The sequence below is a fragment of the Oncorhynchus masou genome, chromosome 28 (assembly GCF_036934945.1).
Source record: "Oncorhynchus masou masou isolate Uvic2021 chromosome 28, UVic_Omas_1.1, whole genome shotgun sequence".
Lineage (NCBI taxonomy): Eukaryota > Metazoa > Chordata > Actinopteri > Salmoniformes > Salmonidae > Oncorhynchus > Oncorhynchus masou.
Window position 1 is genome coordinate 67962647 of NC_088239.1, and position 144179 is coordinate 68106825.

The window sequence follows — 144179 nt, forward strand, 5'->3', positions numbered from 1 at the left end:
TCCTTCAGCTGTTCTACATTTCCCCTAACTAGCTCATTTCTCTTTCCCCACCTGTTCTCTCTTCCCCTCTGATTAGGTCTCTATTTCTTTCTCTGTTCCTGCTACTTTCAGTGTCTGATTCTTGTTTGTGTTTTTTGATGCCAGAAGCAAGCTGTCGTCTCGTTTGCTTCCACCTTGTCCTGTCCTGTCGGAGTCTGCCTGGCAGGTGCCACCTGCACTATACTAACGTTCTTTTGTTCCGCTGACAACGTTGGAAGAGGATTTATGCCATTCCTGTTTTTTCATTAAAGAACTCTGTTTTCTGTTAAAACCGCTTTTGGGTCTTCACTCAAGTTCATAACAGAAGAATCAGACCAAGAATGGACCCAGCGGCCCGGACCCTTTTCACTCCGCCGTCGAGATCCAGGGAGCGATGCTAGGCAGACACGAGGAGGAATTGTCTGCTGCTCGACATGCCGTTGAGACCCTGGCCGTCCAAGTCTCCGACCTCACAAGACAGGTTCACCAACTCCACCTCGATCCACCGCCCACTTCCAGGGTTTCCGAGTCTCCGGAGCCCAGGATCAACAACCCGCCGTGTTACTCTGGGGAGCCCACTGAGTGCCGCTCATTCCTCACTCAGTGTGATGTGGTGTTCTCTCTCCAGCCCAACACTTACTCCAGGAGCGCAGCCCGCATCGCCTACGTCATTTCTCTCCTTACCGGACGGGCGCGTGAGTGGGGCACGGCAGTCTGGGAGGCGAGGGCTGAGTGTATTAACCAGTATCAAGACTTTAAGGAGGAGATGATACGGGTTTTTGACCGTTCTGTTTTTGGGGAGGAGGCTTCCAGGGCCCTGTCTTCCCTATGTCAGGGGAATCGATCCATAACGGATTATTCTATTGAGTTTCGCACTCTCGCTGCCTCAAGTGACTGGAACGAGCCGGCTTTGCTCGCTCGTTTTCTGGAGGGTCTCCTCGTCGAGGTTAAGGACGAGATCCTCTCCCGGGAGGTTCCTTCCAGTCTGACTCCTTAATAGCTCTCGCCATTCGCATAGAGCGACGGTTTGATCTTCGTCGCCGAGCTCGAGGAAGGGAGCTCGCGTTCTCCGCTGCTCCCCTCTCCACATCACTGCCACCTGCCGCATCACTGCCACCCTCCTCCGCCGGCTCGGATGCTGAGCCTATGCAGCTGGGGGGTATCCGCATCTCGGCCAAGGAGAAGGAACGGAGAATCACCAATCGCCTCTGTCTCTACTGCGGCTCCGCTGGTCATTTTGTCACCTCATGTCCAGTAAAAGCCAGAGCTCATCAGTAAGAGGAGGGCTACTGGTGAGCGCAACTACTCAGGCCTCTCCTTCTGGATCACGCACTACTTTTCCGGTCCATCTCCGCTGGCCCGGTTCATCTGCTTCCTGCAGTGCCTTGATAGACTCTGGGGCGGAGGGCTGTTTTATGGACGAGACCTGGGCTCGGGAACATGACATTCCTCTCAGACAGTTAGGGAGCCCACGGCCTTGTTCGCTTTAGATGGTAGTTCTCTCCCAAGATTCAGCGTGAGACGCTGCCTTTAACCCTCACTGTCTCTGGTAATCATAGCGAAACCATTTCTTTTTTAATTTTTCGTTCACCTTTTACACCTGTTGTTTTGGGTCATCCCTGGCTAGTGCGCCATAACCCTTCTATTAATTGGTCTAGTAATACTATCCTATCCTGGAATGTTTCTTGTCATGTAACCTGTTTAATGTCTGCTATCCCTCCTGTTTCCTCTGTCTCTACTTCACAGGAGGAGCCTGGCGATTTGACAGGGGTGCCGGAGGAGTATCACGATCTGCGCACGGTGTTCAGTCGTTCCAAGGCCACTTCTCTCCCTCCACACCGGTCGTATGACTGTAGTATTGATCTCCTTCCGGGAACTACTCCCCCCGGGGTAGATTATACTCTCTGTCGGCTCCCGAACGTAAGGCTCTCGAGGATTATTTGTCGGTTTCGCTCAACGCCGGTACCATTGTCTCCTCCTCCTCTCCCGCCGGAGCGGGGTTTTTTTTTGTTCAGAAGAAGGACGGGTCCCTGCGCCCATGCGTGGATTATCGAGGGCTGAATGACATAACAGTTAAGAATCGTTATCCGCTTCCTCTTATGTCTTCAGCCTTCGAGATCCTGCAGGGAGCCAGGTTTTTCACCAAATTGGACCTTCGTAACGCCTACCATCTCGTGCGCATCAGGGAGGGGGACGAGTGGAAGACGGCGTTTAACACCCGTTAGGGCACTTTGAATACCGGGTTCTTCCTTTCGGCCTCGTTAACGCTCCAGCTGTCTTTCAGGCACTAGTTAACGACGTCCTGAGAGACATGCTGAACATTTTTGTTTTTGTTTACATGGACGATATCCTGATTTTTTCTCCGTCTCTCTCGATTCATGTTCAGCACGTGCGACGCGTCCTCCAGCGCCTTTTGGAGAACTGTCTTTATGTGAAGGCTGAGAAGTGCATTTTTCATGCCGCCTCTGTCCCTTTTCTCGGTTCCGTTATTTCCGCTGAGGGCATTAGGATGGATCCCGCTAAGGTCCAGGCTGTCATTGATTGGCCCGTTCCTAAGTCACGCGTCGAGCTGCAGCGCTTTCTGGGCTTCGCTAATTTCTATCGTCGTTTCATCCGTAATTTCGGTCAGGTGGCAGCTCCCCTCACAGCCCTTACTTCTGTTAAGACGTGCTTTAAGTGGTCCGTTTCCGCCCAGGGAGCTTTTGATCTTCTTAAGAATCGTTTTACATCCGCTCCTATTCTTGTTACACCTGACATCTCTAGCCAGTTTGTTGTTGAGGTTGACGCGTCAGAGGTGGGCGTGGGAGCCATTCTTTCTCAGCGCTCTCTCTCTGACGGCAAGGTCCATCCTTGCGCGTTTTTCTCTCATCGCTATCGCCGTCAGAACGTAACTATGATGTTGGTAATCGCGAACTGCTCGCCATCCGCTTAGCCCTAGGCGAATGGCGACAGTGGTTGGAGGGGGCGACCGTTCCTTTGTCGTTTGGACTGACCATAGGAACCTTGAGTACATCCGTTCAGCCAAACGACTTAATGCGCGTCAGGCTCGTTGGGCTCTGTTTTTCGCTCGTTTCGAGTTTGTTATTTCTTATCGTCCGGGCTCAAAAACACCAAGCCTGATGCTTTATCTCGTCTCTTCAGTTCTTCTGAGGTCTCCACCGACCCCGAGGGGATTCTCCCTGACGGGCGTGTTGTCGGGTTGACTGTCTGGGGAATTGAGAGGCAGGTAAAGCAAGCACTCGCTCACACTCCGTCGCCGCGAGCTTGTCCTAGGAACCTTCTGTTCGTTCCCGTTCCTACTCGTCCGGCCGTTCTTCAGTGGGCCCACTCTGCCAAGTTAGCCGGCCACCCCGGCGTTCGGGGTACGCTCGCTTCCATTCGCCAGCGTTTCTGGTGGCCCACTCGGGAACGTGACGCGCGTCGATTTGTCGCCGCTTGTTCGGTCTGCGCGCAGACTAAATCTGGGAACTCTCCTCCTGCCGGCCGTCTCAGACCGCTTCCCATTCCCTCTCGACCGTGGTCTCACATCGCTTTAGATTTTATCACCGGACTGCCTTCATCAGCGGGGAAGACAGTTATTCTTACGGTTGTCGATAGATTCTCTAAGGCGGCTCATTTCATTCCTCTCGATAAGCTCCCTTCTGCTAAGGAGACGGCTCAGATCATTATCGAGAATGTTTTCCGAATTCATGGCCTTCCGTCTGACGTCGTTTCCGACAGAGGCCCGCAGTTCACGTCTCAATTTTGGAGGGAGTTTTGCCGTTTGATTGGGGCTTCCGTCAGTCTCTCGTCCGGCTTTCATCCCCAGTCTAACGGTCAAGCCGAACGGGCCAATCAGACTGTTGGTCGCATTTTACGCAGTCTTTCTTTTCGTAACCCTGCGTCTTGGTCAGAACAGCTCCCTGGGCAGAGTACGCCCACAACTCGCTTCCCTCGTCTGCTACCGGTCTATCCCCTTTTCAGTGTAGCCTCGGGTACCAGCCTCCGCTGTTCTCATCTCAGCTCGCCGAGTCCTGCGTCCCCTCCGCTCAGGCTTTTGTCCAGCGTTGCGAGCGCACCTGGAAGGGGGTCAGGTCGGCACTTTGCCGTAATAGGGCGCAGACTGTGAGGGCCGCTAATAAGCGTAGGACCAAGAGTCCTAGATATTGTTGCGGTCAGAGAGTATGGCTCTCCACTCAGAACCTTCCCCTTAAGACAGCTTCTCGCAAGTTGGCCCCGCGGTTCATTGGTCCGTTCCGTATTTCTCAGGTCATTAATCCTGTCGCAGTGCGACTTCTTCTCCCGCGCTATCTTCGTCGCGTTCACCCGGTCTTCCATGTCTCCTGTGTTAAGCCCGTTCTTCGCGCCCCCGCTCGTCCCCCCCCCCCCATCCTTGTCGAGGGCGCACCCATCTACAGGGTTCGTAAGATTTTGGACATGCGCCCTCGGGGCCGTGGTCATCAGTACCTAGTGGATTGGGAGGGGTACGGTCCTGAGGAGAGGAGTTGGGTTCCCTCTCGGGACGTGCTGGACCGTTCGCTGATCGATGATTTCCTCCGTTGCCGCCAGGTTTCCTCCTCGAGTGCGCCAGGAGGCGCTCGGTGAGTGGGGGGGGTACTGTCATGTCTTGTTATGTCTGTTCCTGTCCTTTCTCTTCACTCTCTCTCTGCTGGTCTTTTAGGTTACCTTCTCTGTCTCTCATCCTTCAGCTGTTCTACATTTCCCCTAACTAGCTCATTCTCTCTTTCCCCACCTGTTCTCTCTTCCCCTCTGATTAGGTCTCTATTTCTTTCTCTGTTCCTGCTACTTTCAGTGTCTGATTCTTGTTTGTGTTTTTTGATGCCAGAAGCAAGCTGTCGTCTCGTTTGCTTCCACCTTGTCCTGTCCTGTCGGAGTCTGCCTGGCAGGTGCCACCTGCACTATACTAACGTTCTTTTGTTCCGCTGACAACGTTGGAAGAGGATTTATGCCATTCCTGTTTTTTCATTAAAGAACTCTGTTTTCTGTTAAAACCGCTTTTGGGTCTTCACTCAAGTTCATAACACATTCCCTGTCTTAGGTCAGTTAGGATCACCACTTTATTTTAAGAATGTGAAATGTCAGAATAATAGTAGAGAGAATTATTTATTTCAGCTTTTATTTATTTCATCATATTCCCAGTGAGCCAGAAGTTTACATACACTCAATTAGTATTTGGTAGCATTGCCTTTAAATTGTTTAACTTGGGTCAAACGTTTCGGGAAGCCTTCCACAAGCTTCCCACAATAAGTTGGGTGAATTTTGGCCCATTCCTCCTGACAGAGCGGGTTTGTAGGCCTCCTTGCTAGCACACGCTTTTTCAGTTCTGACCACAGATTTTCTATAGGATTGAGGTCAGGCTTTGTGATGCAAACATAACGATGGTCATTATGGCCAAATAGTTCTATTTTTGTTTCATCCGACCAGAGGACATTTCTCCAAAAAGTATGATCTTTGTCCCCATGTGCAGTTGCAATCCTTAGTCTGGCTTTTTTATGGCAGTTCTGGAGCAGTGGCTTCTTCCTTGCTGAGCAGCCTTTCAGGTTATGTCGATATAGGACTCATTTTAATTTGGAAATAGATACTTTTGTACCTGTTTCCTCCAGCATCTTCACAAGGTCCTTTGCTGTTGTTCTGGGATTGATTTGCACTTTTTGCACCAAAGTACGTTCATCTCTAGGAGACAGTACACGTCTCCTTGCTGAGCGGTATGACTGCGTGGTCCCACGATGTTTATTATTTGCGTACTATTGTTTGTACAGATGAACGTGGTACCTTCAGGCATTTGGAAATTACTTCCAAGGCTAAATGAGACTTGTGGAAGTCTACAATATTTTGGGCTGATTTCTTTGGATTTTCCGATGATGTCAAGCAAAGAAGCACTGAGTTTATAGGTAGGCATTGAAATACATCCACAGGTACACCTCCAATTGACTCAAATTATGTCAATTAGCCTATCAGAAGCTTCTAAAGCCATGACATCATTTTCTGGAATTTTCCAAGCTGTTTAAAGGCACAGTCAACTTAGTGTATGTAAATGTCTGACCCACTGGAATTGTGATACAGTGAATTATAAGTGAAATTATCTGCCTGTAAACAATTGTTTAAAAAATTCTTGTGTCATGCACAAAGTAGATGCCCTAACCGACTTGCCAAAACTGGTTGAAAAACAAGTTTTAATGCCTCCAACCTAAGTGTGTGTAAACTTCCGACTTCAACTGTATATATGACGATATCTAAACAATATCTTAACCGCCATCGATAAGAAACATTACTGTGCAGCCGTATTCATTGATCTGGCCAAGGCTTTCGACTCTGTCAATCACCACATCCTCATCGGCAGACTCGATACCCTTGGTTTCTCAAATTATTGCCTTGCCTGGTTCACCAACTCCTTCTCTGTTAGAGTTCAGTGTGTCAAATCGGAGGGTCTGCTGTCTGGACCTCTGGCAGTCTCTATAGGGGTGCCACAGGGTTCAATTCTTGGACCGACTCTCTTCTCTGTATACATCAATGATGTCGCACTTGCTGCTGGTGAGTCTCTGATCCACCTCTACGCAGACGACACCATTCTGTATACTTTTGGCCCTTCTTTGGACACTGTGTTAACAACCCTCCAGGCAAGCTTCAATGCCATACAACTCTCCTTCCGTGGCATCCAATTGCTCTTAAATACAAGTAAAACTAAATGCTTGCTCTTCAACCGATCGCTGCCTGCACCTGCCCGCCTGTCCAACATCACTACTCTGGGCAGCTCTGACTTAGAATACGTGGACAACTACAAATACTTAGGTGTCTGGTTAGACTGTAAACTCTCCTTCCAGACCCACATCAAACATCTCCAATCCAAAGTTAAATCTAGAATTGGCTTCCTATTTCGCAACAAAGCATCCTTCACTCATGCTGCCAAACATACCCTTGTAAAACTGACCATCCTACCAATCCTCGACTTCGGCGATGTCATTTACAAAATAGCCTCCAATACCCTACTCAACAAATTGGATGCAGTCTATCACAGTGCAATCCGTTTTGTCACCAAAGCCCCATATACTACCCACCATTGCGACCTGTACGCTCTCGTTGGCTGGCCCTCGCTTCATACTCGTCGCCAAACCCACTGGCTCCATGTCATCTACAAGACCCTGCTAGGTAAAGTCCCCCCTAATCTCAGCTCGCTGGTCACCATAGCATCTCCCATCTGTAGCACACGCTCCAGCAGGTATATCTCTCTAGTCACCCCCAAAACCAATTATTTCTTTGGCCGCCTCTCCTTTCAGTTCTCTGCTGCCAATGACTGGAACGAACTACAAAAATCTCTGAAACTGGAAACACTTATCTCCCTCACTAGCTTTAAGCACCAACTGTCAGAGCAGCTTACAGATTACTGCATCTGTACATAGCCCACCTATAATTTAGCCCAAACAACTACCTCTTTCCCTACTGTATTTATTTTATTTTATTTATTTATTTATTTTATCTATATTGTATTTGCTTTGTCACCATGGTCTTTTTTTGCCTTTACCTCCCTTATCTCACCTCATTTGCTCACATCCTATATAGACTTATTTATACTGTATTATTGACTGTATGTTTGTTTTACTCCATGTGTAACTCTGTGTCGTTGTATGTGTCGAACTGCTTTGCTTTATCTTGGCCAGGTCGCAATTGTAAATGAGAACTTGTTCTCAACTTGCCTACCTGGTTAAATATTTTAATTTTTTTAATTTTTAATTTTACCTTTATTTTACTAGGCAAGTCAGTTAAGAACAAATTCTTATTTTCAATGACGGCCTAGGAACAGTGGGTTAACTGCCTGTTCAGGGGCAGAACGTTCAGCGGCAGAAATAAAGGTGAAATAAATAAAAATGAGATTAGTAATGCAAAATATGTAAACATTATTAAAGTGACTAGTGTTCCATTAATAAAGTGGCCAGTCATTTCAAGTATATCTAGGGCAGCAGCGTCTAAGGTTCTAGCAATGGCTATTTAACAGTCAGATGGCCTTGAGATAGAAGCTGTTTTTAAGTTTCTCGGTCCCAGCTTTGATGCGCCTGTACTGACCTCGCCTTCTGGATGACAGCGGTGAACAGGTAGTGGCTCGGATAGTTGTTGTCCTTGATGATCTTTTTGGCCTTCCTGTGACATTGGGTGCTGTAGGTGTCCTGGAGGGCAGGTAGTTTGCCCCCAGTGATGCTTTGGGCAGACTGCACCACCCTCTGGAAAGCCCTGCGGATGTAGGCAGTGCAGTTGCTGTACCAGGCGGTGATATAGCCTGGCAGGATGCTCTCAATTGTGCATCTGTAAAACTTTGTGAGGGTTTTAGGTGCCAAACCAAATATCTTCTGGGTCCTGAGGTTGCGCCTTCTTCACCACACACTGTCTGTATGGGTGGATCATTTCAGTTTGTCAGTGATGTGTACGTCGAGGAACTTTAAGCTTTCCACCTTCTCCACTGCGGTCCCGTCACTGTGGATAGGGGGTTGCTCCCTCTGCTGTTTCCTGAAGTCCACAATCAGCTCCTTTGTTTTGTTGATTGAGAGGTTATTTTCCTGGCACCACACTCTCAGGGCCCTCACCTCTTCCCTGTAGGCTGTCTCGTCATTGTTGGTAATCAGTAGCAGCAACATTATGTAGCAGCAACATTATGTACAAAATAAGTTACAAAAAATGCAGAAAATAATAATAATTGCACAGTTGGTTTTGAGCCCGTAAAGCACCAGTCATCCCCTCTGGCGCCATTACTACAGGGAGGAGGTCAGTGACCTGGCAGTGTGGTGCCGGGTCAACATCTTAACCCTCAACGTCAGTAAGACCAAGGAGCTGATCGTGAAATATAGGAAACGGGGGCGAGTACGCCCCCCATCCAAAATGACGGGGCTGCAGTTGAAAGGGTTGAGAGCATCAAGTTCCTCGGTGTCCTAATCACTAAGGACTTAAAATGGTTTCTTCACCCTCAGGAGGTTAAAAAGGTTTGGCATGGGCCCTCAAATCCTCAAAACGTTATACAGCTGCACTCACTATTGTGAGCATCTTGACTGGCTGCATCACTGCTTGTAATGCAACAGCACTGCCTTCAATCACATGGTGCTACAGAGGGTTGTACGGACAGCCCAGTACATCATTGGGGCTGAGCTCCCTGCCATCCAGGACCTCTATATCAGGCTGTGTGAAAGGAAGGCCTGGAAAATCGTTAAATGCTCTAGCCACACCAACAGGTTCCTGAACAGCTTCTATCCCTAAGTCATAACAGCTAACAAAATGGCTTATCAAACTATCTGAGTTGACCCTTGTATTTTATATGTGGCACTGTCTCTATGCACACTCACAGGACTCTACACACTCACGCATACTGACACTCCAACACACACATAACATGCAGACATATTTATTCTGAATCTACACCCACGCACACACACTCACGTACAAGCATCATATAAACTTCTGTTACTCTGTCCATCATATATCTTGATGCCTAGTCACCTTACCCCTATTCATATCTACCTCTATTCCTCCAGTATCCATGCACATTGTAAATATGGTACTGGAATTGACCCTGTATATAGCTTCTTACTTTCTTGTTTTCTTCTTATTTCTTATTTTTATTTATTGTGTGTTTTTTTCTAATTTATGTGATTTTTAGTACTTAATTGACATTGATTACTGCATTGTTGGGTTTAGAGTTTGCAAGAAAGGCATTTCACTGTACATGTGCACGTGACATTAAAACTTGCAACTTGAACACAGCCGTGTGTCTGTACTGATGTAGGATCTTAATTTGAGCCAGTTTGCTACAGAAATGAAATAATCCTACAGCAACAGGAAATGTGAATTATTATGTGGATTATAATTAATGGACATCTTTGTAGGGGTTGATACAGTTTTTGTTAGGGCAAATCTAGTCTGAAATGTAAATGCGGAAACAAACTTTAGAAAACTTTTAAAAACTCAAGTACACTGCAAGTTTGTATTTCCTGCTGTGCAGGACATTTCTCATCAACAAAAGAGTGATCAAATTAAGATCCGTCTGTAGCTCATCAGTGTGTGACACATGCAGCTGTGAGCTCTACTAGATCATGTTCATCTCTGTCAATACCTCAAGGTCAAGGTCTCCATGCATGTTAGTGAATATGCTCTAACAAGGGAAAACTGGGCTAAGTGTTTGGTAAGTTTGTCCCCAAGAGGTTGTAACAGGGATGGCTAGTTGATGGACCTCCATGAATATACAGTCAAGGAGAGAATGAGGACAAGAAAAGGATAAAGGACAAAGAAGAAGAAGAAGAAGAAGAAGAAGAAAACAAGAACTAAAGGAGTCACCTCTTACCTGCCTCCACCTCCTCTATGGATTTCTTCTTCTTTGGTTTGATCTCCTCCACCTCCGTACCAGGATCGTCCATCATAACGTCCTCTCTCTCTTCCTCCCACTCCCTCCCATGTTCCACAGGTCCAGCCTGTCTCACCTGTGTCTGGATACCTGTGGTGTCCTGTCCCAACACACCTCCATCCCAGCCTAGAACACAGCAGCAGATGGCCAGAGACACCGACAAACCCAACAATGCCCCACTCATCGTCTTACTACACTCAGAAGCAAGACCGGACTAAATCAGCCTACAGCTTAAACCAGACTTGAACCAGATTTACCAAGACCAGCACTGGCAGTGGAACCTGACTCCAGCTCTAGGAAGGCAAGAGAAGCTTCCTCAGCCCAACTCCTGTTTCAGTGAAGCACAAAAGGCCCCAGGCCACCCACAGTCTCTCACAAAGACCAGTCAGAACCGTCAGCTAACAGATTACTTGCATTTGCTAGACGAGCTACAACACAGAACATCCAACAACAGTCCTCAGGTGTAGAAGAAGTCTCAGTTGGAGTCAGTCTGTCTTGTAGAGTCTCTGAGAGCTTGAAGAGATGAGTTCTGGTTGGTTCCTTCCAGTAGCTGTGGAGTCTGAAAAAAAATGTGTATAAAACTTGTGTGTAAAATGCTTTGGTTTGTAGAAAGCTGCAGTGAAAGGTTTGGTGTTCAGATGTGTACAGAGCGCAGGCCTGTTTGGTGGTGGAGCAGGAAAGAGCTGTGGGCTCAGGGTTTTAAAGCAGTCTCCTGGCAGAGAACGAAGAAAGGAAACACAGACGCATGCAGGAGTCTGGAGTCTCAGCAGCAGTAACACAGCACACCTCCTGGCTCCCGTCTTTCCTCGCCCTCTCACTCCTCCGCAGGCACCCCCTCTCCCTCTCTCCACTCAACATAGGGGAGTGGGTCTTCCACATGTCACGTTGCAGGGGAGAGGGGGGAGAGAGAGAGAGAGAGAGAGAGAATAATTTAGAAAAACATTTAAATGCAGAAGTTGACAATAAGTAATTTCCAGAGTGAGTACTATACTCTTGCAACAAAAAGACAAATGTGAGTCAGTCTACTGAATCCACCCAGGACCCATTTTTCAATGAGTTCAGCAAAAAGGAGAACATTTTATTGGAGAGGAAAACTCATTCCATGTTTAAGAATGTGCCCAAATCGTGTGGTTGGGAATAAGTGTTTTAGCAGACCTGGTAAGACACACATGCACACACACACACGCACACGCACACGCACACACACACACACACACACACACACACACACACACACTGACCCAAACAACCCAGCTCAGCTCCACATGCCTCCAGGTCATACAGAGATGTCAGGACCTGTCCCTGTCTCCTACTCTGCTCTCAAGTGGAAAACAGAAGATAAAGAGAAAAGAAGAGAGATGAGAGTGTGAAAGAAAGGTGTGAACTGGAAGTGAATTTGCAACAAAAAAAATATGACTTTACACTGGTTACCAATGGTGGGTCGGGACCTAGTGGTGGGTTGCATCTGATTCCTTGTGAGGTCTTTGCTTAAGACTGGGTTCAGGCTAGAAACATTGAATGAGAATGGCCCCAGAGGTTTAAGTTGATATATGTGATAAAATATGACAATAAACAGTAATAACATATTAATGTGTTTATTGCTATTCATTCCTCAGAGACTTTATCTTCTAGTTAACAGATTAAGTATGCCCCCTACAGTAATCACACCGACAACTCATGCTGGAGACTACTGAGTCTAGTGGCCACTAAGTTCCAGAGTTATTTCTCCTATGATATTGTAGTTATGACAGTCAGATGTGCTGTGATATCTAAGCATTCTACTTCTACACCAGATGTGCTGGGATATCTACTTTCTTTATTTCTAGTCTGGAGCACTGAGTCAACCTGCAGTGTTAGCAGGAGGGTCATCTTGACTTCATCAAGGCCATGCATCAATGAACACACATCTGATCTGGTGTACAAACAGAAGATAGAAAGCTGCTATTCATAGATCATCAAAAGTCAGTGAACATTAATGCTATGAGCTCTGGAAGGCAATCCAGCAGTCTATGTACTTAGCTCTACGTACCTTATTCTCAATTGTTGTTAATATGATAATGTATTAAAGTTACACTTGTGCATTCCTGTATAGTTTATGATTTGGAAGGTATGTTAATGTTGAAGCCTCAAGGATGGAAAAACCTCCTTAATTACTGTAGCATGTGACCAGTCACCCAGGCCGATCAGTCATACTGTTTTCTGTACTGTATCATCTGTATCCGTGTCTCGTCCATAACCGTGGGAGGTAGGACCGCTGAGGGTGCTCAGCGCTTTTTTAAAGATTTCTGTCAGTGAATGTGATACAGAGAATGAGGGTGATAGAGTCCAGGGTTGTCATGCACCCCAAAAATCTAAAAGGGCACAAAGTACTGTGCTTTTCCCTGCAATCTTGTGCCATAATCATTGTGTCTAATTCTCTGTTTAAAAAATATCTATATATTTTTCTGCGTATGTAGGCATATCTTGAGCTGTCTGTATCCTCCTGAATTGTGATTCTTTTTTTAAAAGAAACAAAATATGCTTCTCTGCATGGCTGCTAAAATCTGGGTAACAGATTGGAAGGAATGTGAGTCTTATTCAGCACGTTTAGTTATTGCTTGCTTTTCTAAAGTCTACCAACCTTGTCTGCAAGCATGCCAGCTAAGATTGTTAGACAAGCTAGCTACTCTAACTTGATTGATATCCTGAAATGGCTTCTTGGTAGCTAGTTATGAGGTTGGTAGATTGGGAATATATATGGGATAAAGCCTACTTCATAAAATTGCTAGGTGGCTAGTAGTATTACAGAAAAAAACGTTTTTTAATTTTTTTATATAGCTCTATATATTTTTTTAAAAGTAAAAACATACACTATTTAATCTAGAGATAACTGATGGCTCTCTGACATCTGCGGCTAACAGAGAGCATATGATGGATTGCAAACTGATGTGCCCCGGCTGGACGAATCCAGTGTGTGTGTGTGTTTGTGTGCGTGCTCCTGCTGGTCTGATTGTATGCTTTCTCATCATCCTCTATGAGTGCTGCTGTTTCTCATTTCAGAGACCAGGAAACTGCTAGGATTGGCAGCTATTACTATCATATCCACTCCACATCTGTCTTCCTTCGTCTCCTCTGTGTGTGTGTGTGTGTGTGTGTGTGTGTGTGTGTGTGTGTGTGTGTGTGTGTGTGTGTGTGTGTGTGTGTTGTGTGTGTGTGTGTGTGTTTACTTGTGCTTGTGTCTTTTTTGCAAAATAAATCATTCAAGATTGATTTTTAGTTTTAACTTCTTTAAATTGTGAAGAAGAACACTATTGGTACAGTACAAAAATATTTAATCTTTGTGTATGGACATTACATCCAAATAAGTTAACACCTTTTAACAATAAGAAAATAACCCTATCATTTAACATTTCACAGCAATATTCCTTTGGCATATGGAATAGATTGGCATAGTTTTCCACTGGCTTTTAAACAACACATAAATAGTAACTCATAAATACTGATATTAATTTACAGTGGCCTATTACTTTGCACAAACTTTATGACATAGCAGGTTATAGTGTCTAAACTGTGAGCTCAATCTGATTGAAACCGCAACCATAATTTGTGCAAATGGTAAGCTAAACATGTTCTCATCTAAAATTGATGATGGTTGTATTGTGGAGTGAGGAAGGTTGATGGCGTGAACATTTGAATCTGTGGTCCCTGGTGAAAATGCATTTTGTTGTACAGTGGAAAGGTTGTAGGATAGATAGGAGGAGGTGAGGGGTATCTGACCCCACACTGGAGCTGCTGCTCAGGCAGCCCTTTCACCTCACACTCTTTCTTCCACTTGGTGCGTCGGTTCTGGAACCAGATCTTAACCTGGGTCTCTGTGAGACAGAGCATCAAGGCGATGGCGTAGCGCTCGAACACAGACAGGTAGTGGCTGCTGTGGAAACTATGTTCTAGAATGTGTAGTTGATCCAAGGTGAATGCTGTCCGAACCCGCCGTGACTTGCCCTTTGACCTCTCCAGGCTTCGGCACACAGATGCAGGGTGAGACTCCCTTTCCACTGAGTCCACTGTGGTGGAGCATTTACTGGCTGCTGGACCACTTGGGAATTCTACTCTCTTGGAATGGCTTTCTGGAATGGCTGCCCCACCTGAATATTAAAATAGTGAGTTTAGAGAAGGACCTCAACCATTCTAATCTGCAGTTATGATGATATGGGTTGAATGCTGATAAAGAATAATGCTAAAAGTTAATTGTTGAGGGCTGGGCCAAAAATAAATAACTCAACGCTGCCTTCTGGGAAATAACTAATACTACTGTATCAACTGTAGCAGTACTAGGCCATGCCTATAAACTAAACTTCTGCATTAACCCTATATCTCAATCTATGGATAATATTTATTTATACAATATAACTAGTAAGTAAATGGCTTTTAAACCCTTTAAGTTTTCAAAATAAATAGTTATAATAACTGAACACTCCTACCTGTGGTCTGTCTTGCAGCATCACCCTCAGCATTTGAACCATGGCTCGGATGGGTACTGCTTGGACTCCCAGTGAATTTAGACGGATCCATGATGTCTGCTACAGAGAAAGAGGTTCTGCTAACCTGTGACAACTTTTCTGGCTGCATTTTAATTATCTGTTGTGTAAATTTGGACGAAAATGCGCACGTTTTTCAGTGAAGGAGGTGGTAGTTAACTCGAGTTAACTCGCCACCTTACATCCCCGTGTCTGAATCTTGTTGCCCTGGCGCCCTCAATTTATACAGGTCAAGCACACGCCGCTCCCCCGCATAAAATTTACATTTCCACAATTACAAGTGCACGGCTGCGCTCTGCACGAAAACACCTGCTCCTTCCTGCGTGCGTAATTTGGCGCGCGCAACACGCACGGACACACACACGAACAAACAACACTGGCCGAGTGCGTGGAAGAAGGAACCCCTGCGCGGGCACTCTAAAATGCTAATGAGCGTTCTCAGATGTCTCGGTTATTTATTGCAGAGCATCTGGTTAAAATGTGCCGTTTTCTTTACAACCGTGTTCCTTTTTGTCGTTTGGCTTGTCATTATTTGCAATTGTGTGATTTTACGCTGGTAGGACACGTGAACTCTGGTTGTCATTCTAAGTAATCGACTCCTCTCAGAGTGAAAGTGATGCTGCTTCACTTGTGCACGAATATCAATAGAAACATTTGTGTTTTTTATTGGATGTGGTTAAAATGTATAGCTTTGTAGTGAGTCTAATCACACAAATACTTAGCTATGATTAGAGGTCCACACATTTACAACTAACACGATTATGAGTGCAATAGCCCATCTGTCTGCTCAACAGTATGAAACTTAAGACCTGACTAAAGCATTTTGAGCCTATTGTTAACTTGGAGCTTATTTTCCTGTCGTAATTTGTGCTGTTGTAGCCTACTGTTAGAACACATAGTTTCAGAATCCCTCGATAACGGTTCTCCAAATGTGTTCATTGGTGTATCAGTTTCTCTCCACTGTTTCCAAGTATACCTGGTAGGCTCGAAGTGGGAACCTATTACTATCCTATTGTGGACTGTAGGCTAGATTTCAAACCAATCCACATACTTTTATGTAAAATCTCTTAGTATCTTTCATCTCTCAAACAACCCATAGAAACAACATCAACCACATAGCATAATATGACCACAGAGAGATCCACAGGGAAGTTTGTATAATAATAAATCCCACTGATATGTGCACATTGGATAAGTGGGTTGTTCCCCGAAATTAGTGCCTTTTGCGTCCCTTTGATATTTCAAGTAGAAATTGTGCAGCAATAAAATTTTAAAAGCCTGTTATATTAAATTAAGTACCCTCTAATATACCCCCTACTCGGTAATCTAGTTACATAACAAAACATTACCGTCCAAATCCATACATTTAAGCTTTAGATATCTGTTTTTCGCATTGGATGCGACTCTATCGACAGCATCTGTCAGTGTCTCACTTCTACATCTGTGGTGATCGGTGGTAGAACTAGAGAGGTGTTTGACAGAGCATGAGACATCCGAAAATCAGTCTTCTCACGAAAACATCTGTAGCGTCCAAACAGTTTTGACCACTCTATGGAAAGGGGAGATTCTCAAACAGACAATGATGTTCCGTTTTGCTCTACGAACCCCACAAGTTTTCAGGAAACTAGTCTGAACTCGGTACAGTCGATGTGCCAACTTCTGTTTGGTAGCGTCCCGAACTGTTTTGGAAAGGGGAGATTTTCACGAACATGGTGGTGTTCTCTGTTTTGCTCTCTGACCTCAACAAGTGTTACGGGACTGGTCTGAAAAAAAATGGGGAAAAATAGAAGTATGAAGGTTCCTACCAAAAGAATGGGTCAAATATGTGTAAAAAAAAAAGATATATATTTCCAGAGTTTAAAATAAATATCTCTTAGATTTAGGACAGACACTTCACAACCTTGTTTTTGATTTTGATTTTTGGACTGTCTTTTTTGCCATATTTGAATGTTTTATTCAATGCGTTTCTATGGACTTTAGTAGTAAAGGCCAAAATCTATATTTTACTCAAGAAAATATATCTATATTTTTGTGATACCTAAAGGGTCCTAAAATTCTAAATCAGATACCTAAATAATCCATAGTATGACCATATTAAAACAATTCCATTATGTCAGTTTCGCACCCCCTTCTCCCTCAATGTCTTAGACTCTAAAGAATGAATATTGACCACAAGTCTGTCCCTCACTTTAATATGGCGAAACTATTCCTTTTAAATATATATTTTAACATAAACATTGAACATCTAATAGTAAAATCCTAGTGTAAAAGCAGGTGAGCTGTGGTGGAAAACTGAGTGGATTGAGCCTGACCCGTCAACCCTGTGCTACCCATATATATATAGACAGACTAGAAATGTAACAATTATGTAGCTTGCATTCAATTGCCACACCCTGTTTCACACATCAAGCTTCTATTCCCATGTTCAAGAGGGGATTCATGGCTGATTCAAGATTAAATCGTAAACCCTGTTATGGTCAACCCTGTTACTTTATCTGGCTCTTAATAGGCACCTACTATAGTCATGTTTGTATTTAACCTCTTAAGATGGGGAGAACTGTTTAAAAACGTTTTTTTTAAAGAAGATTAACATGTGCTCTTTATGAAGGAATGTTAAAATTAGGTGAAATCAAACGTTGTTTTCAAAAGGCACTGAATTGGTGGAATGACCCAAGTGCTGTTTAGGTGGTGCAGCGCAGTAGTCTATCAGTCCTCTTCCAAATAAATGTACTGTACATTATTTGCAGCCTACATGCCAGATATCTGAATCGTCTATCAGGAAGGCTCTATAGAAGCTCTATAGAAGCACTATACAGCCTTATTAATAGTCTTGTCCTTAGCCATACATTAGTAATATGACTTCTACTAATCTGTAGTCTCCAGCGAGTGAGTAAATGGGGGATGAGAAGGTCCAACATGAAGAGTCATTCTGGGGGGGTACATGATGGGTATAAATGCCCCCCCGTGGAGCAGGCCAGATCGTAAAGGTGGGATAACAGGATGGCATCTCCCAGCGTCATCCAAGTAGTGACCCCCTGCAGAGCGGTTGGTATTGAGGGGAGAAGAGTGGCCGGCCCACTGGGACAATTAGCAGATGTCACCAGTAGGCCTGACCCTCCCTGACCCAGGCCTTTGTCCAGCAGGACCAGAGAATACCAGGGGGACCGTATATAATATGTGTGGTGAAGAGCTTCACACTTATCAACCCACACCAAGCACTTAACCCACACCAAGCACTCATCCCACATCAAGCACTCAACCCACACCAAGCACTCAACCCACACCAAGCTCTCATCCCACATCAAGCACTCAACCCACACCAAGCACTCAACCCACACCAAGCACTCAACCCACACCAAGCACTCATCCCACATCAAGCACTCAACCCACATCAAGCACTCAACCCACACCAAGCACTCAACTCACACCAAGCACTCATCCCACATCAAGCACTCAACCCACATCAAGCACTCAACCCACACCAAGCTTGTCCAGGGTCGAAGAAAGAGCATTAAGGACTAGTGCATCAAATTGTTCTGAACTTTATTCTATATTCTTGATTTAAAATGTAATGTATTTATCTTGCATATTTATTGACCTTCCATGTTGTGAAAAAAGGAAATAAAACTTGTATCAGAATCTGACTGAGCGGTGAGAGGAGCTGAGGAAGAGGAGGGGGGTGAGGAGGGCGGGAAGAAGACAATAGAAGAGGGAGCGATTCTGTCAATTAAACAGTGTATTTATTTTACTTTAGCCAGGCCCAGGTCTATCTTTTGTCTTCATAAGCTTAATTAAAGGTTTCATTCTTCCATCAACATTGTGTCAGAATAGCCATCATGCATTGTGGTTAGATAATATTAACTATACCGATAGAAGGGTCTAGGGGGCTATGCTGAAATAATCAACTAGTATCCACCCACATCCCTCTTCTTTAGGGAAATGTGTGTCCTGACGTTCATGGTGTAATTTGAGAATTGAATGTGCAGACAGGGGGTACTGTTCAATTCTCAATTAACCCCTCATCCCTCCCTCTCCTCTTTAGCCCCCACGACCCCGCCTCTTAACACTCCACCTCACAGATGGGCTCCACTACAAGAGAGAGAGAGAAGAGAATCTATAACTATATAATTGACTTAACAACAGTTAAAAGCATTTCTAACCATACGCAGGGGAGATCTTAGCATTCCACAGCAATAGGATTCCATTATGGTCTCTCTGTCTGCCACACTTTTAGCCACGCACCTATGTGGTATAATGGTGCCCTGTGTACCTCTGCTGTCCTCAGGGTTAGAATGGAGAAAACTGGCCATGAATATCTGAATGGCGTTACATTGTTGGTCAAATCAACTCAAAGTGTATTTGTCACGTATGTGGAATACAACACGTGTAGACCTTACAGTGAAATTCTTACTTACAGGCTCTAACCAACAATGCAATAAAAAAAGGGTATTAGGTAAACAATAGGTAAGTGAAGAAATAAAAACAACAGTAAAAAGACAGTGAGTAATAACAGTAGTGAGGCCATATACAGACACCGGTTAGTCAGGCTGATTGAGGTAGTATGTACATGTAGATATGGTTAAAGTGTCAAATCAAATCAAATTTTATTTGTCACATACACACGGTTAGCAGATGTTAATGCGAGTGTAGCGAAATGCTTGTGCTTCTAGTTCCGACAATGCAGTAATAACCAACAAGTAATCTAACTAACAATTCCTAAACTACTGTCTTATACACAGTGTAAGGGGATAAAGAATATGTACATAAAGATATATGAATGAGTGATGGTACAGAGCGGCAAAGGCAAGATACAGTAGATGGTATTGAGTACAGTATATACATATGAGATGAGTATGTAAACAAAGTGGCATAGTTAGTGGCTAGTGATATATGTATTAAATAAAGATGCAGTAGATGATATAGAGTACAGTATATACGTATGCATATGAGATGAAAAATGTAGGGTATGTAACCATTACATTAGGTAGCATTGTTTAAAGTGGCTAGTGATATATTTTACATAATTTCCCATCAATTCCCATTATTAAAGTGGCTGGAGTTGAGTCAGTGTGTTGGCAGCAGCCACTCAATGTTAGTGGTGGCTGTTTAACAGTCTGATGGCCTTGAGATAGAAGCTGTTTTTCAGTCTCTCGGTCCCAGCTTTGATGCACCTGTACTGACCTCGCCTTCTGGATGATAGCGGGGTGAACAGGCAGTGGCTCGGGTGGTTGTTGTCCTTGATGATCTTTATGGCCTTCCTGTGGCATCGGGTGGTGTAGGTGTCCTGGAGGGCAGGTAGTTTGCCCCCGGTGATGCGTTGTGCAGACCTCACTACCCTCTGGAGAGCCTTACGGTTGTGGGCGGAGCAGTTGCCGTACCAGGCGGTGATACAGCCCGCCAGGATGCTCTCAATTGTGCATCTGTAGAAGTTTGTGAGTGCTTTTGGTGACAAGCCAAATTTCTTCAGCCTCCTGAGGTTGAAGAGTTGCTGCTGCGCCTTCTTCACGATGCTGTCTGTGTGGGTGATGCTGTTCAGTTTGTCTGTGATGTGTACGCCGAGGAACTTAAAACTTACTACCCTCTCCACTACTGTTCCATCGATGTGGATAGGGGGGTGTTCCCTCTGCTGTTTCCTGAAGTCCACAATCATCTCCATAGTTTTGTTGACGTTGAGTGTGAGGTTATTTTCCTGACACCACACTCCGAGGGCCCTCACCTCCTCCCTGTAGGCCGTCTCGTCATTGTTGGTAATCATGCCTACCACTGTCCGCAAACTTGATGATTGAGTTGGAGGCGTGCGTGGCCACGCAGTCCTGGGTGAACAGGGAGTACAGGAGAGGGCTCAGAAAGCACCCTTGTGGGGCCCCAGTATTGAGGATCAGCGAGGTGGAGATGTTGTTGCCTACCCTCACCACCTGGGGGTGGCCCGTCAGGAAGTCCAGTACCCAGTTGCACAGGGTGGGGTCGAGACCCAGGGTCTCGAGCTTGATGACGAGCTTGGAGGGCACTATGGTGTTAAATGCCAAGCTGTAGTCGATGAACAGCATTCTCACATAGGTATTCCTCTTGTCCAGATAGGTTAGGGCAGTGTGCAGTGTGGTTGAGATTGCATCGTCTGTGGACCTATTTGGGCGGTAAGCAAATTGGAGTGGGTCTAGGGTGTCAGGTCGGGTGGAGGTGATATAGTCCTTGACTAGTCTCTCAAAGCACTTCATGATGACGGAGGTGAGTGCTACGGGGCGGTAGTCGTTTAGCTCAGTTACCTTAGCTTTCTTGGGAACAGGAACAATGGTGGCCCTCTTGAAGCATGTGGGAACAACAGACTGGGATAGGGATTGATTGAATATGTCTGTAAACACACCAGCCAGCTGGTCTGCGCATGCTCTGAGGGCGCGGCTGGGGATGCCGTCTGGGCCTGCAGCCTTGCGAGGGTTAACACGTTTAAATGTTTTCCTCACGTCGGCTGCAGTGAAGGAGAGTCCGCATGTTTTGGTTGCGGGCCGTGTCAGTGGCACTGTATTGTCCTCAAAGCGGGCAAAAAAGTTATTTAGTCTGCCTGGGAGCGAGATATCCTGGTCCGTGATGGGGCTGGTTTTCTTTTTTTAATCCGTGATTGACTGTAGACCCTGCCACATACCTCTTGTGTCTGAGCCGTTGAATTGAGATTATACATTGTCTCTATACTGACGCTTAGCTTGTTTGATTGCCTATGCATATATGATAAACAGACAGTAGCAGTAGTGTAAAAGAGGGGTTGGTGGGTGGTGGGTGGCGGGACACAATGCAGATAGTCCAGTTAGCCAATGTGCAGGGGCACTGATTGGTCGGGCTAATTGAGGTAGTATGTACATGAATGTATAGTTAAAGTGACTATGCATATATGATAAACAGAGAGTAGCAGCAGCGTAAAAGAGGGGTTGGGGAGCACACAATGCAAATAATATAGCCCATCCAACTACCTCATCCCCATACTGTATTTATTTATTTATCTTGCTGCTTTGCACCCCAGTATCTCTACTTGCACATTCATCTTCTGCACATCAATCACTCCAGTGTTTAATTGCCATGTTGTAATTACTTCGCCACCATGCCCTATTTATTGCCTTACCTCCCTTATCTTACCTCATTTGCCCACACTGCATATGGATTTCTTTCTACTCTATTATTGACTGTATGTTTGTTTATTCCATGTGTAACTCTGTGTTGTTGTATGTGTCAAACTGCTTTGCTTTATCAAATCAAATCAAATTTTATTTGTCACATACACATGGTTATCAGATGTTAATGCGAGTGTAGCGAAATGCTTGTGCTTCTAGTTCCGACAATGCAGTAATAACCAACAAGTAATCTAACTAACAATTCCAAAACTACTGTCTTATACACAAGTGTAAGGGGATAAAGAATATGTACATAAAGATGAATGAATGAGTGATGGTACAGAGCAGCATAGGCAAGGTACAGTAGATGGTATCGAGTACAGTATATACATATGAGATGAGTATGTAAACAAAGTGGCATAGTTAAAGTGGCTAGTGATACATGTATTACATAAGGATGCAATAGATGATATAGAGTACAGTATATACGTATACATATGAGATGAATAATGTAGGGTATGTAAACATTATATTAGGTAGCATTGTTTAAAGTGGCTAGTGATATATTTTACATCGTTTCCCATCAATTCCCATTATTAAAGTGGCTGGAGTTGAGTCATTGTGTTGGCAGCAGCCACTCAATGTTAGTGGTTGCTGTTTAACAGTCTGATGGCCTTGAGATAGAAGCTGTTTTTCAGTCTCTCGGTCCCAGCTTTGATGCACCTGTACTGGCCAGGTCGCAGTTGTAAATGAAAACTTGTTCTCAACTAGTGTAACTGATGTGAATTGGCAAGTTAGGTAGCGGTGGTGCGCGCTAATAGCGGTTCAATCGGTGATGTCACTCTCTCTGAGACCTGAAGTAGTTGTTCCCCTTGCTCTGCAAGGGCAGTGGCTTTGGTGGAGCCATGGGTAACGATGCTTTGTGGGTGACTGTTGTTGGTGTGTGCAGCGGGTCCCTGGTTCGAGCCTGGCAAGGGGACGAACTAAAGTTAAACTGTTACACTAGCCTACCTGGTTAAATAAAGGTGAAATATATGTATTTTTTAATTAGTCTGGGTAGCAATTTGATTCCCTGTTCAGGAGTCTTATGGCTTTTGGGTAAAAACTGTTGAGAAGCCTTTTTGACCTAGACTTGGCACTCCGGTACTGCTTGCCATACGGTATTAAAGAGAACAGTCTATGACTGGGGTGGCTGGGGTCTTTTACAATTTTTAGGGCCTTCCTCTGACACTGCCTGGTGTAGAGGTCCTGGATGGCAGGCAGCTTAGCCCCTGTGATGTACTGGGCCGTACACACTACCCTCTGTAGTGCCTTGCGGCCGTTCCCATCACAGGCAGTGATGCAACCAGTCAGGATGCTCTCGATGTTGCAGCTGTAGAAACTTTTGAGGATTTCAGGACCCATGCCAAATCTTTTTAGTTTCCTGAGGGTGAATAGGCTTTGTCGTGCCCTCTACACGACTGTCTTGGTGTGTTTGGACCATTCCAGTTTGTTGTTGATGTGGACACCAAGGAACTTGAAGCTCTCAACCTGCTCCACTACAGCCCCATCGATGAGAATGGGGGCGTGCTCGGTCCTCCTTTTCCTGTAGTCCACAATCATCTCCTTAGTCTTGGTTGCATTGAGGGATATGTAGTTATTCTGGCACCACCTGGCCAGGTCTCTGACCTCCTCCCCATAGGCTGTCTCGTTGTTGGTGATCAGGCCTACCACTGTTGTGTCGTCTGCAAATTTAATGACGGTGTTGGAGTCGTGCCTGGCCATGCAGTCATGGGTGAACAGGGTGTACAGGAGGGGACTGAGCACGCACCCCCGGGGGCTCCAGTGATGGTGGTAATAGAGGTGTTATAGACATGTTTAACCACACATTAGGAGGCGGGTTGTCTGTGGTCATAAATGTAAGCCTATTTGTGTTCAAACAAAAAATGGCTAATTAATTTATAGATGCAGATTTTGACTCAAAATATATGTACTACAATAAAGCGATAGTGTTGGTTATTTATTTATGAGGACCATCGTAGCAGTGGTAGGGACGTCCCAATGATCACACTTAGAAAATACCAGCCCAGAGCGTGACACAACTTCACAGAAGTTTACATGTAATTGTGACTGATCTAGGCTCATATTTCACCTACCTCAATACATGTACAATGCTTACATCCGAAAATAAACTGACTCTAGATCAGCGCTCTGCGTCTAACACCAAAACGTCTCGCGAGATGTCATATTTTATTGATTTGAAACATGGCGTCGGAAGGAGAAGCGGCCAATGCTTCTGTTGTTGAACCAGAGACTGGGGACGGGTAAGTCTCCGTTAAAACGGTGAAAGACCAGGGTTTTGGTTCATAATATATGTTTGTTGTTAGACAACCAGATCAATATTCATAAATATTGCAATTACAGCTAGCTAGCTTTCCCTCAACAAACTAGCCCGCTGGCGTTAGCCAACGTTAGCTGGTTAGCAAGCTAACTTAGATGTCTCATTCAAATGCCTTCCCAACTTGTAAGCTAACTTGTAAACGACTAGTTAAAGTATCAAGGTACAGGTTGATTTCCTTGTTCAATATCTGCTTCTAAATACACTTCTAGCATGAATCCTGCAGAACATAGCTAGCAAACCGAGGGAAAATAGCTAACTAGTTAGCTTCGGTCCGATATGTTACGTGCGGCGTGCTGATGGATGCTTAGTTAAGAAGTAGAAACAATAACAAAGCGACTTCGCCGCCCCTGTTAGGTAAAAAGCGGAGAAATGTAACCACCGAAATTCATAGACCGAACTATGGATGCAACCACTGACACTCCATGATATCAAGATTATAATTTTAACCATGTCTTGATGCTATAACGTTATAGTCATAGTGTTTGTTTACATTTACTTTGTCCACAAACATTTGGGTAAAAAAGCTTGTGATTTTGATTCTGAAGGGGTACAACAATTGAGCTAAGCTCATGAGGCATTTGAGTTATTCTTCAAAAATCAATGCGTACATATTAAGCTATACGTCCAAAAATGGATGTAACAACTGCTGATTGCGCCATTAAAGGCGGAATCTTCTTCAACCCTCCACATCTTTCTCCATTACTATTGTTACTTACAATAGGAAAAATCTCCCTGAGTGCTGTCAAACTTTTCTCTGTGTACATAAACGGTCATGTATCCAAAATATGAAATAAATTACATTTGAGCACTTTGTTTACCGCCAGACTAGCTCTGGTCCATATAAGCGCAGTCCCGACGCATGCTGATGGTCCACAGCTAGTCTTAAATATAAGAATATGAAGGTTAATGGCAGATCAGTTATCCCAGCTGTCACCATAGCGTGTAGCTCACCAGTTAATGTTCATGTCATATCTTTGTTTACTTTCAGTGATGCTGGATTTGGGGACTTGACAGGCAACCTGGAGACTGAGTCATCGAATGGCAAAGAGGCCATGGTACTACACCTCTAATATAACAGTTCTCTGGGCATCTCTTTTCACCGACAGGAGCAATAATGAACACTTTTTCCTGTGTTCCCCTCCTCAGGATCCGGGTAGTGAGGGTTTGGAGGCAGCTGACACCCAGACAGGTTCTGGGGACGAGGAGAGCGGCAGGCACCAGGGAGAGGTGGAGCTGCAGTGTGCTCTCTGTATGAAGTGGTTCACCGCCGACACCTTCAGCATTGACACCGCGTATGTCTAGCTCACTTTGTAACTCGAACTATAGAGGCCTTTGGCTAATTGATTCTAAGACTAAGCTTGTTAGACCTCGAATTAGCCCCCTTGAGCTTGAATAACCAGGTAGCTACTGGTTGAAATAAAACATTTCAGGATCAAGGTTTTTGTTTAGTCTTTCTCTCCCTCTCCCTCTCTCTCTCTCCAGGACGTGTCTGCCTTTCATGACCAACTATGTTTTCCATTGTAACGTGTGTCATCACAGTGGCAACACCTACTTCCTCCGGAAACAAGCCAGTGGGTGTTCTCTTTCAGCTGATACACTTCTGTGTGTGTGAGAGTTTGGTGATTATTGATGGTCTATTATTGATTGATGTACTGATTGGGTGTCATTGTGTGTTTCAGACCTGAAGGAGATGTGTCTGACTGCTCTGGCTAACCTCACATGGAGCTCCAGGACTCAGGAGGAGCACCCCAAGACTATGTTCTCCAAAGACAAGGTCAGTCCTCTCAACAGTCCCAACATAGAACCCACAGCGATACACTTTGAGAAGCAATTTTGTGATCTTTGGAAATGCTTGATTTTACATGTAATGTCAAGATATTACACACAGTTTGCATATCAAATCAAATTTATTTGTCACATACACATGGTTAGCAGATGTTAATGCGAGTGTAGCGAAATGCTTGTGCTTCTAGTTCCGACAATGCAGTAATAACCAACAAGTAATCTAACTAACAATTCCTAAACTACTGTCTTATACACAGTGTAAGGGGATAAAGAATATGTACATAAGGATATATGAATGAGTGATGGTACAGAGCAGCATAGGCAAGATACAGTAGATGGTATCGAGTACAGTATATACATATGAGATGAGTATGTAAACAAAGTGGTATAGTTAAAGTGGCTAGTGATACATGTATTACATAAGGATGCAGTCAATGATATAGAGTACAGTATATACGTATGCATATGAGATGAATAATGTAGGGTAAGTAACATTATATAAGGTAGCATTGTTTAAAGTGGCTAGTGATATATTTACATCATTTCCCATTCAATTCCCATTATTAAAGTGGCTGGAGTTGAGTCAGTGTCAGTGTGTTGGCAGCAGCCACTCAATGTTAGTGGTTGCTGTTTAACAGTCTGATGGCCTTGAGATAGAAGCTGTTTTTTATTCTCTCGGTCCCAGCTTTGATGCACCTGTACTGACCTCTCCTTCTGGATGATAGCGGGGTGAACAGGCAGTGGCTCGGGTGGTTGATGTCCTTGATGATCTTTATGGCCTTCCTGTAACATCGGGTGGTGTAGGTGTCCTGGAGGGCAGGTAGTTTGCCCCCGGTGATGCGTTGTGCAGACCTCACTACCCTCTGGAGAGCCTTATGGTTGAGGGCGGAGCAGTTGCCGTACCAGGCGGTGATACAGCCCGCCAGGATGCTCTCGATTGTGCATCTGTAGAAGTTTGTGAGTGCTTTTGGTGACAAGCCAAATTTCTTCAGCCTCCTGAGGTTGAAGAGGTGCTGCTGCGCCTTCTTCACGATGCTGTCTGTGTGAGTGGACCAATTCAGTTAGTCTGTGATGTGTATGCCGAGGAACTTAAAACTTAAGCATATGTTTTTCATATGCTTAAAACACTGGATATGTTCATGTAATATTTTCCGGTACACACTCTCTTTCCTTGCAGGACATCATCCCGTTCATTGATAAGTACTGGGAGTGTATGACCACCCGACAGAGACCTGGAAAACTTACATGGCCCAACAACCTAGTCAAGACCATGGTGATTATGAGAGCAACCATTGACTTACACAGATGCACCAAACGACACACATCACACTAAACCTTCACTATTACACCATTGGAAAAAGTATGTGGACTTTCATTTAGAAACAGATCCTGTCTTTATTTGACTGTTTGGGGTTTCAGAGTAAAGAGCGGGATGTGTTCTTGGTGAAGGAGCACCCAGACCCAGGCAGTAAGGACCCAGAGGAGGACTACCCCAAGTTTGGCCTGCTGGACCAGGTAGGAAAACACATCAGACATACGCCCACACAAACAGTGATGCTGACAGTTGGTTGATTTTTCATCTCAGGACCTGGGCAACATTGGACCGTCTTACGACAACCAGAAACAGACCACCGCTGCTCCCACTCCTGGAGGGCTCAATGGTAACTCTAAACACATCAACACACACTGTCACACATCAACACATTCTCGCTAAACACACAACACATCACACACATTGTTTTTCATGGAATTAGTTATCAATGTGTCACAGTGCATAATACCACACTGAAGAAGCCCTAAAAAGTTCTCATGTTATAAATGCTATATACATGCTGTGTTGCGTTCCAGGTGGACCTTCTTTCTCAGGTGAATATGATGTGGTGTTTTGGTATCTGCCTCTGAGCCCTGTGTTTCGTGCAATCGTAACTCTCCAGGTAGAATTTGCCCAAAGGCACAGATCTAGGATCAGCTTAGTCTCCCCATTCCTTACCCAAACAATTTAGGGGCAAAATGCAGTCTGACCTTTTGATCAGAATATTCAGGCAACCTCATCCTGCTCCAATTATAACCCCATCCCTCACCTGCTCACCGCTTATGTTGGTGCCCTGAAGCGTTTACCCTTTTGATCTGGCTTTTGATTGGTGGACTGATTGAATGATATAATTTCCTCTGGCTTTCTGCTCCTGAGTTCCCGGGCTTCATTCCAATACTCTGGAACAGCCTCCTCCTTCCTTTTCTTGCCCAGTGGTGAGTGGTAAAGGAAAGACAGAAGGAGGCTGTTATTGTTGGGACACAGCCATGGTGTGAATTAATCCCTTTGCTTCCTCTGTGTGTCTGCATTTCTCCTTTAATATGTGGTGTCCCTCCCTGCTCAATCCACGCTTGTACCTCCTGGGTGACTTTTTGATGGTGCTGAAAGTGTGTGTGTTCTATAGTGTAACCTGTGTGTGTGCTGTGAAGGTGGTCTGGCCCCTGGCCCAGGTAAAGGTAGAGGAGCCAAGCGTAAGCAGCAGCAGCAACAACAGGAGGGCGCCACAGCTGGAGCAGCTAAGAGAACACGCAGGTACAACACAGATGTCCTTAGTGTTCTCATAGGACTGAACTTTTTTTTGTAACCTTTATTTTAACAGTGAAGACATATTGAGACCAAGGTCTCTTTTACAAATGCGCCCCTTATATACAATGTAAATATACACATTATACCTTAACTAATATATACACACACACACTTCTGTTCAAAAAAACAGCTGATTTTATTATCTACATTTATCAGCAACCATCACTCCTGTGTTCCAATGGCACGTTGTTAGTTAATCCAAGTTCATCATTTTAAAAGGCTAATTGATCATTAAAAAACCCTTTTGCAATTATGTTAGCACAGCTGAAAACTGTTGTTCTGATTAAAGAAGCAATAAAACTAGCCTTCTTTAGACTAGTTGAGTATATGGGGCCTTGTAAACAAAAAGGGAGTGATGTAGAGGTCTATGGGTCTTTAGCGAAGTCCAGCCAACCTTTTGATCCAGTGATTAGTCTCAGAACTGTCACCTGTAACAAATGAAGGGCACTATGGTAGATGGCATCTACACTTTGACAAATATTTTCACCGTATTCAAGAACAGATAAAAAGGTTAATTGAATAATCTGCTTCCCATTGTTTAGAGAAAGGCACAATCTGTTTCTGTAGAAAATGACAACTTTAAATCTTAGCTTCTTAACCAGCTCATCTCTGTTTTCTAAACGTCAAATCCACATCAATCCAAATGCCTCAGTATTTATATGCAGGAACACGTTATATTGGAGAATCATCTAATGAGTGAACATGTAGTTCATCTGAAACATTCTTACAAGACTTATCGGATGTATGATAATATGCCATCAATGTGACTCTCTCTATCCTCTACTTCTCCTTCCCTCACCCTTTCTGTCCATAATGCGCACTAACTCACTCCATTTTTCCTTTCTCTCCCTCTGTAGTGACCCTCTGTTCTCTGCCCAGCGTCTTCCTCCCCATGGCTACCCTCTGGAGCACCCCTTCAACAAAGATGGCTACCGCTACATCCTAGCAGAGCCAGACCCCCACGCCCCCGACCCAGAGAAACTAGAGCTGGACTGCTGGGCTGGGAAACCCATCCCCGGAGACCTCTACAGAGCCTGTCTCTACGAGAGAGTACTGCTAGCCCTGCACGACAGAGGTACACACAGGAAATCCTGTAGTGGATATGGGCTTCTCGTGATTAGCCTTACCCAGTAATGTCTATTGTCACATTCTCTGAGAATTCTGTTTGTGTGTGGGGTGTCTTTGTGCGTGTGTGTGTATATATGTCTGCAGCCCCACAGCTGAAGATCTCAGATGACCGTCTGACAGTGACAGGGGAGAAGGGTTACTCCATGGTCAGAGCCTCTCACGGTGTCAGGAAAGGATCTTGGTACTTTGAGGTCTCCATCGATGAGATGCCCCCGGACACCGCAGCCAGACTGGGCTGGTCTCAGCCTCTGGGTTAGTACCGCACACACACACACACACGAATACGCAAACGAGCATACACACATGGAGACAGGATATGTAGTAACCTGTGTGTGTTGTAGGTAACCTGCAAGCCCCCCTGGGCTATGATAAGTTCAGCTACTCATGGCGTAGTAAGAAGGGGACACGGTTCCACCAGTCTGTAGGGAAACACTACTCCTCAGGCTACGGACAGGGAGACACGCTGGGCTTCTTCATAGAACTACCAGACGGCACTGAGACAGCCAAGGCACTGCCGGACACTTACAAGGACAAGGTACGTTTTCTATTTTTATTAATGATTAACTGTGAATAGCAGACATCCACTCTCTGTTGTAGTTATGAGACTTGACATCTCATCCCTGTGTGTGTGCTCTTTCAGGCGCTGATTAAGTTTAAGAGCTACCTGTACTTTGAGGAGAAGGACTATGTGGACAAGGCAGAGAAGAGCCTGAAGACTGTTACCCCCAGCAGGGTGAGGCTCCAGCATAGAACTACAACCAATAGATCAGAATGCACTGCCAATTTCTATGATTCCTATTGGTTGTCCTTATCAAATACATTAACATAATATGTATGGGATTGGCATTTCCATTTGTTGATACTTCTGTTCTCCTCTCCAGATGCTGTTCTATAAGAATGGGGTTAACCTGGGTCTGGCCTATGAAAACCTGTTTGAGGGGCTCTACTTCCCTGCCATCTCTCTCTACCGGGGCTGCACGGTTAGTAGTGTGTGCGTGTGTGACTTTTAGAAGGGTTATATTTTCCTTCCATCTCCCTCCACAGCACTGTAAGTAATACTATGTCCCAGAGGTTTATGGTGTTGTGATATGTAGCACTATCTACACCAAGGATGCCCACTTCCTTTTTAATCACGTTATAATGATTATCCCTCGTTTCTCCCAGGTTTCAGTTAACTTTGGACCACTTTTCAAACACCCTCCAAAAGACATCAAGTACCAGCCAGTGAGTGCACAAACACATACACAATGCATTCAGAAGTCCTTGACTTTTTCCACATTTTTGTCACTTGCCTACACACAATAAATACCCCATAGTGTTAAAGTGAAATAGTTTTTCTAAATTTTTACAAATTAATAAAAATGAAAAGCTGAAATATTTTGAGTCAATAAGTATTCAACCCCTTTGTATGGCAAGCCTAAATAACTTCAGGAGTAAAAATGTGCTTAAAAATTAGCATAATAAATTGCATGGACTTATAATGGTGTTTAACATGATAATGTTAAATTATGTTTTAATGGTGTTTAACCTCATCTCTGTACCCCACATATGGAATTATCTGTAAGGAACCTCAGTCGAGCAGTACATTTCAAACGCAGATTCAACCACTAAGACCAGGGAGGTTTTCCAATGGCTCTAAAGATGGGAACTTATTGGTAGAGTGGTAAAACAAAAAGCAGACACTGAATATCCCTTTGAGGATGCTGACGTTATTAGTTACACTTTAGATGGTGTAACCCAGTCACTACAAAGATACAGGAATCCTTCCTGACTCAGTTGCCAGAGAGGAAGGAAACCACTCAAGGATTACACCATGTGGTCAATGGTGACTGTAAAACATTTAGAGTTTAATGGCTGTGATAGGAGATAACTGAGGTTGAATCAACAACATTGTTAAGCACAGGCAGAATCCTGGAGGAAAACCTGGTTGAGTCTGCTTTCCATCAGACACTGGGAAATTAATTCACCTTTCAGCAGGACAATAACCTAAAACACAAGGTCACATTTACACTGGAGTTGCTTACCAAGAAGACAAGAAGAATGTTCCTGAGTGGTAAAGTTAGTTTTGACTTAAATCTACGGCAAAACCTGAGAAATTGTTGTCTAGCAATGATCAACAACCAATTTGACAGAGCTTGAATAATTTTTGAAATAATAATGGACAAATGTTGCTCAATTCAGGTGTGGAAAGCTCTTAGAGACTTACCCAGAAAGACTCACAGCTGTAATCGCTGCCAAAGGTGCTTCTACAAAGTATTGACTCAGGGGTGTGAATACTTATGTAAATGGTGTCTGTATTTAATTTAAAATACAGTTGTAAACATTTCTAAGAACATGTTTTCACTTTGTTATTTTGGGGTATTGTGTTTAGCTGGGTTAGAGAAAAACAAATCAAATCCATTTTGAATTCAGGCTGTAATAAGTCAAGGTCTATGAATATTTCCTGAAAGCACTGTACATATACTTTATTTGTATTTGATTAGACAAAATATAGATACTTGTAGTTTTGATGTCACTGAGGTTTGTAGGTTTGATTGATTTGTGTGTTTGTGTCCTCAGATGAGTGATATGGGCTGGGGAGCGGTGATCGAACATACACTGGCTGACATGTTGTATCACGTAGAGACGGACGTGGACGGACGGCGTAGCCCTCCCTGGGAAGGATAAACACACACCTCCAGAGATCAACACACACACAGGTGGCCAGTTGTGTTTGGACAGGCATGGAGAAGTCCATTCCATCATTTATAGGTGGGTTGATGTCAACCTGAACATGAACACTTTGCATTCTCTCTGTGATGTCCCTTAAACATTGTCATTGGTAACTTAAATCAGCTGTACCCTTCTATTGAACAAGATGTGTGTGATCTAAAATGAGACTTGCTTGTCTGAACAACTCTTTTTGGTGTATGAAGCACTTTAGGTGTTCCAGCACTATAAAATACTGTATGTATGAACAAGTTTCAAATTCATTATCCATTTTTGTCAAACACCCCAGATATTCTTAGTTCCAGATATTATTTCTTCAAGCATATGAACATATTCTGTTTTTGTTCATTACCTGCCAGCTGGTCTCAAGCTAGGGTTCCATACTATTGGCCACAGATCTTCATGCAAATATGATAAAAATCTGACTGGTTGCAAATTAGTCTGCGTAACGACGTAGTGCACATAAAAATAACATTTGTGGTTAAATTCCTATGTACTGAATAAAAAAACAAAATCAAGTTAAATGGGTTTTCATTGCATTTTCAACTCTACTGATGGTTTTGTCACAGAACAAATTGTGTTACGTAGTGAATGTGCCCATTCAAGTATTGGCATGTTCGGTCCAGTCAGCAGCTCGCACATACAGTGTGGGTATAGTCTATATGTGAGATTATTATGAACAAAAGTGCAAGATTATTTTTGATTTGTCAAATGGCATGCCTCAATCATAATGTCACCAGAATAAGACCCTCAATATGTATTGGAAAGGAGCACCAAGCTTATCACCTTCCACTTTCACCACGCTGTGAAGATTACCATCATTTATTTCATTTGTAGCCTAATAAACTTCATCCTTTCCCTAGTCGTAGTGTGAGGACCACACACGTCATCACGTGACTCTCAAATTTACTTTGATATGATGGTTATTATATCAATATTTGCCCATGAAAGCATTTCCACCGCCATTACTGGCATAGTTCAGACACAAAAAATATCCCACCTTGTCTAATGTGTTTTGTTTTGTTGATATTTGTAAAGTTTACCAACAAATTTGCTGTTTCCATCAGGCCTGATCTGGCATTTTTTACCCAGCGTACTTTACGAGCATAAAAAGATTGGACAGATGTGAAATATTAAGGTTTGGTCTTGTTTTAACAATTTACTTTTGTTTTACTTTCATACTGGTTTTAATAAAGTAAAGATTTGGAAAGATTTGTTTTCAAGGTTTTTATACTAAGGTTACATAAACACACGGGTACAAAATCAGAACAATCTTAGCTGAGGTTCTCTCTGATCTGACTCATGCAGAAATAAGATGACCACCTCCTGGATGATAGTACGTACGGGGGGTGGTCTCTTTGGCCTGAGCTGGTGAACGATAGGTGGAATGGCCCAGGCACTCTAACGTCTGTTGCAGCTTTGGCTTTAGTCCATTGGCTGTAGTGCTGTGCCTCCACCACTAGATTGTAGTGCTGAGCAGGCTAGCTGAGTCCATGGTGCTGCTGTCTGACTTGTGTCTTCTGCTGCCTGACTCCTCTGAATGCTGCAAGCACAACAACATAGACAATCAGTATCTATTCATTTTACTCTACACCAGGTAAACTGAGTGAGAGAATGTTCTCATTTACAACGACAGTTGCAGTGGAGAGAGGGGTTGAGTGAGCCATTAGGAAGCCCAACCAACAGGTGTGTGTCCTACATGTCTGCGGAATAAGCGGTCCAGCAGGCTGCGTTTGGGGCTCACTGGGGCAGGGGTCTGGGTCCAGTCCAGGTCAGGGGGTCTGGAACCCTGAGGCCCGAACACATTCAGCTCATTGAAACAACCCATCTCTATCATCTATGAGAGGATAGGAGAGTGAGGGTAAGTAGTTAGTCATCTCAATTAGCCTATGACCAAACCATACCTAACCTCAAATTGCTACCAATATGATTACATTTAATTGAAATAAGTTTAATGTAATTGAATTTAACAAAACTAAATCAAATGTAATAATCTGCAAGTTGTGTTGACCTCTGTCTGCCAGGGTATGGCCACTGAGCCTGTGTTAAACTTGATGTAGAAGTCGTTGTCTTCCCTCCCCAAAATGACTCCTTTTACTGTGGAGAACTCATCAATGTCCTGAACATCCTGGCAGTACACTGCTCTGGGCTGGAGAGAGTGAAGGGGGGTGGAAAGATGGAGAGGACAGAGGGAGGGAGAAGTATTCTTACTTACTACAACATCTAGCATCCCATATTATATCATTTTAATTGCAGTTTTACGGATTATTTAGTCTGTCTACCACATACTATAGCGGTTAAAGTTAGCAAGCGGTGCCGATGCACCAAATCTGGAACCAACAGAACCCTGAATATCTTCTACCCCCAAGACATTAGACTAAATAGTTCAACAAATAGCTAACTGGACTATCCACATTTGCACTAACTCTTTTGACTCATCACATACACTGTGGCTACTGCATATTATCTATCCTGCTGCCTAGTCACTTTACCCCTACCTATATGTACATTTCTACCTCGTACCTCTGTACATCAACTCGGTACTGGTACCTTGTGTATATAGCCAAGTTATTGTTACTTATTGTGTATTTATTCCTTATTATTATTCTTATTTTTTCTCTCTGCATTGTTGGGACGGGCACGTAAGTAAGCATTTCACTGTTCGTCTACACCTGTTTTCAAAGTATGTGAAAAATAACATTTGATTTGAGTTAGGGTATTTACATCCGGTTTGAAGGGTGGCTCAATGACTCCGGCCTCCAGCCTCCTGAAGTTGATGGTTTTGAAGAAGGGATGGGACTTAATCCCATACACCCCACTCCCCTGACACCCCAGCCTATCTCTTGGGTCTTTAGTCAACAGCTGAGAGCGCGAGAGATGGAAAAAGGATGAGAGAGAGTGAAGGAAAGAGAGAAGAAGAGAGAAAGGGGGAGACGAGAGAACATCCATGCAGTTACAATGTAGAACAGAATTTGCTCGTTGACAGGTTTCATGTCAAATCAGAGTAAAACTGTAATCTTACCAAGCGACAGAAGTCTTTTGTCTCGTTGCTAAATATCTTTCCGTACTCCTCCTCCTCCTCCTGTATCCTTCTCTCCATCTCCTTTCCTATCAATCGCTCCCCCTTTCTTTTGAATGGGGATCGTCCTGCCGTCATTTCGTACACAAGGCAGCCCAGGCCCCACCAATCAGGGCTCAACCCGTAGTAGTCGTTGCCAATTACCTCTGGAGCTGAGGGGAAGAAGGAGGGGTTTGGAAATGTTGGTTCACTGTTGTTGCTCCCAAATTATATATCCAATGATGCTCAGTGATAGTACGACATCTGGAGGTAAACTGTGATGTAAAAAAAAATGTATCATGATAGCAAACATGTTGCAACATTTTGACCACCATGGGGATATTTGGCATCTGAAAAGTGTGCACGTATTCTCATGATCTTTCATACACCCTGTATCTGTGTATTCTGCTAGATATGAGTAGACCACCTGAAAGTGTACAGTAGGTTAGAGCCACATACCCATGTAACCCAGGGTGCCCACCCTGCCTCGTACCAGATTCCCCTCAGATAGTGTCACCGCCAGGCCCAGGTCTGAGATACGGATGTGCCCTGAGAGGGGTGGGAGATCAGTGGACCATTATTCATACAGCAAAGGGTAGCCACACATTTTCAAGAGATTTTCACTCGTGGAAAATGTCACGTAATAGATTTGATGAAAATCCCTGTCATGGAAAACCTCTCACGGAACACAAAGTACATGAGGGGAAGGAGAAGGATGGTTCTGGCATGTGACGTGGAAGTGTGTACTGGTGTGTTTGTGTGTGTCAGTGGAGGCTCCTCAGAGGACGAAGGGGAGGACCATCCTCCTCAGTGAATTTCATAAAAATAGTAAAACATTAAAAAAGGTATCCTTTTTTTTTAGATAAAACTATACTAAATATATTCACGTCACCAAATAATTATAACACTGTTTTGCAATGAAGGTCTACAGTAGCCTCAACAACACTCTGCAGTGTAGCTGCACAGCTAGCTTCCGTCCTCTTATGGGTACATTGATTTCAATACAAAACTTAGGAGGCTCATGGTTCTCACCCCCTTCTATAGACTTACACAGCAATTATTACATCTTCTGGAGGACGTTCTCCAGCTTATCAGAGCTCTTGCAGCCTGAACTGACATGTCAACCCAATTAAAGGATCCGAGAATGAATCTAGTAGTGAAAGCATAAGCTACAGCTAGCTAGCACTGCAGTGCATAAAATGTGGTGAGTAGTTGACTCAAAGAGAAAGACAATTTCTTCAAAAATGAAGGAAAAGCAGGAGAGAAATCGAGAGAGCTATATTTCGTAATTTTTCACTTAGCTATTTAGCTAACAAATGCAGCTAGCTAGCTAGTTTAGCCTACTCAAACAGAGGGATGCTATGTTAGCTAGCTGGCTATGAATATCCAACACAACACTGGAACTCTTCCAATTCAAGGTAAGCTTTTGGCTTGACTAGTTTATTGCCACCAGGCCCGCCAGTGTAACTGCTAAACTGCTTATTGAACTGCTTACTGACTGTACGCTGTAACGTTACTACATGATTGTAGCGGGTTTACTAACACCTTCGTTCTATTAGCTATGTTGACTATGACATTACTTTAGCTAATATGGTGACAACAATGCAGGCTGTGTGTAGCGATTATGATATGGTTTGGCTTGGAAAGGTTTTTTCGCCTGGTAACATACAGCTGATGTTGTGCATTGAATTCCACAAGCGAAGGGAAAAGGTGAGAGGAGTAGAGTGCATAGATGCGAGAAGGAATACAACGTGGCTGCTATGAAAGTGAACTGTTTTTACGTGTGATCAGGGATGTATTCATTGTCTGTATTCGATTCTTAAACAGAAGCAAATGGAACGAAACAGGGATAAACATGACTAAATCTGTCCAATAAAAACTCTTGTTTGCAGCTGTTGGACTAATGATTACACTCTAGAACAGCGAGATGCAGCCGAGAGTGTGCAAGGCAGTATTGAATCTGTCACCGTCTGTCACCTCAAATTTCTCTCGATCTGACCGCACCTACATTGTAAACTTTCATTCATAGGCTAGCTCGTAGCAAACTCATGATGTATGTATAGGGGGAAAAAAATATCTTCCTCATCTTAAATGGCACCGACCGCCACTGGTGTATGTGTGTATCATGTGAGATAGTTACTAGTTACAGTGTTATGCTTGGTATCGTTTACATGTGCTTCCAAGTTACCAAACACGCTGCCAAGCTTGCAACAGGTAACAATAAGATTATCTAAAAATAGACTAGAACTGGTTGTCACACAGTGTATATTCACTTCCAGATAGACCAACCGCCCATGTTTGTGATTGTGAGAATATCTAATCTTAAATTTCATCACCAGGATATCCTGCTTAGGGAAACTACAGTGCCCTCAGAAAGTATTCACACCCATTGACATTTTACACATTTTGCCTGAATTTAAAATAGATTAAATTTAGATTTTGTGTCACTGATTTACTGTACACACAGTACCCCATAATGTCAAAAATGAAAAGCTGAAATATCTTCAGTCAATAAGTAATCAAACCTTTTGTTATGGCAAGCCAAAATAAGTTCAGGAGTAAAAATGTGTTTGATAATAAGTTGCATGGACTCACTCTGTGCAATAATAGTGTTTTAACATGATTTTTAAATGTCACTACATAGATCAAATCAAATCAAATTTTATTTGTCACATACACATGGTTAGCAGATGTTAATGCGAGTGTAGTGAAATGCTTGTGCTTCTAGTTCCGACAATGCAGTAATAACCAACAAGTAATCTAACGAACAATTCCAAAACTACTGTCTTATACACACAAGTGTAGGGGGATAAAGAATATGTACATAAAGATATATGAATGAGTGATGGTACAGAGCAGCATAGACAAGATACAGTAGATGGTATCGAGTACAGTATATACATATGAGATGAGTATGTAAACAAAGTGGCATAGTTAGTGGCTAATGATACATGTATTACATAAAGATGCAGTAGATGATATAGAGTACAGTATATACGTATACATATGAGATGAATAATGTAGGGTATGTAAATATTATATTAGGTAGCATTGTTCAAAGTGGCTAGTGATATATTTTACATAATTTCCCATCAATTCCCATTATTAAAGTGGCTGGAGTTGAGTCAGCGTGTTGGGAGCAGCTACTCAATGTTAGTGGTGGCTGTTTAACAGTCTGATGGCCTTGAGATAGAAGCTGTTTTTCAGTCTCTCGGTCCCAGCTTTGATGCACCTGTACTGACCTCGCCTTCTGGATGATAGCGGGGTGAACAGGCAGTGGCTCGGGTGGTTGTTGTCCTTGATGATCTTTATGGCCTTCCTGTAACATCGGGTGGTGTAGATGTCCTGGAGGGCAGGTAGTTTGCCCCCGGTGATGCGTTGTGCAGACCTCACTACCCTCTGGAGAGCCTTACGGTTGTGGGCGGAGCAGTTGCCGTACCAGGCGGTGATCCAGCCCGCCAGGATGCTCTCGATTGTGCATCTGTAGAAGTTTGTGAGTGCTTTTGGTGACAAGCCGAATTTCTTCAGCCTCCTGAGATTGAAGAGGCGCTGCTGCGCCTTCTTCACGATGCCGTCTGTGTGGGTGGACCAATTCAGTTTGTCTGTGATGTGTATGCCGAGGAACTTAAACTTACTACCCTCTCCACTACTGTTCCATCGATGTGGATGGGGGGTGTTCCCTCTGCTGTTTCCTGAGGTCCACAATCATCTCCTTAGTTTTGTTGACGTTGAGTGTGAGGTTATTTTCCTGACACCACACTCTGAGGGGCCTCACCTCCTCCCTTGTAGGCCGTCTCATCGTAGTTGGTAATCAAGCCTACCACTGTTGTGTCGTCCGCAAACTTGATGATTGAGTTGGAGGCGTGCGTGGCCACGCAGTCGTGGGTGAACAGGGAGTACAGGAGAGGGGCTCAGAACGCACCCTTGTGGGGCCCCAGTGTTGAGGATCAGCGGGGTGGAGATGTTGTTGCCTACCCTCACCACCTGGGGGCGGCCCGTCAGGAAGTCCAGTACCCAGTTGCACAGGGCGGGGTCGAGACCCAGGGTCTCGAGCTTGATGACGAGCTTGGAGGGTACTATGGTGTTAAATGCCAAGCTGTAGTCGATGAACAGCATTCTCACATAGGTATTCCTCTTGTCCAGATGGGTTAGGGCAGTGTGCAGTGTGGTTGAGATTGCATCGTCTGTGGACCTATTTGGGCGGTAAGCAAATTGGAGTGGGTCTAGGGTGTCAGGTAGGGTGGAGGTGATATGGTCCTTGACTAGTCTCTCAAAGCACTTCATGATGACGGAAGTGAGTGCTACGGGGCGGTAGTCGTCTAGCTCAGTTACCTTAGCTTTCTTGGGAACAGGAACAATGGTGGCCCTCTTGAAGCATGTGGGAACAGCAGACTGGGATAGGGATTGATTGAATATGCCCGTAAACACACCAGCCAGCTGGTCTGCGCATGCTCTGAGGGCGTGGCTGGGGATGCCGTCTGGGCCTGCAGCCTTGCGAGGGTTAACACGTTTAAATGTTTTACTCACCTCGGCTGCAGTGAAGGAGAGGCCGCATGTTTTGGTTGCAGGCCGTGTCAGTGGCACTGTATTGTCCTCAAAGCGGGCAAAAAAGTTATTTAGTCTGCCTGGGAGCAAGACATCCTGGTCCGTGACGGGGCTGGTTTTCTTTTTTTAATCCGTGATTGACTGTAGACCCTGCCACATACCTCTTGTGTCTGAGCCGTTGAATTGAGATTCTACTTTGTCTCTATACTGACGCTTAGCTTGTTTGATTGCCTTGCGGGGGGAATAGCTACACTGTTTGTATTCGGTCATGTTTCCGGTCACCTTGCCCTGATTAAAAGCAGTGGTTCGCACTTTCAGTTTCACGCGAATGCTGCCATCAATCCACGGTTTCTGGTTTGGGAATGTTTTAATCGTTGCTATGGGAACGACATCTTCAATGCACGTTCTAATGAACTCGCACACCGAATCAGCGTATTCGTCAATGTTGTTGTCTGACGCAATACGAAACATATCCCAGTCCACGTGATGGAAGCAGTCTTGGAGTGTGGAATCAGATTGGTCGGACCAGCGTCGCTTCTTGTTTTAGTTTCTGTCTGTAGGCAGGGATCAACAAAATGGAGTCGTGGTCAGCTTTTCCGAAAGGAGGGCGGGGCAGGGCCTTATATGCATCGCGGAAGTTAGAATAGCAATGATCCAAGGTTTTGCCAGCCCTGGTTGCGCAATCGATATGCTGATACAATTTAGGGAGTCTTGTTTTCAGATTAGCCTTGTTAAAATCCCCAGCTACAATGAATGCAGCCTCAGGATGTATGGATTCCAGTTTGCAAAGAGTCAAATAAAGTTCGTTCAGAGCCATCGATGTGTCTGCTTGGGGGGGAATATATACGGCTGTGATTATAATCGAAGAGAATTCCCTTGGTAGATAATGCGGTCGACATTTGATTGTGAGGAATTCTAAATCAGGTGAACAGAAGGACTTGAGAACCTGTATGTTTTTGTGACAACACCACGTCTCGTTAGCCATAAGGCATATGCCCCCGCCCCTCTTCTTACCAGAAAGATGTTTGTTTCTGTCGGCGCGATGCGTGGAGAAACCAGCTGGCTGCACCGACTCCGATAGCGTCTCTCCAGTGAGCCATGTTTCCGTGAAGCAAAGAACGTTAGTCTCTGATGTCCCTCTGGAATGCTACCCGTGCTCGGATTTCATCAACCTTGTTGTCAAGAGACTGGACATTGGCGAGAAGTATACTAGGGAGTGGTGCACGATGTGCCCGTCTCCGGAGTCTGACCAGAAGACTGCTTCGTTTCCCTCTTTTACGAAGATACAGGTGTCCTTCCTAACTCAGTTGCCAAAGAGCAAGGAAACCACTCAGGGATTTCACCATGAGGTCAATGGTGACTGTAAAACATTTACAGAGTTTAAAGGCTGTGATAAGAGAACTCTGAGGATGGATCAACAACATTGTAGTTACTCCACAATACATTTTTAACCTTTATTTAACTAGGCAAGTAGGTTAAGAACAAATTCTTATTTACAATGATGGGCCAATTGTGGGCCACCCTATGGGACTCCCAATCACAGCCAGATGTGATGCAGCCTGGATTCAAACCAGGGAAACATCTGTGCATTGAGATGCAGTGCCTTAGACCACTGCGCCACTCGGGAGCTAACATAAATGACAGAGTGAAAAGAAGGAAGCCTGTACAGAATGTACAAAATATTCCAAAACATGCATCCTGTTTGCAATAAGACTAAAGTAATGCTGCAAAAAATGTGGCAAAGAAATTAACTTATTGTCCTGAATACAAAGCATTATGTTTGGGGCAAATCCAACACATCACTGAGTACCACTCTTCATATTTTCAAGCATGGTGGTGGCTGCATCATGTTATGGGTTTACTTGTCATCGGAAAGGACATGGGAGTTTTTTTCTTTTTATAAAAAGAAAGGAATAGTTCAGTCTGATGGGAGACATATACATTGGAGTTGCTTACCAAGACGGCATTAAATGTTCCTGAGTGGCTTAGTTACAGTTTTGACATAAATCGTCTTGAAAACCTATGGCAAGATTTGAAAATGGCTGTCTAGCAATGATCAACTTGACAAAGCTTGAATCATTTTTTTTAAAGAATCATTTGCAAATATTGCACAATCCAAGTGTGCAAAGCTCTTTGAGACTTACTCAGAAAGACTCACAGCAGTAATTGCTCCCAAAGGTGATTGTAAAATGTATTGACTCAGGGGGTTGAATACTTATATAATCAAGTGTTTTATTTACCATGAATAGTGGTTAGACTATTAGGTCAGTAACCAAAAGGTTGCTTGATCAAATCCCTGAGCTGACAAGGTAAAAATCTGTCGTTCTGCCCCTGAACAAGGCAGTTAACCCACTGTTTGTTCTCAACTGACTTGCCTAGTTAAATAATAATAACAAAATACCATGAATAAAAATGTCAGAAATCTATATTTTCTTCCACTTTGACATTGTATTTTGTGTGGATCATTGACAAACAACTTTGTAACGCAACAAAATGTGGAAAACATCAAGGGGTGTGAATACTTTCTAAAGGTAGATCCTACATGGCTAGAATGTGAAGAATAAGGAATAATTATTTGGGTCTGAAGCACATGTATTGATTGTGATATCATTAAAGTGTGCCTACCGTTGTCATCCAGAAGGATGTTCTCTGGTTTTAGATCCCTGAAACAAAAAACAAAGAACAGAAATCAGTACAATGCCTTTTCAATGTCACATGAATCCATTTTAGCATACTGAGACTTCTCCACCCTTTTCCAGAAATGTGCAAAATGTGCGCAAACACTTTCTCGCATGGATTTAACAATGATGGAAACTTCCTCCAGCCAATGCTGACACCGATCTTACGCTTTTAAAAAGGATGCAGAATCAGGATGGAGCCAGTGTCTACTGACCTGTAGACAATGTTCATCTGGTGGAGGTGGTGGAGACCACAGCAGACCTCAGCAGCATAGAACTGAACCCTGTCCTGCTCCAGGCCTGAAGTACCCATGTTATAGATGTGGAACCGCAGGTCTCCTCCGTTCATTATGGTCAGAACCAGACAGAGAGACTGTTTGGTTTCATACGCATACGCCAGACTGACCTAGAGAGAGAGAGAAAGAAAGACAGAGCATTAGAGGAAGAGAGGACACAGAGAGAAAAAGAAGAGGATTTTATCTTTATTTAACCAGGCAAGTCAGTTAAGAACAAATTCTTATTTTCAATGACGGCCTAGGAACAGTGGGTTAACTACCTGTTCAGGGGCAGAACGACAGATTTGTAACTTGTCAGCTCAGGGGTTTGAACTCGCAACCTTCCGGTTACTAGTCCAACGCACTAACCACTAGGCTACACTGCTGGATGGAGAGAGAGAGAAGAGGATGGAGAGAAGAGGATAGAAAGAGAGAGAAGAGGATGGAGAGAGAGTCCTACCACAAATCTGCTGTTAAGTGTCTCTAGTATCTGTTTCTCATTGAGGGCCATGGCCTCTCCTTTCCCCTTCTTCACGTGAGTCTTCTCCAGCTTCTTACACGCATACATCTTCCCAGAGGCACGTGCCTGGAATGCCCACACCTGGGGGAGAGGGGAGGGAGGAAGGAAGGGAGAAAAGGATAGAGAGAGGGGGAGATTGTATGAGACGAATCCTCTCTATCAAATTTGTTGTTACACATGTGCATCTGAAGTTAGAGTTGGGTCAATGTTTTCTGATTTGGGATTTTTCTCAGAAAAATTGTGAATACATGTTCGTCTGTTCACTCTGAGGAAAAAGGTGCTATCTACAACCTAAATTGGCTCATCGGCTGTCCCTATAGGATAACCCTTCAAAGAAACCTTTTTGGCTCCAGGTAAAACCTTTTTGGGTTAAATGAGGAACCGTTTCCATAGAGGGTTCTACATGGAACCCAAAAGGGTTCTACATGAAACCAAAAAGGTTTCTAACTCGAACAAAAAAGGGTCCTCCTATAGGGACAGCCGATTATGGGGATAGCTGAAGAACCCATTTGGAACCCTTTTTTCTAAGAGTGTAGTGAAAGCAGCCTTACCTCCCCGAAGCCTCCCTTGCCAAGCAACCTGTACTGTCTGAAGATGTGTTTGGTAACAGGCTGTCTGGGGGGAGAGAAATACACAGAGTGACTGGTGTCAAGCATTTGTGGTCATGTCTCACTTAGTTTGATTATTCAGTCAAACGCACACATGTCCATATGCACTGACCTCTCTACCATCTTCCACTGCAGGAAACGGTCAAAGTACATGCTTTGCTGGTACTGAAGGAAGGGGGCACCGCTCAGGTACTCATGGAGGTCACTGTAAAAACACAGTAAGCGGAGGTGAATTCCCAGAACACACAGCCCCTCACAGATAGGGGAGGGAAGGGTGAGAGCAAGATGGAGGACATTGGGGTAAAGGTCAGAGAGACTCACTCTGTGCAGTCAGTGAAGACTTCTCTACTGTGCTGCTCCTCCAGACTCTCTCTACACTTTTCACCATAGTGCTCTACTACCTGTACACACTCAGATGACTGGCAAGAAAACATACACATATACAATTAACTTGCAAAAATCTCAAGTGAGAAATCAACCTTTAGTGTGTGTGTGTGTGTGTGTATGTGTGTGTGCGAGAGAGAGTGTTTAAAGACGGTACCTGTCTACTGAGGAACCTGTTAATGATTTGCATGCCAAAACTCCTCTTCTCCTCATCTGACTTCACCTCATACTCCCCCTGTAGAAATTCAAACATTTCTGGACTTATAATTCTTGTTTTGTCAACATGAATAATGACATTTTTATGGTCCCTGTCTATTATCTGATACTGATTGGTATTTTTTGTATTTTATTCGGATTACTGGATCATTCTTCATGAATGACCCAGGTCACTAACCTTCAGCAAGGCCCAGGCCAATGAGGAAAGTTATTTTTAACCCAGCAGACATAACTTATTTTTTTATTACAGTAACATACCATTTCTAAGAATGTTATCATACTAGAATTATTTCCTGGGTGTGTGCCCAAAAACACACACACCGTTCAGATATATGACATCACTTTGCTGTGACACCGGTCTGTCAGCAGAGCGTACTGTAAAACCTGCTTGCAGAATTATATCTGATCATTTCCCACAATATGGACCATACCACGTCTTCCATAGTGAATAAGGCCTATAGTGGATCATACCATTTTGTCCAATAGGGAGTTGCAGTGCCGCAGCTCAGGTTTGCTCTGACAGAAGAGACAGAATAGTTGTCTGCCGATAGGCTGCTTCACACACAGACTGTAGTAGTCTCTCTCTGAAACACACACATTACACATATAAAACACACACACACACACACACACACACACACACACACACACACACACACACACACACACACACACACACACACACACACACACACACACACACACACACACACACTGACCGAGGGTTTTTGCCAGCTCCATACACTGGCTGATGTGAGGGAAGCGCAGCATGTCTTTCCATTTCCAACTCCTGCCTTTTCCCCCTCCACCTAGAGAGAGATGGAACAGGGGAGAGAAGGGTGAAAGAAGGAGGTAAGAAATGGTGGCAGATAGCCTAGCGGTGAAGAGCATTAGGCCAGTAACTGAAAAGACACTGGTTCGAATCCACAAGCCAACAAGGTGAAGAGTCTGTTGACGTACACTTGTGCAACGCACTTAACCCTAATTCTTCTGTTAAGAGCATCTGCTAAAATGGGGAAGGAAAAATAGTATGAGAAATTTGATATTACAGTTGACCTGTCATTCATTTATTGTTTTTCATACCCAAAAGCATGTGAGCTCATTCAACTCTTTGGTTATGTGTTGTATGTGTGTATAGTAGTTCCTCGTCAGTCAGGTTCCAGCCCTGGCATCCATCCACTCCAAAGAGAAATCTATAAATAGGTATGGAGGTATGGAGCAAGAACAAACCTGTTGGACCACAGAGCACTGCAAACCACACACACACACACACACACACACACACACACACACACACACACACACACACACACACACACACACACACACACACACACACACACACACACACACACACACACACACACACTGCAGCACTGTGATAAAATTGCTGATCCTGCCAACAGGTGTCACCTGCTGATGATGATATTCACAGATCCTAGGAAGGAATCCAACCTGTTGGTTATGTTTGTGACCTCACTCTTCCCACACACATACAACCCTAAGCCTGTCACCCTGCTACCTTTCACACAGCTGTATTGAGCCTGTCACCCTGCTACCTTTCACACCGCTTTATTGAGCCTGTCACCCTGCTACCTTTCACACAGCTGTATTGAGCCTGTCACCCTGCTACCTTTCACACAGCTGTATTGAGCCTGTCACCCTGCTACCTTTCACACAGCTGTATTGATCCTGTCACACTGCTACCTTTCACACAGCTGTATTGAGCCTGTCACCCTGCTACCTTTCACACAGCTGTATTGAGCCTGTCACCCTGCTACCTTTCACACAGCTGTATTGAGCCTGTCACCCTGCTACCTTTCACACAGCTGTATTGAGCCTGCCACCAGACATTTGTTCAGCTCACCAAAACACATAGTGTGTGTGTGTTTTCCTGTGACACATACAATTTGAGTGTACTTGGGAAACTGCTCCACATCATCCACCCAAAGGATTGATTTCTCCTGTAGCCTGTAGCAAAATGTGTTGCATCTTAATATACGGTGTGTGTGGCTACTACTTTGTCATTTAGCAAGGTTTCACCCATGACCCATAAAATACAAACAGGTTATATATTAGTAGAGACATCTGACTTTCTACCTGCTTTCAAGAGAGATTGGGGTTGTTTAACAAGGACAGAAAGCTAATTTATTACATCCTGCTTCTAAAGAATGTGATGTGATGAATCCCCTACCACGTCATTAAGGTAATCACTGATCTGACATAATTTAGATGGTGAAAGCAGGCTAGATAAGTGAATATTTCAAGTAATGAAGTGTGTGTGTGTGTGTGTGTGTGTGTGTGTGTGTGTGTGTGTGTGTGTGTGTGTGTGTGTGTGTGTGTGTGTGTGTGTGTGTGTGTGTGTGTGTGTGTGTGTGTGTGTGTGTGTGTGTGTGTGTGTGTGTGTGTGTGTGTGTGTGTGGGAAAAAGAAACTTGAGGAAGTAGTACTGTATAAAATCCCTGCTAGTTAATTCTAAGTGTCAATCAGTCCACTTTTGTTTGTGATCAAATCTTTATACATTTTTTTCTTGTTGGGGGGCACATGCACAACACACACATTCATATCATTTAATAGTTTGTTTGCATCACAGAGCCAAAAAGTAACAATACATTCAGTATGTAAGAAAAAAGAACCCCAAAAAAAGAAGGGAGCCTCCATCCCCAACTCCCCAATCAACCAGTCCTCTTTCATCATACATCCTTTCCTCATTCCTTCACCACATACATTGTTCCTCAGAAGGGAGCCTCCATCCCCAACTCCCCAATCAACCAGTCCTCTTTCATCATACATCCTTTCCTCATTCCTTCACCACATACATTGTTCCTCAGAAGGGAGCCTCCATCCCCAACTCCCCAATCAACCAGTCCTCTTTCATCACACATCCTTTCCTCATTCCTTCACCACATACATTGTTCCTCAGAAGGGAGCCTCCATCCCCAACTCCCCAATCAACCAGTCCTCTTTCATCATACATCCTTTCCTCATTCCTTCACCACATACATTGTTCCTCAGAAGGGAGCCTCCAACCCACCAACTCCCCAATCAACCAGTCCTCTTTCATCATACATCCTTTCCTCATTCCTTCACCACATACATTGTTCCTCAGAAGGGAGCCTCCAACCCCAACTCCCCAATCAACCAGTCCTCTTTCATCATAAATCCTTTCCTCATTCCTTCACCACATACATTGTTCCTCAGAAGGGAGCAACACATTCATAAGAATGGCAATACGGTTAAGAATTACAAGGGTGCACTGCAATCTCACCCATAAAATGTAGCCTACTGCAACCCACCCTACTCACCTGTGACACCACAGCACTGTAACAGAGGGCAACACAAACTGGAATAATATTGAGCTCTGAACACACCACTACTCAATCAAGGTGCAAACAGGCTATCTCTAACTTGTCTTTTTATGTTTCTCTAAACTTCTTCAACTAACTATAAGAGACATCAATCATTACTGACTTCCCTGGTTAAAGATACAACTAATAAATAAAAACAGACATGATGACAAGTGACAAACAGAAAATGTGTGTGCTTGCTAAAAAAAAGTATTGTATGGTGAAATATGAAGTAGTAGGCTAGTATTTACTGCAGCGTTAATTTTTACTGCACCTATATAGGTGTCTTTCTTACCTCCTCTGGCTCTGATGAGTGCGCTGTTCGCCACCATACTATCTATCTCCATTGCTGCAGAGGGATGTGGACCATACAACAACAAAAATCACAACTGGAACAACTTTCGTTTTTCTATCCTTTCCCTTAGGTTTAACCATCCCCCAGAAGATGTACAGTCAGTCTGGTTCTCTTCCTCAAGCCAAGATAGATTCCATATATAAATGAATGTTAGTAAATGTTAGTAAACAAAATACTGAACATGTAAAAACGATGTAGCCCACTCGTTTAAAAAGTGCGATAAAGTTTGCGTCACTAATCTGCCGAGAGGGAGTGTTGGAAACGGAATGTTATTGGCAACATATTTGTCTACACTAAACTGAAAAACTGAGTAGGCGTAGAGATGCTTATCTAAAATCTTCATATACAGTCATTGTGTAAAATAGAACAAAGCACGTCCTCTGCTGGTGATATATAAAACGACAGCACTGTCAGCGTGTCCCTTGAAGTTTTCTGTCAGTTTCGTTGTCACCGGATGACTCAACGCTGTACACGTCAGCTATCTCAGCGACTGAAATGACTGCAACACTTATGAGTTAAGGTTAGTTTCAGAGTGGGTGGGAAGTTAGTCCTAAATATTTCCAAACTAAAAGCATTGTATTTGGGACAAATCATTCACTAAACCCTAAACCTCAACTAAATATTGTAATGAATAATGTGAAAATGTAACAAGTTGAGGTGACTAAACTACTTGAGTAACCCTGGATTGTCATGGTCAAAACATATTGATACAGTGGCTAAAATGGGGAGAAGTTTTTCCATAATAAAGCTTTGCTATGGCTTCTTAACAGCACTATCAACAAGGCAGGTTTTTATTTATTTATTGTTATTTATTTGATTAACAACACACGAGGCAGGTCCTACAGGACCTAACTACTGTTCAGTTGTGTGGTCACGTGCCACAAAGAGGGACTTAGGAAATTGTGTGAAAGGCATTGACATGTTGAATGCACCGAGCTGTCTGTTTGAACTACTGGCACACAGCTCAGAAACCCATGCATACCCCACAAGCTCTCCCTCGCCCTCCATTTGGTAAATCCGACCACAACTCTATCCTCCTGATTCCTGCTTACAAGCAACAATTAAAGTAGGAAGCACCAGTGACTTGGTCTATAAAAAAGTGGTCAGATGAAGCAGATGCTAAACTACAGGACTGCTTTGCTATCACAGACTGGAACATGTTCTGGGATTCTTCCGATGACATTGAGGAATGCACCACATCAGCCACTGGCTTTATCAATAAGTGCATCGAGGACGTCGTCCCCACAGTGACTGTACATACATATCCCAACCAGAAGCCAGGCAACATTCGCACTGAGCTAAAGGGTAGAGCTGCCGCTTTCAAGGTGTGGGACTCTAACACGGAAGCTTACAAGAAATCCTGCTATGCCCTGCGACGAACCACCAGACGGATTACCAGGATGTGTGCTCCGGGCATGTGCTGACCAACTGGCTGGTGTCTTCACTGACATTTTCAACATGTCCCTGATTGAGTCTGTAATACCAACATGTTTCAAGCAGACCACCATAGTCCCTGTGCCCAAGAACACAAAGGCAACCTGCCTAAATGACTACAGACCCGTAGCGCTCATGTCCATAGCCATGAAGTGCTTTGAAAGTCTGGTCATGGCTCACATCAACACCATTATCCCAGAAACCCTACACCACTAAAATTTGCATATCCCGCCCAAACAGATCCACAGATGATGCAATCTCTATTGCACTCAACACTGCCCTTTCCCACCTGGACAAAAGGAACACTTATGTGAGAATGCTATTCATTGACTACAGCTCAGTGTTCAACACCATTGTACCCTCAAAGCTCATCACCAAGCTAAGGATCCTGGGACTACACACCTCCCTCTGCAACTGGATCCTGGACTTCCTGACGGGCCACCCCCAGGTGGTGAGGGTAGGTAGCAGCACATCTGCCACGCTGATCCTCAACACTGGGGCCCCCCAGGGGTGTGTGCTCAGTCCCCTCCTGTACTCAGTGTTCACCCACGACTGCATGGCCAGGCACGACTCCAACACCATCATTAAGTTTGCAGACGACACAACAGTGGTAGGCCTGATCACAGACAACGACGAGACAGCCTATAGGGAGGAGTCAGAGACCTGGCCGGGTGGTGCCAGAATAACAACCTATCCCTCATCGTAACCAAGAAATTAGGTAGATGATTGTGAACTCATGGAAACGGAGGACCAAGCACGCCCCCATTCACATCGACGAGGCTGTAGTGGAGCAGGATGAGAGCTTCAAGTCCCTTTGTGTCCACATCACCAACAAACTAGAATGATCCAAACACACCAAGACAGTCGTGAAGAGGGCACGACAAAGCCTATTCCCCTCAGGAAACTAAAACGATTTGGCACGGGTCCTGAGATCCTCAAAAGGTTCTACAGCTGCAACATCGAGAGGTTGCATCACTGCCTGGTACGGCAATTGCTCGGCCTCCGACCGCAAGGCACTTCAGAGGGTAGTGTGTACGGCCCAGTACATCACTGGGGGAAAAGCTGTCTGCCATCCAGGACCTCTACACCAGGCGGTGTCAGAGGAAGGCCCTAAAAATTGTCAAAGACCCCAGCTACCCCAGCCATAGACTGTTCTCTCTACTACCACATGGCAAGCGGTACCGGAGTGCCAAGTCTAGGACAAAAAGGCATCTCAACAGTTTTTACCCCGAAGCCATAAGACTCCTGAACAGGTAATCAAATGGTTACCTGGACTATTTGCATTGTGTGCCCCTCCCAACCCCTCTTTTACGCTGCTGCTACTCTCTGTTTATCATATATGCATACATTTAACTATACATTCATGTACATACTACCTCAATTGGGCCGACCAACCAGTGCTCCCGCACAATGGCTAACCAGGCTATCTACATTGTGTCCCGCCACCCACCACCCACCAACACCTCTTTTATGCTACTGCTACTCTCTGTCCATCATATATGCATAGTCACTTTAACCATATCTACATGTACATACTACCTCAATCAGCCTGACTAACCGGTGTCTGTATGAAGCCTCGCTGCTTTTATAGCCTTGCTACTGTATGTAGCCCCGCTACTGTTATTTTTCACAGTCTTTTTGCTGTTGTTTTTATTTCTTTACTTACAGTAGTTTTGCTTGCATTTAAGAGCAGTTGGAGGCCACGGAAGGAGAGTTGTATGGCATTGAAGCTCATCTGGAGGTTAGTTAACACAGTGTCCAAAGAAGGGCCAGAAGTATAAAGAATGGCGTAGTCTGAGTAGAGGTGTATACTATACACACCTACACATTTATTTTGTGTTGTAGATATGTGGTAGTAGTAGAGTAGCGGCCAGAGGGCACACACTTGACGTGTTGTGAAATCTGTTGTGAATGTATTGTAATGTTTTTGAAATTGTATAACTGTCTTAATTTTGCTGGACCCCAGGAAGAGTAGCTGCTGCCTTGGAAGCAGCTCATGGGGATCCATAATAAATATGAATACAAACAGAATCATTAGTTTCCCACTAGATAGCACAGCCACAAAGTCACTATTGGCTATAGTGGAAATTAATGAAAAAAAATACACTGCTCAAAAAAATAAAGGGAACACTAAAATGACACATCCTAGATCTGAATGAATTAAATATTCTTATTAAATACTTTTTTCTTTACATAGTTGAATGTGCTGACAACAAAATCACACACAAATTATCAATGGAAATCAAATTTATCAACCCACGAAGGTCTGTATTTGGAGTCAAAATAAAAGTGGAAAACCACACTACATGCTGATCCAACTTTGATGTAATGTCCTTAAAACAAGTCAAAATGAGGCTCAGTAGTGTGTGTGGCATCCACGTGCCTGTATGACCTCCCTACAACGCCTGGGCATGCTCCTGATGAGGTGACGGATGGTCTCCTGAGGGATCTCCTCCCAGACCTGGACTAAAGCATCCGCCAACTCCTGGACAGTCTGTGGTGCAATGTGGCGTTGGTGGATGGAGCGAGACATGATGTCCCAGATGTGCTCAATTGGATTCAGGTCTGGGGAACGGGCGGGCCAGTCCATAGCATCAATGCCTTTCTCTTGCAGGAACTGATGACACACTCCAGCCACATGAGGTCTAGCATTGTCTTGCATTAGGAGGAACCCAGGGCCAACCGCACCAGCATATGGTCTCACAAGGGGTCTGAGGATCTCATCTCGGTACCTAATGGCAGTCAGGCTACCTCTGGCGAGCACATGGAGGGCTGTGCTGCCCCCCAAAGAAATGCCACCCCACACCATGACTGACCCACCGCCAAACCGGTCATGCTGGAGGATGTTGCAGGCAGCAGAACACGGCGTCTCCAGACTGTCACGTCTGTCACATGTGCTCAGTGTGAACCTGCTTTCATCTGTGAAGAGCACAGGGCGCCAGTGGCGAATTTGCCAATCTTGGTGTTCTCTGGCAAATGCCAAACGTCCTGCACGGTGTTAGGCTGTAATCACAACCCACACCTGTGGACGTCGGGCCCTCATACCACCCTCATGTAGTCTGTTTCTGACCGTTTGAGCAGACACATGCACATTTGTGGCCTGCTGGAGGTCACCTGCAGAACCACTCCTTTATTGGGGGTGTCTTGCTAATTGCCTATAATTTCCACCTGTTGTCTATTTCCATTTGCACAACAGCATGCAAAATGTATTGTCAATCAGTGTTGCTTCCTAAGTGAACAGTTTGATTTCACAGAAGTGTGATTGACTTTGTGTTGTTTAATTGACAAAATTGGTTTCTATGCTGCTGAGTTCAGTACACATATCAGGGGTGCACCGTTTACCTGGGGGCTGATACTTATTCCACTTGTGTAATAACAAATACTGTTATTGTGAAAATACTAAATTACTATACAGAAACCATTGACTGTATAAAGTTAACAATAATATTGTAACAATAGTAATACAATAGTACTACACAGGTATAAAAGCAACTTGTGTATTGTGCCACCACAACACACCCCATCTTTCAACAGCAATAACAGTTTTAACCTGTTCATAATCTTTTTTTCCGTCCAGGCGTTGATAAAGAATAGCATAGTAGGCCTACAACACATTGATGAGGGGACACTATCTCTGTTAACCCTGTCACTCCAATGTGACAGCTCTATGGCCCAGTATAAACAGCTACACAGCCTTAACCTTGGACTGTGGTAGCTGAAAAGTTGTCCCAAATGGAAAGCGATATCTTTAATACACTTATTAGATGGCTAATTGATACGGGTCCCCTCACTTCGGCAGGCGAGCTCCATCTGTTCGGCCCTACAGGCGTTGAATGTGGCGCACTTAATACCTGCTATTGGCCATTATCAACAGTGTAGTTCATTATACACGAGGAGCAGTGGAGGGTGAAGCCATCAGACAGTTAGAGGTAAAATTCTCCTCACTACCACCATGGATGACCATCATGCGTCGAAATGTAATCCCTCCCAAGTATGGCACAGCAGATCTGATCAGGTTTCAAAACTTTGTAGACAGAGGCCTTATTACATTACCCTTTGTCCTGACAGATACATCGTCTACAAAGTCAAGGACCTAACTGATCCTCTGTCAGTTTCAAAAGAGCTTTGACATGCGGTGCTGAGGTATAGTGTAAGTTGGAAAGCCCATTGACCTAAGTATATTAAGGCACACCCACCTTTCAGTGGCAGGAGATAGGCCTAACAATCATCTTAACTTGTTGTGGGGGCTTTTTGACCCTAGTAGGCTTTAGCCTAGTGCATGGAGAAGAGGAACATGAGCAATTGATTGATATCTAATCTATGTAATGCACTCTGCACGAGTTTTGAAGATGTTGACCCATATGAAAACCCAATTATGACAGTAATTGCATTTAATTCCTATGGCAGGAGCAGGCTTAGTTGATTCCAGAGTCATTTACAGTATGACTCTGGTTCTCAACTCAGATGTTCACTGATAACCAGTAGGGGACATGCACTATACGTTTTTTCAGTAGCCTAACATGTCATTGGATCTGCTTGCTGTGCATTGCCTCAATAAATACGGTGTATTTCTCTGTATGACTGTGTATTAGTGTGCCTATAGAAAATATGTACCTTGATTTTAGATTTTACTTTTTTTTCACACAATACATCATAATGTCAAAGTTGAATTATGTTTTTCTAAATGTTTACAAATTAATATTAAATCAAAATCTGAAATGTCTTGAGCCAGTAAGTATTCAACCCCTTTGTTATGGCAAGCCTAAATAGATTCAGGAGTAAAAATGTGCTTAACAACTCACATAAGTTGCATGGACTCACTCTGTGTGCAATAATAGTGTTTAATGGTATTTATAAATGACTACCTCATCTCTGTACCCCACACATACAATTATCTGTAAGGACCCTCAGTCGAGCAGTACATTTCAAACACTGATTCAACCAAAGACCAAGGAGGTTTTCCAATGCCTCTAAAGAAGGGCACCTATTGGTAGAGTGGTAAAACAAAAAGCAGACACTGAATATCCCTTTGAGGATGCTGAAGTTACTAGTTACACTTTGGATGGTGTATCAATACACCCAGTCACTACAAAGATACAGGAATCCTTCCTGACTCAGTTGCCAGAGAGGAAGGAAACCACTCAAGGATTACACCATGTGGTCAATGGTGACTATAAAACATTTAGAGTTTAATGGCTGTGATAGGAGATAACTGAGGATGGATCAACATCATTGTAGTTACTCCACAATACTTACCTAAATGACAGAGTGAAAAGAAGGAAGCCTGTACCGAATACAAATATTCAAAAACATGCATCCTGTTTGCAACAAGGCACTAAAGTAGTACTGCTAAAAATGTGGCAAAGCAATTCACTTTTTTGTTCTCAATACAAAGTGTTACATTTGGGGCAAATCCAATACATTACTGAGTACCACTCTGCATATTTTTACCCATAGTGGTGGCTGCATCATGTTATTGGCATGCTTGCAATCGTTAAGGACTGGGGAGTTTTACAGGATAAAAAGAAACTGAATAGAGCTAAGCACAGGCAAAATCCTAGAGGAAAACCTGGTTCAGTCTGCTTACCACCAGACACTGGGAAATTAATCCACCTTTTAGCAGAACAATAACTTGAAACACAAGGCCAAATCTACACTGGAGTTACTTACCAAGAAGACAGTGAATGTACCGGAGTTGCTGAGTTACAGTTAACTTAATCTATTGGTTGTCTAGCAATGAAAATGGTTGTCTAGCGATGATCAACAACCAATTTGACAGAGCTTGAAGGATTTTGAAAATAATAATGGTCAAATGTTGCACAATCCAGGTGTGGAAAGCTCTTAGAGACTTACCCAGAAAGACTCACATCTGTAATCGCTGCCAAAGGTACTTCTACAAAGTATTGATTCAGAGGTATAAATACTTATGTAAATTAGATATTTCTGTATTTCGTTTTCAATACATTTGAAAAAATGTATTGTTTTCAATTTAATACATTTTGAATTCAGGCTGTAACACAACACCATGTGGAATAAGTCAAGGGATATGAATACTTTCTGAAGGCACTGTACCTCAAAAACGAATGATTGCTGCGAAGCCTAAATGTTTGATCGATGGCTGAGGGTAGCCTAGAGCGTTGGACTAGTAACCGAAAGGTTGCAAGTTCAAATCCCAGAGCTGACAAGGTACAAATCTGTTGTTCTGCCCCTGAACAGGCAGTTAACCTACTGTTCCTCAGCTGTCATTGAAAATAAGAATTTGTTCTTAACTGACTTGCCTAGATAAATAAAGGTAAAAAATAAATACAAATCTCTCCTCTCATTTCCTACACTACTCTGCACTCTATGGTTATTATTGATCCATGCTTCACTGCAGAGGACCCAGCCTCCAGTATCTGCCATTAGACATTCCCCTTAGTCGCTCACTCACTACACTCATTACTCTGGAATCTATTTCATCTAAGACTTTTTTTATTAAGGAGGTATGACACCAAATCCTCACTATTTTGTGTTAAGATATTCCCACTTGTAGCCTAACGGGGATTGAAGTAGCCTCCTCAGCCTGCGTGAGAGAAACTGTCTGAAGTCCCACAACGCTGTTGGAGAGTGAGCCCTCTGTATCATTAACAGTCACTTAAGCGTATTTGTTAATTAGGCTATAGTACTATAATAGGTACTAGGCAGGGTACTAATAATGGTTTACAATCTAGGTCTAACACCTTCACCTGTGTGTAACCAGGCAGTTCATGGCACAGCAGTTTTGAAGCCTGCAAGGCATCTGCCAGCTAACTTTCAGCATATGGCCTTCTCTTAACGGTGGGAAATGATTAGTTCTCTCTGCTCCCATCCTGATACTACCGACTACGGATGAACCATTTGTGGTGGAGGTAGACGCATCAGAGGTTGGTGTTGGAGCTGTCCTGTCTCAGAGGGGTGAAGACAAGAAGCTTCATCCGTGCGCTTTCTTCTCACACCGGCTTACCCCGACTGAGAGGAACTACGATGTGGGGGATCGTGAACTCCTAGCGGTTAAGATGGCATTGAAGGAATGGAGACACTGGCTCAAGGGGGATTCTCACCCGTTTCAAGTGCTTACGGACCACAAAAATCTGGAGTATATCCAGCAGGCGAAGCGGTTGAACTCTAGACAAGCTAGATGGTCTCTTTTCTTCAATCGATTCCAGTTTATCCTCACCTATCGGCCCGGGTCGAAGAATCTCAAACCGGATGCCCTGTCCCGAGTCTACGCTCCTGCCATTCGAGATGACACGGACATGCCTGTCCTTCCTGCTGCTAAGATTGTGGCTCCGATCTCGTGGCAAGTTGAGGATACCGTGAGACGTGCTCAAGCTAGCGAACCGGACCCGAAAGGAGGTCCTGCCAATCGGTTGTTTGTCCCCAAGGCAGTGAGGACTCAGGTCCTTCTGTGGGCACTGGCACTCCTCTCGCCTCACCTGTCATCCGGGTGTAGGTCGCACCTTGGAGTTCATCCAGCGTAAGTTCTGGTGGCCTACCATAAGAGAAGACGTTGCCACTTTCGTCAATGCCTGTCCCGTGTGCTGCCAGGGCAAATCTTCTCACCTCCGCCCTCAAGGACTCCTTCACCCTTTACCTGTTCCCCACAGACCCTGGTCCCATATCTCATTGGACTTTATTACTGGACTTCCTCCATCCCATGGCAATACTACTATCCTAGTCATAATTGACAGGTTTTCAAAGGCGGCCAGGTTCGTCCCTCTAAGTTACCTTCTGCCAAGGAAACGGCTGAGTTGGTAATTAATCATGTGTTCCGAGTCTTCGGCATTCCTCAAGATATGGTTTCTGACAGAGGTCCCCAGTTCGCCTCAAGGTTTTGGAAGGCCTTCTGCCAACTCATGGGGGCTTCTGCCAGTCTATCTTCAGGGTACCATCCGGAGTCCAACGGCCAAACAGAGAGGATGAATCAAGAGCTGGAAACCACCCTCCGATGTATGACTCGTGACAACCCGTCCACATGGTCATGCTTTATTGTTTGGGCCGAATACGCGCACAACACCTTGCGCTCCTCCTCCACTGGTATGTCCCCGCACGAGTGTCAGTTTGGCTATGCTCCTCCATTGTTCCCGGACCAGGAGGCAGAAGTCAGAGTGCATTCAGCCTTGAAGTTCGTCAGACGCTGTCGGCTTATGTGGAGGAAGACCCGTCTTAATCTTATGCATTCCTCACAGAGGTACCAACAACAAGCCAACAGACGTCGCCGTCCCGGGCCTACCCTGCGCCCCGGCCAGAGAGTCTGGCTCTCCACAAGAGACTTACCTCTACGGGTGGAGTCTCGCAAGCTGTCCCAAAAATACATCGGTCCCTTCAAGGTTGCCAGGAGAGTTAACCCAGTTTCTTATTGCCTACACTTACCCAGATCCCTTAAGATTAATCCCACATTTCACATTTCATTGTTAAAACCTGTTGTTTTTCTCCCCTTGTCCCGGCAGACAGACCTCCCCTCCGCCTCGTGTCATTGGAGGCCAGCCGGCTTATACTGTCCATCGGATACTGGATTCCCGCCGGGTGCAGCGGTCCTGGCAGTATCTGGTGGACTGGGAAGGCTACGGTCCCGAGGAGCGCTCCTGGGTTCCTGCCAAAGACATCCTGGACCCTGACCTCATTCGTCAGTTCAGGGCCCTCCACCCTGAGAGAGCTGGTAGGAACGTCAGGAGCCGTTCCTAGGGGGGGATTCTGTCAGGATTTGGCCAGGGTTGTTCCGGGTTTTGGTCACTAGATGCCCCCATTGTGCTTTTTGACCTTATGTTTTTTCCCTTGTTCCCCATTATTATTTGCACCTGTGCCTCGTTTTCCCTGATTGTATTTAAACCCTTAGTTTCCCTCAGTTCTGTGCTCTGTGTTTGTATGTTAGCACCCAGCCCTAGTGTTCTGTGTATTCTTGTCGATTCCGGTGGATGCTCTTGTGGAATTCTGTTTTTGTTTTTGAGTATCTCTTGAGGCTTTTTTGTGCTTTTCCTACCACCTTTTGGATTTGCCATTTTTTGTATTGAAGGACTTCTCCTTTTTACTTTATTAAATACACCGTCTTAAGTACTGCTGTGTCTGCCTCATCTTGGGTTCTGCTGACTATTCGTGGCTCAGTTGGTTAAGTGACTGTTTCTCACTCCGGAGACCCAGGTTCGTAACCGGGTCCTGACAGACCTAATCTCTGATAATCCAATAAAGTCATATTACCCTCGGGGAGCCGCGCAGGCAAGAGCAGATTGAGAGGGAGAGAGAGTCACACTGTCACATGTAAAAAGAGGGAGGATAGTGTTGGATCTAATTTGGATCTGACAGATTATCTTTCAGTTTTCCACTGAAAGGCAAAGGTACAGGACTGCAGGCAGGCTCAGGGCTGGCAGAATGGTAAAAACTAGAAAACAGGCACTGTAGACAAGAGAGGAGCAAGGGGAAAACCGCTGGTAGGTTCTACGAACAAAACGAGCTGGCAACAGACAAACAGAACACAGGTATAAATACACGGGATAATGGGGAAGATGGGCAATACCTGGAGGAGGGTGGAAACAATCACAAAGACAGGTGAAACAGATCAGGGTGTGACATTAGTATGATGTGAAAGAATAATGCAGGCCAGGCAGTGGGTTCAGTGGGATGACAGGCAGTACAGATCTTGTTATAAACTGTTACATGCCCGCTGCCAGGCAACCTCATCTGGCAGGATCAGAAGGAATGACCAGACCTGCCAAGACAAGTCTGCAAATTCATGCCAATGTCTCTCGGACAATTTTGATTGGATGTTAGGGAGATGAGCTCATATCCTGTTCTAAACTGCGATGGAGCCAGAAAAACTAGAATGGTTCATTATTCATGTCCACAAGTGAGCCTTTGTGTTTGTGTGTGTAAGATGAAGTTCTGGAATGCACTCACAGATGGAGCTATTGCCATCTCTCTTCCCTGTTCCTCCCCTAGATACTTCCCAAATTAATGTGACCCAATTGGCTGACGAGATTAAGGGGTGGTTAAACATTGAAATCTATGAGATCGTAACTATAGCAGGCCTTGGCTGTCATGCAAGTTTTCTTTCACCCTCCTTTTTTACCTTTATTTAACTGGGCAAGAACAAATTATTATTTTCAATGACAGCCTAGGAACAGGCTGGGGAGTGCAATGCCTTGTTCAGGGGCAGAACGACAGATTTTCACCTCAGGGATTTGATCTTGCAACCTCTCTGTTACTAGTCCAACACGCTAACCACTAGGCTACCTGCCGCCCCAATTATTTACCCAACTGTTTCTTTGGGATGCTCACTGTTGCGTAGCTCGCCTTGGGTGTAACGGTTTTCTTTACTTGAAGGAGAGGCGGACCAAATTGCAGTGTGGTGGTTATTCATGTTTAATTTATAAAGACACTATACATGAATAAACTAACAAAACAAGAAATGTGAAAAAACCAAAACAGCCCTATCTGGTGCAAACACAGAGACAGGAACAATCACCCACAAACACACAGTGAAACCCAGGCTATCTAAGTATGATTCTCAATCAGAGACAACTAATGACACCTGCCTCTTATTGAGAACCATACTAGGCCGAAACATAGAAATACCCAAATCATAGAAAAACAAACATAGACTGCCCACCCCAACTCACGCCCTGACCATACTAAATAATGACAAAACAAAGGAAATAAAGGTCAGAACGTGACATTGGGCCTGTTCACTGAGGTGGCAATGACAACATTTAGAATGTTGGAGATAAAAATATAATCTGTAAATTCACTATTTTACTCATCATTAATTAATAACCTCTCTAGGCTAGGGGCCGGTATTTTCACGTCCGGATGAAAAGCGTGCCCTAAGTAAACTGCCTGCTACTCAGGACCAGAAGCTAGGATATGCATAATATAATAGTAGATTTGGATAGAAAACACTCTGAAGTTTCTAAAACTGTTTGAATAATGTCTGTGAGTATAATATAACTTAGTTCGCAGGTGAAACCCTGAGGACAAACCATCCAGGAATTTTATTTTTGAGGTCACTCTCTTTTCAATGATTTCTATGTGGATCTAGATTTCTAAGGTACTTGCTTTCAGTTCCTATCGCTTCCACTGGATGTCAACAGTCTTTAGAAATTGGTTGATGTTTTTCCTTTGTGTAATGAAGAAGTAGGGCTGTTCAGAACGAGGGTCGAGTTTAGTGTTAGGGATGCACAACCTGAAAGCTCGCTCCACTTTGTCTTTATCCGCTATTGAATGCAGTTTATCCCGTCTTAAATTTGGTTGATTATTTACGTTAAAAAAATACCTAAAGTTGTATTAGGAAAGTTGTTTGAAATGTTTGGACAAAGATTACAGGTAATTTATTCGATATTTTGTAGTCATGTTGCGCTAGTTTTAACCAGTGTTTTTCTGGATCAAACGCGCCAAATAAATGGACATTTCTGGGCTATAACGATGGAATCAATCAAACAAAAGGACCATTTGTGATGTTTATGGGACATTTTGGAGTGCCAACAGAAGAAGCTCGTCAAAGGTAAGGCATGAATTATATCGTTATTTCTGAGTTTTCTGTCTCGCCTGGCGGGATGAAATATGATTGTCTGTGTTTGTTTGATGGGGTGCTGTCCTCAGATAATAGCATGGTTTGCTTTCGCCGTAAAGCCTTTTAAAAATCTGACACTGTGGCTGGATTAACAAGAAGTAAAGCTTTAATGTGGTGTATTGCACTTGTGATTGTATGAAAGTTAAATATTTCTAATAATTTAATTTGAATTTGGCGCTCTGCCATTTCACCGGATGTTGTCAAATCGATCCCGTTAACAGGATTTGATCCCTAAGAAGTTTTAAGGTCTATTCTATATAATATCTTTAATTTCTATCTGATGCCACTGCCAGTGACCCCATGAGTAAGCCCCTGGTCAGGACGAGGGGTCAGGACGGGAGAAGGTGATGTGTTTGTGTGTGTGGGGTGGGTGGGTGGGTTTCTAAGTGTGTCTTTAGCAGTAAGGTGTCGGTGGGCCAGGCCCCAGAAATTGGTTCTTATAATCCTGTCAGAATATCATGTCCTCCCCTGCCAGGGCTCCTCTTAACCACAGACTTATATGATTAGCTAACACAGAACTGCAGTCTAATTCACAAAGACCACTGATACGCCATGCCTCCTACACTTTTAGAAAAAAGGGTTTCAAAAGGGTCCTTCGGCTGTCCCCATAGGAGAACCCTTTTTGGTTCCAGGTAGAACCCTCTTTGGTTCCAGGTAGAACTCTTTTGGGTTACATGTAGAACCCTATGTGGAAAGGTTCTATCTGGGTTACATGTAGAACCGAAAGGTTCTGTCTGGAACCAAAAAGGGTTCTTCAAAGAGTTCTCCTATGGGGACAGCCGAAGAACGTATTGTCACTGGAAGGAACCTGCATGCCTGGCCTGAGATTACCTAACTGCCTGTAACAACAAATGGCCTTGTTCGTGTATGGAAAAATAATTTATATTTATATAATGGAACCACAATACTGAGTAAAAGATTCAATGCATTTAGTGCATTTAGTTTGTGTAACAGTGTTTCCCTCAACAACACCTCAACCCAAGACTTGATATACAGTCTTCCTCTCATCAGTCAGAACTAGATGAGACAAGACTTTGTGAGACTACCTCAACCCTAACCATGTAGATCTCAATCAGAACCCCTACCTCAAACATCTCTCTCCTTACTGCAGTTCCCTGTGGGTAGATGGTCAGCCTGTAACATCTACTGGCATGGAGTGTCCTTCCATGACAACGATAACATCCTCTCTGAACAGGTCAACAAGTTCCCAGGTATGCTGATCCGACTGAAAAAAGCTACACTGTATGTGTTCACAGAGTTTCCCATAGATTGTTTTCCAGGTCCCCAAATCAACATCCTTTAACAAAAAATATCAATTGATTAGCCTGTAAATTATAGCCTTTACAATGGTTTAGAGGGAAACACTGTTGTCAGTCAGGTTTCGTGTATGTAGGGTCTATGGATCCTGTTATGCTATTGTGTGAGCCCTAAGCACAGCTGTGTTAATGCCTTGTCATGCCACGGTAATAAACCCAGCATTAGGAGTGAGGAGGATTATTATATTGTGTGAGGAAGCTGGAGCATGCTACACCTGGCCATCACCCCATACAGTGCCTTGCGAAAGTATTCGGCCCCCTTGAACTTTGCGACCTTTTGCCACATTTCAGGCTTCAAACATAAAGATATAAAACTGTATTTTTTGTGAAGAATCAACAAGTGGGACACAATCATGAAGTGGAACAACATTTATTGGATATTTCAAACTTTTTTAACAAATCAAAAACTGAAAAATTGGGCATGCAAAATTATTCAGCCCCTTTACTTTCAGTGCAGCAAACTCTCTCCAGAAGTTCAGTGAGGATCTCTGAATGAGCCAATGTTGACCTAAATGACTAATGATGATAAATACAATCCACCTGTGTGTAATCAAGTCTCCGTATAAATGCACCTGCACTGTGATAGTCTCAGAGGTCCGTTAAAAGCGCAGAGAGCATCATGAAGAACAAGGAACACACCAGGCAGGTCCGAGATACTGTTGTGAAGAAGTTTAAAGCCGGATTTGGATACAAAACGATTTCCCAAGCTTTAAACATCCCAAGGAGCACTGTGCAAGCGATAATATTGAAATGAGTATCAGAGTATCAGACCACTGCAAATCTACCAAGACCTAGCCGTCCCTCTAAACTTTCAGCTCATACAAGGAGAAGATTGATCAGAGATGCAGCCAAGAGGCCCATGATCACTCTGGATGAACTGCAGAGATCTACAGCTGAGGTAGGAGACACTGTATATGTGGCAGGGCTTGCAAACCATTACAGACTACAAAGGGAAGCACAGTCGAGAGCTCCCCAGTGACACGAGCCAAACTACTTCAATAATCGCTTGGAGGCAAATAACACTGAAACATGCATTAGAGCACCAGCTGTACCGGAAGACTGTGTGATCATGCTCTCCGCAGCCGATGTGAGTAAGACCTTTAGACAGGTCAACATTCACAAGGCCACAGGGCCAGACAGATTACCAGGACGTGTACTGCGAGCATGCGTTGACCAAATAGCAAATGTCTTCACTGACATTTTCAACCTCTCCCTGTCCGAGTCTGTAATACCAACATGTTTTAAGCAGACCACCATAGTGCCTGTGCCCAAGAACACTAAGGTAAGCTCCCCAAATGTCTACCGACCCGCAGCACTCACGTCTGTAGCCACGAAGTGCTTTGAAAGGCTGGTCATGACTCACATCAACACCATCATCCCAGAAACCCTAGACCCACCCCAATTTGCATACCTCCCCAACAGATCCACAGATGATGCAATCCCTATTGCACTCCACACTGCCCTTCCCCACCTGAACAAAAGAAATACCATTGTGAGAATGCTATTCATTGACTACAGCTCAGCGTTCAACAGCATAGTGCCCTCAAAGATCATCAATAAGCTAAGGACCCTGGGACTAAACACCTCCCTCTGCAACTGGATAGTGGACTTCCTGACGGGCCACCCCCAGATGGTAAGGGTAGGTAACAACACATCCGCCACGCTGATCCTCAACACTGGGGCCCCTCAGGGGTGCGTGCTCAGCCCCCTCCTGTACTCGCTGTTCACTCATGACTGCACGGCTAGGCACGACTCCAACACCATCATTAAATTTGCCGATGACAACAGTGGTTGGCCTGATCACAGACCACAGACAACAACAAGACAGCCTATAGGGAGGAGGTCAGAGACCTGGCTGTGTGGTGCCAGGACAACAACCTCTCCCTCAACGTGATCAAGACAAAGGAGTTGATCCTGGATCCTACCTGGGGAGTACCACCGCTCCTGGAGCCTACCTGGGGAGTACAACTTCTACCACCGCTCCTGTATCCTACCTGGGGAGTACAACTTCTACCACCGCTCCTGGATCCTACCTGAGGAGTACCACCGCTCCTGGATCCTACCTGAGGAGTACCACCGCTCCTGGATTCTACCTGAGGAGTACCACCGCTCCTGGATCCTACCTGAGGAGTACCACCGCTCCTGGAGCCAACCTGAGGAGTACAACTTCTTCCACCGCTCCTGAATCCTACCTGAGGAGTACCACCGCTCCTGAATCCTACCTGGGGAGTACCACCGCTCCTGAATCCTACCTGGGGAGTACCAATGCTCCTGGAGCCTACCTGAGGAGTACCACCGCTCCTGGATCCTAACTGAGGAGTACGACCGCTCCTGAATCCTACCTGAGGAGTACCACCGCTCCTGAATCCTACCTGGGGAGTACCACCGCTCCTGAATCCTACCTGGGGAGTACCACCGCTCCTGAATCCTACCTGGGGAGTACCACCGCTCCTGGATCCTACCTGGGGAGTACCACCACTCCTGGATCCTACCTGAGGAGTACCACTGCTCCTGGATCCTACCTGAGGAGTACCACCGCTCCTGGATCCTACCTGAGGAGTACCACCGCTCCTGGATCCTACCTGAGGAGTACCACCGCTCCTGGATCCTACCCGAGGAGTACCACCGCTCCTGAATCCTACCTGGGGAGTACCACCGCTCCTGGATCCTACCTGAGGAGTACCACCGCTCCTGGAGTCTACCTGAGGAGTATCACCGCTCCTGGATCCAACCTCAAATCAAATCAAATCAAATGTATTTATATAGCCCTTCGTACATCAGCTGATATCTCAAAATGCTGTACAGAAACCCAGCCTAAAACCCCAAACAGCAAGCAATGCAGGTGTAGATGCATGGTAGTTAGGAAAAACTCCCTAGAAAGGCCAAAACCTAGGAAGAAACCTAAAGAGGAACCAGGCTATGTGGGGTGGCCAGTCCTCTTCTGGCTGTGCCGGGTAGAGATTATAACAGAACATGGCCAAGATGTTCAAATGTTCATAAATGACCAGCATGGTCAAATAATAATAAGGCAGAACAGTTGAAACTGGAGCAGCAGCACGGCCAGGTGGACTGGGGACAGCAAGGAGTCATCATGTCAGGTAGTCCTGGGGCATGGTCCTAGGGCTCAGGTCCTCCGAGAGAGAGAAGGAGAGAATTAGAGAACGCACACTTAGATTCACACAGGACACCGAATTGGACAGGAGAAGTACTCCAGATATAACAAACTGACCCCAGCCCCCCGACACATAACCTACTGCAGCATAAATACTGGAGGCTGAGACAGGAGGGGTCAGGAGACACTGTGGCCCCACCCGAGGACACCCCCGGACAGGGCCAAACAGGAAGGATATAACCCCACCCACTTTGCCAAAGCACAGCCCCCACACCACTAGAGGGATATCTTCAACCACCAACTTACCATCCTGAGACAAAGCTGAGTATAGCCCGCAAAGATCTCCGCCATGGCACAACCCAAGGGGGGGTGCAAACCCAGACAGGATGACCACATCAGTGAATCAACCCACTCAGGTGACGCACCCCCTCCAGGGATGGCATGAGAGAGCCCCAGTAAGCCAGTGACTCAGCCCCTGTAATAGGGTTAGAGGCAGAGAATCCCAGTGGAAAGAGGGGAACCGGCCAGGCAGAGACAGCAAGGGTGGTTCGTTGCTCCAGAGCCTTTCCATTCACCTTCCCACTCCTGGGCCAGACTACACTCAATCATATGACCCACTGAAGAGATGAGTCTTCAGTAAAGACTTAAAGGTTGAGACCGAGTTTGCGTCTCTGACATGGGTAGGCAGACCGTTCCATAAAAATGGAGCTCTATAGGAGAAAGCCCTGCCTCCAGGTGTTTGCTTAGAAATTCTAGGGACAATTAGGAGGCCTGCGTCTTGTGACCGTAGCGTACGTGTAGGTATGTACGGCAGGACCAAATCAGAGAGATAGGTAGGAGCAAGCCCATGTAATGCTTTGTAGGTTAGCAGTAAAACCTTGAAATCAGCCCTTGCTTTGACAGGAAGCCAGTGTAGCACTGGAGTAATATGATCAAATTTTTTGGTTCTAGTCAGGATTCTAGCAGCCGTATTTAGCACTAACTGAAGTTTATTTAGTGCTTTATCCAGGTAGCCGGAAAGTAGAGCATTGCAGTAGTCTAATCTAGAAGTGACAAAAGCATGGATTAATTTTTCTGCATCATTTTTGGACAGAAAGTTTCTGATTTTTGCAATGTTACGTAGATGGAAAAAAGCTGTCCTTGAAATGGTCTTGATATGTTCTTCAAAAGAGAGATCAGGGTCCAGAGTAACGCCGAGGTCCTTCACAGTTTTATTTGAGACGACTGTACAACCATTAAGATTAATTGTCAGATTCAACAGAAGATCTCTTTTTTTCTTGGGACCTAGAACAAGCATCTCTGTTTTGTCCGAGTTTAAAAGTAGAAAGTTTGCTGCCATCCACTTCTACATGCTTCTAGCGAGGACAATTTTGGGGCTTCACCATGTTTCATTGAAATGTACAGCTGTGTGTCATCCGCATAGCAGTGAAAGTTAACATTATGTTTTCGAATAACATCCCCAAGAGGTAAAATATATAGTGAAAACAACAGTGGTCCTAAAACGGAACCTTGAGGAACACCGAAATTTACAGTTGATTTGTCAGAGGACAAACCATTCACAGAGACAAACTGATATCTTTCCGACAGATAAGATCTAAACCAGGCCAGAACAGAATTTGGGTTTCCAATCTCTCCAAAAGAATGTGGTGATCGATGGTATCAAAAGCAGCACTAAGGTCTAGGAGCACGAGGACAGATGCAGAGCCTCGGTCCGATGCCATTAAAATGTCATTTACCACCTTCACAATTGCCGTCTCAGTGCTATGATGGGGTCTAAAACCAGACTGAAGCATTTCGTATACATTGTTTGTCTTCAGGAAGGCAGTGAGTTGCTGAGCAACAGCCTTTTCTAAGATTTTTGAGAGGAATGGAAGATTCGATATAGGCCGATAGTTTTTTATATTTTCTGGGTCAAGGTTTGGCTTTTTCAAGAGAGGCTTTATTACTGCCACTTTTAGTGAGTTTGGTACACATCCGGTGGATAGAGAGCCGTTTATTATGTTCAACATAGGAGGGCCAAGCACAGGAAGCAGCTCTTTCAGTAGTTTAGTTGGAATAGGGTCCAGTATGCAGCTTGAAGGTTTAGAGGCCATGATTATTTTCATCATTGTGTAAAGAGATATAGTACTAAAACACTTGAGCGTCTCTCTTGATCCTAGGTCCACGCAGAGTTGTGCAGACTCAGGACAACTGAGCTTTGAAGGAATACGCAGATTTAAAGAGGAGTCTGTAATTTGCTTTCTAATAATCATAATTTTTTCCTCAAAGAAGTTCATGAATTTATCACTGCTAAAGTGAAAGTCATCCTCTCTTGGGGAATGCTGCTTTTTAGTTAGCTTTGCGACAGTATCAAAAAGGAATTTTGGATTGTTCTTATTTTCCTCAATTAAGTTAGAAAAATAGGATGATCGAGCAGCAGTAAGGGCTCTTCGGTACTGCACGGTACTGTCTTTCCAAGCTAGACGGAAGACTTCCAGTTTGGTGTGGCGCCATTTCCGTTCCAATTTTCTGGAAGCTTGCTTCAGGGCTCGGGTATTTTCTGTGTACCAGGGAGCTAGTTTCTTATGAGAAATGTTTTTAGTTTTTAGGGGTGCAACTGCATCTAGGGTATTGCGCAAGGTTAAATTGAGTTCCTCAGTTAGGTGGTTAACTGATTTTTGTCCTCTGGTGTCATTGGGAAGACAGAGGGAATCTGGAAGGACATCAAGGAATCTTTGTGTTGTCTGTGAATTTATAGCACAACTTTTGATGTTCCTTGGTTGGGGTCTGAGCAGATTATTTGTTGCAATTGCAAACGTAATAAAATGGTGGTCCGATAGTCCTGGATTATGAGGAAAAACATTAAGATCCACAACATTTATTCCATGGGACAAAACTAGGTCCAGCGTATGACTGTGACAGTGAGTGGGTCCAGTGGGTACCTGAGGAGTACCACCGCTCCTGGATCCTACCTGAGGAGTACCATCCCTACTGGATCCTACCTGAGGTGTACCACCGCTCCTGGATCCTACCTGAGGAATACCACCGCTCCTGGAGCCAAACTGAGGAGTACAACTTCTTCCACCGCTCCTGAATCCTACCTGAGGAGTACCACCGCTCCTGAATCCTACCTGAGGAGTACCACCGCTCCTGGATATTACCTGGGGAGTACCACCGCTCCTGAATCCTACCTGGGGAGTACCACCGCTCCTGAATCCTACCTGGGGAGTACCACCGCTCCTGAATCCTACCTGGGGAGTACCACCGCTCCTGGATCCTACCTGGGGAGTACCACCACTCCTGTTTCCTGCCTGAGGAGTACCACCGCTCTTAGATCCTACCTGAGGAGTACCACCGCTCCTGGAGCCAATCCGGTGGAGTACAACTTCTTCCACTGCTCCTGAATCCTACCTGAGGAGTACCACCGCTCCTGAATCCTACCTGGGGAGTACCACCGCTCCTGAATCCTACCTGGGGAGTACCACCGCTCCTGGAGCCTACCTGAGGAGTACCACCGCTCCTGGAGCCTACCTGAGGAGTACCACCGCTCCTGGATCCTACCTGAGGAGTACCACCGCTCCTGAATCCTACCTGAGGAGTACCACCACTCCTGGATATTAGCTGGGGAGTACCACCGCTCCTGAATCCTACCTGGGGAGTACCACCGCTCCTGAATCCTACCTGAGGAGTACCACCACTCCTGAATCCTACCTGAGGAGTACCACCGCTCCTGAATCCTACCTGAGGAGTACAACCGCTCCTGGATATTACCTGGGGAGTACCACCGCTCCTGAATCCTACCTGGGGAGTACCACCGCTCCTGAATCCTACCTGGGGAGTACCACCGCTCCTGGATCCTACCTGGGGAGTACCACCACTCCTGTTTCCTGCCTGAGGAGTACCACCGCTCTTAGATCCTACCTGAGGAGTACCACCGCTCCTGGATCTTACCTGAGGAGTACCACCGCTCCTGGAGCCTATCCGGTGGAGTACAACTTCTTCCACTGCTCCTGAATCCTACCTGAGGAGTACCACCGCTCCTGAATCCTACCTGGGGAGTACCACCGCTCCTGAATCCTACCTGGGGAGTACCACCGCTCCTGGAGCCTACCTGAGGAGTACCACCGCTCCTGGAGCCTACCTGAGGAGTACCACCGCTCCTGGATCCTACCTGAGGAGTACCACCGCTCCTGAATCCTACCTGAGGAGTACCACCACTCCTGGATATTAGCTGGGGAGTACCACCGCTCCTGAATCCTACCTGGGGAGTACCACCGCTCCTGAATCCTACCTGAGGAGTACCACCACTCCTGAATCCTACCTGAGGAGTACCACCGCTCCTGAATCCTACCTGAGGAGTACCACCACTCCTGGATATTAGCTGGGGAGTACCACCGCTCCTGGATCTTACCTGAGGAGTACCACCGCTCCTGGAGCCAACCTGAGGAGTACAACTTCTTCCACCGCTCCTGAATCCTACCTGAGGAGTACCACCGCTCCTGAATCCTACCTGGGGAGTACCACCGCTCCTGAATCCTACCTGGGGAGTACCACCGCTCCTGGAGCCTACCTGAGGAGTACCACCGCTCCTGGAGCCTACCTGAGGAGTACCACCACTCCTGGATCCTACCTGAGGAGTACCACCTCTCCTTGAGCCAACCTGAGTAGTACAACTTCTTCCACCGCTCCTGAATCCTACCTGAGGAGTACCACCGCTCCTGGATCCTACCTGAGGAGTACCACCACTCCTGAATCCTACCTGGGGAGTACCACCGCTCCTGGATCCTACCTGAGGAGAACAACTTCTACCACCGCTCCTGAATCCTACCTGGGGAGTACAACTTCTACCACCGCTCCTGGATCCTACCTGGGGAGAACAACTTCTACCACCGCTCCTGAATCCTACCTGAGGAGTACAACTTCTACCACCGCTCCTGAATCCTACCTGAGGAGTACAACTTCTACCACCGCTCCTGAATCCTACCTGGGGAGTACAACTTCTACCCCCACTCCTGCATCCTGCCTGGGGACTACAACTTCTACCCCCACTCCTGCATCCTGCCTGGGGACTACAACTTCTACCCCCACTCCTGCATCCTGCCTGGGGACTACAACTTCTACCCCCACTCCTGCATCCTGCCTTGGGACTACAACTTCTACCCCCACTCCTGCATCCTGCCTGGGGACTACACCTTCTACCCCCACTCCTGCATCCTGCCTGGGGACTACAACTTCTACCCCCACTCCTGCATCCTCCCTGGGGACTACAACTTCTACCCCCACTCCTGCATCCTGCCTTGGGACTACAACTTCTACCCCCACTCCTGCATCCTGCCTGAGGAGTATCATCTTTTCTCTACACAGGTACAGCACACAGCTAAGGAAACAGAACTCTAGTTTAATCTCCACACAATTGTTTGATCATTTGAGTGATTGATTGATTGATTACACATAGGTAATCCTCTTAGTTCAGAACACACGTTTTGTCACTCATGACATCCGGGTACAGCCACTCAATGTAGGACACAATTTTAGTCACTATACCCAGGCACAGCGCACCATTCAGTCCTATTCAATTCCTAATGTTATGTAGTACAGCGCTGGACACATTAATCACTCAGCCACATTGATCACTCAGCCTCGAACCAACCATTATCAGAGCTCTCTCATCACCCCATCTGCATTTACACAGGCAGCCCATTTCTGATATTTTGCCAAATTATTGGTCTTTTGACCAGTCAGATCAGATATTTTGCCAATAGTTGGGCAAAAGATCAGAATAGGGATGCCTGTTTAAATGCAGCCTCTGTCACTCTCCCCACCATTGTTTTCAGCTGCGCTGTAAGACTCTACTTCCCCATAACAACAGAGAAAACTGTCCTCCATAGTGGAACAGGGCCATTCACTCCCCATGGCATCCAGTCAAAAGGCTGAGTGCTTGTCCTCAATTGGATGCTGTCAAACAGTGCAAGCCCTCTCTGACTCCTCTGAGTCAATGATGAGGTATTACTAACTTTCCTTTGCACGGTTTATATTATTTTACAATGATGGCCTACCCGGGCCAAACCCTCCCCTAATCCGGACGACGCTGGGCCAATTGTGCGCCGCCCTATGGGACTCCCGATCACGGCCGGTTGTGATACAGCCCGCGATCGAACCAGAGTTGGTAGTGACGCCTCTAGCACTGAGATGCAGTGCCTTCGACCGCTGCACCACTCGGGAGCATGACTCACAAGGAACAGTTTTCCTTTAATGATTTCATACAAACTGGTAGTTCACTACCCTTTGTGCAATAGTGAATGACGTGCTCTCTAATAGGAAACCACACACAAACCACACAAACAGCTGTGCCACACCACACACACACACACACACACACACACACACACACACACACACACACACACACACACACACACACACACACACACACACACACACACACACACACACACACACACACACACACACACACACCACTCTCAAACCCCTGTCCACCCCCTTCCCTCTACTCATCCCATAGTGAACCGTAAGCGTTGGCACGCATGATTAATTCAGAACAGCTAGAGGGAAAGGTCAGAGGTCAAGCTCATAAGTGTTAATGGTGTTTGACGTTCAGAGGTCACAGTGACTTTGAGAGGGTGTGTCCTCAGACAGCCTCCATGCTTGGCAAAGGGATGTATGGATGGTGGAGGCGGGATTTAACTGGCTTTGTGAATGAACTTACGTCATTGCCTGAGATACAGCTCAGCTAGTCAAACAGAGGGGGGCACTAGAGCCCCTTTAAAAGGCTCTGCATCTTAACCACAGACAGGCTACAGGCAATGTTCCCTCTAATGTTTTTGGGCACTGAGGAAATTTCTGGGCTTGTGAGCAGAAACTTGAACATTGTGAGAATTTTGTGCAACTTCCGGCACGCGATTACAGTGAAAACTGAGGCTGTACGCACTTTAACTTACAGTTTTAGACAGTAGCCAATAGGCTATTGTGGCTATTTGAGCATATTAGAGTGGTCTAGCAACAAAATCAATGGAGCAAATCCCATAACATTTTCACATGGAAATAGCTTTTGATTTCAATGATATAGTCTACAATATGCGGTGTTCAATGCAGGCCTACAGTACATTCCATGAAACCTTTACAAACTTTTTTTACATTATGCAGGGATTGACACGAATTAATGATTTTTTACTTGGTCTCTACCATGGGCCGAATAGGTGACTGTACACTACCGTTCAAAAATTTGGGGTCACTTAGAAATGTCTTTGTTTTTGATAGAAAAGCACATTTTTTGTCCATTAAAATAATATAAAATTGATCTGAAATACAGTGTAGACATTGTTAATGTTGTAAATTACTATTGGAGCTGGAAACGGCTGATTTGTAATGGAATATCTATATAGGCCCATTATCAGCAACCATCACTCCTGTGTTCCAATGGCACGTTTTGTTATCTAATCCAAGTTAATCATTATAAAAGGCTAATTTATAATTAGAAAACTCTTTTGCAATTATGTTCACACATGAAAACTGTTGTTTTGATTAAAGAAGCAATAAAACTGGCCTTTAGACGAGTTGAGTATCTGGAGCATCAGCATTTTTGGGTTCGATTACAGGCTCAAAATGACCAGAAACAAAGCACTTTCTTCTGAAACTCGTCAGTCTATTCTTGTTCTTGAGAAATGAAGGCTATTCCATGCGAGAAATTGCCAAGAAAATTAAGATCTCGTACAAAGCTGTGTACTACTCCCTTCACAGAACAGCGCAAACTGTCTCTAACCAAAATAGAAAGAGGAGTGGGAGGCCCTGGTGCACAACTGAGCAAGAGGACAAGTACATTAGAGTATCTAGTTTGAGAAACAGACGCCTCACAAGTCCTCAACTAGCAGCTTCATTAAATAGTACCTGCAAAACACCAGTCTCAACGTCAACAGTGAAGAGGCGACTCTGGGATGCTGGTCTTCTAGGCAGAGTTGCAAAGAAAAAGCCATATCTCTGTCCAGTGTCTTTGTGCTTTTGACCAACTTCATCTTTTATTTTTATTGGCCAGTCTGAGATATGGTAATTTCTTTGCAACTCTGCCTAGAAGGCCTAGGAGGCCAGCCTCTTCACTGTTGACGTTGAGACTGGTGTTTTGCGTGTACTATTTAATGAAGCTGCCAGTTGCGGACTTGTGAGGCGTTTCTGACCATTTTAATTTTATTTTAATGGACAAAAAATGGCTTTTCTTTCAAAAACTGGAGACTCATATCTCCCTCAATAACTTTAAACACCAGCTGTCAGAGCAGCTCACCGATCACTGCACTTGTACATAGCCCATCTGTAAATAGCCCATCCAACTACCTCATCCCCATACTGTTATTTTTTTTTGCTCCTTTGCACCCCAGTATCTCTACTTGCACATTCATCTTCTACACATCTATCACTCCAGTGTTTAATTGCTAAATTGTAATTATTTCACCTCTATGGCCTATTTATTGCCTTACCTCCCTTATCTTACCTCATTTGCACACACTGTATATAGACTTGTGTTATTGACGGTATGTTGGTTTATTCCATGTGTAACTCTGTGTTGTTGTTTGTGTCGCACTGCTTTGCTTTATCTTGGCCAGGTCGCAGTTGTAAATTAAAACTTGTTCTCAACTAGCCTACCTGGTTAAATAAAGGTTAAAAAACACACAAAAAACAAGGACAATTCTAAGTGACCCCAAACTTTTGAACGGTAGTGTACATTGCATTGTATCAAATTGTATTCACATACAAAATAAAATGCGTTATTATTACCATGCAGAGAATTATGCAATGTAGGCTACCCACTGCCTATTGGCTTATTTGCATAATCAAGCCTGTATCAAAATACAACATTGCCCCTTAAAGAAACATGTTTTGCTCTGAGCTCAGATCAGAAAAGCTCATCCACTCAGGCTGATTGAATGGGCTGGTCAATAGAATTCTACTCCCATGCTCTCTGGCTCAGCCTACAACTAAATCCCAGACTCAATCTTGCAAGTTAGATTTGTTTTTGTTTGTTGCATTAAAAAGGGGCTGATATAATGTTGATTTGGTCACATTAGAGAAAAATGTTGATCTCTATAGTGCAAACTAATGACGCGAACTCAGTGAAGTTTAATCTCGTGCGTCTCTGCGCTGGCTGGCATTTCTTCTGCGCTGCAGTCATGGAGGAGGTGCGCAGTTTAGAGGGAACGTTGTCTACAGGCATAGACTACCCTTGATAGAGCTGTGCCATAGGATACTATCAGAGTTTAGGGAGTTAAGTCTTAACATTTAAGTTGGTTTCAATTACTTACTTAAACAAGGTAGACCACGATTAGGAAGGAAATTGTGTGTAGTTAAAATTAATTAATCCCAACCTAGGAAATTGCCATAGATACATATAAGCCCCAGATCTCAATATTTCGCCTTGGGATGTGGTGTTGAATGGTGCAAAATACTCTAGGGGCAGTGACGAGACACTGAAGTTCATTCATGACAAAGTGAACAAGAGTAAGATAAGCAAGTAAGCATTTTGTTGGATGATGTATACCATGTGTATCCTGTACAGACTACTAATAAAACTTAAACTTGAAATGTCTAGGGAAAGCAGGTAGCTAAATATCACTCAGCTTGTGTCAGTCTATCACTGTGTCACTTAGGTTACATTAGGTGATAACAGGTACACTCTTAGAAAGAAAAGTGCCTTATAGAACCTAAAAAGGTTCTTTGGCTGTCCCCAAAGGACAACCCTTTGAAGATGTTTTTGTTTCCATAGTCGAACCCTTATGGTTCGAGGTAGAACCCTTTCCACAGAGGGTTCTACATGGAACCAAGAAGGGTTCTCCTATGGGGACAGCCGAAGAACCCTTTTGGAACCCTTTTTTCTAAGAGTGTAGTTCGCTACCACATACTGCAGCACTAAGGCTGCGTTTACACAGGCAGCCCAATTCTGATATTCTTTCCACTATTAGGTATTTTGACAGATCATATCAGATCATTTTCAGAGCTGATCTGATTGGTCAAAAGTCAAATTACTGGAAAAAAGATCAGAATTGAGCTGGCTGTGTAAACACAGCCTTAATGTAGTGTGATTTGACTCAGAGTAGGGCTGGGCGGTAAACCGTTTTTTTTGTAATATACCGGTATTGATGCACGGGCAGGTTTTACTTGACATTCTTCACCGGTATTTGAATGTCTGGTTTGTTAAATGTGATACGCAGTGTGTAATGTCCATTTTTCATAGTTTACTTCGCTACTTGAGTCATCTCTCTTCACTCTCTCTATGTCACCGACACTCAAGGAACGCTTTTGATGTCCCTCAACTACAAGACACTTGCATTCAGTCTGCATGGTCAATGCAGCATATGCAACACTGTTGATTACAACTATGCCGTTGTCACTTTGCATCTTAATATAAATCTACTAGCATTCTATAATTACACTATTAGCTTGTGTTTCTTACATCTGCAAATAGCTTCTTTGTCTTTTCTTAGCAAGTTGTTTCTAAATCTTGTTAGCCACTAATGCTAATCGCTAGCTGATACTGATAATACCAATGATTGTGTAGACCTAAATCATCATGTTGTTTGTGCAACAGTGTCTTCAGTTAGCTTCATGAAGCCAAATATTATAGGGTCCCCTAGGAAACACACATTAGTTCCTACCCTGTCATAATAACTCCTCCCTAGAATTTTCATTTGTTGTCATGTCAAACAAGACTGTATTCAAAGTGCGCGCTATTATATTCTAACTATATAATTAGAATAGACATTATATTCCCAAAAATGTCAGAAACTTTGAACATCCCACGGAGCACCATTAAATCCATTATTAAAAAATTGAAAGAATATGGCACCACTTTGGATTGGAGATGTTTGATGTGGGTTTGGAAGGAGAGTTTACAGTCTAACCAGACACCTAGGTATTTGTAGTTGTCCACATATTCTAAGTCAGAACCGTCCAGAGTAGTGATGTTCGACGGGCGGGCAGGTGCAGGCAGAGATTGGTTGAAGAGCATGCATTTAGTTTTACTTGTATTTAAGAGCAATTGGAGGCCACGGAAGGAGAGTTGTATGGCATTGAAGCTCATCTGGAGGGTTGTTAACACAGTGTCCAAAGATGGACTTCACAGTGTCCCAGAACCTTTTTGAGTTTGTGTTGCAGGAAGAACATTTCTTCTTGAAAAAGCTAGCCTTGGCTTTTCTAACTGCCTGCGTATATTCGTTTGTAGCTTCCCTGAAAAGTTGCATATCACGGGGGCTGTTCGATGCTAATGCAGAATGCCATAGGATGGTTTTGTGTTGGTTATCTGTTCCTGGTTCTAAATCTTGAATGGGGCATGCTTATTTAAGATGTTGAGGAAGGCATTTAAAAAAAAAAAAAAAAACAGGCATCCTCTACTGATGGGATGAGATCAATATCCTTCCAGAATACCCGCGCCAGGTCGATTAGAAAGGCCTGCTCACTGAAGTGTTTCAGGGAGAGTTTGACAGTGATGAGTGGAGGTCGTTTGACCGCTGACGCATTACGGAAGCAGGCAATGAGGCAGTGATCACTGAGATCTTGGTTGAAAACAGCAGAGGTGTATTTAGAGGGCAAGTTGGTTAGGATGATATCTATGAGGGTGCCCGTGTTTACGGCTTTGGGGTGGTACCTGGTAGGTTCATTGATAATTTGTGTGAGATTGAGGGCATCAAGCTTAGATTGTGGGATGGCTGGGGTGTTAAGCATGTTCCAGTTTAGGTCGCCTAGCAGCACAAGCTCTGAAGATAGATGGGGGGCAATCAGTTCACATATGGTGTCCAGAGCACACCTGGGGGCAGAGGGTGGTCGATAGCAGGCGGCAATGGTGAGAGACTTGTTTTTAGAGAGGTGGATTTTTAAAAGTAGAAGTTCAAATTGTTTGTGTACAGACCTGGATAGTAGGACAGAACTCTGCAGGCTATCTTTGCTGTAGATTGCAACACCGCCCTCTTTGGCCGTTCTATCTTGTCTGAAGATGTTGTAGTTAGGGATGAAGATTTCAGAATTTTTGGTGGTCTTCCTAAGCCAGGATTCAGACATGGCTAGAACATCCAGGTTGGCAGAGTGTGCTAAAGCAGTGAATAAAACAAACTTAGGGAGGAGGCTTCTAATGTTAACCTGCATGAAACCAAGGTTATTACGGTTACAGAAGTCATAAAAAGAGAGTGCCTGGGGAATAGGAATGGAGCTATATACTACAGGGCCTGGATTCACCTCTACATCACCAGAGGAGCAGAGGTGGAGTAGGATAAGGGTACGGCTAAAAGCTATGAGAATTGGTTGTCTAGAACATCCGGAACAGAGAGTAAAAGAAGGTTTCTGGGGGCCATTGTTGATGATTTAAAGACCAGTGCTTGATTGACCCAACATCTTCACCCATTTAGACCTATGGATGGTCATTGTTTATGTTTTTCCAGTCAGTGAAATCAAAACAAATCAAATTTTATTGGTCACATGCACATGGTTAGCAGATGTTAATGCGAGTGTAGTGAAATGCTTGTGCTTATAGTTCCAACCGTGCAGTAATATCTAACAAGTAAGTTTTATTACTACATAGTTAATGCTGATGCGTCCCTGAAGCGCACCTTCATCGTCAAGCCGGACGGGGGTTCCCAGGGGGAAGTCATCTACCTCATCCGCGACCCCATTGACCTCAGGGTTATAGCGGGATCACAGACAAGGCAGTCTGTGGTCCAGGAGTACATCCACAAGCCTCTTCTTATCGACAAGCTGAAGTTGGACATCCGTCTCTACGTGCTGGCCAAGTCCCTGGAGCTGCTGGAGATTTATATCGCTAAAGAGGGGCTGTCACGCTTCTGCACCGAGACATACCAGCTAGGAACATAGATAAGGACGTTATAACATGCTCATAATACATATATGCTACATTCATAAGAAGTTTCTGTATCGAGCCATACCAGGTTGGAAGTTACAAAGGGACTTTATAACATGTTCATAACCCATTCATAACACATTCTGAACCGAGCAATACCAGGTAGGAACGGTAGGAACACTTTATCTGAAGACATAACGCATTCATAACACATACATACAGCACTCATAATCACTACACAATATATTTTGTCTTCCATTTTGACATAAAGCATTATACTAGCATTTAAACATGGACTTTTTAAACATGTTTCTATGTTTAAATATAGCATTCTAACATCTCTGTTCTCCCATGTCCCTGGCACCCCAACAGGAACCCAGTCAGAAGAACCTGAGCCATGTCCTCATGCAACTCACCAACTACTCCCTCAGCGTCCAGAGTGGGAAATTTATCCACTCTGACAGGCTTTCGTCAGGAAACAAGCGCACCTTCTCCAGCGTGCTCTACCGCCTGGCCTCTAAAGGAGTGGACATCAAGAAGGTTTGGTCAGACATCATCTCTCTGGTCAAGACGGTCATCACTCGATTCCCTGAGCTCAAGGTCTACTACCTGGCCAACATACTGCCTGTGAAACCAGGACCCACCTGCTTCCAGGTACAGAGAGATGAGGAGAGTGTGTGTGTCTGTGTGTGTGTGTGTGTGTGTGTGTGTGTGTGTGTGTGTGTGTGTGTATGTGTGTGTCTGTCTGTGTGTCTGTCTGTGTGTGTCTGTGTGTCTGTCTGTGTATCTGTGTGGGTGTGTGTGTGTGTGTCTGTCTGTCTGTGTGTCTGTCTGTGTATCTCTGTGTGTGTCTGTCTGTGTATCTCTGTGTGTGCGTGTGTGTGTGTGTGTGTGTGTGTGTTCCAGGTGTCCCCCGGGGTGTGTGAGCACGTCCACAGCCCAGTAGATGAGGAGGTGAAGGTGGGGGTCATTAGAGACACATTAGTCTCATGAACCCTGCTCAGGAGAAATCACACACACACACACACGGACGGACCTGGAGCTAGGGTTAGGGTTAGGGTTAAACCAGAATGTGGACATGAAGCTAGGGTTAGTGTTAAACCATGATGTGGACATGAAGCTAGGGTTAGTGTGGAACCGAGATTTGGACATGAAGCAAGGGTTAGGGTTAGTGTTAAATCAGGATGTGGACATGAAGCAAGGGTTAGGGTTAGGGTTAAACCAGGTTGTGGACAAGAAGCTAGGGTTAGGGTGGAACCAGGATGTGGACAAGAAGATAGGGTTAGGGTGGAACCGGGATGTGGACAAGAAGCTAGGGTTAGGGTGGAACCGGGATGTGGACAAGAAGCAAGGGTTAGTGTTAAACCAGGATGTGGACAAGAAGCTAGGGTTAGTGTTAAACCAGGATGTGGACAAGAAGCTAGGGTTAGGGTGGAACCAGGATGTGGACAAGAAGCTAGGGTTAATGTTAGTGTTAAACCAGGATGTGGACATGAAGCTAGGGTTAGTGTTAAACCAGGATGTGGACATGAAGCTAGGGTTAGTGTTAAACCAGGATGTGGACATGAAGCTAACCCGAGCTGCTTCCAGGTACAGAGAGATGAGATGAGTGTGTGTGTCTGTGTGTGTGTGTGTCTGTGTGTGTGTGTGTATGTGTGTGTCTGTCTGTGTGTCTGTCTGTGTGTCTGTCTGTGTGTCTGTCTGTGTATCTGTGTGGGTGTGTCTGTGTGTCTGTCTGTGTATCTGTGTGGGTGTGGGTGTGTGTGTCTGTCTGTCTGTGCGTCTGTCTGTGCATCTCTGTGTGTGTTTGTCTGTTTATCTGTGTGTGTGTGTGTGTGTGTGTGTGTGTGTGTGTGTGTTCCAGGTGTCCCCCGGGGTGTGTGAGTACGTCCACAGCCCAGTAGATGAGGAGGTGAAGGTGGGGGTCATTAGAGACACATTAGTCTCATGAACCCTGCTCAGGAGAAATCACACAGACACACACACACACACACACACACACACACACACACACACACACACACACACACACACACACACACTGACGGACCTGGAGCTAGGGTTAGGGTTAAACCAGAATGTGGACATAAAGCTGGGGTTAGTGTTAAACCAGGATGTGGACATGAAGCTAGGGTTAGTGTTAAACCAGGATGTGGACAAGAAGCTAGGGTTAGTGTTAAACCAGGATGTGGACATGAAGCTAGGGTTAGTGTTAAACCAGGATGTGGACATGAAGCTAGGGTTAGTGTTAAACCAGGATGTGGACATGAAGCTAGGGTTAGTGTTAAACCAGGATGTGGACATGAAGCTAGGGTTAGTGTTAAACCAGGATGTGGACAAGAAGCTAGGGTTAGTGTTAAACCAGGATGTGGACAAGAAGCTAGGGTTAGGGTGGAACCGGGATGTGGACATGAAGCTAGGGTTAGGATGGAACCGGGATGTGGACAAGAAGCTAGGGTTAGGGTGGAACCGGGATGTTGACATAAAGCTAGGGTTAGGGTGGAACCGGGATGTGGACATGAAGCTAGGGTTAGTGTTAAACCAGCATGTGGACATGAAGCTAGGTTTAGGGTGGAACCAGGATGTGGACAAGAATCTAGGGTTAGTGTTAAACCAGGATGTGGACATGAAGCTAGGGTTAGGGTTAAACCAGGATGTGGACATGAAGCTAGGGTTAGTGTTAAACAAGGATGTGGACATGAAGCTAGGGTTAGTGTAAAAGCAGGTTGTGGACAAGAAGCTAGGGTTAGTGTTAAACTAGGATGTGGACAAGAAGCTAGGGTTAATGTTAAACCAGGATGTGGACATGAAGCTAGGGTGAGGGTGGAACCGGGATGTGGGCATATAGCTAGGGTTATGGTGGAACCTGGATGTGGACAAGAAGCTAGGGTTAGGGTGGAACCAGGATGTGGACAATAAGCTAGGGTTAGGGTGGAACCGGGATGTGGACATGAAGCTAGGGATAGGGTTAAACCAGGATGTGGACATGAAGCTAGGGTTAGTGTAAGTGTAAAACCAGGATGTGGACAAGAAGCTAGGGTTAGGGTTAAACCAGGATGTGGACATGAAGCTAGGGTTAGTGTTAGGGTTAAACCAGGATGTGGACATGAAGCTAGGGTCAGTGTAAGTGTAAAACCAGGATGTGGACAAGAAGCTAGGGTTAGGGTGGAACCGGTATGTGGACAAGAAGCTAGGGTTAGGGTGGAACCAGGATGTGAACAAGAAGCTAGGGTTAGTGTTAAACCAGGATGTGGCCATGAAGTTAGGGTTAGTGTTAAACTAGGATGTGGACATGAAGCTAGGGTTAGGGTTAAACCAGGATGTGGACATGAAGCGAGGGTTAGTGTTAGTGTTAAACCAGGACGTGGACAAGAAGCTAGGGTTAGTGTGGAACCGGGATGTGGACATGAAGCTAGGGTTAGTGTTAAACCAGGATGTGGACATGAAGCTAGGGTTAGTGTTAAACCAGGATGTGGACATGAAGCTAGGGTTAGTGTTAAACCAGGATGTGGACATGAAGCTAGGGTTAGTGTAAGTGTAAAACCAGGATGTGGACAAGAAGCTAGGGTTAGGGTTAAACCAGGATGTGGACATGAAGCTAGGGTTAGTGTTAGGGTTAAACCAGGATGTGGACATGAAGCTAGGGTCAGTGTAAGTGTAAAACCAGGATGTGGACAAGAAGCTAGGGTTAGTGTGGAACCGGTATGTGGACAAGAAGCTAGGGTTAGGGTGGAACCAGGATGTGAACAAGAAGCTAGGGTTAGTGTTAAACCAGGATGTGGCCATGAAGTTAGGGTTAGTGTTAAACTAGGATGTGGACATGAAGCTAGGGTTAGGGTTAAACCAGGATGTGGACATGAAGCGAGGGTTAGTGTTAGTGTTAAACCAGGATGTGGACAAGAAGCTAGGGTTAGGGTGGAACCGGGATGTGGACATGAAGCTAGGGTTAGTGTTAAACCAGGATGTGGACATGAAGCTAGGGTTAGTGTTAAACCAGGATGTGGACATGAAGCTAGGGTTAGTGTTAAACCAGGATGTGGACATGAAGCTAGGGTTAGTGTTAAACCAGGATGTGGACATGAAGCTAGGGTTAGTGTTAAACCAGGATGTGGACAAGAAGCTAGGGTTAGTGTTAAACCAGGATGTGGACAAGAAGCTAGGGTTAGGGTGGAACCGGGATGTGGACATGAAGCTAGGGTTAGGATGGAACCGGGATGTGGACAAGAAGCTAGGGTTAGGGTGGAACCGGGATGTTGACATTAAGCTAGGGTTAGGGTGGAACCGGGATGTGGACATGAAGCTAGGGTTAGTGTTAAACCAGCATGTGGACATGAATCTAGGGTTAGTGTTAAACCAGGATGTGGACATGAAGCTAGGGTTAGGGTTAAACCAGGATGTGGACATGAAGCTAGGGTTAGTGTTAAACAAGGATGTGGACATGAAGCTAGGGTTAGTGTAAAACCAGGTTGTGGACAAGAAGCTAGGGTTAGTGTTAAACTAGGATGCGGACAAGAAGCTAGGGTTAATGTTAAACCAGGATGTGGACATGAAGCTAGGGTGAGGGTGGAACCGGGATGTGGGCATATAGCTAGGGTTATGGTGGAACCTGGATGTGGACAAGAAGCTAGGGTTAGGGTGGAACCAGGATGTGGACAAGAAGCTAGGGTTAGGGTGGAAGCGGGATGTGGACATGAAGCTAGGGTTAGGGTTAAACCAGGATGTGGACATGAAGCTAGGGTTAGTGTAAGTGTAAAACCAGGATGTGGACAAGAAGCTAGGGTTAGGGTTAAACCAGGATGTGGACATGAAGCTAGGGTTAGTGTTAGGGTTAAACCAGGATGTGGACATGAAGCTAGGGTTAGTGTAAGTGTAAAACCAGGATGTGGACAAGAAGCTAGGGTTAGGGTGGAACCGGTATGTGGACAAGAAGCTAGGGTTAGGGTGGAACCAGGATGTGAACAAGAAGCTAGGGTTAGTGTTAAACCAGGATGTGGCCTTGAAGTTAGGGTTAGTGTTAAACTAGGATGTGGACATGAAGCTAGGGTTAGGGTTAAACCAGGATGTGGACATGAAGCGAGGGTTAGTGTTAGTGTTAAACCAGGATGTGGACAAGAAGCTAGGGTTAGGGTGGAACCGGGATGTGGACATGAAGCTAGGGTTAGTGTTAAACCAGGATGTGGACATGAAGCTAGGGTTAATGTTAAACCAGGATGTGGACATGAATCTAGGGTTAGGGTTAGTGTTAAACCAGGATGTGGACAAGAAGCTAGGGTTAAGGTGGAACCACGATGTGGACAAGAAGCTAGGGTTAGGGTGGAACCGGGATGTTGACATGAAGCTAGGCTTAGTGTTAAACCAGGATGTGGACATGAAGCTAGGTTTAGGGTGGAACCACGATGTGGACAAGAAGCTAGGGTTAGTGTTAAACCAGGATGTGGACATGAAGCTAGGGTTAGGTTTAAACCAGGATGTTTGCATGAAGCTAGGGTTAGTGTTAAACCAGGATGTGGACAAGAAGCTAGGGTTAATGTTGAACCAGGATGTGGACATGAAGCTAGGGTTAGTGTTAGGGTTAAACCAGGATGTGGACATGAAGCTAGGGTTAGTGTAAGTGTAAAACCAGGATGTGGACAAGAAGCTAGGGTTAGGGTGGAACCGGTATGTGGACAAGAAGCTAGGGTTAGGGTGGAACCAGGATGTGAGCAAGAAGCTAGGGTTAGTGTTAAACCAGGATGTGGCCATGAAGTTAGGGTTAGTGTTAAACTAGGATGTGGACATGAAGCTAGGGTTAGGGTTAAACCAGGATGTGGACATGAAGCGAGGGTTAGTGTTAGTGTTAAACCAGGATGTGGACAAGAAGCTAGGGTTAGGGTGGAACCGGGATGTGGACATGAAGCTAGGGTTAGTGTTAAACCAGGATGTGGACATGAAGCTAGGGTTAATGTTAAACCAGGATGTGGACATGAATCTAGGGTTAGGGTTAGTGTTAAACCAGGATGTGGACAAGAAGCTAGGGTTAAGGTGGAACCACGATGTGGACAAGAAGCTAGGGTTAGGTTTAAACCAGGATGTGGGCATGAAGCTAGGGTTAGTGTTAAACCAGGATGTGGACAAGAAGCTAGGGTTAATGTTGAACCAGGATGTGGACATGAAGCTAGGGTTAGGGTGGAACCGGGATGTGGGCATGTAGCTAGGGTTACGGTGGAACCTGGATGTGGACAAGAAGCTAGGGTTAGTGTTAAACCAGGATGTGGACAAGAAGCTAGGGTTAGGGTGGAACCAGGATGTGGACAAGAAGCTAGGGTTAATGTTAGTGTTAAACCAGGATGTGGACATGAAGCTAGGGTTAGTGTTAAACCAGGATGTGGACATGAAGCTAGGGTTAGTGTTAAACCAGGATGTGGACATGAAGCTAACCCGAGCTGCTTCCAGGTACAGAGAGATGAGATGAGTGTGTGTGTCTGTGTGTGTGTGTGTCTGTGTGTGTGTGTGTATGTGTGTGTCTGTCTGTGTGTCTGTCTGTGTGTCTGTCTGTGTATCTGTGTGGGTGTGTCTGTGTGTCTGTCTGTGTATCTGTGTGGGTGTGTGTGTGTGTGTTCCAGGTGTCCCCCGGGGTGTGTGAGTACGTCCACAGCCCAGTAGATGAGGAGGTGAAGGTGGGGGTCATTAGAGACACATTAGTCTCATGAACCCTGCTCAGGAGAAATCACACACACACACACACACACACACACACACACACACACACACACACACACACACACACACACACACACACACACACACACACACACACACACACACACACACACACACACACACACACACACACACACTGACGGACCTGGAGCTAGGGTTAGGGTTAAACCAGAATGTGGACATGAAGCGAGGGTTAGTGTTAGTGTTAAACCAGGATGTGGACAAGAAGCTAGGGTTAGGGTGGAACCGGGATGTGGCCATGAAGCTAGGGTTAGTGTTAAACCAGGATGTGGACAAGAAGCTAGGGTTAGTGTTAAACCAGGATGTGGACATGAAGCTAGGGTTAGTGTTAAACCAGGATGTGGACATGAAGCTAGGGTTAGTGTTAAACCAGGATGTGGACATGAAGCTAGGGTTAGTGTTAAACCAGGATGTGGACATGAAGCTAGGGTTAGTGTTAAACCAGGATGTGGACAAGAAGCTAGGGTTAGTGTTAAACCAGGATGTGGACAAGAAGCTAGGGTTAGGGTGGAACCAGGATGTGGACATGAAGCTAGGGTTAGGATGGAACCGGGATGTGGACAAGAAGCTAGGGTTAGGGTGGAACCGGGATGTTGACATAAAGCTAGGGTTAGGGTGGAACCGGGATGTGGACATGAAGCTAGGGTTAGTGTTAAACTAGGATGTGGACAAGAAGCTAGGGTTAATGTTAAACCAGGATGTGGACATGAAGCTAGGGTGAGGGTGGAACCGGGATGTGGGCATATAGCTAGGGTTATGGTGGAACCTGGATGTGGACAAGAAGCTAGGGTTAGGGTGGAACCGGGATGTGGACATGAAGCTAGGGTTAGGGTTAAACCAGGATGTGGACATGAAGCTAGGGTTAGTGTAAGTGTAAAACCAGGATGTGGACAAGAAGCTAGGGTTAGGGTTAAACCAGGATGTGGACATGAAGCTAGGGTTAGTGTTAGGGTTAAACCAGGATGTGGACATGAAGCTAGGGTTAGTGTAAGTGTAAAACCAGGATGTGGACAAGAAGCTAGGGTTAGGGTGGAACCGGGATGTGGACATGAAGCTAGGGTTAGTGTTAAACCAGGATGTGGACATGAAGCTAGTGTTAGACTTAAACCAGGATGTGGACAAGAAGCTAGAGTTAGTGTTAAACCAGGATGTGGACAAGAAGCTAGGGATAGGGTGGAACTGGGATGTGGACAAGACACTTGGTTTAGGGTGGAACCGTGATGTGGACATAATAATAATAATAATAATAATATATCCCATTTAGCAGACGCTTTTGTCCAAAGCGACTTACAAGTCGGCTGGGGCCACTACTTTTACATATGGGTGGCCCCAGCGGGAATCGAACCCACGACGCTTGGCGTTGCAAGCGCCATGCTCTACCGACTGAGCCACACAGGACATGAAGCTAGGGTTAGTGTTAAACCAGGATGTGGACATGAAGCGAGGGTTAGGGTGGAACCGGGATGTGGGCATGAAGCTAGGGTTAGGGTGGAACCAGGATGTGGGCATGAAGCTAGGGTTAGGGTGGAACCGGGATGTGGACATGAAGCTAGGGTTAGTGTTAAACCAGGATGTGGACTTGAAGCTAGTGTAAATGTTAAACAAGAATGTGGACATGAATCTAGGGTTAGGGTTAGTGCTAAACCAGGATGTGGACAAGAAGCTAGGGCTAGGGTGGAACCGGGATGTGGACATGAAGCTAGGGTTTTGGTGGAACCGGGATGTGGACATGAAGCTAGGGTTAGGGTGGAACCGGGATGTGGACATGAAGTTAGGGTTATTGTTAAACCAGGATGTGGACATGAATCTAGGGTTAGGGTTAGTGTTAAACCAGGATGTGGACATAAAGCTAGGGTTAGTGTTAAACCAGGATGTGGATATGAAGCTAGGGTAGTGTTAAACCAGGATGTGGACATGAAGCTAGGGTTATTGTTAAACCAGGATATTGACATGAAGCTAGGGTTAGTGTTAAACCAGGATGTGGACATGAAGCTAGGGTTAGGGTTAAACCAGGATGTGGACAAGAAGCTAGGGTTAGGGTGGAACCGGGATGTGGACAAGAAACTAGGTTTAGGTTGGAACCGGGATGTGGACATGAAGCCAGGGTTAGTGTTAAACCAGGATGTGGACATGAAGCTAGGGTTAGGGTGGAACCGGGATGTGGGCATGAAGCTAGGGTTAGGGTGGAACCGCGATGTGGACAAGAAGCAAGGGTTAGTGTTAAACCAGGATGTGGACATGTAGCTAGGGTTAGTGTTAGTGTTAAACCAGGATGTGGACATGAAGCTAGAGTTAGTGTTAAACCAGGATGTGGACAAGAAGCTAGGGTTAGGGTGGAACCGGGATGTGGACATGAAGCTAGGGTTTGGGTGGAACCGGGATGTGGGCATATAGCTAGGGTTATGGTGGAACCTGGATGTGGACAAGAAGCTAGGGTTAGGGTGGAACCAGGATGTGGACAAGAAGCTAGGGTTAGGGTGGAACCGGGATGTGGACATGAAGCTAGGGTTAGGTTTAAACCAGGATGTGGACAAGAAGCTAGGGTTAGGGTTAAACCAGGATGTGGACATGAAGCTAGGGTTAGTGTTAGTGTTAAACCAGGATGTGGACAAGAAGCTAGGGTTAGTGTTAAACCAGGATGTGGACAAGAAGCTAGGGTTAGTGTTAAACCAGGATGTGGACAAGAAGCTAGGGTTAGGGTGGAACCGGGATGTGGACATGAAGCTAGGGTTAGGATGGAACCGGGATGTGGACAAGAAGCTAGGGTTAGGGTGGAACCGGGATGTTGACATAAAGCTAGGGTTAGGGTGGAACCGGGATGTGGACATGAAGCTAGGGTTAGTGTTAAACTAGGATGTGGACAAGAAGCTAGGGTTAATGTTAAACCAGGATGTGGACATGAAGCTAGGGTGAGGGTGGAACCGGGATGTGGGCATATAGCTAGGGTTATGGTGGAACCTGGATGTGGACAAGAAGCTAGGGTTAGGGTGGAACCGGGATGTGGACATGAAGCTAGGGTTAGGGTTAAACCAGGATGTGGACATGAAGCTAGGGTTAGTGTAAGTGTAAAACCAGGATGTGGACAAGAAGCTAGGGTTAGGGTTAAACCAGGATGTGGACATGAAGCTAGGGTTAGTGTTAGGGTTAAACCAGGATGTGGACATGAAGCTAGGGTTAGTGTAAGTGTAAAACCAGGATGTGGACAAGAAGCTAGGGTTAGGGTGGAACCGGGATGTGGACATGAAGCTAGGGTTAGTGTTAAACCAGGATGTGGACATGAAGCTAGTGTTAGACTTAAACCAGGATGTGGACAAGAAGCTAGAGTTAGTGTTAAACCAGGATGTGGACAAGAAGCTAGGGATAGGGTGGAACTGGGATGTGGACAAGAAACTTGGTTTAGGGTGGAACCGTGATGTGGACATGAAGCTAGGGTTAGTGTTAAACCAGGATGTGGACATGAAGCGAGGGTTAGGGTGGAACCGGGATGTGGGCATGAAGCTAGGGTTAGGGTGGAACCAGGATGTGGGCATGAAGCTAGGGTTAGGGTGGAACCGGGATGTGGACATGAAGCTAGGGTTAGTGTTAAACCAGGATGTGGACTTGAAGCTAGTGTAAATGTTAAACAAGAATGTGGACATGAATCTAGGGTTAGGGTTAGTGCTAAACCAGGATGTGGACAAGAAGCTAGGGCTAGGGTGGAACCGGGATGTGGACATGAAGCTAGGGTTTTGGTGGAACCGGGATGTGGACATGAAGCTAGGGTTAGGTGGAACTGGGATGTGGACATGAAGTTAGGGTTATTGTTAAACCAGGATGTGGACATGAATCTAGGGTTAGGGTTAGTGTTAAACCAGGATGTGGACATAAAGCTAGGGTTAGTGTTAAACCAGGATGTGGATATGAAGCTAGGGTAGTGTTAAACCAGGATGTGGACATGAAGCTAGGGTTATTGTTAAACCAGGATATTGACATGAAGCTAGGGTTAGTGTTAAACCAGGATGTGGACATGAAGCTAGGGTTAGGGTTAAACCAGGATGTGGACAAGAAGCTAGGGTTAGGGTGGAACCGGGATGTGGACAAGAAACTAGGTTTAGGTTGGAACCGGGATGTGGACATGAAGCCAGGGTTAGTGTTAAACCAGGATGTGGACATGAAGCTAGGGTTAGGGTGGAACCGGGATGTGGGCATGAAGCTAGGGTTAGGGTGGAACCGGGATGTGGACAAGAAGCAAGGGTTAGTGTTAAACCAGGATGTGGACATGTAGCTAGGGTTAGTGTTAGTGTTAAACCAGGATGTGGACATGAAGCTAGAGTTAGTGTTAAACCAGGATGTGGACAAGAAGCTAGGGTTAGGGTGGAACCGGGATGTGGACATGACGCTAGGGTTTGGGTGGAACCGGGATGTGGACAAGAAGCTAGGGTTAGGGTGGAACCGGGATGTTGACATAAAGCTAGGGTTAGGGTTAAACCAGGATGTGGACATGAAGCTAGGGTTAGTGTTAAACTAGGATGTGGACAAGAAGCTAGGGTTAATGTTAAACCAGGATGTGGACATGAAGCTAGGGTGAGGGTGGAACCGGGATGTGGGCATATAGCTAGGGTTATGGTGGAACCTGGATGTGGACAAGAAGCTAGGGTTAGGGTGGAACCAGGATGTGGACAAGAAGCTAGGGTTAGGGTGGAACCGGGATGTGGACATGAAGCTAGGGTTAGGGTTAAACCAGGATGTGGACATGAAGCTAGGGTTAGTGTAAGTGTAAAACCAGGATGTGGACAAGAAGCTAGGGTTAGGGTTAAACCAGGATGTGGACATGAAGCTAGGGTTAGTGTTAGGGTTAAACCAGGATGTGGACATGAAGCTAGGGTTAGTGTAAGTGTAAAACCAGGATGTGGACAAGAAGCTAGGGTTAGGGTTAAACCAGGATGTGGACATGAAGCTAGTGTTAGACTTAAACCAGGATGTGGACAAGAAGCTAGAGTTAGTGTTAAACCAGGATGTGGACAAGAAGCTAGTGTTAGGGTGGAACTGGGATGTGGACAAGAAACTTGGTTTAGGGTGGAACCGTGATGTGGACATGAAGCTAGGGTTAGTGTTAAAACCAGGATGTGGACATGAAGCGAGGGTTAGGGTGGAACCGGGATGTGGGCATGAAGCTAGGGTTAGGGTGGAACCAGGATGTGGGCATGAAGCTAGGGTTAGGGTGGAACCGGGATGTGGACATGAAGCTAGGGTTAGTGTTAAACCAGGATGTGGACATGAAGCTAGTGTAAATGTTAAACAAGAATGTGGACATGAATCTAGGGTTAGGGTTAGTGCTAAACCAGGATGTGGACAAGAAGCTAGGGTTATTGTGGAACCGGGATGTGGACATGACGCTAGGGTTTTGGTGGAACCGGCATGTGGACATGAAGCTAGGGTTATTGTTAAACCAGGATATGGACATGACGCTAGGGTTAGTGTTAAACCAGGATGTGGACATGAAGCTAGGGTTAGGGTTAAACCAGTATGTGGACATGAATCTAGGGTTAGTGTTAAACCAGGATGTGGACATGAAGCTAGGGTTATTGTTAAACCAGGATATGGACATGAAGCTAGGGTTAGTGTTAAACCAGGATGTGGACATGAAGCTAGGGTTAGGGTTAAACCAGGATGTGGACAAGAAGCTATGGTTAGGTGGAACCGGGATGTGGACAAGAAACTAGGTTTAGGTTGGAACCGGGATGTGGACATGAAGCCAGGGTTAGTGTAAAACCAGGATTTGGACATGATGCTAGGGTTAGGGTGGAACCGGGATGTGGGCATGAAGCTAGGGTTAGGGTGGAACCGGGATGTGGACAAGAAGCAAGGGTTAGTGTTAAACCAGGATGTGGACATGTAGCTAGGGTTAGTGTTAGTGTTAAACCAGGATGTGGACATGAAGCTAGAGTTAGTGTTAAACCAGGATGTGGACAAGAAGCTAGGGTTAGGGTGGAACCGGGATGTGGACATGAAGCTAGGGTTTGGGTGGAACCGGGATGTGGGCATGAAGCTAGGGTTAGGGTGGAACCGGGATGTGGACATGAAGCTAGGGTTAGTGTTAAACCAGGATGTGGACATGAAGCTAGTGTAAATGTTAAACAAGAATGTGGACATGAATCTAGGGTTAGGGTTAGTGCTAAACCAGGATGTGGACAAGAAGCTAGGGTTATTGTGGAACCGGGATGTGGACATGACGCTAGGGTTTTGGTGGAACCGGCATGTGGACATGAAGCTAGGGTTATTGTTAAACCAGGATATGGACATGACGCTAGGGTTAGTGTTAAACCAGGATGTGGACATGAAGCTAGGGTTAGGGTTAAACCAGTATGTGGACATGAATCTAGGGTTAGTGTTAAACCAGGATGTGGACATGAAGCTAGGGTTATTGTTAAACCAGGATATGGACATGAAGCTAGGGTTAGTGTTAAACCAGGATGTGGACATGAAGCTAGGGTTAGGGTTAAACCAGGATGTGGACAAGAAGCTATGGTTAGGGTGGAACCGGGATGTGGACAAGAAACTAGGTTTAGGTTGGAACCGGGATGTGGACATGAAGCCAGGGTTAGTGTAAAACCAGGATTTGGACATGATGCTAGGGTTAGGGTGGAACCGGGATGTGGGCATGAAGCTAGGGTTAGGGTGGAACCGGGATGTGGACAAGAAGCAAGGGTTAGTGTTAAACCAGGATGTGGACATGTAGCTAGGGTTAGTGTTAGTGTTAAACCAGGATGTGGACATGAAGCTAGAGTTAGTGTTAAACCAGGATGTGGACAAGAAGCTAGGGTTAGGGTGGAACCGGGATGTGGACATGAAGCTAGGGTTTGGGTGGAACCGGGATGTGGACAAGAAGCTAGGGTTAGGGTGGAACCGGGATGTGGACAAGAAGCTAGGGTTAGTGTTAAACCAGGATGTGGACATGAAGCTGGGGTTAGGGTGGAACCAGGATGTGGACAAGAAGCTAGGGTTAGGGTGGAACCGGTATGTGGACAAGAAGCTAGGGTTAGGGTGGAACCAGGATGTGAACAAGAAGCTAGGGTTAGTGTTAAACCAGGATGTGGCCATGAAGTTAGGGTTAGTGTTAAACTAGGATGTGGACATGAAGCTAGGGTTAGGGTTAAACCAGGATGTGGACATGAAGCGAGGGTTAGTGTTAGTGTTAAACCAGGATGTGGACAAGAAGCTAGGGTTAGGGTGGAACCGGGATGTGGACATGAAGCTAGGGTTAGTGTTAAACCAGGATGTGGACATGAAGCTATGGTTAATGTTAAACCAGGATGTGGACATGAATCTAGGGTGAGGGTGGAACCGGGATGTGGGCATATAGCTAGGGTTAGGGTGGAACCGGGATGTGGACATGAAGCTAGGGTTAGGGTTAAACCAGGATGTGGACATGAAGCTAGGGTTAGTGTAAGTGTAAAACCAGGATGTGGACAAGAAGCTAGGGTTAGGGTTAAACCAGGATGTGGACATGAAGCTAGGGTTAGTGTTAGGGTTAAACCAGGATGTGGACATGAAGCTAGGGTTAGTGTAAGTGTAAAACCAGGATGTGGACAAGAAGCTAGGGTTAGGGTTAAACCAGGATGTGGACATGAAGCTAGGGTTAGTGTTAGTGTTAAACCAGGATGTGGACATGAAGCTAGTGTTAGACTTAAACCAGGATGTGGACAAGAAGCTAGAGTTAGTGTTAAACCAGGATGTGGACAAGAAGCTAGTGTTAGGGTGGAACTGGGATGTGGACAAGAAACTTGGTTTAGGGTGGAACCGTGATGTGGACATGAAGCTAGGGTTAGTGTTAAACCAGGATGTGGACATGAAGCGAGGGTTAGGGTGGAACCGGGATGTGGGCATGAAGCTAGGGTTAGGGTGGAACCAGGATGTGGGCATGAAGCTAGGGTTAGGGTGGAACCGGGATGTGGACATGAAGCTAGGGTTAGTGTTAAACCAGGATGTGGACATGAAGCTAGTGTAAATGTTAAACAAGAATGTGGACATGAATCTAGGGTTAGGGTTAGTGCTAAACCAGGATGTGGACAAGAAGCTAGGGTTAGGGTGGAACCGGGATGTGGACATGAAGCTAGGGTTAGTGTTAAACCAGGATGTGGACATGAAGCTAGTGTAAATGTTAAACAAGAATGTGGACATGAATCTAGGGTTAGGGTTAGTGCTAAACCAGGATGTGGACAAGAAGCTAGGGTTAGGGTGGAACCGGGATGTGGACATGACGCTAGGGTTTTGGTGGAACCGGCATGTGGACATGAAGCTAGTGTTATTGTTAAACCAGGATATGGACATGACGCTAGGGTTAGGGTTAAACCAGTATGTGGACATGAATCTAGGGTTAGTGTTAAACCAGGATGTGGACATGAAGCTAGGGTTAGTGTTAAACCAGGATGTGGATATGAAGCTAGGGTAGTGTTAAACCAGGATGTGGACATGAAGCTAGGGTTATTGTTAAACCAGGATATGGACATGAAGCTAGGGTTAGTGTTAAACCAGGATGTGGACATGAAGCTAGGGTTAGGGTTAAACCAGGATGTGGACAAGAAGCTAGGGTTAGGGTGGAACCGGGATGTGGACAAGAAACTAGGTTTAGGTTGGAACCGAGATGTGGACATGAAGCCAGGGTTAGTGTTAAACCAGGATGTGGACATGATGCTAGGGTTAGGGTGGAACCGGGATGTGGGCATGAAGCTAGGGTTAGGGTGGAACCGGGATGTGGACAAGAAGCAAGGGTTAGTGTTAAACCAGGATGTGGACATGTAGCTAGGGTTAGTGTTAGTGTTAAACCAGGATGTGGACATGAAGCTAGAGTTAGTGTTAAACCAGGATGTGGACAAGAAGCTAGGGTTAGGGTGGAACCGGGATGTGGACATGAAGCTCGGGTTTGGGTGGAACCGGGATGTGGACAAGAAGCTAGGGTTAGGGTGGAACCGGGATGTGGACAAGAAGCTAGGGTTAGTGTTAAACCAGGATGTGGACATGAAGCTGGGGTTAGGGTGGAACCAGGATGAGGACAAGAAGCTAGGGTTAGGGTGGAACCGGGATGTGGACAAGAAGCTAGGGTTAGGGTGGAACCAGGCTGTGAACAAGAAGCTAGGGTTAGTGTTAAACCAGGATGTGGCCATGAAGTTAGGGTTAGTGTTAAACTAGGATGTGGACATGAAGCTAGGGTTAGGGTTAAACCAGGATGTGGACATGAAGCGAGGGTTAGTGTTAGTGTTAAACCAGGATGTGGACAAGAAGCTAGGGTTAGGGTGGAACCGGGATGTGGACATGAAGCTAGGGTTAGTGTTAAACCAGGATGTGGACATGAAGCTATGGTTAATGTTAAACCAGGATGTGGACATGAATCTAGGGTTAGGGTTAGTGTTAAACCAGGATGTGGACAAGAAGCTAGGGTTAAGGTGGAAACGGGATGTGGACAAGAAGCAAGGGTTAGTGTTAAACCAGGATGTGGACATGTAGCTAGGGTTAGTGTTAGTGTTAAACCAGGATGTGGACATGAAGCTAGAGTTAGTGTTAAACCAGGATGTGGACAAGAAGCTAGGGTTAGGGTGGAACCGGGATGTGGACATGAAGCTCGGGTTTGGGTGGAACCGGGATGTGGACAAGAAGCTAGGGTTAGGGTGGAACCGGGATGTGGACAAGAAGCTAGGGTTAGTGTTAAACCAGGATGTGGACATGAAGCTGGGGTTAGGGTGGAACCAGGATGTGGACAAGAAGCTAGGGTTAGGGTGGAACCGGTATGTGGACAAGAAGCTAGGGTTAGGGTGGAACCAGGCTGTGAACAAGAAGCTAGGGTTAGTGTTAAACCAGGATGTGGCCATGAAGTTAGGGTTAGTGTTAAACTAGGATGTGGACATGAAGCTAGGGTTAGGGTTAAACCAGGATGTGGACATGAAGCGAGGGTTAGTGTTAGTGTTAAACCAGGATGTGGACAAGAAGCTAGGGTTAGGGTGGAACCGGGATGTGGACATGAAGCTAGGGTTAGTGTTAAACCAGGATGTGGACATGAAGCTATGGTTAATGTTAAACCAGGATGTGGACATGAATCTAGGGTTAGGGTTAGTGTTAAACCAGGATGTTGACATGAAGCTAGGCTTAGTGTTAAACCAGGATGTGGACATGAAGCTAGGTTTTGGGTGGAACCAGGATGTGGACAAGAAGGTAGGGTTAGTGTTAAACCAGGATGTGGACATGAAGCTAGGGTTAGGTTTAAACCAGGATGTGGGCATGAAGCTAGGGTTAGTGTTAAACCAGGATGTGGACAAGAAGCTAGGGTTAGGGTGGAACCGGGATGTGGACATGAAGCTAGGGTTAGTGTTAAACCAGGATGTGGACAAGAAGCTAGGGTTAATGTTGAACCAGGATGTGGACATGAAGCTAGGGTTAGGGTGGAACCGGGATGTGGGCATGTAGCTAGGGTTACGGTGGAACCTGGATGTGGACAAGAAGCTAGGGTTAGGGTGGAACCGGGATGTGGACATGAAGCTAGGGTTAGGGTTAAACCAGGATGTGGACATGAAGCTAGGGTTAGTGTAAGTGTTAATCCAGGATGTGGACAAGAAGCTAGGGTTAGGGTTAAACCAGGATGTGGACATGAAGCTAGGTTTTGGGTGGAACCAGGATGTGGACAAGAAGGTAGGGTTAGTGTTAAACCAGGATGTGGACATGAAGCTAGGGTTAGGTTTAAACCAGGATGTGGGCATGAAGCTAGGGTTAGTGTTAAACCAGGATGTGGACAAGAAGCTAGGGTTAGGGTGGAACCGGGATGTGGACATGAAGCTAGGGTTAGTGTTAAACCAGGATGTGGACAAGAAGCTAGGGTTAATGTTGAACCAGGATGTGGACATGAAGCTAGGGTTAGGGTGGAACCGGGATGTGGGCATGTAGCTAGGGTTACGGTGGAACCTGGATGTGGACAAGAAGCTAGGGTTAGGGTGGAACCGGGATGTGGACATGAAGCTAGGGTTAGGGTTAAACCAGGATGTGGACATGAAGCTAGGGTTAGTGTAAGTGTTAATCCAGGATGTGGACAAGAAGCTAGGGTTAGGGTTAAACCAGGATGTGGACATGAAGCTAGGGTTAGTGTTAGTGTTAAAACAGGATGTGGACAAGAAGCTAGGGTTAGGGTGGAACCAGGATGTGGACATGAATCTAGGGTTAGGGTGGAACCGGGATGTGGACATGAAGCTAGGGTTAGTGTGGAACCGGGATGGGGACATGAAGCTAGGGTTAGTGTTAAACCAGGATGTGGACATGAAGCTAGTGTTAGTGTTAAACCAGGATGTGGACAAGAAGCTAGGGTTAGGGTGGAACCGGGATGTGGACATGAAGCTAGGGTTAGTGTTAGTGGTAAACCAGGATGTGGACATGAAGCTTGTGTTAGGGTTAAACCAGGATATTGGACATGAAGCTAGGGTTAGTGTTAAACCAGGATGTGGACATGAAGCTAGGGTTAGTGTTAAACCAGGATGTGGACATGAAGCTAGGGTTAGTGTTAGTGTTAAACCAGGATGTGGACATGAAGCTAGGGTTAGTGTTAAACCAGGATGTGGACATGAAGCTAGGGTTATTGTTAAACCAGGATATGGACATGAAGCTAGGGTGAGTGTTAGTGTTAAACCAGGATGTGGACATGAAGCTAGTGTTAGTGTTAGTGTTAAACCAGGATGTGGACATGAAGCTGGGGTTAGGGTTAAACCAGGATGTGGACATGAAGCTAGGGTTAGTGTTAAACCAGTATGTGGACATGAAGCTAGGGTTAGTGTTAAACCAGGATGTGGACATGAAGCTAGGGTTAGGGTTAAACCAGGATGTGGACATGAAGTTAGGGTTAGTGTTAAACCAGGATGTGGACATGAAGCTAGGGTTAGGGTTAAACCAGGATGTGGACATGAAGCTAGGTTTAGTGTTAAACCAGGATGTGGACATGAAGCTAGGGTTATTGTTAAACCAGGATATGGACATGAAGCTAGGGTTAGTGTTAAACCAGGATGTGGACATGAAGCTAGGGTTAGTGTTAGTGTTAAACCAAGATGTGGACATGAAGCTAGGGTTAGTGTTAAACCAAGATGTGGACATGAAGCTAGGGTTAGTGTTAAACCAGGATGTGGACATGAAGCTAGGTTTAGTGTTAGTGTTAAACCAAGATGTTGACATGAAGCTAGGGTTAGTGTTAAACCAAGATGTGGACATGAAGCTAGGGTTAGTGTTAAACCAGGATGTGGACATGAAGCTAGGGTTAGTGTTAGTGTTAAACCAAGATGTGGACATGAAGCTAGGGTTGGTGTTAAACCAGGATGTGGACATGAAGCTAGGGTTAGTGTTAAACCAGGATGTGGACATGAAGCTAGTGTTAGTGTTAAACCAGGATGTGGACATGAAGCTAGGGTTAGGGTTAAACCATGATGTGGACATGAAGCTAGGGTTAGTGTTAATCCAGGATGTGGACATGAAGCTAGGGTTAGTGTTAAACCAGGATGTGGACATGAAGCTAGGGTTAGGGTTAAACCAGGATGTGGACATGAAGCTAGGGTTAGGGTTAAACCAGGATGTGGACATGAAGCTAGGGTTAGTGTTAATCCAGGATGTGGACATGAAGCTAGGGTTAGTGTTAAACCAGGATGTGGACATGAAGCTAGGGTTAGGGTTAGTGTTAAACCAAGATGTGGACAAGAAGCTGCTTCATTACCCCCAGGACCATAGAAGGAGTCAGCGAACAGTAATTTCAGTCTGTCTCTCTTTCTTTCTCTCCTTCCCTCTCTCCCTCCCTCTATCTTGGCAGGGTTCATCCTGTGTTTGTGTGTGGTGATGGTGGTATTAGCCAGCCGGTGTGTCTGGGCTCTGGACTGGGCCTGGGGATTGCTGATATGGAAAGCCTGTCTGTCTCTCACTCTGATCTCTCTGGCCAGCCATCTTTAGAAAACACCCCAGTGAACAGCTCGCCATAAGCCTGTTAAAGTGAAACATTAAATTCCTGCCCAGCGGTGATGGAATTTCACACAAGACTGTGCCGTGTGTGTATGTGTATGTGTGTGTGTTGAAGGCAGCTCTACGCTCTACGGCCCATGGGGTGGCCACCACTAACCTCCCCTTACCGTTATACCAGAGACTTACTGGAACCGAACAGTATATTCTCTCTTCCTCTGTATCTGTCAGTCTCTCTCTGTCTTTCTCTGTTCCCTCTGTATCTGTCAGTCTCTCTCTGTCTTTCTCTGTTCCCTCTGTATCTGTCAGTTTCTCTCTGTCTTTCTCTGTTCCCTCTGTATCTGTCAGTCTCTCTCTGTCTTTCTCTGTTCCCTCTGTATCTGTCAGTCTCTCTCTGTCTTTCTCTGTTCCCTCTGTATCTGTCAGTTTCTCTCTGTCTTTCTCTGTTCCCTCTGTATCTGTCAGTCTCTCTCTGTCTTTCTCTGTTCCCTCTGTATCTGTCAGTCTCTCTCTGTCTTTCTCTGTTCCCTCTGTATCTGTCAGTTTCTCTCTGTCTTTCTCTGTTCCCTCTGTATCTGTCAGTCTCTCTCTGTCTTTCTCTGTTCCCTCTGTATCTGTCAGTTTCTCTCTGTCTTTCTCTGTTCCCTCTGTATCTGTCAGTCTCTCTCTGTCTTTCTCTGTTCCCTCTGTATCTGTCAGTTTCTCTCTGTCTTTCTTCGTTGGCTCTGTATCTGTCAGTCTCTCTCTGACTTTCTCTGTTCCCTCTGTATCTGTCAGTCTCTCTCTGTCTATCTCCGTTCGCTCTGTATCTGTCAGTCTCTCTCTGTCTTTCTCTGTTCCCTCTGTATCTGTCAGTCTCTCTCTGTCTTTCTCTGTTCCCTCTGTATCTGTCAGTCTCTCTCTGTCTTTCTCTGTTCCCTCTGTATCTGTCAGTTTCTCTCTGTCTTTCTCTGTTCCCTCTGTATCTGTCAGTCTCTCTCTGTCTTTCTCTGTTCCCTCTGTATCTGTCAGTTTCTCTCTGTCTTTCTTCGTTCGCTCTGTATCTGTCAGTCTCTCTCTGTCTTTCTCTGTTCCCTCTGTATCTGTCAGTCTCTCTCTGTCTTTCTCTGTTCCCTCTGTATCTGTCAGTTTCTCTCTGTCTTTCTCCGTTCGCTCTGTATCTGTCAGTCTCTCTCTGTCTTTCTCTGATCCCTCTGTATCTGTCAGTCTCTGTCTTTCTCTGTTCCCTCTGTATCTGTCAGTCTCTCTGACTTTCTCTGTTCCCTCTGTATCTGTCAGTCTCTCTGTCTTTCTCTGTTCCCTCTGTATCTGACAGTCTCTCTGTCGTTCTCTGTTCCCTCTGTATCTGTCAGTTTCTCTCTGTCTTTCTCTGTTCCCTCTGTATCTGACAGTCTCTCTGTCGTTCTCTGTTCCCTCTGTATCTGACAGTCTCTCTGTCATTCTCTGTTCCCTCTGTATCTGTCAGTTTCTCTCTGTCTTTCTCTGTTCCCTCTGTATCTATCTGACAGTCTCTCTGTCGTTCTCTGTTCCCTCTGTATCTGTCAGTTTCTCTCTGTCTTTCTCTGTTCCCTCTGTATCTGTCAGTCTCTCTGACTTTCTCTGTTCCCTCTGTATCTGTCAGTCTCTCTCTGTCTTTCTCTGTTCCCTCTGTATCTGTCAGTTTCTCTCTGTCTTTCTCTGTTCCCTCTGTATCTGTCAGTCTCTCTCTGACTTTCTCTGTTCCCTCTGTATCTGTCAGTCTCTCTCTGTCTATCTCCGTTCGCTCTGTATCTGTCAGTCTCTCTCTGTCTTTCTCTGTTCCCTCTGTATCTGTCAGTCTCTCTCTGTCTTTCTCTGTTCCCTCTGTATCTGTCAGTTTCTCTCTGTCTTTCTTCGTTGGCTCTGTATCTGTCAGTCTCTCTCTGACTTTCTCTGTTCCCTCTGTATCTGTCAGTCTCTCTCTGTCTATCTCCGTTCGCTCTGTATCTGTCAGTCTCTCTCTGTCTTTCTCTGTTCCCTCTGTATCTGTCAGTCTCTCTCTGTCTTTCTCTGTTCCCTCTGTATCTGTCAGTCTCTCTCTGTCTTTCTCTGTTCCCTCTGTATCTGTCAGTTTCTCTCTGTCTTTCTCTGTTCCCTCTGTATCTGTCAGTCTCTCTCTGTCTTTCTCTGTTCCCTCTGTATCTGTCAGTTTCTCTCTGTCTTTCTTCGTTCGCTCTGTATCTGTCAGTCTCTCTCTGTCTTTCTCTGTTCCCTCTGTATCTGTCAGTCTCTCTCTGTCTTTCTCTGTTCCCTCTGTATCTGTCAGTTTCTCTCTGTCTTTCTCCGTTCGCTCTGTATCTGTCAGTCTCTCTCTGTCTTTCTCTGATCCCTCTGTATCTGTCAGTCTCTGTCTTTCTCTGTTCCCTCTGTATCTGTCAGTCTCTCTGACTTTCTCTGTTCCCTCTGTATCTGTCAGTCTCTCTGTCTTTCTCTGTTCCCTCTGTATCTGTCAGTCTCTCTCTGTCTTTCTCTGTTCCCTCTGTATCTGTCAGTTTCTCTCTGTCTTTTTCTGTTCCCTCTGTATCTGTCAGTCTCTCTCTGTCTTTCTCTGTTCCCTCTGTATCTGTCAGTTTCTCTCTGTCTTTCTTCGTTGGCTCTGTATCTGTCAGTCTCTCTCTGACTTTCTCTGTTCCCTCTGTATCTGTCAGTCTCTCTCTGTCTATCTCCGTTCGCTCTGTATCTGTCAGTCTCTCTCTGTCTTTCTCTGTTCCCTCTGTATCTGTCAGTCTCTCTCTGTCTTTCTCTGTTCCCTCTGTATCTGTCAGTCTCTCTCTGTCTTTCTCTGTTCCCTCTGTATCTGTCAGTTTCTCTCTGTCTTTCTCCGTTTGCTCTGTATCTGTCAGTCTCTCTCTGTCTTTCTCTGATCCCTCTGTATCTGGGTTATCGGAAGTAATACCTTTCTCAGTTTCTCTCCTTCTTTCTGTATCTGCTTTCTGCTTTCTCTTCTATTGCTCCCATCTCTCTCTCTCTCTCTCTCTCTCCCTCTCTCTCTCTCTCTACTACAACCACCACCACCACTAAACTGCTATCACTACCATCATCATTATTACTACTACCACCACCATCACTAAACTGCCATCACTACCATCATCATTACTACTACTACCACCACCACCACCATCACTAAACTGTTATCACGACCATCATCAATACTACTACCACCACCATCACTAAACTGTTATCACTACATCATCATTATTACTACTACCACCACCATCACTAAACTGTTATCACTACATCATCATTATTACTACTTCCACCACCTTCACAAAACTGCTATCACTACCATCATCATTATTACTAGTACCACCACCATCACTAAACTGCTATCACTACAACCATCATTATTACTACTACCACCACCATCACTAAACTGCTATCACTACCATCATCATTACTACTACTACCACCACCACTATCACTAAACTGCTATCACTACCATCATCATTACTACTACTACCACCACCACTATCACTAAACTGCTATCACTACCATCATCATTATTACTACTACCACCACCTTCACAAAACTGCCATCACTACCACCATCATTATTACTACTACCACCACCATCACTAAACTGCTATCACTACCATCATCATTACTACCTCTACCACCACCAGCTTCACTAAACTGCTATCACTACCATTACCATACTACTACCACCACCACCACCACCACCTTCACTAAACTGCTATTACTACCATCATCATTACTACTAGTACCACCACCACCATCACAAAACTGCTATCACTACCATAATCATTACTACTACTACCACCACCACCTTCACTAAACTGTAATCACTACCATCATCATTACTACTACTACCACCACCACTATCACTAAACTGCTATCACCACCATCATCATTACTACGACTACCACCACCACTATCACTAAACTGCTATCACTACCATCATCATTACTACGACTACCACCACCACTATCACTAAACTGCTATCACTACCATCATCATTACTACTACTACCACCACCACTATCAATAAACTGCTATCACTACCATCATCATTACTACTACTACCACCACCACTATCACTAAACTGCTATCACTACCATCATCATTACTACTACTACCACCACCACTATCAATAAACTGCTATCACTACCATCATCATTACTACTACTACCACCACCACTATCACTAAACTGTTATCACTACCATCATCATTACTACTAGTACCACCACAACTATCTCTAAACTGCTTTCACTACCATCATCATTACTACTAGTTCCACCACCACCTTCACTAAACTAATATCACTACCATCATCATTACTACTACTACCACCCCCACTGTCACTGAACTGCTATCACTACCATTATCATTACTACTACCACCACCGTCACTAAACTGCTATCACTACCATCATCATCATTACTACAACGATCACCATCACTAAACTGCAATCACTACCACCATCATTACTTCTACCACCACCATCACTAAACTGCTATCACTACCATCATCATCATTACTACTACCACCACCATCACTAAGCTGCTATCACTACCATCATCATTACTACTACTACCACCATCATCACTCAACTGCTATCACTGCCATCATCATTACTACTACTACCACCACCATCACTAAACTGCTATCACTACCATCATCATTATTACTACTACCACCACCACCATCACTAAACTGCTATCACTACCATCATCATTATTACTACTACCTCCATCATCACTCAACTGCTATCACTATCATCATCATTATTACTACTACCACCACCATCACTAAACTGCTATCACTACCATCATCATTACTACTACTACCACCATCATCACTCAACTGCTATCACTGCCATCATCATTACTACTACTACCACCACCATCACTAAACTGCTTTCACTACCATCATCATTACTACCACCACCAACACCATCACTAAACTGCTATCACTACCATCATCATTACCTCTACTACTACCACCACCATCACTAAACTGCTTTCACTACCATCATCATTACTACTAGTTCCACCTTCACTAAACTGCTATCACTACCATCATCATTACTACTACTACCACCACCACCATCACTAAACTGCTTTCACTACCATCATCATTACTACTACTACCACCACCACCACCATTACTAAACTGTTATCACTACCATCATCATTACTACCACCACCATCACTAAACTTATCACTACCATCATCATTACTACCTCCAACATCACTAAACTGCTATCACTACCATCATCATCATTTCTACAACCACCACCTTCACTAACTGCTATCACTACCATCATCATTATGACTACTACCACCACCTTCACTAACTGTTATAACTACCATCATCATTACTACAACCACCACCTTCACTAACTGCTATCACTACCATCATCATTATTACTACTACCACCACTTTCACTAACTGTTATAACTTTCATCATCATTACTACAACCACCACCTTCACTAACTGCTATCACTACCATCACCATTACTGCTATCACCTCCACCATCACAAAACTGCTATCAATACCATCATCATTACTACAACCACCACCACCTTCACGAAACTGCCATCACTACCATTATCATTACTACTACTACCACCACCACCTTCACTAAACTGCTATTACTACCATCATCATTACTAATAGTAACACCACCACCATCACAAAACTGCTATTACTACCATCATCATTACTACTAGTAACACCACCACCATCACAAAACTGCTATTACTACCATCATCATTACTACTACTACCACCACCACCTTCACTAAACTGCTATCACTACCATTATCATTACTACTACTACCACCACCACCTTCACCAAACTGCTATCACTACCATCATCATTACTACTTCCACCACCATCACTAAACTGCTATCACTACCTTCATCAATACTACTACTACCACCCCCACTGTCACTGAACTGCTATCACTACCATTATCATTACTACTACCACCACATTCACTAAACTGCTATCACTACCATTATCATCACTACTACTACCACCACCACACTCACTAACCTGCTATCATGACAATCATCATTACAACTACTACCACCACCATCACTAAACTGCTATCACTACCATCACCATTACTACCTCTACCACCACCACTATCACAAAACTGCTATCACTACCATCATCATTACTACTAGTACCACCATCACTAAACTGCTATCACTACCATCATCATTACTACTACCACCACCATCGCTAAACTGTTATCACTACCATCATTATTATTACTACTACCACCACCTTCACAAAACTGCTATCACTACCACCATCATTATTACTACTACCACCACCACTATCACTAAACTGCTATCACTACCATCATCATTAATACTACTACCACCACCACTATCACTAAACTGCTATCACTACCATCATCATTACTACTACTACCACCACCAGCTTCACTAAACTGCTATCACTACCATGATCATTACTACTACTAGCACCACCACCTTCACTAAACTGCTATTACTACCATCATCATTACTACTAGTACCACCACCACCATCACTAAACTGCTATCACTACCATCATCATTACTACTACTACCACCACCACCTTCACTAAACTGCAATCACTACCATAATCATTACTACTACTACCACCACCACTATCAATAAACTGCTATCACTACCATCATCATTACTACGACTACCACCACCACTATCACTAAACTGCTATCACTACCATCATCATTACTACTACTACCACCACCACCATCACTAAACTGCTATCACTACCACCATCATTACTTCTACCACCACCATCACTAAACTGCTATCACTCCATCAGCATTACTACTACTACTACCACCACCATCACTAAACTGCTATCACTTCTGTCATCATTACTTCTACCACCAGCTTCACTAAACTGCTATCACTACCATCATCATTATTACTACTACCACCACCACCATCACTAAACTGCTATCCCTACCATCATCATTACTACTACTACCACCACCACCATCACTAAACTGCTTTCACTACCATCATCATTACTACCACCACCACCACCATCACTAAACTGCTATCACTACCATCATCATTACTACTACTACTACCACCACCACCACTAAACTGCTATCACTTCCGTCATCATTACTTCTACTACCACCATTACTAAACTGCTATCACTACCATCATCATTATTACTACTACCACCATCATCACTCAACTGCTATCACTACCGTCATCATTTCTACTACTACCACCACCATAACTAAACTGCTATCACTACCATCATCATTACTACTACCACCACCTTCACAAAACCTCTATCACTACCATTATTGCTACTACTACCACCACCATCACTAAACTGCTATCACTGCCATCATCATTATTACTACTACCACCACCATCACTAAACTGCTGTCACTACCATCATCATTATTACTACTTCCACTACCATCACTAAACTGCTATCACAACCATTATTGCTACTACTACCACCACCATCACTAAACTGCTATCACTACCACCATCATTATTACTACCACCACCACCATCACTAAACTGCTATCACTACCATCATCATTACTACTAATCAAATCAAATTTATTTATATAGCCCTTCGTACATCAGCTGATATCTCAAAGTGCTGTACAGAAACCCAGCCTAAAACCCCAAACAGCAAGCAATGCAGGTGTTGAAGCACGTTGGCTAGGAAAAACTCCCTAGAAAGGCCAAAACCTAGGAAGAAACCTTGAGAGGAACCAGGCTATGTTGGGTGGCCAGTCCTCTTCTGGCTGTGCCGGGTGGAGATTATAACAGAACAGGGCCAAGATGTTCAAATGTTCATAAACGACAAGCATGGTCAAATAATAATAATAATCACAGGCAGAACAGTTGAAACTGGAGCAGCAGCACGGCCAGGTGGACTTGGGACAGCAAGGAGTCATCATGTCAGGTAGTCCTGAGGCATGGTCCTAGGGCTCAGGTCCTCCTAGAGAGAGAATGAAAGGGAGAAAGAGGATATGTTTGTTGAATTCTGCATGCAGATTCTTAATTTGGTTTTGTCCCATTTTGTGAATTCTTGGATGGTGAGCGGACCCCAGACTTCACAACCATAAATGACAATGGGTTCTATAAATGATTCAAGTATTTTTAGCCAGATCCTAATTGCTATGTCGAATTTTATGTTCCTTTTGATGACATAGAAGGCCCTTCTTGCCTTGTTTCTCAGATCATTCACAGCTTTGTGGAAGTTACCTGTGGCGCTGATGTTTAGGCCGAGGTATGTTTAGTTTATTGTTTGCTCTATGGCAACAGTGTCTAGATGGAATTTGTATATATTTTTTTATCTTACTGAGATTTACTGTCAGAGCCCAGGTCTGGCAGAATCAGTGTAGAAGATCTAGGTGCTGCTGTAGGCCCTCCTTAGTTGGGGACAGAAGCACCAGATCATCAGCAAACAGTAGACATTTGACTTCATATTCTAGTAGGGTGAGACCGGGTGCTGCAGACTGTTCTAGTGCCCTCGCCAATTCGTTGATATACATGTTAAAGTGGGTGGGGCTTAAGCTGCATCCCTGTCTCACCTCGCGGCCCTGTGGAATGAAATGTGTGTGTTTTTTGACAATTTTAACCGCACACTTGTTGGTTGTGTACATGGATTTTATAATGTTGTATGTTTTTCCCCCAACACCACTTTCCTTCAATTTGTATTGCAGAACCTCATGCCAAATTGAGTCAAAGGCTTTTTTTAAATCAACTTCTCTCTCTCGCTCTTTCGCTCTCTCTTATGTTACCATAACTGAAAATGGACAGAATAATGGGACTATTTTGTACTTTCCTGTCTATGCCATTCAACCGTTTGAGGGATTGCCAGAGCCTTTTACTCTACTCTGTGTCATTGGTTCCCCGTTAAGGCTGAACTAAGTGTCATAGCTACTGCCATAGAGATTGTAGCCTACAGATGTAGGATATTAATTTGATCTCTCTTTTGTTGCTGAGAATGTTCCTGCAGAGCAGGAAATGCAAACTTGTATTGTATGAGTTTTAAACTTTAGAAAACTTTTTGTCATTATGAAATGTCATACTTGATTTGCCATAACGAAAAATGTATCAACCTTTATAAAAATGTCCATTCATTATAATCTACATAATAATGATGATTTCCTGTTGCTGCAGGATTATTTTCCTGCTGTAGCAAACTGACTCGAATGAAGGTCCTACATCTGTATATGAGCTCATGTGTTACTGCTACAGGGCCAGCTGTGGAGTCAGCTGTTTTGTGGCCTTTTAGGGACTTGATTTAGTTGGCATGGGGTTGGCATTGGGATTCTATTGTCATCGTGTTTGTCTTTATTTGCCCACCTGTTTGTTTTCTTCAGATTCACTGATGGCTAGGCTAGATCAAATGACATGTGTATTGAGTTGTTTTTAAAGTCCAGAGAGTATCAGTAGTCTGCATTGCAGTGTATCAGTCTGCAGTGTATCAGTCTGCAGTGTATCAGTAGTAAAAAGTGACACAACAACTGATTGTTTTGAACACACACTCCCCCTGCTTACCATCATAAATCATAAAAGTTGTGTTTCTTTGTGTCAGCTGGCCAGGCAGAGAATTGCGTGAAGATGTTTGTTAGTTGTGTAGACACAGTCTGATTTAGTCTGATGATTGCCTGTAGAGGAAAATTATAACTACTTATCCTCAGCTAGCTAGCGCTAATGCTTATTAATTTACCCATTAGATTTGATTTTGCTAAAAAACACAATCAGTGCAGTGCCAAGTAATACAGCAACAAAATGAGAAGACATTAATCATGTCTTCTTCTTTATGAGTTACTGTGTGTAATGTCTTGTCTGTGTGTGTGTGTGTGTGTGTGTGTCCTGAGCTGCGTTGATTAACTCTATGCCTATTGAACAAAAACCCATCATTAAGAAACAATTGTTTTGTCAACAGCCAGCAGCTATGGCAACAGCCAGCCCAAAACTCTCTGATAATGGCTTCATCTGATAAACGCTAAACTAGCCTCGCTGACAAGCTCTCTCCCACTCCTCACCCCCCCTTCACTGTCCATATCCTCCACAGTATTCAAAAACGTCTGATTTACAGTAATGATCTGCATCATTTCAATAAATGAAGCGTAAAAATGGGCGCGAGAAGTTTTGATTCTGGAACCATCAAGGGAACAAATATGCAAACTACTGCAACATGGGAGGTCACATCTCTGTGTCAAACCCACCCTGAAGGTGGTTCTGAGGCCAGGGCCTGTATCCGCAAAGCATCTCAGAGTAGGAGTGCTGATCTAGGGTCTGTCCATATGCCATCTATCAAATGTATTCATAAAGCCATTTTTACATCAGCAGTTGTCACAATGTGCTTATACAGAAATCCTGCCCTAAGAGCAAGCAATGCAGATGTAGAAGCACAGTGGCTAGGAAAAACTCCATAGAAAGGCAGGAACCTGGGCCTCCCGGGTGGCGCAGTGGAGGACGCATGACTTTCGACCCTCGTCTCTCCCAAGCCCGTACGGGAGTTGTAGCGATGAGACAAGATAGTAACTACTAACAATTGGACACCACGAAATTGGGGAGAAAAGGGGGTAAACATTTTTTTTTAAGAAAAAAAGAAAAGCAGGAACCTAGGAAGAAACCTAGAGAGGAACCAGGCTCTGAGGGGTGGCCATTCCTCTTCTGGCTGTTCCAGGTGAGGATTATAACAGTACATGGCCATTAAGGCCCGATTGTTCTTCAAAATGTTCAAATGTTCATAGATGACCAGCAGGGTTGAAATAATAATCACAGTGGTTGTAGAGGGTGGAAGAGGTCAACACCTCAGGTGTAAATGTCAGTTGGCTTTTCATAGCCGAACATTTGGGGGTCGAAACAGCATGTCCGGTGAACAGGTCAAGGTTCCATAGCTGCAGGCAGAACAGCAGAAACTGGATCAACAGCACTAATTAATCATATTTTTCATTATGATCTAAAAGGCAAAACTGGCAAAACTGATCTCTGAGACGCTTTGTGAATACGGGCCTAGATCGTACTTCCATCCACCCATAGCTGCTTGTACTGGTCTCTCTACTGCTCACAACTCTGCTTCTCTATTCTCCCAGGGCTCGCAACAGAACAGGCAATAACACTGTTAGCAGCAAAGCCATAACAACGCTAACATCTAGGCAGTTTGCCCTAGTTTTACTGGGACTGGAATGGATCCACTTCTGATGTTTTCATCATTCTTGCTCTGGCTGGGTATTAATGCGAAACAACTGCTCACTCTCATCTTACTTAACACATTACTGTTCCAGAATGTGTTTAAAACCCTTTATCAGGAACTCTTTTAACTCAGGGAAAACAAACTGTTACACAGTCGTTTGGGGAACTAAGACATTGTTCACTCATCAGCATATGGTACAGGTACAGTACCAGTCAAAGGTTTGGACACACCTACTCATTCCAGGGTTTTTCTTTATTTTTACTATTTTTTACATTGTAGAATAATAGTGAACAGATCCAAACTATGAAATAACACCTGGGGGGTGCTTTGCTGGTGACACTGTGAATGTAGATAAGTAGGGGGTAGTAGGATAGGATTTAGAAAGGTAGCAGGTAGTTATTGAGGTAGAGTAGTGTCACGTTCTGACCTCAGTTCTTTTGTTATGTCTTTGTTTTAGTATGGTCAGGGCGTGAGTTGGTTGGGTTGTCTATGTTTGTTTTTTCTATGAGTTGATATTTCTGTATTTGGCCTGGTATGGTTGTCAATCAGAGGCAGCTGTCTATCGTTGTCCCTGATTGAGAACCATACTTAGGCAGCCTGTTTTCACCCTTGATTTGTGGGTGATTATTTTCTGTTGACTGTTTGTATTCTGCATCAGACAGAACTGTTTCGGTTTTGTTCATTCACTTTGTTGTTTTTGTTCAGTGTTCAATTTATTAATTAAAAATATGGACACTTACCACGCTGCGCATTGGTCCTCCTCTTCTTCCACCACAGACGGCCGTTACAAGTAGACACAGATCTAAGTCTCTTATGAATAAGGATGTCTGTGTCCGAGATGGAAGGAGAGCGGAACAAAGGGAGCGTTTTAAACAAAATATAGAGGCAATATAGAAAATAGAAAGAGAGAGAAGGAAAGATGGGGGTGAGATTTGACAGAAGGGAGTGAGAGAGAGACAACTAAGAGGAACTGCATGACCCACAGACACAGAGAAGTAGAATAGATGGGTGTGATGGTATCACTGACACACTCAGACATGCAGTACTCTCACCTACACCAATAATTCTTCAGCACAGACTGTTACGCTGAGCCAAAGTGTTCTACTGAGCTACGCTGAGGTGTATGTCACGGGAAGCTACGGTGTGTGTTGCGTGTCCTGTGCCGTCGGCGGGGATGATTTATCTGTGTGTGTGTGTGTGTGTGTGTGTGTGTGTGTGTGTGTGTGGGGTGGGGTGGGTGGAGAATGGAACACGGACATTACCTCACACACATTCCTCCTCTAATCCCAACCTACAGGAAGATTTATCTGAGTCTAATGCTCCCTTCACAAACTGAACATGAAAAAAATGTTCTGGTCATTCCCCTCATTTCGAGGAGCATTTGTAGCATTTCCTGTGTCTTTGCTCTGGTGGTTCTGATTGGATCTTCTATGGTGTTCTTGTTGTGACATTACGGGGCTGATTGATCCTATTAAAGATTCAGATGTCATTCACTCTGCTTCCATATTTATGGAGAAAGGGAAACTAACTACCCGCAGATGGTCAGAAGTACCATCTGTGTGGAGCTGGGAGACAGGAGCCTTATATCTCTAAGTAAAGCGCCTGGAAAAGGTGAGGTTGAGCCAACTGGCAGAAGAGACATAGTAAGGAAGACTATCTTTCATCAAGCCAAACCAGGATGCCTAGTGACTCATTCACACTATCCTGCATCATTACTCCTATCCTCAACACTCCTATCCTCAACACTGCTATCCTCATCACTCCTATCCTCATCACTCCTATCCTCATCACTGCTATCCTCATCACTCCTATCCTCAACACTCCTATCCTCACCACTCCTATCCTCAACACTCCTATCCTCAACACTCCTATCCTCATCACTGCTATCCTCAACACTCCTATCCTCATCACTGCTATCCTCATCACTGCTATCCTCATCACTGCTATCCTCAACACTGCTATCCTCATCACTCCTATCCTCATAACTCCTATCCTCATCACTGCTATCCTCATCACTGCTATCCTCAACACTGCTATCCTCATCACTCCTATCCTCATAACTCCTATCCTCATCACTGCTATCCTCATCACTGCTATCCTCAACACTGCTATCCTCATCACTCCTATCCTCATCACTGCTATCCACAACACTCCTATCCGCATCACTCCTATCCTCATAACTCCTATCCTCATCACTGCTAACCTCATCACTGCTATCCTCAACACTGCTATCCTCATCACTCCTATCCACAACACTCCTATCCGCATCACTCGTATCCTCAACACTGCTATCCTCATCACTGCTATCCTCAACACTCCTATCCTCATCACTCCTATCCTCAACACTCCTATCCTCAACACTCCTATCCTCATCACTCCTATCCTCAACACCCCTATCCTCATCACTGCTATCCTCAACACTCCTATCCTCATCACTGCTATCCTCATCACTCCTATCCTCAACACTACTGTCCTCATCACTACTATCTTCATCACTCCTATCCTCATCACTGCTATCCTCATCACTCCTATCGTCAACACTACTGTCCTCATCACTACTATCTTCATCACTGCTATTTTCATCACTGCTATCCTCATCACTCATATCCTCATCACTGCTATCCTCAACACTCCTATCCTCATCACTCCTATCCTCATTTCTGCTATCCTCATCATTCCTATCCTCAACACTCCTATCCTCAACAGTCATATTATCATCACTCCTATCCACAACACTCCTATCCCTAACACTCCTATCCCCAACACTGCTATCCTCATCACTCCGATTCAACTTTAATGGAATGTGGCAGCTTCAGCAGCAGCAGTACAGGAAAAACCTTCTGATCAGGATTCAATGACTCCTCTCCTCCTGAATCTGCATTTTATCCTTAAATCCCCCTTTCCCCACTCAGTGAAGGCTTCAGTTTAGGTGAGAAGAGAATCAGTCAGCTGCACGCTTTAGTAAACAACAACCAAATTGTTTATCGTTGATCAATGCTACTTACTCCTCTGTATTCAGGTTGGTTGCTGAAGGGAGAAGATTCACTAAGTTGCTGTGAGACAGCAGAAAGTGGGATATAGATTGTTTTAGCTCCTTGGTTAGTTCCACTTGGCTTGGCAGGCAATGTTTTTTAAACACTAACTGCTGGTTAAGCCCTTCTTCAGTGTGACAGTAGGTTTAAAGGGGCAATCAGCAATTGCTATATCCATTCATTTTGTTATAAATTAATGATATAAAGTACCAGTCAAAGGTTTGGACACACCTACTCATTCAAGGGGTTTTCTTTATTTTTACAATTTTCTACATTGTAGAATAGAATAATAGTGAAGACATCAAAACTATGAAATAACACAAATTTGGCTTGTCACCTTAAACCCTCACAAACTTTTACAGATGCACAATTGAGAGCATCCTGTCTGGCTGTATCACCACCTGGTACGGCAACTGCACCGCCCACAACCACAGGGCTCTCAATGCATCACCGGGGGCAAACTACCTGCCCTCCAGAACACCTACAGCACCCAATGTCACAGGAAGCCAAAAAGATCATCAAGGACAACAACCACCCGAGCCACTGCCTGTTCATCCCGCTATCATCCAGAAGGCGAGGTCAGTACAGGTGCATCAAAGCAGGGACCGAGAGACTGAAAAACAGCTTCTATTTCAAGGCCATCAGACTGTTAAATAGCCATCATTAGCACAGTGAGGCTGCTGCCTATATACAGACTTTAATTATTGGCCACTTTAATAAATGGAACACTAGTCACTTGAATAATGTCACTTTAATATGGTTAACATATCTTGCATTACTCATCTCATATGTAGATACTGTATTCTACACTATTTTACTGCATCTTAGTAAACAACAAAAAAAACAAAAGTTTTGGGAATGACACAAATATTAATTTTCACAAAGTCTGTTGCCTCAGTTTGTATGATGGCAATTTGCATATACTTCAGAATGTTATGAAGTGTAACGGCGTTCTTCTTTTGTTGAAAGAGAGTCGGACCGAAATGCAGCGTGTAAGTTACTCATGTTTATTAGGAAGACAAAACGAACGAACTATACACAAATAACTATAAATACAAAAACAACAAACACAACGTGAAACCTATTACAGCCTGACTGGTGCAAACTACACAGAGACAGGAACAATCACCCACGAAATACAAAGCGAAAACCAGGCTACCTAAATACGGTTCCCAATCAGAGACAACGAGAATCACCTGACTCTGATTGAGAACCGCCTCAGGCAGCCAAACCTATTAAACACACACCCCTAATCAGCTACCATCCCAACTACTACAAACCCCAATACGAAAACACAATACATAATAACCCCATGTCACACCCTGGTCTGACTAACTAATAAACTAAAACACAAAATACTAAGACCAAGGCGTGACATGAAGAGTGATCAGATGAATTGCAATTACTTGCAAAGTCCCTCTTTGCCATGCAAATGCAAATGAAAAAAAAACATTTCCACTGCATTTCAGCCCTGCCACAAAAGGACCAGCTGACATCATGTCAGTGATTCTCTCGTTAACACAGGTGTGAGTGTTGACGAGGACAAGGCTGGAGATCACTCTGTCATGCTGATTGAGTTTGAATAACAGACTGGAAGCTTCAAAAGGAGGGTGGTGCTTGGAATCATTGTTCTTCCTCTGTCGAACATGGTTACCTGCAAGGAAACATGTGCCGTCATCATTGCTTTGCACAAAAAGGGCTTCACAGGCAAAGGTATTGCTGCCAGTAAGATTGCACCTAAATCAACCATTTATTGGATCATCAAGAACTTCAAGGAGTGCGGTTCAATTGTTGTGAAGAAGGCTTCAGGCCGCCCAAGAAAGTCCACCAAGCGCCAGGATCGTCTTCTAAAATTGATTCAGCTACGGGATTGGGGCACTATCAGTACAGAGCTTGCTCAGGAATGGCAGCAGGCAGGTGTGAGTGCATCTGCATGCACAGTGAGGTGAGGACGTTTGGAGGATGGCCTAGTGTCAAGAAGGGCAGCAAAGAAGCCACTTCCCTCTAGGAAATATATCAGGAACAGACTGATATTCTATAAAAGGTACAGGGATTGGACTGTTGAGGACTGGGGTAAAGTCATTTTCTCTGATGAATCCCCTTTCCGATTGTTTGGGGCATCCGGAAAAAAGCTTGTCCGGAGAAGACAAGGTGAGTGCTACCATCAGTCCTGTGTCATGCCAACAGCAAAGCACCCTGAGACCATTCATGTGTGGGGTTGCTTCTCAGCCAAGAGAGTGGGCTCACTCACAATTTTGCCTAAAAACACAGCCATGAATAAAGAATGGTACCAACATATCCTCCGAAAGCAACTTCTCCCAACCATCCAGGAACAGTTTGGTGACAAACAATGATTTTTCCAGCAGGATGGAGCACCTTGCTATAAGGCAAAGGTGATATTTTGGGTCCATGGCCAGGAATCTCCCCATACCTTAATCCCATTGAGAACTTGTGGTCAACCCTCAAGAGGCGGGTGGACAAAACAAAAACCCACAAATTCTGACAAACTCTAAGCATAGATTATGCAAGAATGGGATGCCAACAGTCAGGATGTGGCTCAGAAGTTAATTGACAGCATGCCAGTGCGGATTGTAGAGGTCTTGAAAAAGAAGGGTCAACACTGCAAATATTAACTCTTTGCATCAACTTCATGTATGTAACGGCGTTCTTCGTTTGTCACAAGAAAGTCGGACCGAAATGCAGCGTGTTGGTTACCCATGTTTTTTAATGAAACAAAAATGATTACATAAAAATACTGAGACAAATACAAAAACAACAAAACGGAACGTGAAACCTAAATACAGCCTATCTGGTGAACACTACACAGAGACAGGAACAATCACCCACGAAATACACAGTGAAACCCAGGCTACCTAAATACGGTTCCCTATCAGAGACAACAAGAATCACCTGACTCTGATTGAGAACCGCATCAGGCAGCCAAACCTAAACTAAACACACCCCTAATTGACCACAATCCCAATACGACAACACAATAACATAAACCCATGTCACACCCTGGCCTGACCAACTAATTATCTAAAACACAAAATACTAAGACCAAGGCGTGACAATGTAATTGTCAATAAAAGCCTTTGACACTTGTGAAATGCTTGTAATTATACTTCAGTATTCCATAGTAACATCTGACAAAAATATCTAAAGACACTGAAGCAGTAAACTTTGTGGAAATTAATATTTGTGTCATTCTCAAAACTTTTGGCCACGACTGTATGCAGCTCTAACATTGCTTGTCCATATATTTATATATTCTTAATTCCATTTCTTTACTTAGATTTGTGTGTATCGGGTATATGTTGTGAAATTGTTAGATATTGCTGCACTGTTGGAACTAGAAGCACAAGCATTTCACTACTCCCACAATAACATCTGCTAAACACGTGCAAGTGACCAATCAAATTTGATTTAATTTTGATTAGATATGGAATCGTGTAGTAAACAAAAAAGCGTTAAACAAATCAAAATATAGCTTATATTTTAGATTCTTCAAAGTAGCCATCCTTTGCCTTGATGACAGCTTTGCACGCTTTTGGCATTCTCTCAACCAGCTTCATGAGGTAGTCACCTGGAATGCATTTCAATTAACAGGTGTGACTTGTCCAAACTTTTGTATGTCCCCATTGATTATTGAGGAATATAACTTAGAAATGCCCCATGAGTTTAGTTCAACTGTCGTACCCATAATAACCCAAAATATAAACTTGTTTTACTCCAATGTTTGTCAATAAAGTAAATGTAAACAAACCATATAGCATAAAAACATGGTTAAAACTACAATTTTGGTATCATGGATGGTCAGTCCTTACATCCATAGCTATGTCTATGCATTTAGGAGTGGTTACATTTCTCCAGCCCCATCCTTTAGCTTTTTACCAAAACAGGAGTGGGAAGAACACTTTGTTATTGCTGCTACTGCTAATTACAGCTTTAAAGCTTTCTGTGGCCACTCTGCTACCACCACAGCAAGGTTAGAGGAGAGGATGAAGCGAGAGATGGAGTGGGTGACAGGATATTAGATGGATGGAGGGTGGGAATAAGGTTGTTCCTCTAAGTTTGGGAACTAAGACATTATTCACTCGCTGATTAGCAGTTGCTAAGCTCTGGGAGGTTTTATTGGTCATCCCTGCCAATGGACAGACATCTCTCTCTCATCTTCTTGTGCTCTCTTTCTACATTTACATTTACATTTAAGTCATTTAGCAGACGCTCTTATCCAGAGCGACTTACAAATTGGTGAATTCACCTCCTGACATCCAGTGGAACAGCCACTTTACAATAGTGCATCTAAATCATTTAAGGGGGGGGGGGGGTGAGAAGGATTACTTATCCTATCCTAGGTATTCCTTGAAGAGGTGGGGTTTCAGGTGTCTCCGGAAGGTGGTGATTGACTCCGCTGTCCTGGCGTCGTGAGGGAGTTTGTTCCACCATTGGGGGCCAGAGCAGCGAACAGTTTTGACTGGGCTGAGCGGGAACTGTACTTCCTCAGTGATAGGGAGGCGAGCAGGCCAGAGGTGGATGAACGCAGTGCCCTTGTTTGGGTGTAGGGCCTGATCAGAGCCTGGAGGTACTGCGGTGCCGTTCCCCTCACAGCTCCGTAGGCAAGCACCATGGTCTTGTAGCGGATGCGAGCTTCAACTGGAAGCCAGTGGAGAGAGCGGAGGAGCGGGGTGACGTGAGAGAACTTGGGAAGGTTGAACACCAGACGGGCTGCGGCGTTCTGGATGAGTTGTAGGGGTTTAATGGCACAGGCAGGGAGCCCAGCCAACAGCGAGTTGCAGTAATCCAGACGGGAGATGACAAGTGCCTGGATTAGGACCTGCGCCGCTTCCTGTGTGAGGCAGGGTCGTACTCTGCGGATGTTGTAGAGCATGAACCTACAGGAACGGGCCACCGCCATGATGTTAGTTGAGAACGACAGGGTGTTGTCCAGGATCACGCCAAGGTTCTTAGCGCTCTGGGAGGAGGACACAATGGAGTTGTCAACCGTGATGGCGAGATCATGGAACGGGCAGTCCTTCCCCGGGAGGAAGAGCAGCTCCATCTTGCCGAGGTTCAGCTTGAGGTGGTGATCCGTCATCCACACTGATATGTCTGCCAGACATGCAGAGATGCGATTCGCCACCTGGTCATCAGAAGGGGGAAAGGAGAAGATCAATTGTGTGTCGTCTGCATAGCAATGATAGGAGAGACCATGTGAGGTTATGACAGAGCCAAGTGACTTGGTGTATAGCGAGAATAGGAGAGGGCCTAGAACAGAGCCCTGGGGGACACCAGTGGTGAGAGCGCGTGGCGAGGAGACAGATTCTCGCCACGCCACCTGGTAGGAGCGACCTGTCAGGTAGGACGCAATCCAAGCGTGGGCCGCGCCAGAGATGCCCAACTCGGAGAGGGTGGAGAGGAGGATCTGATGGTTCACAGTATCGAAGGCAGCCGATAGGTCTAGAAGGATGAGAGCAGAGGAGAGAGAGTTAGCTTTAGCAGTGCGGAGCGCCTCCGTGATACAGAGAAGAGCAGTCTCAGTTGAATGACTAGTCTTGAAACCTGACTGATTTGGATCAAGAAGGTCATTCTGAGAGAGATAGCGGGAGAGCTGGCCAAGGACGGCACGTTCAAGAGTTTTGGAGAGAAAAGAAAGAAGCGATACTGGTCTGTAGTTGTTGACATCGGAGGGATCGAGTGTAGGTTTTTTCAGAAGGGGTGCAACTCTCGCTCTCTTGAAGACGGAAGGGACGTAGCCAGCGGTCATGGATGAGTTGATGAGCGAGGTGAGGTAAGGGAGAAGGTCTCCGGAAATGGTCTGGAGAAGAGAGGAGGGGATAGGGTCAAGCGGGCAGGTTGTTGGGCGGCCGGCCGTCACAAGAAGCGAGATTTCATCTGGAGAGAGAGGGGAGAAAGAGGTCAGAGCACAGGGTAGGGCAGTGTGAGCAGAACCAGCGTTGTCGTTTGACTTAGCAAACGAGGATCGGATGTTGTCGACCTTCTTTCCAAAATGGTTGACGAAGTCATCTGCAGAGAGGGAGGAGGGGGGGGAGGGGGAGGAGGATTCAGGAGGGAGGAGAAGGTGGCAAAGAGCTTCCTAGGGTTAGAGGCAGATGCTTGGAATTTAGAGTGGTAGAAAGTGGCTTTAGCAGCAGAGACAGAGGAGGAAAATGTAGAGAGGAGGGAGTGAAAGGATGCCAGGTCCGCAGGGAGGCGAGTTTTCCCGCATTTCCGCTCGGCTGCCCGGAGCTCTGTTCTGTGAGCTCGCAATGAGTCGTCGAGCCACGGAGCGGGAGGGGAGGACCGAGCCGGCCTGGAGGATAGGGGACATAGAGAGTCAAAGGATGCAGAAAGGGAAGAGAGGAGGGTTGAGGAGGCAGAATCAGGAGATAGGTTGGAGAAGGTATGAGCAGAGGGAAGAGATGATAGGATGGAAGAGGAGAGAGTAGCGGGGAGAGAGAGCGAAGGTTGGGACGGCGCGATACCATCCGAGTAGGGGCAGTGTGGGAAGTGTTGGATGAGAGCGAGAGGGAAAAGGATACAAGGTAGTGGTCGGAGACTTGGAGGGGAGTTGCAATGAGGTTAGTGGAAGAACAGCATCTAGTAAAGATGAGGTCGAGCGTATTGCCTGCCTTGTGAGTAGGGGGGAAGGTGAGAGGGTGAGGTCAAAAGAGGAGAGGAGTGGAAAGAAGGAGGCAGAGAGGAATGAGTCAAAGGTAGACGTGGGGAGGTTAAAGTCGCCCAGGACTGTGAGAGGTGAGCCGTCCTCAGGAAAGGAGCTTATCAAGGCATCAAGCTCATTGATGAACTCTCCGAGGGAACCTGGAGGGCGATAAATGATAAGGATGTTAAGCTTGAAAGGGCTGGTAACTGTGACAGCATGGAATTCAAAGGAGGCGATAGACAGATGGGTAAGGGGAGAAAGAGAGAATGACCACTTGGGAGAGAGGAGGATCCCGGTGCCACCACCCCGCTGACCAGAAGCTCTCGGGGTGTGCGAGAACACGTGGGCGGACGAAGAGAGAGCAGTAGGAGTAGCAGTGTTATCTGTGGTGATCCATGTTTCCGTCAGTGCCAAGAAGTCGAGGGACTGGAGGGAGGCATAGGCTGAGATGAACTCTGCCTTGTTGGCCGCAGATCGGCAGTTCCAGAGGCTACCGGAGACCTGGAACTCCACGTGGGTCGTGCGCGCTGGGACCACCAGATTAGGGTGGCCGCGGCCACGCGGTGTGGAGCGTTTGTATGGTCTGTGCAGAGAGGAGAGAACAGGGATAGATAGACACATAGTTGACAGGCTACAGAAGAGGCTACGCTAATGCAAAGGAGATTGGAATGACAAGTGGACTACACGTCTCGAATGTTCAGAAAGTTAAGCTTACGTAGCAAGAATCTTATTGACTAAAATGATTGAAATGATACAGTACTGCTGGAGTAGGCTAGCTGGCAGTGGCTGCGTTGTTGACACTACACTAATCAAGTCGTTCCGTCGAGTGTAATAGTTTATACAGTGCTGCTATTCGGGGGCTAGCTGGCTAGCTAGCAGTGTTGATTGCGTTACGTTACGTTAAAAGAACGACAATAGCTGGCTAGCTAACCTAGAAAATCGCTCTAGACTACACAATTGTCTTAGATACAAAGACGGCTATGTAGCTAGCTAGCTAGCTTTCTCTCACCTCCACCCCTTTATCATCCTGTTGTCACCCCGTTATCATCCTGTTATCACTTTATTATCACCCTGTTATGATCCTGTAATCACTGTGTTATCATCACCTAGTTATCATCATGTTATCACCCTGTTATAATACTGTTATCACTGTGTTATCATCACCCAGTTATCACCATGTTATCATCATGTTATCACTCTGTTATCATTAACCTGTTTATCACCATCTTATAATCAACCTGTTATCACCCTGTTATCAGCCTCTTAACCCACTGTTACCACCCTGTTATCATCTCAATGTTGTAACCCGGTTATCATCCTGTTATCACCCTCTTATCAGCACCCTGTTATCATCCTGTTATTACCATGTTATCACCATCCTGTTATCACCCTGTTACCACTCTGATACCAGCCTGTTATCACCCTGTTTTCATCCTGTTATCACCCTGTTACCACTCTGATACCAGCCTGTTATCACCCTGTTTTCATCCTGTTATCACCCTGTTTCCACCCCATTATCATCCTGTTACCACCCTGTTATCACCCTGTTATCATTATGTTATCACCCTGTTATCAGCATGTTATCACCCTGTTATCATCATGTTATCACCCTGTTATCATTATGTTATCACCCTGTTATCTTATCACCACCCTCACATAATCATCCAAGGTCAGTCTACTCTCCAATGTGTAGAAATAAAATCAGACAACACAATATAATTTAATTTCTCTCGAAGATGCCCCACATTTAAATGCTAACCTCACAGCTCCAAAGTGGAGATCACTCGTGCATGTGGAGAGAGATTAAATAGGTCACTACTCAAAAAGTCATTGTTTGGTATTTATTAGGTGCGGTTCTGCCCGTGTCAGATTGAGGTGTTTTGTAGAGCCTCTATATAATAAAGCCCAAACGACCCTGTTGGTACAGCAGTGGGCTGTTGAGTGTGATGTCGCGTGGATAAAGGATTTGTGTATGAGAGGTTGTAGAGGGTGAATTGGTCATGTTGTTTTCTGCAGCATTCGTAAGCTCACAGGGAGAGAATGTATGTTTTTCTCTACTGTCTCTGCCTTCTGTCATTCATCAAAGTATGGAACGTGTAAAGTTCAAATAGAAAGATATTCCTCGAAAACTGTCTTGAAACAGAAAGGGTTCAAACTGAGTCTGACATTAAAACATGACAGTTCATCTGAGTTAGTCTGTGGGAACATAGGAATTAGGTGTCTTGTCCCTCTCCCTCTCGCCCCTATCTTTCTCTCTCTCTCTGTCCCCTTCTCTAAATTTCTTATTCTACCCTTCCCCCCCTCTCCCCATCTCTCTCTCTCCCCTCTCCCTCCTTCTCCCAATGTCAAGTGCTATCTGTTCTCCTGAACAGCAGCAGGCCACTCAGAGCTAAACAGTAATCATTCTCCAATCTGCCAGTACAGCTCTGCTCAACACTACTGAATCCTCTCCACAGCCAGCGCTGTCTGAGTGGTTATGAATGACTCAGATGGGGTAGGCCACAGAGCCTGAGGGAGGGGTGTGTGGTTATGAATGACTCAGATAGGGTAGGCCACAGAGCCTGAGGGAGGGGTGTGTGGTTATGAATGGCTCAGATGGGGTAGGCCACAGAGCCTGAGGGAGGGGTGTGTGGTTATGAATGACTCAGATGGGGTAGGCCACAGAGCCTGAGGGAGGGGTGTGTGGTTATGAATGACTCAGATGGGGTAGGCCACAGAGCCTGAGGGAGGGGTGTGTGGTTATGAATGGCTCAGATGGGGTAGGCCACAGAGCCTGAGGGAGGGGTGTGTGGTTATGAATGACTCAGATGGGGTAGGCCACAGAGCCTGAGGGAGGGGTGTGTGGTTATGAATGACTCAGATGGGGTAGGCCACAGAGCCTGAGAGAGGGGTGTGTGGTTATGAATGACTCAGATGGGGTAGGCCACAGAGCCTGAGGGAGGGGTGTGTGGTTATGAATGACTCAGATAGGGTAGGCCACAGAGCCTGAGGGAGGGGTGTGTGGTTATGAATGACTCAGATGGGGTAGGCCACAGAGCCTGAGGGAGGGGTGTGTGGTTATGAATGACTCAGATGGGGTAGGCCACAGAGCCTGAGGGAGGGGTGTGTGGTTATGAATGACTCAGATGGGGTAGGCCACAGAGCCTGAGGGAGGGGTGTGTGGTTATGAATGACTCAGATGGGGTAGGCCACAGAGCCTGAGGGAGGGGTGTGTGGTTATGAATGACTCAGATGGGGTAGGCCACAGAGCCTGAGGGAGGGGTGTGTGGTTATGAATGACTCAGATGGGGTAGGCCACAGAGCCTGAGGGAGGGGTGTGTGGTTATGAATGACTCAGATGGGGTAGGCCACAGAGCCTGAGGGAGGGGTGTGTGGTTATGAATGGCTCAGATAGGGTAGGCCACAGAGCCTGAGGGAGGGGTGTGTTGTTATGAATGGCTCAGATAGGGAAGGCCACAGAGCCTGAGGGAGGGGTGTGTGGTTATGAATGACTCAGATAGGGTAGGCCACAGAGCCTGAGGGAGGGGTGTGTGGTTATGAATGGCTCAGATAGGGTAGGCCACAGAGCCTGAGGGAGGGGTGTGTGGTTATGAATGGCTCAGATAGGGTAGGCCACAGAGCCTGAGGGAGGGGTGTGTGGTTATGAATGACTCAGATAGGGTAGGCCACAGAGCCTGAGGGAGGGGTGTGTGGTTATGAATGACTCAGATAGGGTAGGCCACAGAGCCTGAGGGAGCGGTGTGTGGTTATGAATGACTCAGATAGGGTAGGCCACAGAGCCTGAGGGAGGGGTGTGTGGTTATGAATGGCTCAGATAGGGTAGGCCACAGAGCCTGAGGGAGGGGTGTGTGGTTATGAATGACTCAGATAGGGTAGGCCACAGAGCCTGAGGGAGGGGTGTGTGGTTATGAATGGCTCAGATAGGGTAGGCCACAGAACCTGAGGGAGGGGTGTGTGTGTGTGTGTATGTTTTTGCGAGTTTGAGTGTCCTCTCTTCTTCCAGCATGTGTGAATGCATTAACCCTCTCTTGGGTCTTAACCAGGGCAGCCCCAAACTCCTAATTACCTTGCAGAGCTAGCACTGAACAAACTACCTCTCTGTCTTTCTTAACCTCCTTCTTTCAAAGTTCTAATGCAGCTTGTATTAGTGTGAGTTCTGTTCCACTCCTCTGATAGAATACAGGTGAGTTCTGTTCCACTCCTCTGATAGAATACAGGTGAGTTCTGTTCCACTCCTCTGATAGAATACAGGTGAGTTCTGTTCCACTCCTCTGATAGAATACAGGTGAGTTCTGTTCCACTCCTCTGATAGAATACAGGTGAATTCTGTTCCACTCCTCTGATAGAATACAGGTGAGTTCTGTTCCACTCCTCTGATAGAATACAGGTGAGTTCTGTTCCACTCCGCTGATAGAATACAGGTGAGTTCTGTTCCACTCTGATAGAATACAGGTGAGTTCTGTTCCACTCCTCTGGTAGAATACAGGTGAGTTCTGTTCCACTCTGATAGAATACAGGTGAGTTCTGTTCCACTCTGATAGAATACAGGTGAGTTCTGTTCCACTCCTCTGGTAGAATACAGGTGAGTTTTGTTCCACTCCTCTGGTAGAATACAGGTGAGTTCTGTTCCACTCCTCTGATAGAATACAGGTGAGTTCTGTTCCACTCCTCTGGTAGAATACAGGTGAGTTCTATTCCACTCCTCTGATAGAATACAGGTGAGTTCTGTTCCACTCCTCTGATAGAATACAGGTGAGTTCTGTTCCACTCCTCTGATAGAATACAGGTGAGTTCTGTTCCACTCCTCTGGTAGAATACAGGTGAGTTCTGTTCCACTCCTCTGGTAGAATACAGGTGAGTTCTGTTCCACTCCGCTGATAGAATACAGGTGAGTTCTGTTCCACTCCGCTGATAGAATACAGGTGAGTTCTGTTCCACTCCTCTGATAGAATACAGGTGAGTTCTGTTCCACTCCGCTGATAGAATACAGGTGAGTTCTGTTCCACTCCGCTGATAGAATACAGGTGAGTTCTGTTCCACTCCTCTGGTAGAATACAGGTGAGTTCTGTTCCACTCCTCTGGTAGAATACAGGTGAGTTCTGTTCCACTCCGCTGATAGAATACAGGTGAGTTCTGTTCCACTCCGCTGATAGAATACAGGTGAGTTCTGTTCCACTCCTCTGATAGAATACAGGTGAGTTCTGTTCCACTCCGCTGATAGAATACAGGTGAGTTCTGTTCCACTCCGCTGATAGAATACAGGTGAGTTCTGTTCCACTCCTCTGATAGAATACAGGTGAGTTCTGTTCCACTCCTCTGATAGAATACAGGTGAGTTCTGTTCCACTCCGCTGATAGAATACAGGTGAGTTCTGTTCCACTCCTCTGATAGAATACAGGTGAGTTCTGTTCCACTCCTCTGATAGAATACAGGTGAGTTCTGTTCCACTCCTCTGATAGAATACCGGTGAGTTATGTTCCACTCCTCTGATAGAATACAGGTGAGTTCTTTCCACTCCTCTGATGGAATACAGGTGAGTTCTGTTCCACTCCTCTGATAGAATACAGGTGAGTTCTGTTCCACTCCTCTGATAGAATACAGGTGAGTTCTGTTCCACTCCTCTGATAGAATACAGGTGAGTTCTATTCCACTCCTCTGATAGAATACAGGTGAGTTTTGTTCCACTCCTCTGATAGAATACAGGTGAGTGATTGTTCCACTTCAACTGAAGGAGAACAGCAATTTGTTATTTTTGTTTTTAACAATTGGCCAGTTTTTTACACTTTGCTGCTTGTAGAATTCAATATCCTGTCAAGATGAAGGTGAGGTCATATGCAGGGAGAGACAAAGGAGAGAAAGAGTGAGAGAGGAGAGAGGGTTGGAGATTGCTTTGTAAGCTTAAATGGCACCTCAGAAAATAGTGTTTTGTTTGTGGAGATTCGTGCTCTACTCTGCTCTGTCCTGTTGTCATTTGTGTTTGTGACTGGTTTTCCAGATTGGTTTTGAGTTGATGTTTACAAGCCTACCTCAGCACATTCAGCCATTATATAGGACAGAAATAAAGATACAGCCTAGAGCAAGTTAAAACACACTGCTGAGAGTGCTACAGTTGAAGTCGGAAGTTTACATACACTTAGGTTGGAGTCATTAAAACTCAACCACTCCACTCCATTCAACCACTCCACAAATGTCTTGTTCACATACTATAGTTTTGGCAAGTCGGCTAGGACATATACTTTGTCCATGACACAAGTCATTTTTCCAACAATTGTTTACAGACAGATTATTTCACTTATAATTCACTGTATCACAATTCCAGTGGGTCAGAAGTGTACATACACTAAGTTGACTGCCTTTAAACAGCTTGGAAAATTCCAGAAAATGTCATGGCTTTAGAAGCTTCTGATAGGCTCATTGACATAATTTGAGTCAATTGGAGGTGTACCTGTGGATGTATTTCAAGGCCTACCTTCAAACTCAGTGCCTCTTTGCTTAACATCATTGGAAAATCAAAAGAAATCAGCCAGGACCTCAGAACATTCTTTGTAGACCTCCACAAGTCTGGTTCATCCTTGGGAGCAATTTCCAAAAGCCTAAAGGTACCACGTTCATCTGTACAAACAATAGTACGCAAGTATAAACACCATGGGACCATGCAGCCGTCATACCGATCAGGAAGGAGACGCGTTCTGTCTCCTAGCGATGAACGTACTTTGGTGCGAAAAGTGCAAATCAATCCCGGAACAACAGCGAAGCACCTTGTGAATATGCTGGAGGAAACAGGTACAAAAGTATCTATATCCACAGTAAAATGAGTCCTATATAGACATAACCTGAAAGGTCGCTCTGCAAGGAAGCAGCCACTGCTCCAAAACCAACATAAAAAAAGCCAGACTATGGTTTGCAACTGCACATGGGGACGGAGATCATACCTTTTGGAGAAATGTCCTCTGGTCTGACAAAACAAAAATTAAACTGTTTGGCCATAATGACCATCGTTATGTTTGGAGGAAAAAGGGGGAGGCTTGCAAGCTGAAGAACACCATCCCAACCGTGAAGCACGGAGGTGGCAGCATCATGTTGTGGGGATGTGTGACGATCGTTAGAAGCATACTCGGACCAACGTGCAGCGTGATCTGGGTTCCACATCTTTTAAAGTAAGTGAACCACACAACAAAACAATAAAGAAGAATCGATACATGACGACAACGGAGTGCTAACATGCAACTACACATAAACAATATCCCACAACCCACAGGTGGAAAAAAATGCTACCTAAATATCATCCCCAATTAGAGACAACGATTACCAGCTGCCTCTAATTGGGAATCATACAAAATCACCACATAGAAAAGCAAAACTAGAACCCCACATAGAAATAATAAACTAGACTAACCCCCCAGTCACGCCCTGACCTACTTCACCATAGAAAATAAGGACTCTCTATGGTCAGGACGCTTTGCTGCAAGAGGGACTGGTGAACTACACAAAATAGATGGCTTCATGAGGAAGGAAAATTATGTGGATAAATTAAAGCAACATCTCAAGACATCAGTTAAAGCTTGGTTGCAAATGGGTCTTCCAAATGGACAATGACCCCAATCATACTTCCAAAGTTGTGGCAAAATGGCTTAAAGACAACAAAGTCAAGGTATTGGAGTGACCATCACAAAGCCCTGACCTTAATCCTATAGAACTGAAAAAGCGTGTGCGAGCAAGGATGCCTACAAACCTGACTCAGTTACACCAGCTCTGTCAGGAAGAATGGGCCAAAATTCACCCAACTTATTGCGGGAAGCTTGTGGAAGGCTACCCAAAACGTTTGGCCTAAATTAAACGATTTAAAGGCAATGCTACCAAATACTAATTGAGTGTATGTAAGCTTCTGACCCACTGGGAATGTGATGAACGAAAAAAAAGCTGAAATAAATAATTCTCTCAACTATTATTCTGACATTTTACATTCTTAAAATAAAGTGGTGATCCTAACTGACCTAAGACAGGGAATTTTTACTAGTATTAAATGTCAGGAATTGTGAAAAACTGAGGGTAAATGTATTTGGCTAAGTTGTATGTAAACTTCTGACTTCAACTGTACCTCATTTGTCCTTGTGTGTGAGTGTGTGTGTGAGTGTGTGTGTGAGTGTGTGTGTGCGCCTGTCTCTGTGTGTGCTTGCACATCTGCATCTGGCCGTGCGTGCATTCTCATAATACGTTGCCACAGTGGAACAATAGTGCTCGACAGCTCTGAGACCCCTACACTCTCTCTGGCCTCTCTTTGGTCTCTCTCTCTCTCAATTCAATTTAAAGGCTTTATTGGCATGGGAAACATATGTTAACATTGCCAAAGAAAGTGAAATAGATAATAAACAAAGGTGAAATAAACAATAAAAATGTACAGTAAACATTACACCAACAGAAGATCCAAAAGAATAAAGACATTTTAAATGTCATATTATGTGTTAAAACGATAGTTAAAGTACAAAATGGAAAATAAATAAACATACATTTGGGTTGAATTTACAATGGTGTTTGTTCTTCACTAGTTGCCGTTTTCTTGTGGCAACAGGTCACACATCTGAGTTACACACATCTGAGTTACACAGCTGAGTTAATAACTTCTCTCTCCCTGTCACCCCCAGAGCAGCAGCAGGAAGGGGGTCGCCAGATAGGGGGGCTGGGGAGGAGGGGGTGTCCTGCTCTCTCTGTGTCTGAAGCAGGTGTTCCCTAAGTACACCAAGCAGTTCAGCTACCTGCAGACCACATTGTTGGTCTTCTTGCGGTTCCTTGGGTGTCAAAGGTAACATGCGCCTGGAGCCCACCAGCTTCAGAACCTTCATCAGGTACTACAGTACTATACTACCAAGTACTTAAATAAAAAGGGCTTTATAAATACATATGATTGATTGATTTATTACTTGATTCATGATTGATTGGTTGATTGTAGGCACTGTAAGCTGAGCAACAGTAACCTCTTCATGGCGTCTGTGGATATCCTCTACATTGATATAACAAGGCGCTGGACCAACATGCTGCCTGACTCCAGGGAAGCAGAGAAACCCTCCAGCCAATCAGAAATAGGTAGAACTCGCTGCGACCTTTTAGAATTGAACAGTTCTCTGAATCCTCTCTCGCAGCGCAGTGACAACATTTGGGAGAGTATCTTCTATGAATGATTCACCTTGGACCTGAAAATATGCAGAGGGGGAGGAAGGGAGGGGTGCAGCGGTACGGTTGATTGAATGTGGTTCCATGGTTTTCTCTCGTTGGGCTCAGCTGGGATGGAGGGACTGTTTTTAGCGGCGTGCAACACAAGGAGTCGTGAGCTGAACATTTGGTTCTAACCCAAAATGAGGGGGTGAGAATTTAGTCAGTAACCCTATGGGGGCAATAGGGAAACAGAGCCAATCACTCACTGATGATTGGGTCACATTGCGAGGGAGGATGGTGTGTGTGTGTGTATGGGGGGTTAGGGATAAGGCAACTATTTATTAAAATAATTTTTTCTGTTTTGGGAAGTGAGAAATGCTGATTCAGGGCTTAAACTGAATGCTAAAAGCCCCTTATCAACTCAGAGGAAAGTCTCTCTCTCTCTCCCTCCCCTTTTCCATCCCTCTCTTTACTTGGTGAAAATAACTATCTCTCCCTCCCCTTTTCCATCCCTCTCTTTACTTGGTGAAAATAACTATCTCTCCCTCCCCTTTTCCGTCCCTCTCTTTACTTGGTGAAAATAACTATCTCTCCCTCCCCTTTTCCATCCCTCTCTTTACTTGGTGAAAATAACTATCTCTCCCTCCCCTTTTCCATCCCTCTCTTTACTTGGTGAAAATAACTATCTCTCCCTCCCTTTTCCATCCCTCTCTTTACTTGGTGAAAATAACTATCTCTCCCTCCCCTTTTCCATCCCTCTCTTTACTTGGTGAAAATAACTATCTCTCCCTCCCCTTTTCCATCCCTCTCTTTACTTGGTGAAAATAACTATCTCTCCCTCCCCTTTTCCATCCCTCTCTTTACTTGGTGAAAATAACTCTCTCTCCCTCCCCTTTTCCGTCCCTCTCTTTACTTGGTGAAAATAACTCTCTCTCCCTCCCCTTTTCCGTCCCTCTCTTTACTTGGTGAAAATAACTCTCTCTCCCTCCCCTTTTCCATCCCTCTCTTTACTTGGTGAAAATAACTCTCTCTCCCTCCCCTTTTCCGTCCCTCTCTTTACTTGGTGAAAATAACTATCTCTCCCTCCCCTTTTCCGTCCCTCTCTTTACTTGGTGAAAATAACTATCTCTCCCTCCCCTTTTCCATCCCTCTCTTTACTTGGTGAAAATAACTATCTCTCCCTCCCCTTTTCCATCCCTCTCTTTACTTGGTGAAAATAACTATCTCTCCCTCCCTTTTCCATCCCTCTCTTTACTTGGTGAAAATAACTATCTCTCCCTCCCCTTTTCCATCCCTCTCTTTACTTGGTGAAAATAACTCTCTCTCCCTCCCCTTTTCCGTCCCTCTCTTTACTTGGTGAAAATAACTCTCTCTCCCTCCCCTTTTCCGTCCCTCTCTTTACTTGGTGAAAATAACTCTCTCTCCCTCCCCTTTTCCATCCCTCTCTTTACTTGGTGAAAATAACTCTCTCTCCCTCCCCTTTTCCGTCCCTCTCTTTACTTGGTGAAAATAACTCTCTCTCCCTCCCCTTTTCCGTCCCTCTCTTTACTTGGTGAAAATAACTATCTCTCCCTCCCCTTTTCCGTCCCTCTCTTTACTTGGTGAAAATAACTCTCTCTCCCTCCCCTTTTCCATCCCTCTCTTTACTTGGTGAAAATAACTCTCTCTCCTTCCCCTTTTCCATCCCTCTCTTTACTTGGTGAAAATAACTCTCTCTCCCTCCCCTTTTCCGTCCCTCTCTTTACTTGGTGAAAATAACTCTCTCTCCCTCCCCTTTTCCGTCCCTCTCTTTACTTGGTGAAAATAACTCTCTCTCCCTCCCCTTTTCCTTCCCTCTCTTTACTTGGTGAAAATAACTATCTCTCCCTCCCTTTAATCCACTTCCTAATGTTTTATTAAGAGCCACTGCACCGTTTGATGAAAGGCATGGTAAAGAGGAGAGTAGAAACTGGAATAAATGATGTAGTCTACCTGGATGGTGTGTCTGGTGTTAGGACAGTCTGAGCTCCTGTGTGTATTGGTGAAGTTGATAGTTTTTTTTAAATGACTTTGACCTCATTTTGATGTGGATACCTAGAGAGTAGTCTATGAGCTGAGTTGGTGAGCCAAGGGTTAGGTTTGTTTATTTAGTTCCAATGAAGCATTAGAACCTAAACTGTAAATGTGTCTTCAAGGTTTGTGTGGAGCTTTACCACTTCAGTAGATCTTATTTAGGAAGCACTAGTCGGATCTGTGGGAGAGTCAGGAGATCCACATCCAGCACGACAGGCAGGAGGAGGACAGCTGAGGGATTGAAGTAGCTCCTGCTGCTTGCATGCCTTCTCCCTCCAAACACGAAGAAGACTTAAAGGATGTAGAGAATATGTGAAATCCTTTAACTTTTCAAAGCATCTCAGCAGAAGTTTCTAGTAGCTCCTTCTTCAGGCTTGTATCCTTGGCTAGACATCCCTTTGGCACTGTGTGTGTTGTCGTGGCTGAATCAGAATTAGTTAGGTAACATTGATAAATAAGATGTTTTATCTTATTCTTGTCATTAGAATGTCTTCTTTTGGACTATACTGTTGGCAGTTGCAGTTATCCCTTCTCAGCTCGGGCTCAGTCACTTGGGGCCCAGAGAGGGGAGAGGTCAGGCTTGTCTTCATATGTCAATGTATCTGTTAAACCATGTGATGCTATGAAGAATATCAGAAGGGGAGGAGGACAGAATGGAGGCTTGTCTTCTTATGGGAATGTGTCTAACTATTGTATGTCCCCTCTGAGGTTGCCCTTATCTTGATTTAGTATATGACCGAAGAGGCTCACTGTCTTTTCTGATCTTGTCCAGGAGGGGGTGTATTTGAGATGGGAGTATCTAGTATTGACAATTGATATATGCCATTGGATGAGATAATGTTTTGGTCCTAAGTGGTACCAAGAATGAGATTAGAATATCGTCTAAAGAGACCAAACTGAAAGATAATTTATAGCTCATGCTATCTGGATGGGATACTCCTCTTTCAAGTAAAAGGCCCTTTGTAATGTTCCTAAGATCTGTTATTCGTCATGTGAGTTGAGAGGGGTGTGTCTTGGCTATAAATGATACTAAGAATTGTTTTGTAAGCACTCTCAGAGAATTCATTTATAGACACTGAATTGATCTGAGAGTCACAGGGCTATGGTGAAGCTAATATATAATTAAAGATTGACTTTATAATATAACTCTGACTTGTGTGTGGTTTGCTCTCTCAATGTTTAGTAATACAGGAAATTACCACGACAGTGTGTATGTCATTTACTGGTTCAGCATGGTTTATTAGTATTGGAGAGTGACTTGACAAGAATCGGGGGAATCAGTGAGATATATAGCGATGAACCTGGAAGAGTGAATCATGAATTTCTATAATCTATTATGTGTATAGAAGTCTATTTGGATCTAACCTCTGTCTTTCTCTTTCCTTCTCTCTCTCTTTCTTTCTCTCAATTCAATTCAAGAAGCTTTATTGGCATGGGAAACATATGTTAACATTGCCAAAGAAAGTGAAGTAGATAATAAACTAAAGTTAAATAAATAATAATAATGAACAGTAGACATTACACTCACAGAAGTTCCAAAAGAATAAAGACATTTCAAATGTCATATTATGTGTATATATACAGTGTTGTAACAATGAGCAAATGGTTAAAGTACAAAAGGGAAAATAAATAAACATAAATTTGGGTTGTATTTACAATGGTTATTCACTGATTGCCCTTTTCTTGTGGCAACAGGTCACATCTTGCTGCTGTGACGGCACATTGTGGTATTTCACCGACTAGATATGGGAGTTTATCAAAATTTGGTATGTTTTTGAATTCTTTGTGGATCTGTGTAATCTGAGGGAAATATGTGTCTCTAATATGTCTCTAATACATCTGGCATGAGGTTAGGAAATGCAGCTCAGTTTCCACCTCATTTTGTGGGCAGTGTGCACATAGCCTGTCTTCTCTTGCGAGCCAGGTCTGCCTATGGCGGCCTTTCTCAATAGCAAGGCTATGGTCACTGAGTCTATACATAGTCAAAGCTTTCCTTTAGTTTGGGTCACTCACAGTGGTCAGGTATTCTTCCACTTTGTACTCTCTGTTTAGGGCCAAATCATTCTAGTTTGCTCTGTTTTTTTTGTGAATTCTTTCCAATGTTTCAAGTAATTATGTTTTTGTTTTGTCATGATTTTGTTGGTTCTAGTTATGTTGCTGTCCTGGGGCTCTGTGGGGTCTGTTTGTGTTTGTGAACATAGCCCCAGGACCAGCTTGCTTAGGGGACTCTTCTCCAGGTCCATCTCTCTGTAGGTGATGGCTTTGTTATGAAAGGTTTGGGAATCACTTCCTTTTAGGTGGTTGTAGAATTTAACGTCTCTTTTCTGGATTTTGATCATTGGCGGGTTTCTGCCTAATTCTGCTCTGCATGCATTATTTGGTGTTTTACATTGTGCACAACGGACATTTTTGCAAAAAATCTGCATGCTGAGTCTCAATTTAGGTGTTAGTCCCATTTTGTGAATTCTTGGTTGGTGAGCGGACCCCAGACTTCACAACCATAAAGGGCAATGGGTTCTATAACTGATTCAAGTATTTTTAGCCAGATCCTAATTGATATGTCAAATTTGATGTTCCTTTTGATGACATAGAAGGCCCTTCTTCCCTTGTCTGTCAGATCATTCACAGCTTTGTGGAAGTTACCTGTGGCGCTGATGTTTAGGCCGAGGTATTTATAGTTTTTTTGTGTGCTCTAGGGCAATCTTGTCTAGATGGAAGTTGTATTTGTGGTCCTGGCGACTGGACCTTTTTTGGAACACCATTATTTTGGTCTTACTGAGATTTACTGTCAGGGCCCAGGTCTGGCAGAATCTGTTCAGAAGATCTAGGTGCTGCTGTAGGCCCTCCTTGGTTGGTGACAGAAGCACCAGATCATCAGCAAACAGTAGACATTTGACTTCAGATTCTAGTAGGGTGAATCTGGGTGCTGCAGACTGTTCTAGTGCCCTCGCCAGTTCGTTGGTATATATGGTGAAGAGGGTGGGGCTTAAGGTGCATCCCTGTCTCACCCCACGGCCCTGTGGAAAGACATTTGTTTTTTGCCAATTTTAACCGCAGACTTGTTGTTTGTGTACATGGATTTTATAATGTTGTATGTTTTTTATGTCATATTGGTTCCCCATCACCACTTTCCATAAATTTGTATAGCAGACCCTCATGCCAAATTGAGTCGAAGGCTTTGTTTTTAATCAACAAAGAATAAGAAGACTTTGTCTTTGTTTTGGTTTGTTTGTTTGTCAATTAGGATGTGCGTGGGGAATATTTGGTCTGTCATAGGATAATTTGGTAAAAAGCCAATTTGACATTTTATTTTTTCTCTCTCTCTCTCTCTCTCTCTCTCTCTCTCTCTCTCTCTCTCTCTCTCTCTCTCTCTCTCTCTCTCTCTCTCTCTCTCTCTCTCTCTCTCTCTCTCTCTCTCTCTCTCCACCACATCTCTTCTATCCTTCTCCTGTCAGGCATGGGTCTCCAGGTGTGGAGGCTGTCTTCTACCCAGCCCAGCGCAGGTTCAAGTCTCTCTGCTGGAGATGTGTGAGGCTTAGCTGGAGAACCAGGGAGTAGGGGGTCCTGGAGGATCTCTTCCTGAGAACAGCACTTGGTCCAGCAGGCGCTCTGTGAGCCACCCCAGACCAGGCCCTGTCAGAACCCCAGCTCTGCTCCCCGGCCAACCTGCGCAGGGCCTCCTCCCAGGACTACCGGCTGCATCAGCGATTACGACCCCCACACACACAAGGCCAATGTAGAGAACTGACCTGACTCAGGCCTAAGAAGCTATACTCCCACACACAGACCTCACAGAGGAGCACACAGACTGGCTCCCTCTCCACTGGAAGTCCTCCAGGGTGTCCTGTCAAGAGCATACAGACAGATTGTAAGGAGCTGACCTCAGAGGCTGACTTCCAGGACCTGTTCTGGGCTTGATTTCTTTTCCTTGTGAAGAGGAGGAGGAGGGGGAGGAAGGTAGTGCATAAGGTGGTTGAGGAAGTGGGAGAACAAGGGATGAAGGTATATAGAGGGATAGAGGGAGTTTGTTCCGTGTGTGTGTGTGTGTGTGTGTAACGCCAGGCCACTCAGGTCTAGAGGGGGAGATGGATGGTTGTAAAGCTGCACTTATTGGTTCATACCTCCAGGGTGGTGTGTGTCTCCTTCCATCCCCTGTCAAGCTACCCACTGGACAATCACACACGTTTTGTTCTTCTATCCTCGTGGGGACCTGAAATTAATTTCCATTCCTATTTTCCTTAACCTGTTACACCAACTCTAACTTCTAAACCTAACCACTAACCCCTTAACCTAATTCAAATTCTAACCCAACCCCTAATTGTGACCCTAACCCAAAGCCTGACCCCTAAGCTTAAAATAGCCTTTGTCCTCATGGGGATGTAGGAAATGTCCCCCAGAGGGAGAATTATCCTTGTTTTACTATCTTTGTGGTGACTTTCTGGGATTTTAGGTCCCCACAAGGATAGAAGAACCAACCAAAACACACACACACACACACACTGCAGTGTTACAATCACACAGTCAGTGTGTGTTTCTTGTATGTATCTGAGCATTTGCATGGTAGCTTTAGAACCTATAACATTTGCACATGTGTGTGTGTGTGTGTGTGTATGCCTGCGTGCGTGTGTGTGCATGCATGTGTGTGTTATTGTATTTGCGATAATTGCCAGAGGTTCTGCCTTTCGGCTGTTCCAGCTCATAGAAGCATATGTTTTGTGTTTCGATACTGTGATTTTATTGGAATTCGATGCTCCAAACATATTGCTTACTGCATGTCTGCTGTAGAGGGACAAGAGAAAGCCATGAATATAAATGTTTTGGAATATAAAAGTGGTCAGCTCAAAACATGTTGACTCACCATTTAAAAGAAGATTGAGAACTAGCTATAGGCTGATAAATACAGGTATTGCCGCTAGCTAGCTAACATTAACAACCAAGCAACATTTTATATTTTATATATATATATATATATGCAATAGTTGTGTTTTTAACAAGTCGATACTTGGAGTCACAGTATTGATATAAAACTAGCAAAAATGAGGGGCTATGGTTTGATTTAGGACTGGGCACTTCCTCTGCTTTCATAACAATAACATAACAGCCTTAGACATACAGCAGTGGGAAAGAGAGAGAGAGGGTCACTCAAAATGTCCACCACAGACCCAATGTCAGCACATCTTCTATCACATCCTATACCCTATGTAATGTACTGTATAGGAAATAAGGTGTGATTTCAGACAGAACCAGAGCTGTCATGTTTACAAATCCCGTGTCATTCATATCCATAGGAATGTTTTAATAGTATTTTATTTCTGTTGTTGGTTTGTTTTACACATCATTTATTCACGTCAGTCATTGTCACCTATGAACAGTTGCTGTATTGCATTGCTGCTTGCAGGAGAATACAACTAAACAGTAAAGCTATCATGGCTCCTGCAGGACTATGGGCTTCTGCTTGTCTACACTGAACACCAGAACAAAGAACACACTAAATGTTTTTGCGACCCCACTATGTAAAAAAATAAAATAAATTGTAATCAACGGCCAATGTTTAGTTTTTTTTTATTTGGGCTATGGCAGTCTTACAAATCAGTTTGACAGTGTTCTTGACAGTATTCAATCTGAAGGAAATATGGTTTGAAGTGACTGAAAAGCATCAGAAAGGTATTGGGAAGATCAGAAGATCATCAGGCAATAAATCATGTTGCATGATCTTCTGTGTAGAAAAGAACATCATCATTGATGATATTATCCCCCCCCCCAGTCTGATTTAGTGCCTGGTCTCGTCCACTCAGTTCTAAGGACGTGTGGGCAGAGTAGAGGGAAACAGTATGTACATACGTGTTCCTGAGAGTCTTATATTTTCAGTGATGGGGTCATAATATGTTGTAGCTTAATAAACCATTCAAAAGAGCCACATTTGTAGGAAGAAAACAGAAACCACTCTGTTTATTAGAACTGCATCTAGTGGCTACGGGAGGTTACTGAAGTATCCCCGGTTCTATGAACCAAGTGCAAATGTTCTCTCACTACCACATTTTCAACCCCTAATTTGGGAAACCCTGAGTTAAGACTATAGACGTTTGCTCCATCATCTCATACTGTACTCCACCACAGCATCTGAGAATATATGCTCAGTCATAACCTCCACTGGGATGTACTGCACGTCTGTTTATAGCACTGTAATACAGAATAAAGGACTGTATTTAAACCAGTTGAAAGGGTTTTTCTTGATGTCTCTATTAATGGATACTGTGTGTGTGTGTGTGTGTGTGTGTGTGTGTGTGTGTGTGTGTGTGTGTGTGTGTGTGTGTGTGTGTGTGTGTGTGTGTGTGTGGTGGCAGGTCCTATCATCCCTCACCTAGGCTGATTGATTAACATGGAGAGGTTAACCACTTGATGACTTATCTCTGATACTCAAACACCATGGCCTGTGACCTCCCCTCACCATTCTCTCTCTCTCTCTCTCTCTCTCTCTCTCTCTCTCTCCCTCTCTTTATTTCAGTCCTCTTCATGCCACCTCTTTCAATCTTTCTCTTTTCCCAATTATCCAACCCTCGCCCTACAGAAGAATGGGTTGAATACTGGATACTGAATTCTGTATATGTAAATAATGTTTGTGTGGTTATCTTATTGGAGAGCATGGGAGAGTGGGATCCCCCTCATTAATCAGTGTTAGAGTGGGATCCCCCTCATTAATCAGTGTTAGAGTGGGATCCCCCTCATTAATCAATGTTACAGTGGGATCCCCCTCATTAATCAATGTTACAGTGGGATCCCCGTCATTAATCAGTGTTAGAGTGGGATCCCCCTCATTAATCAGTATTACAGTGGGATCCCCCTCATTAATCAGTGTTACAGTGGGATACCCCTCATTAATCAGTGTTACAGTGGGATCCCCCTCATTAATCAGTGTTACAGTGGGATCCCCCTCATTAATCAGTGTTACAGTGGGATCCCCCTCATTAATCAATGTTACAGTGGGATCCCCGTCATTAATCAGTGTTAGAGTGGGATCCCCCTCATTAATCAGTATTACAGTGGGATCCCCCTCATTAATCAGTGTTACAGTGGGATACCCCTCATTAATCAGTGTTACAGTGGGATCCCCCTCATTAATCAGTGTTACAGTGGGATCCCCCTCATTAATCAGTGTTACAGTGGGATCCCCCTCATTAATCAATGTTACAGTGGGATCCCCCTCATTAATCAGTGTTACAGTGGGATCCCTCTCATTAATCAGTGTTACAGTGGGATCCCCCTCATTAATCAGTGTTACAGTGGGATCCCCCTCATTAATCAGTGTTACAGTGGGATCCCCCTCATTAATCAGTGTTACAGTGGGATCCCCCTCATTAATCAGTGTTACAGTGGGATCCCCCTCATTAATCAGTGTTACAGTGGGATCCCCCTCATTAATCAGTGTTACAGTGGGATCCCCCTCATTAATCAGTGTTACAGTGGGATCCCCCTCATTAATCAGTGTTAGAGTGGGATTCCCCTCAGTAATCAGTGTTACAGTGGGATCCCCCTCATTAATCAGTGTTACAGTGGGATCCCCCTCATTAATCAGTGTTACAGTGGGATACCCCTCATTAATCAGTGTTACAGTGGGATACCCCTCATTAATCAGTGTTACAGTGGGATGTTGCCTCTGTTGATCTGACTGAGTTCATGCTTGATGTGCACTCAATATTTTCACTCTGACTCGTGGAGCGGCTATAGAGGTAGGCAGGGAGGCAGGGAAGGAGACAGAGAGACAAGCAGGGAGACAGAGAGATAGGAAGTGAGACAGAGAGGCGATCAGGGCGGGAGGGAGGCAAGCAGTGAGGGGAGGGCGTGAGGCAGTCAGCCCAGGCAGGGAGGGAGGGCGGGAGGCAGTCAGCCCAGGCAGGGAGGGAGGGAGGCAGTCAGCCCAGGCAGGGAGGAAGGGCGGGAGGCAGTCAGCCCAGGCAGGGAGGGAGGGCGGGAGGCAGTCAGCCCAGGCAGGGAGGCAGTCAGCCCAGGCAGGGAGGGAGAGCGGGAGGCAGTCAGCCCAGGCAGGGAGGGAGAGCGGGAGGCAGTCAGCCCAGGCAGGGAGGGAGAGCGGGAGGCAGTCAGCCCAGGCAGGGAGGGAGAGTGGGAGGCAGTCAGTCCAGTCAGGGAGGGAGAGCGGGAGGCAGTCAGCCCAGGCAGGGAGGGCGAGCGGGAGGCAGTCAGCACAGGCAGGTAGGGAGGGTGGGAGGCAGTCAGCCCAGGCAGGGAGGCAGTCAGCCCAGGCAGGGAGGGAGAGCGGGAGGCAGTCAGCCCAGGCAGGGAGGGAGAGCGGGAGGCAGTCAGCCCAGGCAGGGAGGGAGAGCGGGAGGCAGTCAGCCCAGGCAGGGAGGGAGAGCGGGAGGCAGTCAGCCCAGGCAGGGAGGGAGGGCGGGAGGCAGTCAGCCCAGGCAGGGAGGGAGGGCGGGAGGCAGTCTGCCCAGGCAGGGAGGGAGGGCGGGAGGCAGTCAGCCCAGGCAGGGAGGGAGAGCGGGAGGCAGTCAGCCCAGGCAGGGAGGGAGAGTGGGAGGCAGTCAGTCCAGGCAGGGAGGGAGAGCGGGAGGCAGTCAGCCCAGGCAGGGAGGGAGAGCTGGAGGCAGTCAGCCCAGGCAGGGAGGGAGAGCGGGAGGCAGTCAGCCCAGGCAGGGAGGGAGAGCGGGAGGCAGTCAGCCCAGGCAGGGAGGGAGAGCAGGAGGCAGGCAGAGAGAGAGGCGCTAAGTGAGCCTCGGGGGAGCAATTAGAGACATCTCTGTGAAATAAACACGGTGAGGAGGCTCTATTAATGAGTTCCGTTCCCCACCCACTGACTGCTCCCTCCTCCCTGCTCCCTGCTGCTGGGCCTGAGTCAATAGAAATACATTCATTAGTTCAATCAGTCCAACACAACAGCCTTTGAAGTGTATGTGGACAGCCAAGGTGTTATATTATTGTGTTATAGGATAGCAGTGATGCTCTGATTTCCATTGTTCTGGGCTCCCTGTGTCTAATCCTTGATCTTAGATTTGTTAGATTTTACAATGTAATATAAATATTCTACACAGTCTAATATGTTGACCACAGGGCACTGATTCTACACTGGTGTTAAGCCTCTGCTTCTGAAGTGTAGGTCTACACTGAATAACTGGTAGAATACCATGTACAGGTCTACACTGAATAACTGGTAAAATACCATGTACAGGCCTACACTGAATAACTGGTAGAATACCATGTACAGGTCTACACTGAATAACTGGTAGAATACCATGTACAGGTCTACACTGAATAACTGGTAAAATACCATGTACAGGCCTACACTGAATAACTGGTAGAATACCATGTACAGGCCTATATAGGAAATAGCACACATTCATGGACTGACTGTAATACATGACAAAAATAAGGTCTACCTCAGGTAAGGTAGGATAGAGTTTTTGTGCATTTTCAGCTATTGCATTTTGGAGCATTCTCCCTCTTTTCCTCTTCTGTCCATCTTTCTCCTTCTTCTCTCCCAGCTCCTGTGGGGAATAACAACCAGGCAGTATATAGGTCAGACTAGCTGAGGAGCATGCACCATTCACTACCCCTCTTTTACATCTCTCTCCATCTTCCTCTCTATCGCTCTCCCTCTTTTACCTCTCTCCCTCCACATTCCCCTCTAAATAGCTCTCTTCATCACCCTATTACTAGACTGAGCAACTTTGAAAATGTGTTCATTTTCTCATTATAGGTTAAGTTGTATCTGATTTACCACCTGTCAATCATCTGAAACTGTTGACAAAATGATAGGTCTGAAACCACTGGTGGGTCTGGTTGTACTATTGGTTGACGCTGGAAATATGTTAAGGTTTTGTGTCCGATGTGTCACTTGAAAAATGCATATACAGTTGATGTCCGAAGTTTACATACACTTAGGTTGGAGTCATTAAAACCTGTTTTTCAACCACTCCACATTTCTTGTTAACAAACTATAGTTTTGGCAAGTCGGTTAGGACATACACTTGGTGCATTAATCAGTGTTAGAGTGGGATCCCCCTCATTAATCAATGTTACAGTGGGATCCCCCTCATTAATCAATGTTACAGTGGGATCCCCGTCATTAATCAGTGTTAGAGTGGGATCCCCCTCATTAATCAGTATTACAGTGGGATCCCCCTCATTAATCAGTGTTACAGTGGGATACCCCTCATTAATCAGTGTTACAGTGGGATCCCCCTCATTAATCAGTGTTACAGTGGGATCCCCCTCATTAATCAGTGTTACAGTGGGATCCCCCTCATTAATCAATGTTACAGTGGGATCCCCGTCATTAATCAGTGTTAGAGTGGGATCCCCCTCATTAATCAGTATTACAGTGGGATCCCCCTCATTAATCAGTGTTACAGTGGATACCCCTCATTAATCAGTGTTACAGTGGGATCCCCCTCATTAATCAGTGTTACAGTGGGATCCCCCTCATTAATCAGTGTTACAGTGGGATCCCCTCATTAATCAATGTTACAGTGGGATCCCCTCATTAATCAGTGTTACAGTGGGATCCCTCTCATTAATCAGTGTTACAGTGGGATCCCCCTCATTAATCAGTGTTACAGTGGGATCCCCTCATTAATCAGTGTTACAGTGGGATCCCCCTCATTAATCAGTGTTACAGTGGGATCCCCCTCATTAATCAGTGTTACAGTGGGATCCCCCTCATTAATCAGTGTTACAGTGGGATCCCCCTCATTAATCAGTGTTACAGTGGGATCCCCTCATTAATCAGTGTTACAGTGGGATCCCCCTCATTAATCAGTGTTAGAGTGGGATTCCCCTCAGTAATCAGTGTTACAGTGGGATCCCCCTCATTAATCAGTGTTACAGTGGGATCCCCCTCATTAATCAGTGTTACAGTGGGATACCCCTCATTAATCAGTGTTACAGTGGGATACCCCTCATTAATCAGTGTTACAGTGGGATGTTGCCTCTGTTGATCTGACTGAGTTCATGCTTGATGTGCACTCAATATTTTCACTCTGACTCGTGGAGCGGCTATAGAGGTAGGCAGGGAGGCAGGGAAGGAGACAGAGAGACAAGCAGGGAGACAGAGAGATAGGAAGTGAGACAGAGAGGCGATCAGGGCGGGAGGGAGGCAAGCAGTGAGGGAGGGCGTGAGGCAGTCAGCCCAGGCAGGGAGGGAGGGCGGGAGGCAGTCAGCCCAGGCAGGGAGGGAGGGAGGCAGTCAGCCCAGGCAGGGAGGAAGGGCGGGAGGCAGTCAGCCCAGGCAGGGGAGGGAGGGCGGGAGGCAGTCAGCCCAGGCAGGGAGGCAGTCAGCCCAGGCAGGGAGGGAGAGCGGGAGGCAGTCAGCCCAGGCAGGGAGGGAGAGCGGGAGGCAGTCAGCCCAGGCAGGGAGGGAGAGCGGGAGGCAGTCAGCCCAGGCAGGGAGGGAGAGTGGGAGGCAGTCAGTCCAGTCAGGGAGGGAGAGCGGGAGGCAGTCAGCCCAGGCAGGGAGGGCGAGCGGGAGGCAGTCAGCACAGGCAGGTAGGGAGGGTGGGAGGCAGTCAGCCCAGGCAGGGAGGCAGTCAGCCCAGGCAGGGAGGGAGAGCGGGAGGCAGTCAGCCCAGGCAGGGAGGGAGAGCGGGAGGCAGTCAGCCCAGGCAGGGAGGGAGAGCGGGAGGCAGTCAGCCCAGGCAGGGAGGGAGAGCGGGAGGCAGTCAGCCCAGGCAGGGAGGGAGGGCGGGAGGCAGTCAGCCCAGGCAGGGAGGGAGGGCGGGAGGCAGTCTGCCCAGGCAGGGAGGGAGGGCGGGAGGCAGTCAGCCCAGGCAGGGAGGGAGAGCGGGAGGCAGTCAGCCCAGGCAGGGAGGGAGAGTGGGAGGCAGTCAGTCCAGGCAGGGAGGGAGAGCGGGAGGCAGTCAGCCCAGGCAGGGAGGGAGAGCTGGAGGCAGTCAGCCCAGGCAGGGAGGGAGAGCGGGAGGCAGTCAGCCCAGGCAGGGAGGGAGAGCGGGAGGCAGTCAGCCCAGGCAGGGAGGGAGAGCGGGAGGCAGTCAGCCCAGGCAGGGAGGGAGAGTGGGAGGCAGTCAGTCCAGTCAGGGAGGGAGAGCGGGAGGCAGTCAGCCCAGTTAGGGGTGGAGTGTGGGAGGCAGTCAGCCCAGGCAGGGAGGGAGAGCGGGAGGCAGTCAGCCCAGGCAGGGCGGGAGGCAGTCAGCCCAGGCAGGGAGGGAGAGCGGGAGGCAGTCAGCCCAGGCAGGGAGGGAGAGCGGGAGGCAGTCAGTCCAGTCAGGGAGGGAGAGCGGGAGGCAGTCAGCCCAGTTAGGGGTGGAGTGTGGGAGGCAGTCAGCTCAGGCAGGAGGGAGTGTGGGAGGCAGTCAGCCCAGGCAGGGAGGGAGAGCGGGAGGCAGTCAGCCCAGGCAGGGCGGGAGGCAGTCAGCCCAGGCAGGGAGGGAGAGCTGGAGGCAGTCAGCCCAGGCAGGGAGGTAGAGCGGGAGGCAGTCAGCCCAGGCAGGGAGGGAGAGCGGGAGGCAGTCAGCCCAGGCAGGGAGGGAGAGCGGGAGGCAGTCAGCCCAGGCAGGGAGGGAGAGCGGGAGGCAGTCAGCCCAGGCAGGGAGGGAGAGCTGGAGGCAGTCAGCCCAGGCAGGGAGAGAGAGCGGGAGGCAGGCAGCCCAGGCAGGGAGGGAGAGCGGGAGGCAGTCAGCCCAGGCAGGGAGGGAGAGCGGGAGGCAGTCAGCCCAGGCAGGGAGGGAGAGCAGGAGGCAGGCAGAGAGAGAGGCGCTAAGTGAGCCTCGCGGGGAGCAATTAGAGACATCTCTGTGAAATAAACACGGTGAGGAGGCTCTATTAATGAGTTCCGTTCCCCACCCACTGACTGCTCCCTCCCTCCCTGCTCCCTGCTGCTGGGCCTGAGTCAATAGAAATACATTCATTAGTTCAATCAGTCCAACACAACAGCCTTTGAAGTGTATGTGGACAGCCAAGGTGTTATATTATTGTGTTATAGGATAGCAGTGATGCTCTGATTTCCATTGTTCTGGGCTCCCTGTGTCTAATCCTTGATCTTAGATTTGTTAGATTTTACAATGTAATATAAATATTCTACACAGTCTAATATGTTGACCACAGGGCACTGATTCTACACTGGTGTTAAGCCTCTGCTTCTGAAGTGTAGGTCTACACTGAATAACTGGTAGAATACCATGTACAGGTCTACACTGAATAACTGGTAAAATACCATGTACAGGCCTACACTGAATAACTGGTAGAATACCATGTACAGGTCTACACTGAATAACTGGTAGAATACCATGTACAGGTCTACACTGAATAACTGGTAAAATACCATGTACAGGCCTACACTGAATAACTGGTAGAATACCATGTACAGGCCTATATAGGAAATAGCACACATTCATGGACTGACTGTAATACATGACAAAAATAAGGTCTACCTCAGGTAAGGTAGGATAGAGTTTTTGTGCATTTTCAGCTATTGCATTTTGGAGCATTCTCCCTCTTTTCCTCTTCTGTCCATCTTTCTCCTTCTTCTCTCCCAGCTCCTGTGGGGAA

General features: G+C 45.2%; 3 protein-coding genes across 3 annotated transcripts; 2 read left to right on the forward strand and 1 right to left on the reverse strand.

Moving 5' to 3' along the window:
- Positions 1-24225: 24225 nt before the first annotated feature.
- On the forward strand, positions 24226-33839 carry LOC135518149 (set1/Ash2 histone methyltransferase complex subunit ASH2-like). Its single transcript, XM_064943068.1, has 17 exons — positions 24226-24313; positions 25379-25445; positions 25537-25682; positions 25873-25961; positions 26070-26164; positions 27353-27448; positions 27595-27690; positions 27761-27836; positions 28024-28041; positions 28636-28738; positions 29650-29867; positions 30005-30172; positions 30262-30455; positions 30561-30653; positions 30802-30900; positions 31085-31144; positions 32480-33839. Exons 1-17 carry the CDS (start codon positions 24255-24257, stop codon positions 32585-32587), a joined length of 1785 nt encoding a protein of 594 aa, XP_064799140.1. The 5' UTR covers positions 24226-24254; the 3' UTR covers positions 32588-33839.
- Positions 33840-33841: 2 nt separating this feature from the next.
- LOC135518150 (G protein-coupled receptor kinase 6-like) lies at positions 33842-48893 on the reverse strand. The gene is made up of 16 exons (XM_064943069.1): positions 48555-48893; positions 45633-45722; positions 45385-45497; positions 44855-44932; positions 44635-44732; positions 44426-44518; positions 44257-44320; positions 43646-43786; positions 43126-43316; positions 42858-42895; positions 36147-36236; positions 35652-35860; positions 35354-35491; positions 34641-34778; positions 34329-34466; positions 33842-34172 (listed from the first exon to the last, which is right to left on the reverse strand). Exons 1-16 carry the CDS (start codon positions 48604-48606, stop codon positions 34089-34091), a joined length of 1755 nt encoding a protein of 584 aa, XP_064799141.1. The 5' UTR covers positions 48607-48893; the 3' UTR covers positions 33842-34088.
- Positions 48894-49771: 878 nt separating this feature from the next.
- On the forward strand, positions 49772-113218 carry LOC135517051 (tubulin polyglutamylase TTLL11-like). The gene is made up of 7 exons (XM_064941075.1): positions 49772-49867; positions 62741-62871; positions 67734-67762; positions 71327-71428; positions 78623-78878; positions 79249-79540; positions 113152-113218. The coding sequence occupies exons 1-7, from the start codon at positions 49772-49774 to the stop codon at positions 113161-113163; spliced, it is 918 nt and encodes a 305-aa protein (XP_064797147.1). The 3' UTR covers positions 113164-113218.
- Positions 113219-144179: the final 30961 nt, after the last annotated feature.

What these genes read in the sequence shown, in the direction of transcription:
- LOC135518149 (XM_064943068.1), top strand. Translation starts at nt 24,255, where the DNA reads ATGGCGTCGGAAGGAGAAGCGGCCAATGCTTCTGTTGTTGAACCAGAG. An exon ending in CTTCCTCCGGAAACAAGCCA is followed by an intron (nt 25,962 to 26,069) that starts GTGGGTGTTCTC and finishes TGTGTGTTTCAG; the next exon opens with ACCTGAAGGAGATGTGTCTG. An exon ending in CTATGTTCTCCAAAGACAAG is followed by an intron (nt 26,165 to 27,352) that starts GTCAGTCCTCTC and finishes CTTTCCTTGCAG; the next exon opens with GACATCATCCCGTTCATTGA.
- LOC135518150 (XM_064943069.1), bottom strand. Translation starts at nt 48,606, where the DNA reads ATGGAGATAGATAGTATGGTGGCGAACAGCGCACTCATCAGAGCCAGA. An exon ending in CACTTAACAGCAGATTTGTG is followed by an intron (nt 43,317 to 43,645) that starts GTAGGACTCTCT and finishes CTCTCTCTCTAG; the next exon opens with GTCAGTCTGGCGTATGCGTA. An exon ending in ACCGCTTATTCCGCAGACAT is followed by an intron (nt 34,173 to 34,328) that starts GTAGGACACACA and finishes TTGTGCTTGCAG; the next exon opens with CATTCAGAGGAGTCAGGCAG.
- LOC135517051 (XM_064941075.1), top strand. Translation starts at nt 49,772, where the DNA reads ATGTTCTGGGATTCTTCCGATGACATTGAGGAATGCACCACATCAGCC. An exon ending in CGACTGAAAAAAGCTACACT is followed by an intron (nt 62,872 to 67,733) that starts GTATGTGTTCAC and finishes AGCAGCACTAAG; the next exon opens with GTCTAGGAGCACGAGGACAG. An exon ending in CACAGCTAAGGAAACAGAAC is followed by an intron (nt 71,429 to 78,622) that starts TCTAGTTTAATC and finishes TTAATGCTGATG; the next exon opens with CGTCCCTGAAGCGCACCTTC.